Genomic DNA, 117996 nt, shown 5'->3' with positions numbered 1-117996 from the left:
ATCAAGGAACAGAAGACAGGTAGCCAAAGCCATTTGCTAAATGTAAATGACCTAAACCCAAAAATCACTCTAACACATTTATTATCAAAATGTGTAGATATTATACAACCTTGAGATTTGTCTCCTAACAGACGGTCTTGAAACAAAGAAAACCAAAAAGAACCCATATTTTTTTAAAAAAAAACAAAGACCATCAAACACCCAATGTGTGGGGGGTGGGTTGGGGGAAAACAAATAATGCGAACAATAAATAGTGTTCTGAAATGAAGTCCATGGAGGGTCAGTCCCTAAAGATGGTTCAGAGCAGAGTGGAGCAACGAGTCAAACGGGCCCGTCCCTCACCTCATGCCCGGACAGTTAGCAGTACTTGGAAATAACCTGATGGCTTAACTTTTAATTACAAGTATAAATTCTTACTTTTGCTTGCAGGACTTTTATAGGTTCTGTTCCTAAGAATTGTCCATAACCCGAAAAGTTCATAGGGTCAGAAATGATCCGATACAACTGTGACAGAGGAGTGAGCAAGTGCTGGAAGAGCTGCTATTAACACTCAAGTATGAGTTTGCTCGTTGCTATCACTTGGCTTGATGTGTTTGGAGAGGGGGGGGGGAAGGGAGGTGGAGGGAGGGACAGTGGAGGGAAGTCATGCAGAAAAGTGCTATCCTTGTCCTTGCACAGCAGCAGACAAATCCATCCACGCTGTATGTCTGTTCTAAGTTCAAAGTAACTTTATTACCAAGGTACATCTATGCCACCATACCTTTTTCTTTCCTAGAAGCCCTCCACTGGTCAGGATGGGCAATCAATATTGTGCCTTAGCTGTCTTCAAGATGTGCAAGCCACGTGTGATGAAGAAATACTCAAATGGCAAAACAGTACAACTGTGGCAGACAAGGGATGTCAAAGCTCATGTAGAAGCAATACAGAGGGCATACAACAAAGCAGAAACTAGTGGGAGGACAGAGGATTGGGCAGCTGTTAAAAACCTACAGAGAGCAGCTAACAGAATCATTAGGAGGGAAGATGAAATGTGAAAGCAAGCTAGCAAACAATATCAAAGTGGGTTGTAAAAGCTTTCAAGTATGTTAAATGTAGGGATGAGAGTGGATATAGGACCACTAGGAAACGAGACTGGAGAAATAACAATGGGAACAAGGTGCTGGCAGATGAACTAATTGATATTTTGCATCAGTCTTCATTGTGGAAGACACTAGCAGTGTGCCAGATGTTGAAGGGTGTGAGAGAAGAAAAGTGGGTGCAGTTAGTATTACAAGAGAGGGTCATAAGGTGGTGGCTGGGAACGGACCCAAGTGCAAGACACAGACACTGAAGTACTAGGGACAGGACTAGGATACAGGGTGAGGGCTAGGACATGGACACGAAAACCGGGAACCTGGAACAGGACTGGACAAGAGAGCTAGGAGCCCGGGCTTGGACTCTGAGCCAGAGACTGGACAAGGACCCAGAACCTGGGCCTTGCCTCTGGCTCGGATCCCAGAACTAGGCAAGGACGTGACTTGGCTGGCAGGCAGGGCGAGGCTTGAGACTTGGGGATGAGGCTGGAGACCAGAGACTTGGGGCGAGGCTTGGGGTCTTGAAGCTCTTCCTCGGCAGGGCGCGGATCTCCACCTGATGGAGGCAAGGGACAGGAAGGGACAGAACCCACCGCAGGGTAACGGCAATCTGGCCTGACTTACCCGAAGAGGCAGATCGACTGCGCCAGCCGCTAACCCCAAGTAGGGTTAGGGTTTGGCTTGGGTTTAGGATTAGGGTTAGGGTTGGATGCCTGACAACCCTAGCTCTGCCCCTCACGTGTCGTTGCCATGTCGCCCGTTATACATTAACACGGGTGGTGGTGGGAAAGGGAGTTAGGACTTGACGCCGGCTAGCTGCATGGTGGTGGACACATGAATAACGTAGTCCTTAGGCAATTGTCATTGAATGAGCTTTATTGAAATGATTAGCAATGTAGTCAGTACAGTACAGATAGGTTTCATTATACATTCATACAATATCAAGCTTGTCTTGATGTTGAAGTGACACTCGGTACCTGAGCAGTACTGCACCGCGGCGGTGTGCCTGGTACTTTGCCTGGTGTCTGAAGTTCGAACTCCACATCCGACATGTCGAATGAGCAGGGTACAGTAATTGTGTCTTTAATTTCTGTCTGCTTAATTCTGGCAGTAGATTCTGTGTAAGGGAAAATATCTTTTACTTTAGAAGCATCGAATTAAACATAGAAACATAGAAAATAGGTGCAGGAGTAGGCCATTCGGCCCTTCGAGCCTGCACCGCCATTTATTATGATCATGGCTGATCATCCAACTCAGAACCCAGCCTTCCCTCCATACCCCCTGACCCCTGTAGCCACAAGGGAACAGGACTGGACAAGAGGATTGGAGCCCAAGCTTGGACTCTGAGCCAGAGACTGGACAAGGACCCTGAACCTGGGTCTTGTCTCTGGCTTGGACCCCAGAACTAAGCAAGGACATGACTTGGCTGGCAGGCTGGACGAGGCTGGAGGCTTGAGACTTGGGGCGAGGCTGGGCTAGAGGCTTGGGGTCTTGAAGCTCCTCCCAGGCAGGGAGCGATCTCCACCCGACAGAGGCAAGGGACAGAACTCACCGCAGGGTAATGGCAATCTGGCCTGGCTTACCTGTCAGAGGCAAGGGACAGGAAGGGACAGAACCGACTGCAGGGTAACGGCAATCTGGCCTGGCTTACCCGATGGAGGTAAGGGACAGGAAGGGAGCTAGGTACAGGGTGACTCCCAGACAAGACTTCAGGCGAGGCGAGAGTTACCAGCAAGACAAGGCAAGGCTTCAGGCAATGCAAGGTGAGACAAGAACTTCAGGCGAGGCGAGAGTTACCGGCAAGACAAGGCATGACTTAAGGTGAGGAAACAGAAGGCAGGGGAAGAGAAACAAGGAGTAAGGACAAGAACAATCCAGAAGCCACACTCTGGTCTCTGGAGGTATTTATGCAGCCAGCCCCAATGAGAATCAGTTGCTTCAATTAGTGCTCAACAGGAACAGGAAAACCTGGAGCAAGGGTCGATGGACTGGACCGTGAACCGGAATGCGGACTTCACGGACTGGACCATGACAGAGAGGGCATACAAGGAAGCCAAAGCTAGTGGGAAGATAGAGGATTGGGAAGCTTTTTTAAAAACTTGCAGAAGGAAACTAAGAAGCCCATTAGGAAGGAAAAGATGAATTGTGAAAGGAAGCTGGCAACTAATATCAAAGAAGACACTAAAAGCTTTATTAAGTATATGAAGGGTAAAAGAGAGTAGAGGGTAGATATAGGACAGATACAAAATGACGCTGGAGATATTGTAATGAGAGACGCAGAGACGGCAAAGGAACTGAATGTGTATTTTGCATCAGTCTTCACAGTGGAAGACATTTGCAGTATACCAGACATTCAAGAGTGTCAGGGAAGTGAAGTAAGTGCAGTGAAAATTATGACTGAGAAGGTGCTCAGGAAGCTTAATGGTCTGAGAGTGGATAAATCTCCTAGACCTGATGGAAATGTACCCTCGGCTTCTGAAGGAAATAGCTGGAGAGATTGTGGAGGCATTATGACCATCTTTCAAGAATCGATAGATTCTGGCATCATACTGGATGACTAGAAAATTGCAAATGTTTCTCTGCTATTTAAGAAGGGTGGGAGGCAGCAGAAAGGAAACCATAGACCTGTTAGCCTGACATCGGTGGTTGGGAGGTTGTTGGAATCAATTGTTAGGGATGAAATTATGGAGTACCTGGAGGCACACAACAAGATAGGCCAAAGTAAGCATGGTTCCCTGAAAGGTAAATCCTGCCTGACAAACCTACTGCAATTTTTTTTGAGGAAATTACGAGCAGGGTAGACAAAGGAGATGCAGTAAATCTGGTGTACATGGATTTTCAGAATGCCTTTGACAAGGTGCTGCATATGAGGCTGCTTAGTAAGATAAGAGCCCAAGGAATTACAGGAAGTTACCAGTGTAATCCTCGGTTCGGCGAGCGGCTTAATCTTGGGATGACAGCCTCAGCCCGGCCAAACTTAAGAAATCTCGTTTGAGTGGATGCCGCGCGATGTGTCCTCTGTTGCAAATCAGCACCACGAAATAACAAACAGTACACAATATGCAATTAAACGATTGAACTTTATAATTCTTAATTTGACTAAATGGTTAGTAAAGAAAAAAAAGGGCCCATTCTCATGAAACAGTCTAATGTGCAAAATTAGAGCTCACAGTGTCATCCATTTGTTCCCGTCGACCTCCTCCGAGCGTAGCCGACCCTCGGACCCTCGCTCCTCAGTCTACTCCATCCAGCGGTCTACCAACTCTCTCCATTTGCATCCTCTCTCTTCATCACTCCCCGACAAAAGACTGTGAAATCCCTGCTCCCAGCCACACAAGAAAGAACAACATCCCCCTCATTGGCTAACATGCCCCCTTATCTCTAGTCATAACCCAAACATTACTGCTACAGACAAACCATTACCTTAGCAGTGGAACATTACAGAGAAGCCATTACATTAGCCTTAGCAGTGAAATATTACACCAAGGCCATTACATTAGCAGTGAAACATTACAGCGTGCTACACTAGCATGGGTGGAGCATTGGCTGATTGGCAGAATACAGAATGGGAATAAAGGGATACTATTCTGTGCAGTTCCACAGGGGCTGGTGTTGGGACCGCTGGTTTTTACGATGCATGTCAATGATTTGGACTATGGGATTACTGTAATGGATTTGTGACTAAATTCGCTGATGATACAGTGATAGGTGGGGGAGTGGGTAGTGTTGAGGAAACAGAGACTTAGATAGTTTTGGGGAATAGCCAAAGAAGTGGCAAATGAAATACAATGTTGGAAAGTGTATGGTCATGCACTTTGGTGGAAGAAATAAATGGGCAGACAGGGATCAGTTAGGGAGATGAACTGAGGAATGGCAAATGTGTTTCAATGAAAATAAGTGTGAGGTATGTATCTGGACTGTCAAACCAGGGTATACTTTATACAATGTGTGGCAGGGCACTGATGAATGTAATGTCATGAGTATCTGGAATGAGCTGCCAGAGGAAATGCTCAAGGTGGGTATAATTGCAATGATTAAATGACATTTCGATAGTTCAACGTAAATTTATTATCAAAGTACATATATGTCACCATATACAACTCTGAGATTCATTTTCTTGCGGGCATACTCAATAAATCCATAATAAAACATAGAACATAGAAAATAGAATAGTACAGCACATTACAGGCCCTTCAGCCAACAATGTTGTGCTGACTCTCAAACCCTGCCTCCCTGTAGCTCTCATCTATGACTGCCTCATTCTCCCTTATGAGTTGAAGGTCATCCAGCTGCTGCTCCAGATTCCTTACATGGTCTTCCAGATCGCCCAGCCATATGCACTTCAGGCAGATGTGACTCTGCGGGAGAGGGGCGTTCCCCCAAGACTGCCAAATCTCACATGAGAGGCACATCACCGTCTCAGGAGGCATTGTAAAGACTAACTGCGAGCAAGCTTGTCCTCTGCCCCTTCTCGTCGAAGCCTCTCGAGTCAAAACAATAACCATAATTGAATCAATGGAAGACCGAACACACTTGGGTGTTCAACAGGTGTGCAAAAGACAATAAATTGTGCAAATACTAAGAGCAAGAAATAATAATAATAATAAATAAAAAAGCAATAAATATCAAGAACATGAGATGAAGAGTTCTTGAAAGTAAGTCCATAGGTTGTGGAATCACTTCAAAGACTGGCAAGTGAAGTTGAGTGAAATTATCCCCTTTGGTTCAGGAGCCTGATGGTTGATGGGTAATAACTGTTCCTGAACCTGGTCATGTGAGTCCTGAGGCTTCAGCACTTTCCTCCTGATGGCGGCAGCAAAAAGAGAGCCTGACCTGGGTGGTAAACATCTCTGATAATGGAGGCTGCGTTCTTGCAACATTTTTTATTGAGTGCTCAAAGGTGGGGAGCGGCCATATCTACTGCGTCTTCTTCAAAGAACGGGGTTCATTTCTTCCACCATTGATGCTGCCCTCATCTATAACTCACCTTTACCTCCGTCCTACACTCCACTTCCTCCATGATTCCCTTGTCCATGTATCTCTTCCCACTAATCTCCCTCCTGGCACATATCCCTGCAAACAACAGAAATGCTACACCTGCCCATTCACCTCCTCCCATACATCCATTCAGGGCCCCAAACAGTCCTTCCAGGTGAGGCAACACTTCACTTTTGAATCAGTTGGGGTCATGTATTGTGTCCAGTGCTCCCAATGTGGTCTCCTCTACATTGGTGAGAGCCAATGAAAACTGGGGACCCCTTTGCTGAGCACCTCTGCTCCAACTGCCAAAAGTGGAATTTCCCAGTTACCAACCATTTTAATTCCTATCACATTCCTGTTCCGAAAGGTCGGTCAATAATTTACCTCTTTTGATCTATTCATGATTATAAATTATTTCCAGTGTGAACAGTAACTGTTCAAATGACACAAACAGTAGCACTGCATTCTTTATTTCCTTAATGATTCAGTCACTTCATTTAATAATAGATCTGATAGGTATTTTATATTTTATTATATGAGCTTCCCATCAACAATATGGAATTAACTCGTAATATTCTCTGTCCAGCCATTCTTTAAGATGAATTTTGTGGTGAATTCTATGAATATGTTGAATACATAACTTTGCAGGTAGCTTTAGACATTGAGTATTAATTCAAAAGCTTTTTGGAAATCCTTTTACATTTTCTCCATGTGGTATTGTTCTCATTATTTGTAGTTACTGTGACACCTGTTTTAAATCTGTGTTATTTAATAGCTACCCTAAATATAAATCTATTTTAATGCAGTTTTCAAAAATAACTATTATTTAACATTTGTACTAGTAGAAACATTTATACTGTGCAAATTGTGTGTTATATTGTAATAATTATTAGAAGTAGATATCACCTTGTATTGTGTATCTATCGTAATATGTTGTTCTCTCAAATTAAGAGGATGTATTTAAGGTAAACAAATGAAGTTGTAATAAAGTATAAATTGTTGCAAAAGAGAATTAAGAAAACATTGATGACATTCATCTGTCCTGTTTAGAATCAGGATTAGATTTATTGTCACTGACTTATTTGTGGTGATCTTTTTCTGTGGGCAGGACAGTGCAAAGATATAAAATTACTACAAATGACAAATAAATACGTAGTGCATATCCAAAAGGAGTAACAAAGCTGATGGACCATTAAGAAATTAGAATCAGGTCCACACGGTAGGCTTATTCAGAAAGTTAGAAGGCATGGGATCCAGGGAAGTTTGGCCAGATGGATTCAGAATTGGCTTGCCTGCAGAAGGCAGAGGGTTGTGGTGGAGGGAGGACATTCAGATTGGAGGATTGTGACTAGTGATGTCCCACAAGGATCTGTTCTGGGACCTCTACTTTTTGTGATTTTTATTAATGACCTGGATGTGGGGGTAGAAGGGTGGGTTGGCAAGTTTGCAGACGACACAAAGGTTGGTAGTGTTGTAGATAGTGTAGAGGATTGTCAAAGATTGCAGAGATTCATTGATAGGATGCAGAAGTGGGCTGAGAAGTGGCAGATGGAGTTCAACCCGGAGAAGTGTGAGGTGGTACACTTTGGAAGGACAAACTCCAAGGCAGAGTACAAAGTAAATGGCACGATACTTGGTAGTGTGGAGGAGCAGAGGGATCTCGGGGTACATGTCCACAGATCCCTGAAAGTTGCCTCACAGGTGGATAGGGTAGATAAGAAAGCTTATGGGGTATTACCTTTCATAAGTCGAGGGATAGAATTTAAGAGTCGCGATGTAATGATGCAGCTCTATAAAACTCTGGTTAGGCCACACTTGGAGTATTGTGTCCAGTTCTGGTCACCTCACTACAGGAAGGATGTGGAAGCATTGGAAAGGGTACAGAGGAGATTTACCAGAATGCTGCCTGGTTTAGAAAGTATGGATTATGATCAGAGATTAAGGGAGCTAGGGCTTTAGTCTTTGGAGAGAAGGAGGATGAGAGGAGACATGATAGAGGTGTACAAGATAATAAGAGGAATAGATAGAGTGGATAGCCAGCGCCTCTTCCCCAGGGCACCACTGCTCAATACAAGAGGACATGGCTTTAAGGTAAGGGATGGGAAGTTCAAGGGGGATATTAGAGGAAGGTTTTTTACTCAGAGAGTGGTTGGTGCGTGGAATGCACTGCCTGAGTCAGTGGTGGAGGCAGATACACTAGTGAAGTTTAAGAGACTACTAGACGGGTATATGGAGGAATCTAAGGTGGGGGCTTATATGGGAGGCAGGGTTTGAGGGTTGGCACAACATTGTGGGCCGAAGGGCCTGTACTGTGCTGTACTATTCTATGTTCTATGTTCTATTATCACTGATAGATGTTGTGAACTTTGTTTTTTTTTCGGTAGCAGTACAGTGCAAAAGTATTATGAGTTATAAATAGTGCCAAAGATGAATAAGGAATGGTCAAGAAGAAAAAGCTGTGAATTGTTGAGCCTGAGCCCTTAGACTTCTCTGCAATTAACTTGCGTTTTAAAGCTTTCTGCCAATCACTATCTGACAAACAATTTTAATAACTGACTAACAGAGCTGAAAATGCTGGGATATGGACTTTGCCAAAGGACTAAGGCAGTTCAGATGCAGCTACAGTACTTCAAATAGTGAGAAGGAGGCTGCAATTAATTACTCCCAAATTTATCCTGGACTCTTTCAGGCTACCCAAAATGAAGGCAGTTTAAGAATCTGTGAACCTAAAATACGTACTTGGATAAGATTAGTCCATGCAACAGAATCTAAGCCAAATCTTCCCTGTAAGGAGGGAGACGCGCTTCACTCACAAACTCTCCAACCTGCAATTCATTACAAGTCACAAACTGGAGGATCCGACCAATAGCGAACGTAAGAGGGCGCATGCGTGCCGGTGCCGGCGTTCCTGCGTCGCCTGTCCAGTTCCTAATTACTTTGCCCTGACGGACGCTCTTTGTACCAACACAGCTCTTTGGCTTTGGAAGGCTAGTTCCGCCATTTGTCAGAGTGAAACATGTCCCAATTTGTGCAAAAGCTCCACCGAGTGTTCAGCCCACAGGCAAGAGAGATGGAGCGGTTTGAGGAAGAGGAAGTTGGGAGCTGGGGTTTGACAGGTTGGTGCCGCTGCGCCGGGAAGTCGCATTAATTCCCCAACCACCCGATCCCTCTGCTCGGTGTCCACAGTGAACTCTACTCTAATCCTCTCAACTTCGGACCACCCCTGCGCTGAACTCTTCTCAGTTAGTATCTGCATTAACCCCTCCCCTGTTACGTCGGCAATAACGCTATCCCTTGCTTGGCGTCCACGTTTAGAGTGCATTCCCTTCTCTGATGTTTGTAGTAATCACTCCCCCCCAGCTCAGTTACCTTCTCGGTGTCTACACTCATTCCTCCCAACTCGAAACTGAAATGTCTTCAAAGACCACCACTACTACCCTCATCCCCATCGCCAGCTCTCAGTACTGTCGCTTACCTGGTTATCTCCTACTGGCAATTTCTACTTCTTGCTGATTACATTAACCTGGATCGCTCAATCACGGGAAAACAAGAAGCTTTGGATTCTGGAAATACAACATAGTGCACAGAACAGAACAGAACAGAACAGATCCTTCAGCCTGCAACGGCATCAAACAGAGTCCTGAATGAAACTGAATCCCTTCTGCACAAACTGTAAAACAAACATCAAGTTCTAGAACTGCTTTGCAGGTCAAGTTGTACTTGTGGAGAAAGAAATAGCCAATGTTTCCGATGTTGACCTTTTATCAGAAGAATACTCATAAATTGACGAAGATTATCATACATTCTTTTTAAAATCTAGAATTCTAGTACGTCACTGCCTGCTTTTGCTAACTATAGTTTCTGATCTTATTTTTATATAGAATTGAAAATGCTCTTTTCAATTTGGTAAATCTGTGGGAACACATTTCAGTGATGGTACAACTAGATCGTACTTTAGATGGGAGTTTCAGTGAGACCAGGTGCAAAAGCAACAGTACTTAAAGTGCTCTTATTTTTATAACATTTTACTTAAAATATTCCCATTGTGCCACTGGCCTTTGAAACTGCTCCATAAATTAGTTTCCATCCGAGGGTTTTAAGAAGGTAGCTGAGAATATCCTCTCTTGATACGCGAACTATATCATGTTCGAAAACTTGTGTCACTCGACTATTTAACGAATGAGACAGAATACAAGATCAGTTAAATTAACATCCGTCGTTAGGAAATTGTATGGTGGTATAGACAAGACTGGTTGGGAAATTTCATAATTAGCAGGACATATTCTGGCTAATTGGCAAAATGTGCTTAGTGGTTGTGTTCTACCATATTTGGGGGCCTCAACTTTTCATTATTTATTAATACCATTAGCATTCATGTTTCTTGATGCGGTTACAGCATTACTGAAATCAACATAGATAGAAGCAAAAATATATGAAAAGTTATTAATAGATTTTGTAAATGAGCAGAATGTGTAAGAATGGATTTCAGTATCTGCAAATCAGAGGCTATTTCTGCAGCTGCTTTCTAAATGGTATCAAATAAGACATAGTAAACTTTTGTAGGGACATGGGGTTCCATACACACACAAAATGCATCAGCTGGTGGCACTCTTGCATTATAAAGCTAGATTTTCAAGTCTCGTTCCAGAGACAAGCACAGAGAACTAGCAGCTTTTCCAGAAAGGTATAAAGTCAAGAAACAGTGCTGTCTTTTTATTTTAAAATGGGATGGGATTTTAACTCAAAGTCCCACCAACTCCCTTGGGTGGATCTAAAAGATACAATGTCATGCATAAAGGGGCAAAATTAAATAAGTAGTGAATCTTAATTAGCCAGTGGCTGGTTTAAAGTTTTGAACATTAACTGCAATGTTTAAAAATCCTGTGCTTTCATACTTAAAGGCTCCTTTCCAGAAAACACAAGAGTACAATGAGAACAGTAATTGTGTATTAATTACAGTAATAGTGATAGTCCGGTGGTGATATCATATTTATGGAAGCTTAGATATGCAGCATACTATATCCTCTACAGTCTTACTGTGTGCAGAAATGTTTGCCAATCTCTATAAATTGGTCAGGAATCAAAGGTTGAGCACGGTGTGACTACTGTCCTGAGCTGCATATGTTTCAGTGCAAGAAGTATTGTTGGAAAGGTGGATGAGCTCAGGGTATGGATCAACACCTGGAATCATGACATTGTAGCCATTGGTGAGACTTGGTTGCAGGAGGGACAGGACTGGCAGCTCAACGTTCTGGGGTTTTGTTGTTTTAGACATGACGGACTGGGAGGGGTTAAAGGAGGAGAGGTGGTATTACCAGTCAGGGGAAATGCCACAGCACTGCTCCATCAGGACAGACTGGAGAACTCATCTGGTGAGGCGTTATGGGTGAAAATGAGAAATAAGGTAGGTATGACTATGTTACTGGGGCTATATTACAGACCACCTAACAGTACTAGAGATTGAGAAGAACAAATTTGTAAAGAGATCACAGATCGTTGCAAGGAACATAAGATTGTGATAGTAGGTGATTTTAACTTTTCACATATTGACTAGGATTCCCATACTGTAAAAGGACTAGATGGGATAGTGTTTGTCAAATATGTTCAGGAAAGTTTCATTAATCAGTACGTAGAAGTCCCAGTGAGAGAGCGTGCAAAACTGGATTTGCTATTAAAAAATGAGATGGCAGGTGATGGAAGTTTGTGTAGGGGAACACTTTGCATCTAGTAACCACAATGCCATTAGATTTAAAGTTAATATGCAAAAAGATAGGTTGAGATTTTAAATTAGAGAAAGGGATCTGGGAATACAGGTCCATAATTCATTGAAAGTGGTTTCACAGTTAGATAGGGTCATAAATAAAGCTTCTGGCACATTGGCCTTCATAAATCAATGTATTGAGCACTGGAGATGGAATGTTATGTTGAAGTTACATAAGACGATGGTGAGGCCTAATTTGGAGTATTGTGTGCAGTTTTGGTCACCTACCTACAGGAAAGATGCAAGTAGGATTGAAAGAGTACAGAGAAAATTGACAGGGATGTTGCTAGATCTGTAGGGCCTGAGTTATAAGGAAAGATTCAATGGGCTAGGACTATATTCCTTAGAACGTAGAAGATTGAGAGATTGATAGAGGTATTCCAGGTTTTGAGGGGTATGGATAGGCTAAGTGCAAGCAGGCTTTTTCTGCTGAGGTTGGGTGGGACTACAACCAGAGATCATGGGTTAAAGGAGAAATGTTTAAGGGGAACATGAGGGAAAACCTCTTTACTCAGAGGTTCGTGAGAGTCTAGAATGAGCTGCCAGTACAACTGGTGTATGCGAGCTCGATTTCAATGTTTAAGAGAAGTTTGGATAGGTGCATGGATAGTAGGGATACGGAGGGCTATGGTTCCAGTGCACATCGATGGGAGTAGGCAGTTTAACTGCTTTCAGCATGGACCAGATGGGCTGAAGGGCCTATTTCTGTGCTGTTCTTCTCTATGACTCTAAATGCAAAGATATGGTTTTAACCATTGAACCAAAAGAAACTTGAGAAGGTAGAAATGAGCAACTGTTGAACCAATTGAGGATTTTAATGAACCTAAAGTACTATGCAATATGTTTGATGCCTTTTTAAAGCGTTCTGAATTATTCTTTTCATAATCTCTGCTGCTCCATTATTCATGGAGGTACTCCACTGCATTACCTTGCAGAGAATGAAGATTACATAGTCATGATCTCTTCAGTGACTCTCTAAGCTCAAGGGGCCAAGGGCCAAGTGGTTTATCCTATGTCTGTATCTTTATCAAACCTTTGGAATTCTCATGCAATCTTTCATGTCTCTGATGTGGAATATAATCAACTAATATTGACGTTTCTTGTTTTCCTAAATTTGTATAGTTGCCCCAAAGTTAGAAATACACATGATCTTACAACCTCACGATATCCATTTCCTATTTCTCACAACCTGAGGTGAAATTTTCTTCACATTGACTCTTTTATTTGGCACCTGATTATAATGTAGGGCTCCGTTACTTGTCATTGCTTTCCTTTTAGGTATAAATCTCCGTTCGTACCAACTTAATGGCCTAAACTGGCTTATTCATTGCCACACTATTCAACACGGTAGCATCCTTGCAGATGAGATGGGTCTTGGTAAAACATGTCAGGTAAGATAACCTGTCCAGAACTTGTAACTGCATTAGTTTTAATAAACAGGTGATTTTGTAGTAAATACAGTTGTAAGAAAAAGTTTGTGAACCCTTTGCAATTATGTTGGTTTTCTGCATTAATTACTTATAAAATATGGTCTGATCTTCATCCAAGTCACAATAATAGACAAACACAATCTGCCTAAACTAATAACACACAAACAGTTGCACTTCTCATCAATACTGAATACACCATTTAAGCAATCGCAGTCTAGGATCAAAAAAGTATGTGAACGCCTGGGGTAATGCCTTTTACAAAAGCTATTTGGAATCAGGTGTCCAATCAATGAGATGAGATTGGAGGTGTGGGATTGCCCTATAAAAAAGACATACAAAGTTAGGTTACTGACAGAGCCTGCTCTTCTCAAGAAAGATCTGTTTATGTGCACCATGCCTTGATCAACACAACTTTCAGAGGACCTTAGAATTGTAGAGATGCATGCAGCTGGAAAATACTACCAAAAACGTTTCTGAAGACTTGAGTATTCATTAGTCCACAATATGAGAATTTGTCTACAAATGGAGGAAACTCAGTACTGTTGCTACTTTCTCTAGGAGTGGACATCCTGCAAAGATCACACCATGAGCACAACATGCAGATATCCCACCTGTCCCGGAAGTTCCGGGAGTCTCCAGCATATTGATGGCAGCTCCCTGACGCCTGCAAATTATATACAATATCCCGGAAATCGACTTTTGTTGAGAGGGAGAGGAAGAGGGAGAGCTCAATGCATCCTGATTGGTCTCACTTTGTGCTAAGTAGACCTATCAGTTTTCTCTGTGGGCGGGCTTTACAGTCGACCTCAGAAATAATAACAGTATTGCTTGCTGCACTGTTTGCAACAGTGATTTTTCTATTGCCCATGGTGGTTTAAAATGTAAAAGACATGTTGAGGTGAGGTTAACAGGTGTCATTCGTTCATTAGCATAGCTAACGTTATTGAAACTAGCTGGCTAGCTGCTAAAGAGCTACTATATTGATGTCCTACGTGATGAGGCTAAACTCCCTGTAGACTTGCTTAAAGTTGTAATAGAATAAAAAACGACTCCATGATAATATAAGTACATATTTTAATGTCACATTTTCTGCATATACCCAACTTGGTTTACAGAATAGACAAAATCACTAAACAAAGTATTACATACACCCTTGGCAGTTGACTGGGGGGCGGGGGGTGCTACCTCCCTGAAATGAGCTTTTGCAGGGTGGGATATCTGAACACGCAATGCTGAAGGAGGTGAAAAAGAACTGAAGGGGAGCAGCAAAAGACCTGCAGAAATCTTGAGAACTTGCTAAAGTCTCTGTTCATGTGTCAACCATAAGAAAAACACTGAACAAGAATGGTGTTCATGGAAGGACACCATGGAGGAAACCATTGCTCTCCAAAAAAAAAATTGCTGCACATATCAAGTTTGTAAAAGACCACCTGGATGTTCCACAATGCTTCTGGAACACTGCTCTGTGAACAGATGAGACAAAAGTTGAACTTTTAGGCAGAAATGCACACTGCTATGTTTGGAGGAAAAAGGGCATTACACACCAACACCAAAACCTCATCCCAACTGTGAAGCATCATGGTTTGGGGCTGCTTTGCTGCCTCAGGGCCTGGACAGCTTGCAAATGTTGAGGGAACAGTGAATTCAAAATTGTATCAAGACATTTTACAGAAGAATGTCAGGGTGGTGGTCTGTCACCTGAAGCTTAATAGAAGTTGAATGATGCAACAAGACAATGATTCAAAACACAAGAGTAAATCGACAACAGAACAGTTTAAATAGAAGAAAATTAGTTTTTTGGAATAGCCAAGTCAGAGTCCAGATCTTGACCCAATTGAGATGTTGTGGCATGACCTGAGGAGGCTGTTCATGCAAGGTATCCCAGAAATATTGATGAACTGAAACAGTTTTGTATGGAGGAATGGTCTAAAATTCCTCCTCACTTTGTGCGTCTGATCAGCAGTTACAGGAAATGTTTGGTGTAAGTTATTGCTGCTAAAGGAGTTTCTACCAGTTATTAAATACAAGGGTTCACATACTCTTTCCAGCCTGGACTGTGAATGATTAAACAATGTGTTCAAGACGTGAAAAGTACAATTGTTTGTGTGCTATTAGTTTAGGCAGATTGCGTTTGTCTATTATTGCGACTTAGATGAAGATCAGACCACATTGTATGAGTTTCTAATGCAGAAAACGAGATGATTACAAAGGGTTCACAAACTTCGACTTGTAAGGGTAACTTTATGATTCTTAACATGACATAAAAAAAATTGGAGCAGGTATAGTACCCTGGAAGGTATAATACCCTGTCTATTATTTTCATATTCGCTACAAGCTTAGCAACAAAACAGAGTACAGTCTGAGGGTTCAATCCTAAGAATAAATACTTTAAAGTATTTGAGAGATTTTAATTTAGATAACTAAAGACAGGAATAATGGACAAATTGGATTTTAGTTAAGACCTGTTACACAATGACATGTTCACATTTCTTTTCAGTCAATATCATTTCTCCTCTATCTAACTGGAAAACAAAAGGAGAAAGGTCCTTTCCTGATCCTGTGTCCGCTGTCTGTACTAAGGAATTGGTCGGAGGAAATGGGAAGGTAAAACAATTATTTCTCATGTTTCCTGGGTTACTCTGAATTAGAGTTTCTTCTATTTTCTTGCTTCTGGTCCTGCTCTCTTTTTGTTATTTCCTTGCAACTGCCCTGTCAACCTTTGGTTGAGAGATTAGTAAAATATTAAAGCGGTAATTGAAGAAGAAAGAAAATTTGCTTGCCCAAGAACCTGTCAACTAGTTGTTGCTTTGAGTTGTGTAAAATCAGTAACAGTTTTTAGTTTGCATTGACTCCAGTGGAAAGTTAGATTGGACTGAATCAATAATGCATTTTTGCAATGTGTAAGTTGCTCTTTGTTTATAAGTGATATTATAGAATTTTATTAAATGACAGAGTGTGATTTCCTTGTCTAACAAGATGTTTGTGTGCATTACAGTTCCTGTCATTGAGAAATAAAGCATGGAAACAGGCCCTTTGGCCCAGCTGGTCCATGCTAACTACAGCATCCTCCCTGTTAGTCCCAGTTGCCAGCATTCGGCCCATAACCCTCCAAGTCCCTCTCCTTCATGTTTATATTCAACTGCTTCCTAAGTGTTGCAAATACACCTGCCTTGACCACTTCCTCTGGCAGTTCGTTCCAGATACTCACTATCAACTGTGAAAGGAAGGTATCATTTAAATCTTTCCTCTCTTCTCTAGTTTTGAATTCCTTCATCCTTGTGAAAAATATGACTGTCCATCTTATCCATACTCATTATAATTTTATAAACTTTTATGACATCACCCCTCATTTTCCTACGCTCGAAGGAATAACAATCCAGCATGGCAAAGCTCTCCCTATAAGCAAGTACAGGACAAAAACTTGTTTCATATGAAGGTCAAGAATCTGTTCAATGAAAGTGGATTTTGGTTTGAGGCCAGATCTGTTGGCCCTGGATTACTGAGATGTATTCCATATGAAACAAAGTGGCAGATGGGCTTATACATGTCATTCAGCTCAGTAAGGAGATGCATCAAGGACATTGAAGTCAGAGGCTTCTTTGTGCATGGATAAATGCTGGCAGTTCCTTCCATTCCTCTGGCCAGATCTTATAGTTTTAGCTAAATTATCCTGTGAGGTGCATTGGAAATGCACAAATCTTGCACTCTGGAAATCCTTAACTAAACTTGTTTAAGTTCTCTATTTTCCCTTTCCCTCTATTCAAGTTACAATAAGCCACACATGATAAAATATATAATGGTAATTGATGTCTGCATCTTTATTAATGCAACTTGTCGTTCTAATCATCTCCTGAATCAAAAGGTTACAACCCAGTCTCGAGATGACCCTATGACACAATCTAGTGCAGTACTGAGGGAGTACTACTTAGAAGAAGAACAGAGGATTTTTCTCCACTGTATTAGCCAATATGATCTCCAATTACACATAAAACAATTATCTTCAATTTTGGGCCCTTGTGCTCTGCTGTTTTTCCAACATTACAAGTCTAACCACACATATAAGCTACTTGCAAAGTGTTTTGGGACTTTGTTAAGATCAGCTGTGCGATGTAAACTGCTTCATTTCTTTTCTCTTCCTTTTGTTGTAATTAATAACCGTATGGTGTGCCACTGGAGCAGAGCTATGCCTAAGCAGATCCTCATGTTGGAGCTTCACTGTGTTCCAGCACCACAACGCTTTTATTATACTAGTTAATTTATTCTGCAGATTTGCTCCACAACTTTCATATGTTGTGTACAGCGGAGACAAAGAAACAAGAATATCTGCACAACAAGACCTGGAAAATTGTAATTTTCATGTACTGCTTACCACATACGAGGTATGAGGGAAGACGAACATTCTCCTCAATATAGTTTGCAGGATCAGTATATTGTCTTCATACGTGTTTTTATGTCTCAAGTATGATTGAATAATAGTAATTCATTATTGACGTCCCTAGACTAATTTTTGTCTGCATGTTGTTACTTCATTCATTTGATTTAAAGTTAACCAATGTTAACTGTCTTTTAATGTGAAACTTTTGTTTAGGGTAGAGCTGCAAGTGATTTTGAGAATAAAATACTGTATTATATTTAATGAGTCAACCTATCATTTTAAAACAGTAGTTTTATATTGTCACAAGTTTAATGCTAGATGCTCACAATATGTAAAAACAAAAGGTTTGTTGTTGGCTTAGACATATCTTCTTAATCAAATTCAAAACAACTTCCTGATTAAGTGATAAACATTTGTTTGCTTTAGATTTGCCTGAAAGATGCATCTTTTCTGAGAAGGTGAGTTACTCTGTAAATTGGATAAATTATTTTAGCCCTAATTTAGTTCCAATATAGTAAAATATTATTAATATTGTTGGTAAAGTAGTATGCTTGCACTTATTAAAGGCTTTTCTGTTACCAAATTATGATCTAGAAAGCTTTATTTGATTTAGTCTAATGGAAAGTAAAAAGAATGCCTTTGCATGGACTTTGTATTTATCTATGCACTTAACATTTCCAACATTCACCTGCGCATGGTAAAATTGAGATACTGGACTGATTCACACTGGCTGTGACTATTGTTCAGCCATTCACACACAAGTAAAGAAAATAAAATGCTGGGAACACTCAACAGGCAATGTGGAGTCTATGGAAATAGAAACAGAGTGTACATTGCAGATCAAAGACTTAAGTGCTTTCACCATTTTCTGTTTTTATTTCTGATTTATAGCATCTTCTGGTTTTTGGATTCTTTGTTTAAGTAAATCACAGAGTTGGGTAGACATGCTGTAAGACTGAGTGTTAGATTTTACCAGTAGAGGGAAGCCTTAAATTATTTCTGCAACATTTCATCCTAAATCTACATCTTATTGCACACACTTAAATTGTGTCTTTTTTATACTCCATAATTCACTGAATTAAGTGAATGATCAAAATTACTGAATATAAAATGAATGATTACTTTTGCAAATGTTGTAGAGCCTTACTGTGCATCTGTTAATCACAGAGCTTTAAAAGATGTATTCTGAAGGTGGTGAAAGATTCTATGGTGCAAGGTAATACTACACAAAAGGTGACAAATAGCAACCAAAAGATACAAGGTGGAATTAATCAACTTTTCATGTATATACTTTAAAACTAAAAGATGCCAAAACAAACACTCAAAGACACGTTTATTCCAGGGAATAAAGGCAAGAGACAAGATTAATATTGGTGACCAAACTTACAAAAGGACAGTGCAAATGTGTACATATATTCCCAGGTAGTTTAATAAATGTGTTCAATTTATATAGGGAAACAAATTAATAAGTAGTCTGTCAAATATGGACAGAATTTTCTTCTAATGGAAGAGACCAGGCTTGTGGGAACAGGTAGAAAAGTAAAGGCTAAGATCAGATCAACAGTTATTTAATAACTGTGAGGCTTTCCTGATGGCTCACAAGAAAGTGTTTTGGCATTTTGTGATCCACGATGGAAGGGTAGGAACAGTGAATAAAGGGAATTAATGAAGGAGGAATTAGATGCTCCAATCCAGGGGTTCCCAAACTTTTTATACACCGTGGATCCCTATCGAGGGGTCTATGAACCCCAGGTTGGGAACCCCGGCTCCAGTCAGTGTGGTGTGCATTTAGATTGATGGAGAGACAAAAATGCGTTGGAAGGCACTTGATTATTTTTGTGAAATGTGACTCTGAAACATTGCATATAGTCATACATGGTTCATTTAGTAAAGATGTTGTGCCTGCCAAAATGACTTTAAAATGAGATTTGTAGCAACTTAAATACAGAGCAGTGAATATTGCTGAAGAGGTGCTAAAGTAGCTGCATAAATATGTTTGTCAGTACAGTGAAGCCAAAGGGAAATTCACTTTGCTTTTACTGTTTTAAGTACAGTCTATTTCATGTCAAAGTTTTGAATTAACTTTATAGTGGTCAGCCAACACACAGAATATGGTACATAAAACATTATCTAAGCAGAACAATACTCTTGGAATCAGGCCAGAGTAAGCATTACCTTCTTGAAAAGCACATCAAATTTTCTATGGCTATCCAACAACAACAATTAAGTCTAAATGTGAAATTCCTTGAATTCACAAATTTGGCTGTGATTTAAATCAGAATAATTATGAGTAAATAGCAGTTTAAATTATCTTAGTTTCAGGTCTTCAACTAAACTGATATACCTGTATTACTTAAAGATTAATGTGCTCTGTTCCAGGTTGAACTGGAATGTCCTGATTGTGGATGAGGCCCATAGGTTAAAGAACCAGAACTCTCTACTGTATAAGACTCTGAAAACTGTAAGACTTGTTTAAAGATACATTTCTCACAATTGCTGAGATTGCCACATTCTCAGTTTCTCTCATTTTTTCAATTTTGTATCAATGTAGTGGTATAAAAATGGAAATGTGCTTATCAGTGTTTGATTGTTTGTTGCTAGTTTTCAGTACGATTCACACTTTTGTTAACTGGAACACCAGTACAGAACAATCTTCATGAACTCTACTCACTGCTGAGCTTTGTGGAACCAAAGGTGTTCTCAGCGGATGAAACTGATGAATTTGTTAAACATTACAGCAGTGTAGAAGAGAACACAGAAAAAGGTATGTTTGCTTTGGAGTAGTAAATTATTTAATTTTATCATGCGGGGAAGCTACGTAAGATATTCTATCCAGGATACCCTTTTTTCAATTTGTGTAATGCATCAAATGCAAATTGCTGGGTAACCCCTAACTCTGGTGCTGGTGCTCCTGAAAATTGTATCTTCTTTCTGATAATACTGGCAATTACTGTGCATGACTTGCAAAAATGGAAAATTAAATGTGAGAAAGTATAGATGTTTGTCATAGCATGTTATGTTGCAAGTAAAACCATAGGTTAAGACACAATTGATCACTATTGCCAATTTAATAATATTTTACACTACTGGGATTTAGGTTTGTTAACAAGAGGAATCTTCATCTATGGGTGAGGCAATGTGACAACCTTTGCCCCAAATAGCCAAGGGTACCTCCACACACGAGGAATTCTGCAGATGCTGGAAATTCAAGCAGCACACATCAAAGTTGCTGGTGAACGCAGCAGGCCAGGCAGCATCTCTAGGAAGAGGTACTGTCCACGTTTCGGACCCTTCGTCAGGACTAACTGAAGGAAGAGCTAATAAGAGATTTGTAAGTCTGAAGGGGAGGGGGATATCCAAAATGATAGGAGAAGACAGGAGGGGGAGGGATGGAGCCAAGAGCTGGGCAGTTGATTGGCAAAAGGGATATGAAAGGATCATGGGACAGGAGGCCCAGGGAGAAGGAAAAGGGGGAGGGGGGAAACCCAGAGGTTGGGCAAGGGGTATAGTCAGAGCGAGAAAAAGGAGAGACAGAGTGAGAGAAAGAATGTGTGTATATAAATAAATAATGGATGGGGTACGAGGGGGAGGTGGGGTATTAGCGGAAGTTTGAGAAGTCAATGTTCATGCCATTAGGTTGGAGGCTACCCAGACGGAATACAAGGTGTTGTTCCTCCAACCTGAGTGTGGCTTCGTCTTTACAGTAGGGGAGGCCGTGGATAGACGTACCAGAATGGGAATGGGATGTGGCATTACATTCCCATTCTGATATGTCTATCCACGGCCTCCCCTACTGTAAAGACGAAGCCACACTCAGGTTGGAGGAACAACACCTTATATTCCGTCTGGGTAGCCTCCAACCTGATGGCATGAACATTGACTTCTCAAACTTCCGCTAATGCCCCATTTCCCCCTCGTACCCCATCCATTATTTATTTATATACACACATTCTTTCTCTCACTCTGTCTCTCCTTTTTCTCGCTCTGACTATACCCCTTGCCCAACCTCTGGGTTTCCCCCCTCCCCCTTTTCCTTCTCCCTGGGCCTCCTGTCCCATGATCCTCTCATATCCCTTTTGCCAATCAACTGTCCAGCTCTTGGCTCCATCCCTCCCCCTCCTGTCTTCTCTTATCATTTTGGATCTCCCCCTCCCCCTTTCAAATCTCTTACTAGCTCTTCCTTCAGTTAGTCCTGACGTAGGGTCTCAGCCCAAAATGTCAACTGTACCTCTTCCTAGAGATGCTGCAAGGGTACCTCCAGCAGGGTGGAAGCAAGGAAAGAAAAAAAGATTTCTAATTGCTTTGTGGAAACTACTCCTTTCATTCAACTGTTTTTGATAAGTATTTTATTTCATCCTACAATATTATTCCCTTTAGCCATAACTTACCTTCCAACAGTAAATGAGTTATAGGAGTAGCAGAACTGTTACGGATAGAGCTCTTATCCCATTTTAACCTTTGTTCATCACCTGTGATTGTATCAAATGCAGATAGTTAATTTTATTGTCATGCAGAGTGCGGCACAAAATTACTTAGTACCTGCTTTACTTGTTTTATTTTAAAATCAAACACTTCATATCCGCTGCCGACAATAGCTCAGTTAGTAACACCCTCTGAATCATAAGATTATGGGTTTGAAGTCCAGATTTCAATGCAAAACTCTAGGCTCCCTTTACAATGATGCAGTTGAAACTAGATTTTTTTTTGGGTGAGATGCTATATTGAAGGTCCATCTATTCTCAAAGGGAGATATAAAAGACTTTGAAGAAATATTGAGCAAAGAGGTTATCCTTAGCATTCTGGCCAACATATCCTTTAACTAACATTGCTAAAGCAGATTATTTGATTATTATCTGTTTGAGGGAGTTTGCTGTGCAGATTGTATTCTGTAATACCCACAGTAATGATTATACTTCAAGTGTACATTGGCAAAAAAAAGCTTTTCTTTGATCTGAGGTGCTGAATAAATGCAAACCTTTTAATCTTTTTATTTATAGTTGAATTTTAACTTTAAAATAATTAACCACAAAAGTAACCACAAGGTAGCGTATAATTTAATGTACTATTCTGAACATTAGAATATTACTAATGTTATTACAAACAAAATTTATCGTGTTTTTATGACATTTTCTTCTTCCTCGCCTTAGCTAAAGAACTACACAGTCTGATGCAGCCGTTTCTCCTGCGAAGAATCAAGGCTGATGTTGTATCTGAACTACCTAAAAAGATGGATGTTGTTCTCTATCATGGAATGTCTGTATTGCAGAAGAAGTACTATAAAGCCATTCTGATGAAGGATTTGGGTGAGTACTAAATACCTATTTCTTAAAAGAAAAAGCAGTGTGATGCTTGTTACATATAATTTTTCAGAACATTACCATACTATAACTGTTCTGTGAAAATATATGAAACCTTGACTATATTATGCTTGCAAGCATTTACTGATCTACTTAAGATGTTTATTTAATTCTTGAGCAATTCCCAATGAAATATTATAACACCTGGCCTGAGGTCAATAATGCTGATCTATAGTAGACTAAAGCAGTACTAAACACAGGTGATCATACTGATATTTTGCTCATAAATTTGTAGATTATATCACTGGAACACAGCTTGATTATCAAAACAAGTTCCGTTTTCCCTAGTCTGTTGATTTCGATGGAGATTCTATGTAGTGGGGAAGGGAAGAGTAAGATGGCATTTTTTTGTTTATTTAATGAGATAGAGTGCAGAGTAGGCCCTTCAAGCCGCGTTGCCCAGCAACCCCCGATTTAACCCTAACCTAATCATGGGGCAATTCAGAATGACCAATTAATCTACCAACTGGTACGTCCTTGGATTGAAGGTGGAAAGTGGAGCACCCAGAGGAAACCACACCGTCGTGTATAGAAAGTACAAACTCCTTACAGGCAGCAGTGGGAATTGAACCTGGGTCGCTGGTCCTGTATAGTGTTGTGCTACCATGCTGCCCATGGTTAGTTGATTTTGTTTTGTTATGAAATGTTAATTTTAACTCTATTTCACTTTCAATAGTTTAGGAGTATTTCTGATGGTCAGAAATGTTCTGGGATATTTAGAACTCTGAAGGCTTTGACAGCTTACAAATCTGGGACATTGTTTGTTCTGGCCCATTTGTGTCATTTCACTGCATTGTTTGAGGTCATGTTGCAGCACAAGGCTGCTACATCTCAACTCCAGGAGTGTCTAGAACAGCATTCTATATTTGGCTAAATCAGTTTGGAGTAGGGGAAACTAGTTAGTTGGCAGGTTGTTTCAGTAAAATCCAGGCCAATATTTGTATACTCACAGAAAGTAACTACTGTTGAAATTATCCAGTTTCTTAAGTGCTTGAAGTGGTATAGAAGTTGCCACATGGTCACAATGAAAGCTTTGACATACAATTGCCACCCATGCTGCCACAGTTCATGAAGGCAGATGACAGTTAGTTCAGACGCATTTAGGGATGAGCAATAAACATCCATCTTGCTGCTAACTCCCATAAATGAAGTTTAAAAAAATGTTCACAGGGCAAGTTGGTATTGTTGGATTCGTTATCTAGAGTATCAAACTACGCAGACTGCAATATATTTGTAGAAAGGTTTGATATTGGATTTGTTCCTGAAGTTTTATCACACTGTTAAATACACAGTGAAAAGTATGGTGTACTCATCAACACCTGAGCTGATGGAGAAAGAGCAGAGAAAAATCAACATTATTTTAAAATATTCAGTTGCTTGTTCGTGGCTGGGAATTTTTTTTCAAATAGCACGTTGCTTTACTAGGTCTTAGAAGAAAATAAAATTTAATATAAAGATGCTTTCATTAATATTGTGCTCTGTATAATTTGTATAAAAGATGTGCAGTAACTTATTCTATAAGCTTTCTGATCTGGACGGACCTATGCATCAGCAATACATATCTGTTATCAGTGATGTAAAAGATAGAAGGGTCAGCCGCTTATGGGGAAGCATCACCTGTCATAATGCCTGAACTACAGAAATGTTGATTTGCTTGCATAGGTCTCTCATCAGAGACACTCAAGATTAAGTATCAGCTGAATGAAATAGGGCTCAAGAGCATTGTCCATGTCACACAATCATTGCTTAGTCTTGGTTAAATAGTCCTGGCTTCAGCTTATTCCACTGACGTTTCAAATCAGATTTTGTACTTTCTGGAGCGAAGATGTAGTTAATGCTTTGGTAAGACAGATCCCATATCTGTGCTTTAGAAAGGTTGAAAGCTGACTCTGCAAGCTGATATTCCTGTGACAAATTGCTGGTAAAAACCCCTTTGCCATCAGTCTGAGAACAGAAAAAATGATCACAATCATTATTTTTGCAAATGCTTGAAACACAACTAGTTGTTTTGTCAAAAGCTATCTGTGCTTAAATAACTAATTTCATTATTCCTTGTAATAATTCATCACAAGCTTTTGTGTTGCTTCCTATTTAAAACAAGGTATAATGCCATAAATTGTTCCTCATGAGTTCTGTGAATAAATACATACTTACTGGAGAGAAAGGCCATAATTATTAACTTATAATTGAGACAAGATGTATTTGTATTAATGCTGTAATGTACTTGTATAAATGTTCAAACAAACATTGCCACGTTCTATCCATTTAATCTCATTCATATTGTTGCTTATTTAAATATTTAATAGTTTGAATACTAGAATGTAGGATGTCAACCCTATTCATCACACTTAACTCATGCTGAGGCATACTTTGCTTTACCTAAATAGATACCTAAAAGATTCTTAGCTGAATTATTTTAACAAATACTATCAGCTGGGCAAAGGAGTCACCTCCTTTTCACCACCCCCTCCCACAAGCTCCAGTCCACTGCATAATTTTTTTTAACACAAGTTTCCCTCTTTACAATTTTATCTGTACTTAAGATGTATAGATGAAATTGGGAAGTCATGTTGTTAATTATTATAGAAAGAGTTGGGTCTCTCTCTTCTTCCATTTTGTACTTGCCAGACTTGAAACATCAACAAGTGCAATTGAAATCAAAATGCATGCAATAGCTTCCACTGGATCAAGATACAGTAATTCTAGAATACAGAAGATTATGCATACAGACTTTGACTGTGAGAATGTTTTATGAAAAACAGCCAAGGGCATGGAGAAGTTGGCAGGGGAGGAGGAGGAATTACTGGAGAGAGGCCAGTTTCACATTCTGTCCCACAAAATTCTGAGTTCAGTAATGAGTGTTTCCAAGCAGACACCCTGAGATTAGACATGCACAATGAATGTTCAAACCATAGTGTTTGCCTATGTGGTATTTAAGAAAATACAAATTCTTGGTCTAAATCAGGTCATGTGAAGGAGAGAACTGAGTGACTGGGGATGTCAAAGTATTCTCCTTGATTCTATAAACCCCATTTCCAGAAAAGTTGAGATATTTTCCAAAATGCAATAAAAACAAAAATCTGTGATATATTAATTCACGTGAACCTTTATTTAACTGACAAAAGTACAAAGAAAAGATTTTCAATAGTTTTACTGACCAACTTAATTGTATTTTGTAAACATACACAAATTTAGAATTTGATGGCTGCAACACACTCAACAAAAGTTGGGACAGGGGCATGTTTACCATTGTGTTACATCACCTTTCCTTTTAATAACACTTTTTAATCGTTTTGGAACTGAGGATACTAATTGTAGTAGATTTGCAATTGGAAATTTTGTCCATTTTTGCTTGATATAAGACTTCAGCTGCTCAACAGTCTGTGGTCTCTGTTGTCTGATTCTCCTCTTCATGATGCGCCATACATTTTCAAAAGGAGATAGATCTAGACTGGCAGCAGGCCAGTCAAGCACACGCACTCTGTGTCTACAAAGCCATGCTGTTGTAGCCCGTGCAGAATGTGGTCTGGCATTGTCCTGCTGAAATAAGCATGGATGTCTCGGGAAGAGACGTCGCCTTGCTGGCAACATATGTCTCTGTAAGATCCTAATATATGCCTCAGAGTCAATGGTACCTTCACATACATGCAACTCACCCATGCCGTGGGCACTGATGCACCCCCATACCATAACAGATGCTGGCTTTTGCACCTTTCGCTGATAACAATCTAGATGGTCATTTTTATCTTTGGCACGGAGAACTCAACACTCGTTTTTTCCAAAAATTAGTTGAAATGTGGACTGATCTGACCACAGCACATGGTTCCACAGTCTTTCGGTCCATCTGAGATGAGCTCGGGCCCAGAGAACTCGCCGGCGTTTCTGCATAGAGTTGATGTATGGCTTCCTCCTTGCGTAATACAGTTTCAAGCTGCATTTCTGGATGCAGCGACGGACTGTGTTGAGTGACAACGGTTTTCCGAAGTACTCCCGAGCCCAGGTGGCTATAATTGTCACAGCAGCATGATGGTTTCTGTGTACTTTTCAATCTTATTTTAACTCTGTCCCAACTTTTGTTGTGTGTGTTGCAGCCATCAAATTCTAAATTTGTGTATGTTTACAAAATACAATGAAGTTGGTCAGTAAAACTATTGAAAATCTTTTCTTTGTACTTTTGTCAGTTAAATAAAGTTCACGTGAATTAACATATCACAGATTTTTGTTTTTATTGCATTTTGGAAAATATCCCAACTTTTCTGGAAATGGGGTTTGTAATAGTGTATCAGTAGTTTATAATGAGTATGTGTTGGGTGATTCTTAAAGGTTGTCATAGCCAGGGTAGGTACTGAGGATAAGCTCCCACTACTTATTACATGCTCTCAATAGCATGTGTCTTAAATAGCCTCTGACAATCAAGTTCAGCTCCTGGCCTTCACGTGTGGCTTAGCTATTAAGCCCATCGAAACTGACAGGAGAACGGGCAAAAGTGCGTTACTGGTGCCAGGCACTTTGGGCAAATGGAGCTCAGCAGCCATGGTTAGCAGCTCATCTAGGAGAAAGAAACCTCTGGTGTCTTGCAGCGATACACACTTATGGGAAAGCCTTTGTGAGTAAACCCCGAAGAAAGATCCAGAGCTGGAGTTCAACGCTGACTGGCAACTCCTATCATGCAGCTGGTACCAAACTATTGGTCTCTGCTGTTCCTTTGAATTCATCAGCTGTGTGGAGAGGGGTGCCTGGTGCATGGGCCAGAGCCTGTTCCCTACATCATACTGCTCTGGCTTACGTATTGTGTGGATAGCTGGGGCGCAATATCCATGGTGGACTTTGACCAAAGGAGGTGCTCAGATAAAGTGAAAATGTTGTAACATCTCCATGAGAAGCACTGAATCTATCAGAAAGATAATGTGCTCCTTATATTGACAATATGCTAGCCTTTTTCATTTCTTTGCAAAAGCAACATATCTGAAAGTAAATCTACACATCAATTACTATCTAATGACATCAAAGTAAAGTGGACTTACACAAAGTATGCTGGGGTGTCCACAATTGTGCCAATACTGGAAATGGTGTTCACTGTATGATGAGACAGTTTGACCCTTGACATTTGATGTCAAGCAAAGCTCTGGAAAACAGATAACATAAATTGTGTTGTAACCATGTCCTTGTAAATGAAAGTAACTGCAGATGCTGAAACAAGAATAAAAATGCTGAAGACATTCACCAGAATCTGACACCATTTGCATTTGAAGAAACAGATTGAATGTCTCAGGCTGATGACTTTATTGAGGACAGGCTGTTTTTCCACTTTGCCAGTACTGATGAAAGGTCTCCACTTGAAACATTAACCTTTTCTCTCTTCGTAGGTGTTTCCTCGTCTCCTGTCTATCTCCCACATTTTCTGTTTGTATTATGACTTTTTCTTGCTGTTCAAATTATAAGTGCTGCAGTAAAACTTAAATAAAATTTCTCATTCTTTAAATGATTTACAGAGGGGTTCGGACCATCTGTGCAATATAAAGGTAATGTTTTACTGATGGAGATATCTACTTTCACATAAAACAGTAAAATAAACCCCCATCTGTAGGCTTGGATGCAAAATGTTCAACAACATTTCAAAAAGTCCACATAACTCAGCCAGCTGGAGAGACCCATTTTCACGTAAAATAGTAAAATAAAGCCCATCTGTAGGCTTGGATTGGATGCAAAATATTCAAAAAGTACATTTAACCCAGCCAGTGTTTGTCTCTTGTGCATTACCACAACTTTTTATTAGGCATTTTATCAGATTCCTGTGCACTCCTGCTGTTAGTCTATCAGAAGGAAAATACAGCATAGGAACAGGCCCTTTGACTCACAATGTTGAGCCAACCTCATTAAGCTGATGATGCCTAATTAAATTAACTCCTTCTACCTGCACATGGCCCATATTCATCCATTCTCTGTATATGCCTATCTAAGAACCTCTTAAATGTCTCTATCTTACCGGCCTCCACTATCACCCCGGCACCCTCATCCTTCCCAGAAGTACTTAATTATCTGCACAGCGCCTTGATATATTCCGAGATTGTGGAAGGGACTGTGTTACTGCAAGTTTGTCTGTCTTCATAAGGTTTTACTTTCTTTCTTCTTTATTACATAGCTATCTCTAACCATGAATAAAGGACTGGATTCCAAATCTCTGTGTCTTTGAATTTGTATTGGAAGTTACAAAGTGGTAACAAAATAGCAGAAAATTTTACTTTCTTTGTTTTAGAACCTAAGGTATAGGAGTAGAATTATTCTATTTGGCCTATTGAGTCCACTCGATTAAATGGACTTGGAGAACATGCACACTCATTCCTCAATCATACTTGTGCACAAGGAGAACAGCATGGCCCGTGTCACCACACTGCTCTGCAGACAGGACAGAAGCTTTTTAAAATACAATATTGGCTTATTAGATACAGATACTGACCATTGATAAACTGTATAATTCCTTACTAGCAAGATCAATTGCCATTCACAATTGAGGTATTAAAAGTCAATAGAAACTACAAGCTGACAACCAATGATACTTTGAAGTAAAGTACTTGTCCCTTAATTGGTAGACACGAGGAAATCTGCAGATGCTGGAATTTCAAGCAACACACATAAAAATTGCTGGTGAACGCAGCAGGCCAGGCAGCATCTATAGGAAGAGGTACAGTCGACGATTCGGGCTGAGACCCTTCGTCAGGACTCAGTTAGTCCTGAAGGGTCTCAGCCCGAAATGTCGACTGTACCTCTTACCATAGATGCTGCCTGGCCTGCTGCGTTCACTAGCAATTTTTATGTGTGTTCCTTAATTGGTGGATGTGTTTTGCATCCTTCTGTTGTACTCTTATCTGTCTGCCACTGGCACTCTGTGTAAAGAGGAGCTACCTTCTTCAAAGACCTTTCTAGAAAAGTCTCACTTCAAAGGCCCCACTTATCTGGGTTGATCACACACTGAACCAGGCTAACCTTTCCTGGACGTTGTCTTTAACCCTTGCTGTACTGCAACGGCCACACTCCCCTAGATGGTCTGCTCCAGCAAATGAAAGGAACTTCCCCTAAAGCTTAATCAAGAAGTCATAAGTATACGATGGGAGCAGAAGAGACATCTGTGATATAGAATAGCACAACATTAACATAATATGCTTCAGGAATTCCCCCCCCCCCAAAAAAAATTCTGCAAAAATTTTCATTCAATGAGTTGTATGTTTTCTGTAGAACCATTACTTGTCTAAGCCAAAGAAAATGTTACCTATGGGTATTTGATACTTCTTAATAGTGTTGACCAACTGGTCTGTCCCTCCAGCTTCAGGATGAAGGAATGTACCATGGCCAATCCTGTCTGGTGGAAGACCAAGTAACATTTCCCATTCTTCATTTTTATTTGGGATCTTAATGAAAAATATAATTGTTTTTGTTAATGTTCTTCCATCAAAAGAAATTTTAATTATTTTACGATGAACAATTTTTAATTGGATATATTTGTTACATTAAGTAGGTAAGATTCATATGATTCAATATTTTAAGAATTAATATATCCTTTTCTGTAAAAAAAAATTTAGAGATAGTTACTTAACTAGTTTAAATGCTTCTTACCTCAGCCATGTGCACAGCAAGCTTAAGACCAATATTTCTAGCTGCTTGAAGTGGGGCAAGAAAGCTCTTAGCATGTTCTACCTTAAAAAGTAGAAAATGGTAAACAATATTATACAACTAAAACTGATTCATTATTGATGTAAGCAAACAAATCTGATTTGATGCAACACTGAGTTTTGTGTAACCTTTATCCCCCCGCCAAATCCTTTAAGTGCATATCTGACATCTGACCCCTCCAGATATTGACCACTCTTCACTTTTATTCAAAACTATTTCAGACTGCTGTGTAATTTGTGGATTTTTAAATGCATAGATTAACGAATGGTGAATGATAGGAATCACATGCATACTTAAGGCTACACCAAGTTCTCCTTATCCATGCAGGATAGGGATGCAGACTACCTGTGCAGAAGAAAATGCATGCACTCCTAAGGCCACTGACATTGACTTTAAAGCTACAGTAACATACAACAGTTGATTCCTAAGTGTATGCTTCAGATTTTGATTTATCACATCATTATAAGGAGAAAATCAACAATCTTCTGATTTATCCCATCATATCTGGTAGTTAGCTTGATCCTGAGCTTAGCTCTAGCTGCACACCCAGCCTTCATTTGAAGTCAGATAAGTACAAATAATATCAATGTACGTTTGTAGATGTAAATTTACTTGTGTAGAATAAAAATGCTATCTACAAAAGCACTTGGCTCAGGTTCCAATTCCTGGCACAGGACGCACACCATACAGTCAGAGTCATAATGCACTACAACACAGAAACAAGCCCTTCCGCCGATCTAGCCTGTGCTGAACTATTATTCTGCCTAGTCCCATCAACATGCACCTGGACCATTGCCCTCCATACCTGTCACATCCATCTACTGTACTTATCCAAGTTTCCCTTAAACGTTGAAATTGAACCCGCATTCGCCACTTCCACTGGCAGCCTGCACCGCCCCTGAATGAAGAAGTTCCCCCACTCAGATTCTCTTTAAATATTTCACCTTTCACCCTTAACATATAACTTCTAGTTCTTGTTTCACATAACTTCAGTGGAAAAAGCCTGCTTGCATTTACCCTATCTATACCCCTCAAAATTTTGTATACCAACTACTGCCGCTTCACAACTGCCAGCAGGCATCAAATACAATCCATCTCATTGCAAACAGGGGCGTTTGCACGTCTCTTGCACGTTACAAGAGAGGGTCTAGTCCCATATGGCTGGTCTTGTGTTGATTCAGCATATCAGCAGATGATGAAGACGAGGTTAACAGTTAATGGCCATGTGAAGACCAGCTAAAAACATCTAAATGATGTCAGTTTATAGGAAAAGTAATCTTTAAATTAATGTTCATTTAAGTAGAAAGAATCCAACAAAATGATTGCATGAGACAGGATACGGCACCCTGCTGCTCTGAATTAAGATAGACACAGGTAAATAAAAATTAGTTACTCACTGCGGGATCGCCACTTAAATCCAAGCCAACCACTAGCCCATCAGAGGATGTAAAGAATTCTTCTGCAAGTTTTACAGTCTCTATGGCAACAGCAGGCCCACCTCTTCTATCTATGGATAACAGAAACCTAAGGAAATAAAAGTTAACGTTTTTTTGCATTTGAGATGAACAAGAAAATGAATTAAGAATCCTACCACTGAATATTGCATCAAGTAGATCCTCTCTCCTGAAAACTTGCTGGCAAATGGAACCTCTCTTCCTCATACTGAAAGCACTTGGCTGCTTTGAAGTACAGGCTCTCACCATCTTACAAATGCCCAACTTACCTACAGCTTGCACTTACAAACGAGCTTTTGGGACAACGCTGCGATGGATTTGCTGACCATTAAAGGGTTGCAGACATCTGCTGTGTGGGAGCTTGGTTTAGCACTTCCCATGTGCAAGCTGTTGGGTTATGAATAGTTCACAGGAACAGAACCCTGCCACAACTTGGACAGCCTGTACCTTACTTTTGGCCCCATCAGACCTTGTGTTACCAGTGCTGCTGACAATCCAGAGAAGCATTCAGCACAGCAAGTGTCATATATATCACTCACAACCCAAGCATTCCTGTGCTCCCAGGCTCCAAGAAATATCTACTTCAAACAACAAGAAGGCTTTTCTGGTTCCAAAACTCCCAGCAAGTCCATGTTTTGCATACTTTTGCATCTAATCTCCCCCCACTTCATCCAAACTTCTCAAACACCAAAATCCTAAGGAGCTTCTAAACTTCACAATGTTCAGCAGTTACTGCCAAGACCCATTAATTCATCCCTAGCATAAGTAAATTTAGAAACACCACCCACATCATGAAGACCCTGGAGAGACTTGTTCTGGAGCTGCTCCGGCCTATGGTCAGGCCACACTTAGATCCCCTCCAGTTCGCCTACCAGCCCCGACTAGGAGTTGAGGATGCCATCGTCTACCTGCTGAACCGTGTCTACGCCCGCGATAAGCCAGCGAGCACTGTGAGGGTCATGTTTTTTGACTTCTCCAGTGCGTTCAACACCATCCGCCCTGCTCTGCTGGGGAGAAGTTAACAGCGATGCAGGTGGATGCTTCCCTGGTGTCATGGATTCTTGATTACCTGACTGGCAGACCACAGTACGTGTGCTTGCAACACTGTGTGTCCGACAGAGTGATCAGCAGCACTGGGGCTCCACAGGGGACTGTCTTGTCTCCCTTTCTCTTCACCATTTACACCTCAGACTTCAATTACTGCACAGAGTCTTGTCACCTTCAAAAGTTTTCGGATGACTCTGCCATAGTTGGATGCATCAGCAAGGGAGATGAGGTTGAGTACAGGGCTATGGTAGGAAACTTTGTCACATGGTGTGAGCAGAATTATCTGCAGCTTAATGTAAAAAGACTAAGGAGCTGGTGGTAGACCTGAGGAGAGCTAAGGTACCAGTGACCCCTGTTTCCATCCAGGGGGTCAGTGTGGACATGGTGAAGGATTACAAATACCTGGGGATACGAATTGACGATAAACTGGACTGGTCTAAGAATACTGAGGCTGTCTACAAGTAGGGTCAGAGCCGTCTCTATTTCCTGAGGAGACTGAGGTCCTTTAACATCTGCCGGACGATGCTGAGGATGTTCTACGAGTCTGTGGTGGCCAGTGCTATCATGTTTGCTGTTGTGTGCTGGGGCAGCAGGCTGAAGGTAGCAGACACCAACAGAATCAATAAACTCATTCGTAAGGCCAGTGATGTTGTGGGGATGGAACTGGACTCTCTCACGGTGGTGTCTGAAAAGAGGATGCTGTCTAAGTTGCATGCCATCTTGGTCAATGTCTCCCATCCACTACATAATGTACTGGGTGGGCACAGCAGTACATTCAGCCAGAGACTCATTCCTCTGAGATGCAGCACAGAGCGTCATAGGAAGTCATTCCCGCCTGTGGCCATCAAACTTTACAACTCCTCCCTTGGAGGGTCAGACACCCTGAGCCGATAGGCTGGTCCTGGACTTATTTCATAATTTACTGGCATAATTTACATATTACTATTTAACTATTTATGGTTCTATTACTATTTATTATTTATGGTGCAACTGTAACGAAAACCAATTTCCCCTGGGATCAATAAAGTATGACTATGACTTTCAGTACCCATAGGTAACCTGCCATGCTTTCTGCATCATTTTGCTGTAACGCCTTTGATATTACAAACATAGAAGAAAAAATTGATTAGAATAAGTTACAGTCAAAATCACTGAACTAGCTTTTCAAATGATTTTCAATGTATAACAATGTCTTGCCAATAAATGTTCCTAAATAATTTCAGTATGTCCCTTTGAGACCCTTCTAGTTCTTGAGCAGTGATTTTAGCCTTAGTAGTGGCCTGATCATTTTAACAATTTAACCTTTATGTTTTTTATCTGGGTTCCAGCCCACCAATGATGCCATGGAAACCAGCTGATTACAGTATAAATATCACGTACCTTACGTCTATGTCTACATTCTCTTGTTTGCATTGTTTTATGGCTTCAAGTATAGCCTCAACATATGACTTCTTGCTCATCCCTGTTTTAGAAATAAAAATAAGTAACATTTACAAGTTATCTACCATAAATCTATTTCAAAGTCATTGATCTGAAACAGCTGCTACCCGATGCTTAGTACTTCCAGCATTTGGTTTTTATTTTACAAGTTAAAACTTCTTAACCACCTTTTTATAATATTCCGTAAGAAAGAATTGGGTTTCTGAATTTGTACACAGGCATGCCTCACAAAAGTAAAGTGTATGTTTGAAAAATTAGCTTATACTAATTAAAATATAATTTATATAGTCTTGTGATAGTACCTGTTGTGTTTTCTGTTCGTGGTGTACTTCGTAGCTCAAGATATTTCACTCCATCAGCTGCAAATTCCTTAATAACCTCTTTGGTCACCTAGAAGAGTTCATCATATTATAAATGTACTTGCTCAGTGTGGGCATGTGGCCAAGTGGTTAAGGCATTTGACTAGTGATCTGAAGGTTGTGAGTTAGAGGCCCAGCTGAGGCAACGTGTTGTGTCTTTGAGCAAAACAACACTGGTGCCAAGCTGTATGGGTTCGAATGCCCTTCCCTTGGACAACATCAGTGTCGTGGAGGGGAGACTTGCAGCATGGGCAACTGCCTGTCTTCCATACAACCTTGCTCAGGCCCGCGCCCTGGAGAGTGAAGACTTTCCAGGCGCAGATCCATGGTCTCGCAAGACTAACGGATGCTCAGTATAATGATGCATTCCTGCTCTCTGCTGCTGTTTTGTGCAAAATTGTTGCACTGTGAAGCTGTTGCTGTGAAAGCTTTACTGATAAGAGCAGCAAGTGGAGAAACAGACATTTGAGTTCCGAGTGAAACACAAATTTCTGTGTACATGTCCTCCCTGTTCACATACACCTGACATACAAAGCCCACACATATGAACAAGCATTTGCAAGACAGACAGGATGGATTTGCCAGCTGCTGTGCAGCTGTAGACATTTCTACCGTGTGGGATCTCAGTTTGTGGCAATATCATTACACCTTGCAAAGACATCTGAATGGTTGAGTTAAATTCCCTGATTCAATTATATGTTGCCTTTAGTTGGTCTTTTTTTTTATTTGCATACAGTATATGACTAGGCGGCCACATTTCCAATGTGCAAACTGGGTTATGGTACATTTCTCAGGAATGGAACCCTGTTGTAACTTGGGGAGTATAATCCATGCTTTAAGACTTTCCATTCTCCTTTTAAACAGTGTGGGTCCAACATGGAAATCTGTCTTGCTGTTGGGTAGATTGGCATGTTTGTAGCCCACCAGCAACATGGATAAAAAGCCCAGCCAACATGATTGGACTGGCTGGAACTTCAGCACAGCCCAATGATTCCTTAATAACACTCCAAGAAAACATTTGCAACCCTAACAAAAAATATCTTTTGTTAGCATGAACTAAGTAGTTCTATATTTACTGCTGCACATCTACTTTGGCTCAGTGGGTTAATCTTGTAAAAATGACTATCATTTACCATGAAGATTCGTTCTACGCTGTCAGTTAACTGATGAATTATTTTAAATATCTCAAAGCATCTGTGGAAAAAAAAAAGTGTAACTTAAAAGAAGTTGTATCTTTTCAACAAGTTTCAATTTTAATGGTTAACATTCCCTATAAATTTAGTGTTTGTGAGAAGCAGGTTCTACTTTGCATCAGTTCTAAACTTACACTGAAAAACTGATGTAGTTTGCATCTTCAACTTTAGATTGAACTTAGTGTGCTTTTCTTTGCACTAATAGCATACTTGAAAATTTATGCAACTTTAACGTTGCTTGCTTATAATCATAGTAAATATACAGTGCACTGTGATAATGAGAAATAAATCAGGAATGATCTGAAACGATTGCCTAGCTATGTTATGAGACATTAACCAATTTCATTTCTAATCTAAGATAAATTCTGCAGAACATTTCATCAACTTTTATAACTGGTTTAAGATATTAAGTTAATTTTGATCTTAAGTCCATAGTTATCAGTACACACTCTTCCAATGTTCTTGTGTGGCCTTTCCTGATCATGGTCATATTGTGGTCAACATTGAGATGTGGTTTCTGCAGTATCAGCTTTTCCATTGTGGTGCTGCTGATAGAGGTATTGAGATGAGCATGGAGTTCCTGGAAGGGAAAACAGATCATTATTAACTTATGACATTCCTTGCTCTGTTTACAAATCAATGAACACTAATTTCCCTTCATAACAGCATTCTTCACACTGAAATTGAAAGCAGAAAATAGCAAGTGCTAAAAATCTTCAGAAACAGAAAATTCTGGGAATACTTCAGTCAGGTAATATGCGAGGAGAGAGAAATATTTCAGATTGATGACCGGAGATCAGAAATGTTGCTTGCCCTGCTTGGTATTTTCAGCATTCTCTGCTTTTAATTATGTTTAAATATATTCAGAGGTTCAGGGTAGCTATGTGTTTTCCACAGGCACCAGTAATATGTTTTGACTTTAGAAGAATAAAGATTGGTGGAATTTTAAATTAATTGTAGTTCCATTTCAATCTTTAAAAATTAAATTTGATTTGTAAATACAGTTTTGTACTTAACTATAATAATCTGATGATCTGTGCAATTCAGTTTAAGCTGTATACCTGGTCTTTCTGCTCAGCTTCTGTATTTCACAGTATGGAAAATTAAAAGAAGGAGACAACATTTACAGAGGCTAAAATTTGACCTGAAGAGTCAGAAACCATGTTGTGACATTGTAATGAGCAACCGCAGGCAGTGAGTGAAGTTGGCTGAGGTAGTTTCTTCACACCAAAACTACTATTAGTTCTGGGCCCATCCTTGCCTTCAGAATACAAGAAACAAAAATAAACCGTGACAGCCTGCTGTAAATAAATGACTTTGTCCTTTTATTATGAGGTTGAGTTCAGGATCCTAAATTGCACTGCAGAACACACCTAGATTTTGGGTTTTCTGAAGCACTTACAACTTTAGGCAACGCTTGATGAAACAGCACCATTACTTCTGTAGCTACGATGACACTATCAGGAATTCTGCAGCATAGGATGTTCGAGTCACAATTTTTTTTTTCTTGAATACTTTCACTCTTTTTCCAGTTATGGGAAAAGTCGGCTGTTTACCGTGATCTAAGGGACAATTTAAACAAGAGCAAATTAATTCAAACATACTATCTAAATTCAAAAAACAACTTCAAACAATATCTGGTAGTATAGCTTTCAAATATCTGTACAAGTTTAAGCACATCTGATAGCTAGATATTTTGCATTGATGTAATATTTCATGCCACATTTAGCTGGAAAATAAGAGTGTCCAGGTATTGTGGCACGGTAGCGTAGTGGCTAGCAATCAGGGTCCAATTCCCGCTGTCTGCAGGGAGCTTGTACGTTCTCTCTATGACCTCCAGGTGCTCTGGTTTCCTCCCACATTCCAAATACATAAGTTGTAGGCATGCTGTGTTGGCCCCAGTGGCACTTGTGGGCTGCCTTCAGCACATTCTCGGACTGTTGGTTGTTAACGCAAACTATGCATTTCATTGTATATTTCGAAATACACGTGACAAATAAAGCTAATCTTTACAAAATATATTTAAACCAAAGTTATTTTACATTGTATGTCTGTTTGTTTCTGTTACTTTAAATTGACCCTTTTACTTTAAATTAATTCTTGAATTCCAATAGCTCATGAAATAACTTTTATTGAGTTCTCAGCCTGGGGTCCATGGACTCCTTGGTTAATGGTTGGGGTCCATGGCTTAAAAAAATGTTGGGAACCCCTGCTCTAATCTTTCCTCCAGTGCCATGTATTTTTCAGTAATGTAAAAAAACATGAACACATATTTTAAGGAAAATTCCTACATATTTTATATTCACTGAGGGAACGTGGGCTTTGCCGGCAGAGCCAGTGTGTAATTACGCATCCCTAGTTGCTCTTGAGGAGGTTGTGAGCTGCCTTCTTGAACTGCTGCTGAACCTTGAGGTGAGGGTATATTTACAATGCTCCTAGGCAGAGTGCGCCTTGATTTTAACCCAGCAATATTGAAGGAATGGTAATATAATTCCCTTATCAGGGTGGTGTGTGGCTTGGAGGGTAACTTCCCTATGCTTTCGATGCCCTTGTCTTTCTAGCTGCTGAAGGTCGTGGGTGATGGGAGTTCTTGTGAGTTGCTGCAGTAGATGGTACAAACTTCTACTGAAATGAGTGAGTGAGTGGGTTGTCTATCAAGCCGACTGTCATGTTCTGTTTGTTTCTTGTATATTGTTGAATTTGTACTCATCCAGGCAAGTGAAGAGTATTCCTCTTGACTTTAGCCTTGAAGACAGTGGAGAAATTTTGGGGAGTTAGGAGGTGAGTTACTGGCTATGGAATTCCAAGCATCTGACCTGCTCTTGCAGCCAGGTCAATATTAACCCCCAGGATACTGATGGTGCAGGATTCATTAATGGCAATGCCACCGAATGTCAGGGTGTAAGAGCTGGATTTTCCCTTCATGTTGATCATAATTGCCCAGCACTTGTGTAGGGCAAACAACAGGAATTCTGCAGATGCTGGAAATTCAAGCAACACACATCAAAGTTGCTGGTGAACGCAGCAGGCCAGGCAGCATCTATAGGAAGAGGCGCAGTCGACGTTTCAGGCCGAGACCCTTCGTCAGGACTAACTGAAGGAAGAGTGTAGGGCAAATGTTACTTGCCATCTATCAGGCCAACCTGGATAATGTCCAGCTCTCGCTTCATCACCTAAGAAACTGGGGATCATCAGGAAACATCCGTACTTCTGACCTTGTAACTGAAAGATAATTGATGAAGCAGTTGAAGAGATGATTGACCTTCAACCGCCATGACCATCTTCTTTTGTGTTAGGTACGATACCAAACAGCAGAGAGTTTTCCCGCCTGACTCCCATTGACAACAGTTCAGCCAGGATTCCTTGATGCCATAGTCAATCAAATGCTGTCTTGATGTCAAGGGCAGTTATTCTAAGTTCATCTCTAGAGTTCATATTTTATAACAACATATATTTAAATAAAGACTCAATCAAATAAACAAAACTGTTTTGTCAAGAAATAAATTTGAGTATATTTTTACATGCGACTGTCACAATTTAATAAAAAAAATGCATTTATTTAATACGTTATTTTTTTGTAAAAGTCCCAGCATAAGGAAATGCAGTCATTGTTTTGTGTACAACCAACTGATGAAAGAAATGATTACTTAATTTGGTTTTAGATGTCTCAGTTCAATACCAGCCAAAAGAATATCTGCAGGCATTCTGACCTCTGCAAGGGACTGGCAGCTGATGGTGGACCTCGAAGGGCAGCTGAACTTCCCCAACCATATCGCAGCCACCACCCTGTGACCAGACATTGTCCTAGTGCCTGAGTCTACTAAGCAAGTGGTGCTGCTGGAGCTGACAGTCCCATGGGAAGACAGCTTGGAGGAGGCCTTTGAAAGGAAGCTCTCCATGTACGCAGGACTGGTCAGCAACTGTCAGCAGGCTGGATGGAGAGCGAGGTGTCTCCCAGTGGAGGTTGGTTGTAGGGGATTCGTAGCCTGTTCTTTTGTTAGAGCCTTCAGCATTTTGGGCATCGAGGGAGAGAGGAAGCGGAGAGCCATCCGCAGTACCACCGATGCGGCAGAGAGGGCCTCAAGATGGCTGTGGCTCAGAAGAGGGGAGCCATGGAGTCATAAGTAGCTAGCCATCTGGACTCAAGCTGGGGTCTGATCAGCCCCGGCTGGGTCACCTGGAGGAGGTTGTATGATGTTGAAAGACCCGAAACACCCGATGATTCCAGGAACATCACTGAAGATGTGTCCAGGAGCATCAATAGATGTATGTACACATCATTATGGAATATAGGTCACTAGAAGTTGCTATTTTTTCAAGTGTTATAACATCCAACACCCAGAAGAAAACTCAGTGTAGATTATAATCCAATAAGCTAAATACCACATTTCTTCCAGTATTCTACATGATTCTCACCAAAATCCTTTATTTTCTCATTCATGAAAGATTCCCATCTAGGAAAGCTGTGAATAAATTAAGCTATTAATGCACTTCTATGAATATAATTTTTATCCCTTATAGAGACCAAATCATGAACAATTGATGGTCATTAGTTGTCATATTATCTGTTATCTATATTTACATTTTATATTTAATTAATGGTGCTTCTGCTAACAAACTTGAAATGTGCAGTAAAATATGAGGATTAAAGCTGGATTAAATATACTGCTATAATTTTCCTTAAGCTGACAATATACTTTGGTCAGCCAGAGGCACTGCCTTCAGGACGACACTCAACTCTCAGTGGCAGGTTTCAGCTATACTTCTCTGAGGGAGTTAGCTGACTTTAATTAAGACACGATGGTTTCCATCAATAATGCTCTGTCACCAGCAGAGGATGGAGCTTTGTCTGGGCAGCCAGGTACAGGGACAGAAAAGACCATGAAAGATCATATTGCATGCCACTGAGAGTTGTGGCTGGTGACGGGGAGACTTGAATGTCTCAAGTAATTCTTGTCTAATTCCTGTCTAAAGTAATTCTTGCTCATCTGACTCAGTCCCCAAAGCCCACACTGACATTTGGTCTGTGCAGAATCAGTCACTACTATGGCTAATTCTGCATTTTTTCTCCTTCTTTGCCCTTATCTAGTAATGCTGTGGCAATCTATTCTGCCATCAGGCAGAGAGGGATTTACAGCTGGATCTACCTCTAAGCAAAAGCACTATGTTCTTTATAGTGTGGACCCTGAATTGAGAGAGCAGGCACTGTGATAGGTTTTCAGATTAATTCATAGACTCCTGGATCACCTACCATTTCTGTAGCCTGGATGTGTTCCACCTATGGGAGGCTTCTCAATTCTGATTGTACTCTCCTGATTTTTGTGCACCCAGTATGGATGGTGGCAAGTCGGGGAGGGGTACTCATTGGTCTGCTGTTTGGCCTTGCCAAGATGGGCAATTACAAGCCTAGCCGGTTACTAACTGCTCCTTTCCAAAGGATAAGTCTGTGCCCAAGTCCCTGAAAAAGCAGCACTGCTGAAGTTTTCCTGGTCCGGTGAGTGCACTAGGTTGCATTCCGGACAGGGAGGATTGGTTTACTTCTTTCAAAAGTGTAAATAAGTTTATGAAGTATGTTGCGAACAAAATAACAGTGAAATGTGTTACTTTGATCTACAGTACATTGTGCACCTGGGGCATTAGTGAGCTGTGTAATTAGAGCGGCACCGCTATGTAACTGGGGCAGGCGGTTAGCATCAGCACAAATGCAGCCCAAGCCCCGGGGACGGGTGGAGCCACCTGCCCTCGGACCTCCCGCAGCAACACTCGAGACTGACCTGCTCCCGAGCCACAAGGCCGCTGCCTGCACCGTGCACCTCTGGCCGTAAAGGATGTGTCCCCGTTCACCTCACGTGTTTTCCGGCAGAATTCTGCCGCCTCCCGGCCACGACGCTGACCACAGCGACCCCAGCCGGCGGCCGCTCGGGTTGCAGTCAAAGTCCAATGAAAACCATTGCAGTAACATCACCAGCACATAGCATCGTATAAGCAGCGTTCACGAGTAAAAATGCTCAAATAAATTATACGCAATTCTTGCAAGAAAAACACAATTTGAAAAAAATGTATTTTTACTGCGAAGTGGTGTTGATGTTGCTAAACTTTCGAGCACAGCACAGTACGGGCCCTTCAACACATGATATGCCAACCTTTTAAGCTGTTTCATGTACAATATAACCTTTTCATTCTACTAGCCCATAACCCAATTTATTTTATCCATCTGCCTATTTTAAATGTGCCTGTACCACCACCCCTGGCTGTTTATTCCAGGCATTTTCACTTTGTAAAAAACCTACCTCTTACAACTCCCCTAAACATTACATCCCTCATCTTAGAATAATGCCCTCTGGCATTAGTTACTGCCACTCTCAGAAAAAGACCCCAGCTGTCCACTCTCCCTATGTCTCTAAAATCTTAAATAGACATCTATCAAGTTGCCTCTCATCCTCCTTCAATCCAAAGATGAAAGCCTTAGCTTGCACAAACTTTCCTCATAACTATTCTCTAATCTAGGCAGCATCCTGGTAAATCTCCTTTGCACCTTCTCTAAAGCTTCTACATCCTTCCTATAATGAGATGACCAGAACTGTACACGATACTGCAAATGCGCTCTAACCAGAGTCTTGCAGAGCTGCAACATAACCTCACGGCACTTGAACTCAGTCTCCTGACCAAGTACACCATACTTAAACCACCATATTAATCTGCATAGCAACTTTGAGAGATCAACGGACTTGGAGACCAAGATCCCTCTCTTCTGTCGCACTGCTAAGAATCCTGCCATTAACCTTGTAGCTTGCCTTCAAGATAAATCTTTACACTTCTATGTGGTGTATCAGCCAGTTGAGTGGTGGTGCAGCTCCACCCTTGCACTCAATGTCAGAAAAACCAAGGAACTGATTATGGATTTCAGAAAGGGTAAGATGAGGGAACACAAACACACACCAGTCCTCATTGAGGGATCAGAAGTGGAAAGTGTGAACAGTGTCAAGCTCCTGGGTGTGAACATCTCTGAGGATGTATCCTGGACCCAAGGTATCAATGCAGCTATAAAGAAAGCACGGCAGTGGCGATATTTTATTAGGAGTTTGAGGAGATTCAGTATGTCACTGAAGATGCTCGCAAGTTTCTACCGATGTGTCGTGGAGAGCATTCTAACTGGCTATATCACCATCTGGTATGGGTAGGGGGCTACTGCACCGGGTCAAAACAGGCAGCAGAGAATTGTAGCAACAGACACAAAAATGCTGGAGGAAATCAGCAGGCCAGACAGCATCTATGGAAAAGAGTAAACAGTCGGTATTTCAGGCCAAGACCCTTCATCAGAGAATTGTAGATTTACTCAGCTCCATCATGGCACTGGCCTCCATAGTGTCTGGGATATCTTCAAGGAGCGATGCCTCAACAAGGTGGCATCCATCATTAAGGCCCCCCCCCCCCGTCACTCAGGTGATGCCTTGTTCTCATTGCTACCATCAGGAAGGAGGCACAGAAGTCTGAAGGCACATACTCAATGATTCAGGAACAGCTTCTTCCCCTCTGTCATCTAATTTCTGAATGGACATTGTACCCATGGACACTACCTCACTACTTCTTTATTTCTATTTTTGCACTAATTTAATTTAACTATTTAATATATATATATTTACTGTAATTCATATTTTTTCTATTAGGTATTGCATTGTACTGCTGCTGCAGAGACAACAAATTTCACGACATATGCCAGTGATATTAAACCTATTCTGATTCTAATTAATTCACACTTTTCCAGATTGAACTGCATCTGCCTCCTCTCAGCCCAGTTCTGCATCCCATCCATATCCTGTAGTAACCTACTACAATAACAAACACCATTTTTGTGTCATCCTCACTTTAGTGGATTAGGATTTTACCACTTTGTTCAAGAACTTAATGGATCACTGAACAGTTTTAATTTTCTAGATTTTGGCGTGAGCTGCAAAAGTGCTGAAAATTTATTTTAGGGTAAATTTAAATCCTGTTTAATTTTAAGCATTTAGTGAACATAGGTTCAAAACGTACAAACTGATTTGCAGATTAATAAGTACCCAGATTCCCATTTTTAAAGTTCTGAATGTTAAAACAACTCACAATCATTTATCATTTTTAATATTCTCTAAGTTTTTGCAGCTGTGGCCATTTTTATGTATTCCATATGGAATTACAGTGTGGAATTTAGTTGTATCACATGTTTTTTAATGATTAGTTTGTACTGTATTACAACTGTAATTTTCTTTTCAGATGCATTCGAAAATGAAATGAGCAAGAAAGCTCGATTGATGAATATCTTGATTCAACTTAGAAAATGTGTTGGTCATCCTTATCTTTTTGATGGTAAGCAAAGCAGTAATCCATAGAGTATATGGAGTCATTTGTAATTTACTTGGATTGAGGTGAATCTAGATTTAAATTTATTCCATGTTTGGGTAAAAAATCTCAGTTGTAATCCTTTAGGTAAGACTAACCATAAATTATAAGCCACTATGCTCGATTGACATAGAGCATACCCCCAGGGGTTGCATCCGATGCTTGGATTTCACTGGGCAGCCCCCAGTCAAAAAGGTTCTGTCCTGCCACAGTATGCTTTGCTCATTGGATGCATGGGGATTAGATATTATCTGAACTGCAGACTGGAAACGCTATACCAGGTGAACCAAAACAGCAGCATAAGAGACCTGCTCTAAAACTGGGATGTTGGAGTGCTCAGACAATGATGGCTGGCCTCCCTGGTAACCTCTGAGACATCAGTGATGTCAGGAACATGGCTGTAATAAACAAGAAGCTCAAAAGACTTCACATTGATATAGCCTGCCTCCAGGAGACATGTCTGGCTGACTCGGGCACACTAAAGGAGAAAGATTATACCTTCTTCTGGCAAGGGAACGGCCTTGACAAGCCCAGAGAGCATGGAGTAGGCTTCGCAGCGAGGAGCACATTGTTGAAGATGGTGAAACCAGGCAGCAATGGATCTGAGTGACTTACTCTTTGACTCAACACCACTGAAGGTCCAGTTACTCTTGTAAGCATGTGAGTGTGTATGCTTCCATGCTGTGCTCCATGTCTCATGCAAAGGATTACTTTCATGAGAACCTTGCAACCACCATCAAATGTATATCCCCAGCAAGGACCATCTTGTTCTTCTGGGCGATTTCAATACCAAAGTGGGTGCAGATCACAACTCATGACCATCCTGCTTAGGTTACTTTGGTGTGGGCAAAATGAACGAGAGCAGACTGTGATTGCTGGAGTTCTGCACCTATCATGATCTATGTAGCACCAATTCTTACTTCCAGACAAAGTTTCTATCTGAGGTTTCCTGGAGATACTCTAGCTCCAGACACTGGGACGAGCTGGACTAGATCCTGGACAGGTGCTCCTTCCTCAGCAGTGTGTTTTCCTACATTCCTATCCAGATATTCCAGACTGCACCAAAGGGGATCTACCTCCACACTAGATCAGATGGCAGGCTTTTTAACCTCACCCACCTAAGAGCCAGAACCAAAGGATATGATCAGAGGCATGCTGTTTACTGATGATCCAGCTGTCGCAACGCACACTCTGCAGCAGCTCCAGAGCTTGATGGATCACTTCTCCCAGGCCTGAAAGGAACTTGGTCTGACTATCAGCCTGAAAAGGAGAAATATTTTGGGACAAGGAATGGAGGCACCACCAGTCAATTGATAACTACAAACTGTTGCTCATTAGTTCACATACCTGGTGTCCATCATCAGTAACAACCTTTCCTTGGACATAGAAATTGACAAGTGCATTGGGAAGATTGCAATAGCTCTTGCCTGCCTCACTACGTGAGTCTGGGAGAACTTCAGACTCTCAGACAAAAGAAAAGTGGCAGTGTACAACACTTTGGTCACTAGCAGACTGCTGCATAGCAGTGAGACCTGGACAACAGGTATCAGGGCAGCTGGAATCCATCAATGCTGACTAATTATCATTAGACATTTAAGTGAGAAGCCTCTGACACTGAGTACAAATGAAAATCATCAACAAAACATTTTTAGCTTAGTTGAACTATTGCAAACCATCAATTAATTGCATTATAATCAATAAAATTTAATTTCCTCTTTCTCCAAATGCCCAAGTGAATCAAGTAGTCTGGAATTATATTTATGTTCAGCTTCAAGTGGTCTATCATAACCACAAAAAAATTCTGAGGAAGCAACACTTTTTGAAAAAAATTGCTGTCCAGTGTTAGAGGACATCACTGTGGGGTTATTACTTTCTTGAAAAAAGCTATACATAGAATATTTACCATTCACTGTATAATTTACAGAAAACATCTTGTTGCAAAAAGCCTAAGTGATCGGCTGCACACATCATAAAATACTGTTATCACAGCAGTAAATAAAACCAAGTCCCATGCTGTCAATTCTCGACTATTTCAAGAGCTTTGTATTGCGAATGATAAATAGTTTAAAAGCTTGCTGTTGCACACAGAAGTCAGATGGCTCTCAAAAGAAAATCGTCTGAGATGGTTTGAAACTGATAAAATTCTTTGAAGCTTCATTCAATAATCAACTCAAGAATATTAGGCTTAACGTTGCTTATTTGTTAGAATTATTGACATAGTTTAATGAAGTCAAACTTTAACTGCAACACAGTGATGTGAATTGTGTCAGTCATCTCCATGTTTTTGTCTCAGTTAACCCTATTTCAGTGCAACTCTGGCTATTGCGACCTTTTCCAATTTCCAAGCCTAAGTTGGAAGAGAAAGAAAAATACCAAATGACGATCTTCAAGTATACTGTTCCTACCTGGGTGAGCTGTGTGAAGACTTTTGGTTGTCAGAGAGAGATTTTAGGATCTTCTCTCAATATAAGTTCTAGATTGGGTAATAAATCCATTGCTGAACGCTGTAATGAGGAATTAACAGGAAGAATGGAGGAAGAACTGATTTTGCTGCAAAATGACTTTGAGCTGAAGCCGAGGTTCAAAAAATCATATCAAGACTTTTGATTGCTGAAATAAGTCTCTGAATACTATCCTGCACTGTGGAAAAAGTTCAAGATGTTCTTTTTTGCCTTTCCAACATCGTAATTAATGAAGCATGGTTACAGTGCGGTCACCCAACTTCTTTCAAAGCAACGAAACAGACTGCCAGTTATCGATTGTGAGGATCTGAGACTCCTTCTGAGAGCAATTCTGCCTCATGTTGAGAATCTGATATTACTGAACCAAGCCCATCCATCTCACTGAAAGATGAAAAAGCAATGTAGTGAATAGCTAGACCACCAATGTACAGTCTAAAATAGTTGCTGAAAATTTTTACCGTAATTAAATAAAAAGATAATTTTATTTGTACCTTTAAATAGAATTGGATAATCTTTGGAATTGTTTGTAAGTGCTTTGAATTTGCAGTTCCTATCTTCTTTCACTGTGCATCATAAATCAAAATTCTGTATAGTTCTTCTGTAGTGGCCAGAAAGGGCATTGAGGCACTGGGGATGTGACCTAAAAATTTCTTGTTTAATAAATTAACCATACTTCATAGCTTCAAAGTGCATATGCATCCTAGGATTATATTTATAGTATATTGAAAAGATCTTCAAAGTAGTAAAGAATTCACATAATTGACCACTGTTATATCATACCGGTCTATGCTTCAAGCCTCCACTGGTGACCATCCCGCATTTTGCCTATGCTATATCGATGACTGCATTGGTGCTGCTTCCCGCACCCATGCTGAATTTGTCGACTTCATCCACTTTGCTTCCAACTCCCATCCTGTCCTCAAATTCACCTGGTTCATTTCTGACACCTCCCTTCCCTTTCTCCATCTCACTGTCTCTATCTCCAGAGACAGTTTATCCACCAATGCCTATTACAAATCCACGGGCTCTCACAGCTACCTGGACTATACCTCGTCTCACCCTGCTACTTGAAAAAACACCTTCTCCTTCTCTCAATTCCTCTGCTTCTACTGCATCTGATCTCAGGATAAGGCTTTTCATTCTAGAATGAAGGAGAAGTCCTTTCTCAAAGAAAGGGGCTTCCCTTGCTCCACCATCAACGCTGCCCTCAACCACTTCTCTTCCATTTCATGCATGTCTACTCTTATCCATCCTTCCATCACCTTACCAGGGATAGGGTTCCTCGTCCTCATGCCACCAGCCTCCATATCCAGCACATAATTCTCTGAAACTTCCGCCACCTCCAACAGGATCCCACCACCAAACACGTTTGTCGCCCCCACTTTCTGCCTTCTGCAGGGATCGCTTCTAGATGACTCCCTTGTCCACTTGTCCCTCCCCATTGATCTCCCTCCTGGCACTTATCCTTGCAAGTGAAACAAGTGCTACACCTGTCCCCACACCACCTCCGTCACTACCATCCAGGGCCCTAAACAGTCCTTCCATGTGAGTGGAACACTTCACCTGTGAGTCGAATGTGGTCATTTACTGTGTTTGGTGCTCCTGGTATGACCTTCTGTATATTGTTAAGACCCAATGTAGATTGGGAAGCCACTTTGCTGAGCATCTACACTCTGCCCGCCAGAACAAGAGGGATCTCTGAGTGGTCACCCATTTTAATTCCACTTCCCATTCCCATTCTGATATGTTCATCCATAGTTTCCTCCACTGTCATAATGAGGCCACACTTGGGTTGGAGGAACAACATCTTGTATTCCATTTGGGTAGCCTCCAACATGATGGCATGAACATTGATATCTCAAACTTCCGGTAATGCCCCCCAACCCCCTTCACTATTTCCCATCCCCTTTTCCCTCTCTCACCTTTATCTCTTTCCCTGTCCATTGCCTCTGTCTGGTGCTCCTCTCCACTTTTCTTTCTTCCATGGCCTTCTGTCTCTTTCACCTATCAACTTCCCAGCTCTTTAATTCATCCCTCCCCCTCCAGGTTTCACCTTTCACCTGGTGTTTCTCTCTCCCATCCCCCACCTTTTAAATCTACTCCTCAGCTCTTTTTCTCCAGTCCTGCCAAAGGGTTTCGGACGGAAACGTCGACTGTGCTTTTTTCCATAGATGCTGCCTGGCCTGCTGAGTTCCTCCAGAATTTTGTTGTGTTGCTTGTATTTTTAAAAATGTTTATTTTCCTACCTGTATTGGTTTCCATCTTTTAAAGGATGGATAGAAATAGTAATAATTTTGATGTCTCAGTCCAGACTTCTGTCATTTTTTGCATTTTGTGTTTTGTTGTTTTAGGGGTGGAACCAGAACCGTTTCAGATTGGAGAACACCTTGTTGAAGCAAGTGGGAAACTTCATCTACTGGACAAATTGCTGGCGTTTCTACACCCCAGGCATGATTATTATAACTACTTGCATAAGATTGCTTTGCTATGATTTCTGTGCATTGTGCCAACAAGAATTAATTTTTTAAAACAAATCAAGTTTTACATCAGTGTCTACTCAAAGTTACAAAGCCATTATATTCATTAGCAATAATATTGGCTTAATGTACCAAGACTGAAAAATATTAGATTAACTCATACAAGTGGTCTCAGATTCCTGTTAAAGTATACTTGTCTGTAGATGTTTTATATTTTTACTGAGTGTAGCTACTAAGCAAGATTTTGGGGTAAATCTGCACGGTTTGCTGTTAAACTCTTCAACAGGAAAGGTATAAACCAATGGTAAATGGTCTCAGTTGTTGTTTTAATTGGATTAACTGTTGACTATTGTTTTGTAGGCATTTTAGAATTACGCACAGTTCTCTTCTTAGTACCTACCTTGGCACTCTACCCTATTTTTCACCTGCCTGTGTGAAACAATCCATATGTTTGTTTTCCAGGAAGCTAGCCTCTTAATGAGAATATGGTTTCTGAGAATGGCAATTCCAATTAATCTCCACTGTAAGGAGATCTAAACTGAAATCTAATATTTTCTAGAAAATTGAGATTTGAAGTACGATAACAACTAACGTTTATCTGATGTTCATGAAAATTTCTGAAAATATCCAGCAATTTCATAAAATGCTGAAATGGTGAATTTAATTGCTGCATCATTGTCTGGTATGGAGGGGCTACTGCACAGGACCAAAAGAAGCTGCAGAAGGTTGTAAATCTAGTCAGCTCCGTCTTGGGTACTAGCCTATAAAGTACCCAGGACATCTTCAAGGAGCGGTGTCTCATAAAGGCAGCGTCCATTATTAAAGATGTCCAGCACCCAGGGCATGCCCTTTTCTCACTGTTACCATCAGGTAGGAGGTACAGAAGCCTGAAGGCACACACTCAGCAATTCAGGAACAGCTTCTTCCCCTCTGTCATCTGATTCCCAAGTGGACATTGAAGCTTTGGGCACTACCTCACTTTTTTTTAATATACAGTATTTCTGTTTTTGCAATTAAAAAAAAATCTATTCAATATATGTAATTGATTTATGTGTTTTAAAAAATTTTTATTCTTTATTATTATTATTATTTTCTCTCTGCTAGACTATGTATTGCATTAAACTGCTGCTGCTGAGTTGTTAACAAATTTCACATCACATGCTGGTGATAATAAACCTGATTCTGATTCTCATTCTGATTCTGATTCTGAAGTGTTCTGCAAAATTGATGTGAAAGACATTTTTGGTTTATTTGCATTTGTACATGAAGTACCTTTTTACTGGGCCTCTCTAGAGATGTGGCTTGTTAGCCCCTCGCCAACAGTCACCAGACTCAATGGTGAGAAAACCACCATTCTCAGACCCTGTACGTTTAAGGTTGATATGACTTGAGTCTCGCCAAACCCAGGAGGCTGAGATGTCTCACCCACCCGAACCATGACCTGAGCGAATACTGTACAAATTACCTGTCAGCAAGAAATAACGACCGTACACTGGGTACAATTATAGAGAAAGTATATTTACAAATTTTAGCTTTATCGAACAGTGAGTAGGACAAGAAAAAGAAAAAAAAAAGAGCCCATTACAGTTAACCCAGTCCAAATGTGCACTTAAGTTGCAGCTCATCTTGAAGTTATCTTAAACTCATGAGCTGTCCCCACGGTCTGTGTGAAAGCACACACCAATTCTGAATGTCGCTTCAAATCCATCTAGACCAAACGGGTTCTCCCACAGGAGTACTGGTTCTTCCTCCTTGAAGCCATTCATCTGCACAAAGCACCTTGCGCAACAGGGACGGCATCCTCAGCCATCTGCCCTCCTGTCTTCTCCCAGCTCCCATCAAAAAGTCCTTGACCCACGCCAGTGTCTGTCACAAAAACCTCTCTGCCCAGCGTTCTCTATAACCTTCTTCCAATTCCACCATCCTGCTTGGATGACACTACATTCCTAAACATGAACATCACAACCCTTCTTCTTTAGGTCAAACCCAAACATGATGAAAGCAGAACAAACTGCTCTTACAGAATTGCTAAAATGAAACACCTGCTGCATAGCAGTAAAAATCTTGACTGGATGTTACATACATAAGGGCAGTACAGTTGCAGGCTGATCGGCAGCAACATTTTCTTTGAAGATTTGTCACTTAATGTAATGGTGAACACAGTCATTGATTTGAATTATGGGCTGTATTTCACATTGACGACGTTTAGCCTTAAATATATAATTGCATTGTAAAACAATGATATTTAAAATGGTAAGGAGGTGACATATAGTTTGGTAGGTTATTTAAAGGCTTATGCATAAAATATTAGTGTATGAAGTACAGTAATTTTTTGAGCTATTATTCTATAACTGGCATATTCATACAATTGATACACCCCATTCCTCATGAATACTGGGTAGCTACAGTACACTGTGTTTGATACTATCAGTAAGCTATCCACAACCAGTACTATTCCTCTCTTTAAACAGTAGTGTATGTATCTTGTGCACAGGGAGAAGGAGGAATGAAAAAAATCTCTTAAATATATGAGATAATTAAGCTGTAATTTTAATTTATTCATCAGAGGTCACCGAGTGTTGCTGTTTTCCCAAATGACCAGAATGCTGGATATTCTGCAGGACTATATGGAATATAGAGGTAAACACTGCAAAGGCATTTATATAATGATTCCTTTTTAGCTGGCAATGTTGAAAAAGTGAACATTTGCAGAACGTCTTTGACAATTGGACTTGCCCGTCTCAATTTTCTAGTCATAGAAATGGAATAGCATCAGGATCCAGGGAACGTTCTGTGGATTTATTTTGCAACATCCATAACAAGCTTTATAGTTGTGAAAGCAAATGAATGGAAACATAATGTAATTTTTCTAGGTGTTGTCCTTTCTGTTTTAGGAAATTAGCTCCTGAAGGCAAATGTGACTTTGTTTGCTTGAACGAAGCTTACTAAATGGCTTACCTCTGCCCTATCAGTATACCTTTCCTATCTTTTAGAATGAAACATTACGTGATCCTTTTGGCCACTGTCAATGATGTTAAAGATCTCATGGTACCATTTCAAAGTAGAACAGAGGGATCCTCTCTGGTGTCCTTGCCAATATTCATCTCTCAACCAATATCCCCCAAAATAATCTGTTGTTATCATTTTACTGATTATAGGACTTTGTCTGTGCTCTTGCTGGCGTATTGTTTCCTACATTGCAATGGTACTTACATACTTCAAATAGTTTAGGTTAAACCATGAGTTTGTGTTAGGCACTGGCTATAAGTTGATGCTATTATTAATATTGTGTGATTCTCACATATATTCCTAATTTTACTTTCTTGAAGGTTACAGCTATGAACGCATGGATGGGTCAGTACGTGGAGAAGAACGGTATCTCGCAATCAAAAACTTTAATCAACAAGATGTATTTGTTTTTCTTTTAAGCACCAGAGCAGGTTTGTAGGAATAAGCATGATTTTTCCCCGAAAATAATACTGCTGACTTAAAATCATAGAATTCTACTGGACAGAAAAAGATCATCATGGCACTACTGGCTACTGTTAGGTCTTATACTACCTGTGTACTTTGTTATAAAATATTTACCTGTGTTCTTAAAATGTCTTCTGGACACTATTTCCAACATTGCTTCTGGTGGAGCATTCCATACAGTAAAAAACATGTTAAGTGCTTTATTTCTTTGTAGATTATTTAAAATTTACTTTATTTTAAACCCTACTGTTCTTATTAAAAGAAAATCACTTTTTTTGGTAGCTGAAGCCTCTCATCACAATATACGCTTTTTCCTCTTGTCTTTCGAATTGCATGTTTCATTGACTTGGGTCATTTGTTTTAAAATGGTTATGAGTAAGGATAAAATTGGATCTTGCCGGAAGGTACTAAATTGAGGGAGGGCAAATTATGATCGAGTTCTCTGAGGAGGTGACAAAGGTGCTTGATGAGGATAAGGCAGTGGGTCGTTGTCTACACTATCTTTAGAAAGATATTTGAAAAGGCCCTTCATGGAAGGTTGATTCAGAAGATAAGGATCTATTGCATCCATGGCGAATTGTAAGTCTGGATTCAGGACTAGCTCGCCCAGAGAAGACAGAGAGCAGGGTTGCAAGGCTGTTATCCTGGCTGGAGGTCTGTGACCAGTGGTATTCCAAAAGGATCAGTGCTGGGACTTCTGTTGTTTGTGATATCTATCAAAGATTTGGATTTAAAATGCAGATGGGTTGCAGGTGCCTAGAATAGGTATTAGTGAAAACAGGCAGTTTGGTGACGTCGAAGGGGCTCTTAGATGGAAATATGAAGGAAATGGAGGGATATAGATGACACACAGGAAAAGACCATTAAATAAAAACTAGCATCAAAATTAATACAACGTTTTTGACGTAATAGCCAACCTAATGCTCAAATGTTATGATTTTCTTTTTAAAACAGGTGGAGTAGGAATGAACCTGACTGCTGCTGACACTGTCATATTTGTAGACAGTGATTTCAATCCTCAAAATGACCTCCAGGCATCTGCAAGGGCCCACAGGATTGGCCAGAAAAGGTGATGGGATTAATATTCATTAGAATGATTTGCTTATATTTGAACCCATACATTACTTACCTTGAGGTTGGTTGAAAAGGTCTGGCTTCAGATGCTGTATCTTTTGCAAGCTTCTAAAATTTACATGAATATGCAAATTACTCTCCAAAAGTATAGTTATTGAAATTTGTTCTTTAAAGCCATGCTATTGAGAGTTAATGCTGCGTATCATGGATGGCATTTCCTTTTACCAGGTGCTAGCTTGTTTAGTCCTGCAGATTATTATTGTTGAAAATTATTCTATAAACATTCCTTGCAATAAGTTGACAGGAAGAATTTGGAACAGAATTCAATCCAATGAGTAACTGGATTGAGACTGAAAGCTGGTTTGGTTGGTTTGGGTGGCTGAGGATTGCAAAATAAAAAAGGTCTATTCAATGAGGAGGCAGGACTGGAGGTCATGAATGGCTGTCCCCTTTCTTCAACTCCACCCCTGCAGTGAATAGGTATTTTAAACATCTGACTTTTTCAAATGTTGGTGTTGCCAAAATATATTAATTACAAAGATTTTACTTCCTGAATACTTTTGGGTGTATCTTATGGATTTTGGGCTGCTGATCATGAAAATCACCATGAAATTTCCCTAACTTGCACCATTTTTGTAAAAGTAACCTATATTTGTTATTTCAATTCATAATTCAAGTCAATTAAAATATTGCCCACCAATGTAAACTGAACAGTTTTCTATCTCGTCCAGGCATGCCTGGGCGTGGTTCGGCGGGGCGGATTCTGCATAGCAAGACGGGTTTTAGAAAGGCTGGAAAAGCATCACACACACACCGTTCTGTGCATTGTGTTTACATGTATATCGGTTTGCAATCACGTTGATGCACATGCTCTATGTGCATGGAATATCATGTGTACTCGTAATTGTACCTTCAGGAGTATTTGTGATAGTAAAGTATCTTGCCAGTGCTGCTGCAGCCACAATACTTTCTGTTATATTGGTAGCGAGTATATGCTTGAGTCTCAAAGACTGTGCATGATCCCCTTATTTTAAAAAATTTTTTTTTATTTATTACAAATAAACAAACAAAAAAACAAAAAAAACCCAGCACATCCACAAAAACCACAACCATAACAAAATCAAATTAAATATTAAGTAGCAAAAGGGAGAAAAATATAAAGGCAAAAAACAACATACACAGCAGAGGTGCACCGCACCAAAAAACCTCAGTCCTCACCCCATAAGAAAGTCCAATACAGGGCCCCATATCCTTTCAAAGATGTCTTCTCTGTCCTCATTACATAGTCTCAGTCTCTCCAAATATAAAGTATTTGCCAGTTCTCTCAGCCACAGATCGTACGTAGACACAGAGTCCATTTTCCACATTTGCAGGATTAACTTCTTAGCAATCGCCATTCCAAACAATACAGCCATTTTTTCATACATATTGGCTGAAGATAGGGAGCTTTTTGCTCCAAGGACGGCTATGAGCGGGTCTGGTTCCCACCGCTTCCCAAAAGCCTCAGAGAAACAGTGAAAAATACTGTTTTTTCCACCATCCATTCATTGCATGGTGGAAAAAAGACCCACCCTCTACCTCAGACTTGTGCTCAGCATGGTTACTCTCAGAGCGAATGCTTTATAAGAAGACTTCCTTACCAACTCTCCTTAATAGCCCCACTGCAGTTAATAAGTCACATTTTAGTAACAGCTTCGTGGTTGGTAGCACTATAAGAATTTGGAAGCTGATTCAACTACACATTAAGACCCCAAAAACTTATACTGACACTCCGATTTGTGACAATCATTCCTTTTTGCCTGGCCTGAATGATACTGTTTTTTCTACCTGGAAACAGAGAGGCATCTGTAGTGTAGTTGACCTATATATTAATGGAAACTTTGCCTCATTTGCGCAGTTACAAGCAGTTTACAATATCCCTGCATCTAGTTTTTTTAGATATTTACAAATTCAAGATTATTTTAGGAAATATATACCTAACTTTGAGGTTTTAAACAAACATGAGTCCCTGGAGGCAATAAATAAATTTGATCCTATTACTCGTAGTGTGATATCCTATTTTTTATCAGATCCTACATAATGGAGCTCAGGTGAATACTGCAGGTTTTAAACAGGCATGGGTGGATGAATTGGGTATAGAACTGACAGAGGAGGTCTGGGACGAGTGTATAAAGAGTATACATGATTGTTTGGCCAACGTCAGATGCAGACTTATACAGTTTAAAACAACACATAGACTCCATTATTCCAAAGAAAAGTTGCACAGTTTCTCCCCAGGAGTTTCACCAGTTTGTAATAGATGTAGATCTGTGAACAGTAACTTGTCACATTCATTCTGGTATGATCCCCTTATTAAAAGAAGCCTATGAGCTCTACTTTTCATGTAGAAATGGCAACAAAAACAAAATCTGGGCTCTTCACATTTGTTGCATAACATGCGTCGTTGATCTTAGAGCTTAGTACAGAGGTACTCGGATGTCAACACACTTCACTGTGCTAATGATATGGCGAGAACATAAGGATCATTCTCGTCTGTCTGACCAGTGTGTCTGGTTTCTCTACTAAAAACAAGAAGTCCATTGAATACCCCAATCTATCTTCAGCCGTGAGACCTATGCTACCATGATGATAGTCTTCTGGTACTGAACCCACCAGAGACATGGAGTCTAGAGGAAACAGACAAAGATGCCATGATGCACGAGCCAGGAATGGAAAATAACACTGATACTGATACTGATTTTCGAACCCTTTATGTCGATTGAGCCTCATCTGATAACTCAATGTGAGCTAAATAACCTGGTCAGAGACAAATTTGTCAAAGACACAAGCAGAATTACTGAGTTCAAGACTGCAATGATGCAATCTGTTGTCACCAGACACAAAAGTTTCCGTGAAGGATTTCGATATTTGTGACAGATGTTTCCCAGAATAACTGATGGCAAGATTAAGAAGGCATTTTTGTTGGTCCACAAATCAAAAATGGAAAACATAGAAACATAGAAAACCTACAGTACAATACAGGCCCTTTGGCTCACAAAGTTGCGCTGAACATGTCCCTACCTTAGAAATTACTAGACTTACCCATAGCCCTCTATTTTTCTAAGCTCCATGTACCTATCCAAAAGTCTCTTAAAAGACCCTATCGTATCCACCTCCACTACCATTGCCGGCAGTCCATTCCATGCACTCACCACTAAGTAAAAAACTTACCCTGACATCAACAATGACAGGCAATTCGAAGAACTTCTAGTGGGACCGGAGAAAATCGCATGGAAGCATTCAAGAATGTTGTTAAGAATTTTCTTGGCAACTACAGAGCATCAAACTACGTGCAGCTGGTTGATTACATTTTTCAAGCATATAAAACCAGGTGGTGCAACATGTCACTAAAGGATAATTTTATGCATTCCCATTTAGTCTTCTTCCCTGCAAATCTTGGTGCTGTCAGTGATGAGCATGGTGAAAGGTTTCATCAGGATATTGCAGAATAGTGAAATGGTATCAGGGCAATTGGAATCTATCAATGCTGACTGCTTCTTGTTGGATACTTAAGTCAGACACTGAGTACAAGTGAACATCATAAACAAAACACCTTTAACTTCGTTGAGCTATTGCAAAGCATCAGCACTTTTATGCAATATTCAATAAACGTCCATTTCTTGTTTCTCCAAATTTCTGTGTGATACAAGTAGTCTGGAATTTTATTTATAGTCAGCTTCAAGTGATCTATCATAACCACAAAATAATTCTGAGGAAGCAACACTTATGAAAAAAATTGCTATCCAGTGTTATATTGAAGTGCTCTTAATATGAATACTTTTAGGATGGAAGTCAACATCATCACATAATGTTGCCAGAAGTGTACTCTTGAACTTGTAAATCAATGCCCTCTTTACTGATTCTGCAACTTTGGCTTGATCAGTTTTAGGTGGACAGAACTGTGAAGTGATTGAGTTTGTTGGGTCCTCTGGTCCTACCTACCAATTCTATACAAAAATATCCTTGATTTGATTTCTCCAAATACATAGTTCTTGCAAACAAAAGCAAAATATTCAGATCAGGATTATGTGCAGCCTTGTCCAAGAGAGAAAGGGGTCACAGAACTTTGAACTGGCCCATCCATGTCTTAAATTAATGCATACAGCGATACAGAGTATCAATGAACTGCAATCAGAATCAAGTTTAATATCACCGGCATGTGTCATGTGACAGCAGTACAAGGCAATACATGATAATACTGTATAGAAAAAAATGAATTATAGTGTGTATTTGTGTATAATCAAATAGTTAAATAAGTAGTGCAAAAACAGAAATTTAAAAAAATAATGATGTAGTGTTCATGGTTTCAATGTCCATTCAGAAATCAGATTGCAGAGGGGAAGAATTTGTTCCTGAGTCACTGAGTGTGTGCCTTCAAGCTTCTGTACCTCCTTTCTGTTGGTAATGGTGAGAAGAGGGCATGTCCTGTGTGGTGGGGGTCCTTAATGATGGATGCTGCCTTTTTGAGGAACTGCTCCTTGAAGAATTCTTGGATTCTACGGAGGCTAGTACCCATGGATGGAACTGACTAATTTTACAACTCTTGGTTGAAAAATTACATTTCCAAGGCAGGACCACAAATAACATTTCTCTTCTCCCTTTATCTCTGATTGTGGGCTGCTGAAATCAGATACATGTTTTCCACCATTTCTGATATATGCTATTATTGCAAACATATAATCTCCTTGGTCAATGAAGAAAACTTGATTAATTAGAAAAAAATATTGGTACATTTAAAGAACTCTTTCTTTAAAAACATATACAGTTTTGCTTTTGTGTACAGTGTCTATGTAGTTAGAGAAATCAAATCCAGGATATTTTTGTGTAGAATTGATCTGTAGAACCAGAGGACCCAACGCACTCAATCACTGCTACACCACAATCAGGAACAATTACTGTGCCATCCTACCACCTGCACTTTGGCAAGTCTGATCACCCGGCTGTACTTCTACACTTGGTATACAGAAAGAGACTGAGGACCATAACACCAGTGGTGAAGATCGCAAAGTTATGGTCAAGGGATGTGGAAGACTGTTTATTGGACAGTTTTGAATCAGTAGACTGGACCATATTCAGGGATTCATCTTTGGATCTGAATGAATGCACCACAGCCATCATTGACTTCATCAAGACCTGTGTGAATGAGTGTGTGCCTTTAAGAACAGAGCCAACTATTCCCAAACTGGAACCCTTGGATGAAAGCCAGAATATTAGCTGCCCCTTGAAGGCTAGATCCGTGGCGTTCAAGACTGGCGATCCAGAATTCTACAAGAAGTCCAGATGAGAGCAAAAAGACAATTCCAAATGAAGACAGAGATAACACTGAATGCATGACAGCTATGGCAGGGTTTGCATGTGATTACTTCCTATGAGGCAAAATCTAACCGCATAATTGGCAGTGATGCTTCACTCCCGACCGGACTCGGTGCCTTTTATGCACGCTTTGAAAGGGAGAATAACACTACGCCTGTACGCAGCTGGTGACCCTGTGATCTTCGACTCAGAGGCCAATGTCCGAACATCTTTTAAAAAGTTGTATCAGGCTCAGTTGGTATACCTGACCGAGTACTGAAAACTTCTGCTGACTAACTGGCTGGAGTATTTCAGGACATCTTTAACCTCTCACTGTTGCAGTCTGAGAATCGTACTTGCATCAAAAGAGTGTCAGTCAGTGCCCAAGAAGAGCAGGGTGAGCTGCCACAATAACTATCACCTTGTTGCACTCACATTTATTGTAATGAAGTGCTTTGAGAGGTTGGATGTGCCTAGAACAAACTCTTGCTTGGGTAATGACCTGGTCACTGCATTTTGCCTCCTGCTGCAACAGTAGATGCAGTCTCCCTGGCTCTTGTAGTCTGCTTTGGAACATCTAGATGACTGCAAGATGTGTGGCAAGATACAGGTTTTCATTTATAGCTCTGCACTCAACACCATCATTCCCTCAGTATTAATCACCAGGTTACAGCCCCTGGGCCTCTGCACCTTTGTCTGCAATTGGATCCTTGCTTACTGAGAAATCACAGTCATTGCAGATTGGTAACCCTCTGACTATCACATAGGCGCACCTGACAAACTCGTGATGCCTACTGCTCCACTCTCTATACACTCATGACTGTGTGGCTTAGCACAGTTCAAATGGCGTCTATAAATTTGCTGATGACACTATTGCTGTTGGTAGGATCTCAGATGGCAATGTGGAGGCTTACAAAAGAGAGACAGATTGGCTGTTTCAGTGGTGTAACAACGACCACCTTGCACTCAACATCAGCAAGACAGAGGAATTGATTGTGGACGTCAGGACGGGGAAGTTGGGGGAACAGACACCTGTCCTCACTGAGGGACCAGCGGTGGGAAGGGTAAGCAGCTTCAAGTTCCTGGGTGTTGACATCCTAAGAGGGTTCATCCCGGGCCCAACATGTTGATGCAATCATAAAGAAGGCTTGATGGTGCCTGTACTTCATGAGGAGGTTAGGTATGTTGCCGAAGACCTGTAAGTTTCTACAGATGTATAGTGGAGAGCATTCTGACTGGTTGCATCACAGACCAGTATGGAGGCTCCAATACGAAGGATCGCAAGAGGCTGCGGAGGACTCTAGACTCACTGGCACAACCCTCTCCACCATCGAGGACATCTTCAGGAGGTGGTGCCTCAAGAGGCCTGTACCTATCATTAAGGACCCTCACTATCTGGGACATGCCCTCTGCTCATTACTACCATCAGGGAGGGGGTAGAGGAGCCTAAAGACCCACATTAAATGATTTTGGAACAGCTTCCTCCCCTCTGCCTTTAGATTTCTGAATGTTCCAAGAATCCTCATTACTACTTTTGTTTTGTACTGTTTACTTATATTTGTAATTTATAGACTTTGTGCCGTACCGTACTGCTGCCTCACAGCAACAAATTTCACATCATATGTCAATGATATTAAATCAATTCCATTTATTCAATTAGAGGTGCACGGTTGCAGCAGAACATCATAGATTTCTTTTACAAATAAATTGATCTGAGCGTATTCCACTAGGGAAATATCCTGCTTCCATTAATTGCTTTGTGATGTTGGGTTCATCTCCAAGCACCACGTCAAAGCGACATGGATTCATTCTCTATTTTTCTATTGAATGGAAGTTTCCCCCATCACTTACTAATTTAGCTCCAAACCAAAAAGCAATTATACCAGATGTTTCCAAATGGAAGGCATTATTACTAAATCCATTTTTTTTTGGTCTGTTTGCATGTTTATGTAAAGCAACAATATCACGGCAATGTAAGTAAAAATCTCATTATGTAAAGAGTTGAAGCTGAAAAGTAATTTGTCCATGTTAGACTGCACGAACAGTGTAGTCAAAATATTTTTGTATATTTGCTTATACAAAAATTGGTATGGTTAAGCTTAGAACATGATGTCTTGACAAGTTGGTACAATTTGTCAAGATGAATGGAACCTTTTTCTCCTCTAAAATTATCTTTTGTACAAAGACCAGTTAAAATTATTCGCCTGATCGGAAGAGACACAGTTGAACAGTTGATATACAGCCGGGCTATGTCAAAATTGAAGTTGACAAATACTTTGATTGAAGGTGGTCAATTCTCAATGAAGGAACAGGGAGAATCATCTGGGATTTCTGATATGCAGGTGAGCAATTACTAACCATTATGGTCCAAATAGGCAAAGAAGTCATAGGTCTGCTGTTGTAATGTGACCTTCTGTTGCTATCTTGGATTGGTACCTCCATAACTATCATTTAGAATCAAAAATCTTGTACTCCATACATGATGATTTTGCCATGTTAAACATGTCAAAAACCTAGTTCTGTTCTCATTTCTGCAGGATTGTTGGTCGGGGGTGTGCAGTCTGGGCTTGAAAACAGTTTCAACCTATGTTCAATCTTAAATGATCTAGCACTTTATCCACACCATGTAGCAAACTGCTTACAGTTTTGCCAGTATTAATATTTTCCCTACTATCCTATGTGCAATTGGTACTGGCCATAGCCATTTATCTTAGCACTGTGTACACATTCTACTGTAAACATCTCTGTATAATTAAGCAAATAAAAGTAAGCTTGAACATTAACAATGTGATATCTCATAAATGATGGGGAGTATAGGAGAATATTGTTTACGTAACAGTAATAACAAGCCTGATTATTGATCACAGGATTATATTCCACCATGGAACTATAAATTTAAATTCAGCTGTTAAATAAGAAATAATATCTAGTTTTGGTAAAGTGACCAGGAACAGTGAAGTGTGATTCACTAAGGTCCTTGGTATAGGAAACCTGTCTGTACAGATATGCTTCCAGACATGCACTAATATTGTTCACTATAAAATCCGTCTGCAAAGGCTCATTAGCCTAACTGTTGTACTGAATTACCACAAGGTGCAACAATTAGGTGGGGGGGATCACCCAAGCTAGGCAATGATATTGATAAAAGAAACCGTGTTAGTCAATGTGTAAATTCCTAACATCAGCAGTTAGATAATTGTGCCACACCTGAAAATGTTTAACCGGGCTTTAGTTAAAGTGCTTTCTTGACACAGAATTAATGCCTTTGAACCCATGGCCCAGACTCCTCAATTACCGCTCTCCACAGCTGATCAGACAGCACTGTTCCTTGTCCAACAGCACTGTTCCTTGTCCAACAGCACCAGGAGGAAGCGCTGAGGGCAACACAAGCACAGACCATCCTGCTTGGGGAATAATCCAAGGCTCTGTGGCACCTTATTGGATATGGTTGTTGGAGTCTTGGCAGACAAACCTGTAAAGCTGGGCTTGCAGCTGGTAAAAAGAATTCTATTCTGCCTATCTAGGACAATATTGGGAGGAGTAGCCAAGTGCCATCCTTTCAGACATGTCTCCAAACTGAGGATGTTGTGTTATGTGGCACTAACTTCATGCAATTAGAGATAAATTCTGACCAGTCCAAACCTTAGTAAATATGTAGTGTTGAGAGCCATCAATGTCAATGGTGTTGAACAGCCTGAAAAACCAGCTTATCGCAACTATACCATGTACAGTAAACTGGCCAACTGATATCCCATGTCAAAACACTGTTAAAAGGGAATGATGAAGATTTGTTGAAAATGAACAGTTTGGAGGTGATCCAATAGATAAAGTAAGTCAGGAGCATCGCAAGGTAAAGGTGACATTACTATCTGGGACACAGATGTAAAGTTATGGTAAAATTAGTGTTTTTGAAGGACTCTTTTCACAAGGAGAAATACAAAATTGGAAGTCTTTTTAGCAAAATAGATGGGCAGGTATTGCTTAACAAAGCAGCTTGGAAACTATAAAAGGTGGAATTATAGACTCTTTACACAAGGATAAGCTAAAATAATCCCCCGGACTTTCCACTTTAATCCTCAGCTTGCTCAATGAATAAGAAATTTGCAAGTATTGTAATTTTGATTTAAGCAGGCACATCCTCAGAAACTTTCATCAGTTCCATTAATGCTATGATTTCTTTCTTAATTGTATAAATGAAAATAACATTCAAAATTCAAAGATAAATATTTAATTTGTTTTATTTTCTGCAAAACATTATAGTAGCATGGTTTGGCACAATGATTCATCAAGGTTCAAAATCAAATTTCTTTTCTTTTTCTTTTCCGTAGCTAAGTGAAATCCTGAAATTTGGGTTGGATAAGCTGTTGTCTTCTGAAGAGAGTACTATTGAAGATGTTAGTCTGGAAAATATTCTTGGAGAAACCAGAAAAGGAATGTGGGTCACACAGGAGCAAGCGAGTAACAAAATGGAAGCAAATGAAGAACTGGAGACTACAAGTATGTGCTTGCGATTTCATACACAGAGTCAAGTTCAAGTTCAAGTTCGTTTAATTGTCATTCAATCAGATTTGGATATTCTTGAATACAAAACAGCTTTACTCCAGAGCCAAGGTGCAAAACACAGCACCAACATCCATATACTGTACAGCAGAGGACACATATAGCATATATAAGATAGCAAGAACATAAAAGATAGCAATAAAATACAGTCACACAAAAAATATATAGTCCAAGTCCCTGAGTCCTTGAATGTTGCAGCAGTCTGCAGTCAAATGCAATATGGCTTGTCTTCTGTCAAGCAAACTTTGGGGGGTAGCATCAACTCCAGCATAGAGGCTGTGCCACACTGCCTTCGCTACTGAGGTGGAGTGCATGACTCCAAGGCCTCCGGCTCTCAGGGGCAGTTGTAAACAGGCAACACCATGGCTTGAGGGCTCAAGGCTGAGTTATACTTCTACGTAGGCTCTACGCTGCAGCCTACGCAAGTGGCCTACGCTGTTGTGAGCATTTATACTTGTGTGTTGGTGTGTCTGCAATTCACCGCCAAAATGCTAGTTGGCAGTGGGGTTTCTATGCCACTGTGTTGAGTTTCTTTGTGTACTTCAAACAATGGCGACTGAAACTGAGCGCATCATGTTGGAGTTGGAGCTAATAAATGTTGAACAAGAGTTACTTTTATTGAAACTGATGTTTGTGGAAATTTCTTTCCACGAATTGATGCCATTTGGCAGTCTTTATAGTCTGGCGATGAAGAGTCGTACAAATGTACGTATCTTTGGACTTCCTCAATTAATCTCTCCTCGATTTGGTCCATTTTCCAACTCACGTTAACTCACATTCTTCTTCTCTCTTCTCTCTCAATTTGAAAATGGCGGAGAAGAAGAAGCAACCGGAAATGCGTAGGAGGAAGTGCGATGCTACTAAGCGGACCAATCACTGTTGTTGTGGTCTGCGTCGCCGCGACACATAGTTACATTTTTGGAGAGGTGTGCGTCAGGCTATGGCGTAGGGTATGCGGCTACGCCGTACCTGTGGCGTAGATTCGATGCAGAAGTATAAATTGGTCTTCATTCTCAGTACACGTTACCATGTTCTTCTCAGGCACCGGTGTAATTGAAGCCTGTGTGAAGCAGGTGGATATCTCAGTTTGCCAAAGTGAAAGGTTAAAAATATTGGTGAATATTCCAGACAGTTGATCAGCACAGGTCTTAAGTACAGCTTAAACAGTTTTACCAGAAAAGTGAACATATTTGAAGTTCTTTTTTTTAATCCCAAAAGCACGATTAACACATCCAGAATGGTTTATTTACCAAACCACGATCTACAAGTAGCTATTAATATTGTAACCAAAATATCTTTAAAAAATCTTTTCAATTTGTTGATGTAAAGTTAAGGATGAAATGGTAAAAAAATCTAAGGTGAGTGGGTGGTTTTGTTTTTTTTTGATTTATATGAATGCAGCAAAATTTTTAATCTCACTTATTACCAAGGTCATTTTTTGTTTTAGCACATATGTACCAGTACGAGGGGAGAGATTACTCTAAGGAACCTAGTTCAGCAGACCAGAAAACTTTTGAACAACTCCTAGAACTTCACAAAATGGTGCTGGAAGAATCTAGTAAAGGAGGAAGATCACTTCGCACAAAGTCCAATGTAAGACAGTTAATTTCTGAGTATTTTTCCATATCAGTAAAGAATAGCTGTCTTATTTTGATTTTTGTCTATATAGCTTCTTCCAGATGCTGCATTAAGTATAACCACCAGAAAGAAACGAATATTGTCTCCTGAAGAGCTTCAACAGAGATGTCAGAAACATCAAGAAGCAGCAGCTAAGCGTGCAAAACTGCTGGAAGAGAAGAAACAGAAACGGGAAGAGGAGGAGCTAAAGAAAAAGTAAAGGCTGTCTCATGTTACTTTTACGCTCGATTTTGGGGAAGTATACAGTGTGGTGACATGCCTTCACCAATACCATATTTTGTACATCCAAATTCGATAGCTAGATACACAAATTTCTGTGTTGTCTCAAGGGCTTATTAATCAAAATCTTTGATTCAATGGAAAGCATTGTAGTTAAGCTGGTTTCAATGTTGTTTAACACTAATTTGGCTATGTGGGTTTGGAGTGGCATGTTAGCATACTGGTTAGCATAGCATTATTACAGTGCCAGAGACCTGTGTTTAATTCTGCCGTTGACTGTAAGGAGTTTGTAAGTTCCCTCTGTAACTGCATGCGTTTCCTCCAGATGCTCCAGTTTCTTCTCACCTTCCAAACATGTGTGGATTAATAGGTTAATTGATCGTATGCGTGTAATTGGGCAGCATGGGCTTGTTGGGCTGGATAGGCCTGTTACCATGCTGTATCTCGATATATTAAAATACTACTCGTTCATTGCCACAACTGGACCTGCCAAGTGTTTTCAAAACTACTGAACAAAAATTGTTCCCACTACTGATAAGTAATAGAAATTAGAAATTATTGATGAGTGCAGCTTGGAGGAGAATTGAATGCACAGCTCTTATTGGATGAGATGATTGTCCTAACACGGGAGACTAAATAGTTTGTGCCTGTATTCCTGGCAGTTAAGGAAAATAAGAGAAGATCTTATTCAAACATATATGATCTTTCTAGAGCTTTGCAGATTAGATGTTGAGATTAGATGTTTTTCACGAGTGGAAGAGTCTCAAACAATGGGGTGTTACAACATGTTAAAGGACCAGTCATTTAAAGCGGAGATACATAGAAATTTCTTCTCACAGATGGTGTTGTGTCTCTGGAACACTCTGCTGTGGCAGGTGGTGGAAGTTGCATCATTTTAGCTATTTAAGGTTGAAGTAGATAAATATTCGATTTATAAATATTTATAATTTATAAATATAAATATTCGAGGAATGGGGGGTATGAAGAAATGGTGCAGAAGTGGAGTTGAGGCCTGCATGAATCAGCTGTGATCATACTGAGTGGAAAGGTAGGCCTGCACCTGGTCCATTTTTATTCTGTTCTTGTGTTAAGTGGTGGCTTTCTAAAATTAATTCAATACATTGAAGATTCTAGAGTGAAGAAAAAAGTGGGGCCTCCTTGATTCCTTTTGCAGAACTGCTCTAGCTCAGTGAGCCACTGGGATTCTTCTGTAGTGCTACTTAATGATTCTATTCAGAAACTAAAAGGCATCAAGAATAGGTGCCAGAAGCTGGGCAGAGAATGAAATAGCTTTAGCATCCTCAGCACCTCTTTTATTGGTAATAGTTTTTCTTACACTCCAGCAAGTATTGATTTCTTAGTGAAGTATAAGATTGTTTCCTTTGATCTCTCTGCAATGTCTCAGTAATGTAACTCTTATGTAAGGGTACGCTCGCATTGAAGATAGTGGAGAAAATGTTCGCTGGATTAGTTGGATAAGCAATGATTGAGGATGGGTTGAGCAGGTTAGGGCTTCACTTTATAATAATAGGAGATTTAAAAAAAAGAGATTATTTTGAGTTTGTTTTTGGAAGAATCAGTTATTCTTCATTAATTAACTGTCATATATTCAATAAACTTTCCCTCAGGATGGCTTGGTGGAATTCTTGTGGCTATAGATCACTATGTCTTCCACCATTGGATAGTGGAAGTGAGGACGAATCGGAGGAAGATGAAAATGACCTTCCAGGTGATCTAGATTCTGCGGATACAGAGCAGAAGTCTATTTGTTATGTCCTCGGTGATGTCACTCACTCTTCAGCTGCTGACGAAGAGGATGTCATAATAGTGCACTGTGTTGGTAAGCAGAAAAATAACTTATTCTATTGCTGAAGTCGTATGTCTAGAATGGTGAGATGTCAGCTCATTCACATATCTTTCCAAATCTCACTGATCTATATGATTTATCTTCTACTTGTTCATATTATCCCAAGGCATGGTGTGTCCCTATACCCTGCATCCATCTCCAGACATACAGCTCTCTGTATCCATCCTTGTGTGTTTTTAACTGGGAGACGTGCCTTAAACACGGGCTCTAGGGCAGGGGTTCCCAACCTTGTTTATGCCATAGACTGATACCATTATGCTAAAGGTCCGTGGACCCCAGGTTGGAAACCCCTGCTCTAGGGTGTCATATTGAAGTCCGAACATCCCTATTTCTATTTCCTTATTTGAAGGCATCCTTACAAATGTATCTCTTAGATTAAGATTTAAAATCTAACTCAGTTCTTTGATAATTCATCTTGAAATGTCTAAGAATAGTTTTCTATATTAAAACTACAGATTATGTTTATCTGCTTTGTTAAATACTGTTAGGCCGCCCTAGATACAGTGGTTAAGTATGTGGTATCTTCCTTATACTTGAATCAGGCTGGCATATTGATGCTGCAGGACCTACTCAGGTGACTGGGTTCCTTTTCCCTTTTTGGAGCCTGTAGCATATCTTGGCAGCTGGAAGGACTGGAGGAACACACAAAAACCTGGGGGAACTCAGTGGGTCAGGCAGCGCTTGTGGAGGGAAATGGGCAGTTGATGTTTCTGGTCGAGACCCTTCATCGGGATAGTGGAAATAACTCATTCCTCTTCCAGATCCGACCAGTTTCATTCTAAAGAAGCTGCTCATAATTCCAGTACTTGCCTGAAGAAACTGGAATGACACAGCTGCTGAGGCTTCTGTTTTATTTACACCCATTCAAAGAAAGTAAGAGCAATTCAAAACTCGCAATCCCTGCATACCAGGAATGAGAACAATCTATTGTAGGTCATGCTTCACTGAAATATCACAGAACTGAAAATCAGGTATGCTGTAACTCGAGACAGAGGTTCAGTGCAAGTTCAAGGTGCACAGAAAGGAAGAGCCCTTACTTGTTATTAAAGTATTTACCTGAGTTAATTTGAAAGATAAACTCTTGGCCACTTTATTAGGACACTTGTACTCCTCATTAACACAAATACCTGAACAGCCAATTATGTGGCAGCAACTCAATGCATAAAAGCATGCAGACATGGTCAAGAGGTTCAGTTGTTATTCAAACCAAACGTCAGAATGGGGAAGAAATGCTATTTAAGTGACTTCGACTGTGGAATAATTGCTAGTGCCAGACAGGGTGGTTTGGTATCTCAGATTTCCTGGTAATTTCACACACAACGTCCTCTAGAGTTTACAGATAATAGTTCAAAAAACAATAAACATCTAGTGAGCAGCAGTTCTGTGGGTGAAAACACTTTGTTAATGAGAGAGGTCAGAGGAGAATGGTTCAAGCTGACAGGTGATGTTACTCAGTAACCACGTGTTACAACGGTGATGTGCAGAAGAGCATCTCTGAATGCACAATGTGTTGAACCTTGAACTGGATGGGCTACAGCAGCAGAAGACACAGGTACCTAATAAAATGGTCACTGATTCTTGTAATCATGAAAAAATTTTTCTTTTCTTTAGATGACTCTGGAAGATGGGGTAACGGAGGGCTTTTTACAGCACTGGAAGCTCGATCTGATGAGCCAAGAAAGCAATATGGAAAAGCAGGGAAAATGAAAGGTAAGAGAGACCAGAGTTTTAAAAACATGCACTTTTTATCTGATTTTGTTTTAAGTCACTGCATTCTAAAGGCTATTGAACCATTTTACCTATGTAATTGAGTAGATTTCTAGAATAAAATGTCTTCAAGTTCAAGTTTAATTGTCATTCAACCATGCATGAATACCCATGGATACAGCCAAATGAAACAGCATTACTCCAGGACAAGGTGCAAAACACAATACCAACAGTCAGACACAGAATGAGCCACATATAAGGTAGAAAGTACATATAAGATATCAGGAAAATACAGTCACGCAAAAAAAAACATAGTCCAACACCCTGAGTCCCATGGATGTTGCAGGAGTTGCAGTTGAACACAATACAGCTTGTTTTCTGATGAGTGAACACTAGGGGGGAGCATCACCTCCAGCCTGGATGATACATCACTGCGCCTCTGATGGAGCGCAAGGACTCCGATATCTCTCTCCTGGGCGGCTGTAAACAGGCGATACCACAGCTTGAGACCTAGTCCTCACTACTGGGGCCACGTAGCTCCCTCGCCAATAAATCAGCGAATTGGACCTGCAGCATTCCATATTAACAATGTCCGCCAGAGTCTTGCGATCACAAGAAAAGTGACGAAGACGATCGCTCGCGGTCTTCGCACACCGTCTTCATGCACTGATTCCTCTCTGACACCTCTCTGATGTAGGCAGTAGCACGATCTGCACCAAGTCCAACGCCTTCACTTTCTCCGCCAATGAGCAACTTGCTGATAGGGTAGTCCTGTGGCACTTTAAGTTCATAATATTCAGCAGGGTCTTGTGATCATAAAAAATACAGTTAAGAAGGACAGTTATATCTTTGGTTGACCCACTAAAAGCCACTGCGATCAACTGCACCGCCATTTTACCAGAAGATCTAGTGTTCAACATAAACTTATTCATTATATTATTTCACTTTTCTGATTTGAACCTCATGGTGTCTACTGCAACAGATTTCCTTTCTAGACATGAAAAAGTATTTTAAATAAATTATTTAAAAAAAATATTTATTTTAAAATAACATTAAGATTCTGTAAGGAAAAGCACATCTATTCACTGATTCCATAATTGTTTCACTTCATTAACACAACTCACCCTGCTGATCACTCAGATTTAGCTGTTTCCTTCTCTACAAATGATCCATCCTGTGTACAACCCCTTGTAAGCTGCCCCCCCCACCCTCTGTTTGCCCCATTCAACCTTCTATGACAGCTGTAGGATGCAAACAGCCTTTTCACTGGTATCATTTATGTCTAACTAAACCCACGTATGCCCATATATTGCAAACTTTATTAATCGTTCTCATCAATTTTCATAGCAAAGTTGTTTTGAGAGGGTAGGTTTCAGGTTTACTGGCACTTTGAAAAGCTTTTACTCGAGTGAACCCAACCCTCATGGGTCAATGTTACTAAGACCTCCATAATTAAAACTGCTTTCTTACCTATTCCTAAACATTAATTAAAAATGGCAGAACAGTTTGGAACAGTGTTTCTGGGCTTATGAATAGAGGCATGCGATACAAAATCAAGGAAGTCATGGTGATTATTTATTTAACACCAATTTGGCTGCATTTGCAGTCTTGTTGTTTTGCTCTGGGCACTACTCATTAAGTATAAAATTTCTGTTACATGACTACACTGGAAAAGCTTGAATTGTTTTCAGTAGAAGAGATTGTGAGAGGTCATGATAGATATATCAAAATCATAAAGGACAGAGATAATGTGAATGCAAGCAGGCTTTTTCCACTGAGGCAAAAGGAGAAAAAAAACCAGAGGACATGGGTTAAGGGTGAAGGGGGAAAAGTTTAAAGGGAACATTAGTGGGGGGCTTCTTCACACAGAGAGTGGTGGGAGTGTGGAATGAGCTGCCAGACGAGGTGGTAAATGCGGGTTCTTTTTTAACATTTAAGAATAAATTGGACAGATACATGGATGGGAGGTGTATGGAGGGATATGGTCTATGTGCAGGTCAGTGGGGCTAGGCAGAAAATGGTTTGGCACAGCCAAGAAGGGCCAAAAGGCCTGTTTCTGTGCTGTAGTTTCTATTGTTTCTTTCTATAAAGAAAAACTATTTGCATTGGCAGAGAGGTCAACAGTTGTGGACATGGAATCAGGTTGAGTGGAAAGAAAACCGAATTGAACATGAAGTGAAATGTTTTATGCAGTGAATGACTATGTACTATAGGGCAATAGTGAAGGCAAACTCAAATGTAGTGTTCAAAAGGAAACTGGGTAATTAACTCAAAGGAAAAAAAAGTTCAAAACTGTGGAAGGACATTTCGGGTATAACTGGGTTGGCTCTACATTGAGATGGTACAGACTAGAGAAGCTGATGACATTCTTTGATGCGATAATCATTCTGTGATTCTAAACCTTTTGAAGCACTTTAACTTCCAGTTCTGTCTCATGTTTATGCTAACGTAAGATGGCCACTTTTGTATCAAATGGAAAGAACTGTCCTGTGTTATCAACCATGACCTGTCTCTGCAGTACGAGTGAGTGAAAAAACACAGAAAGCGAGCATAAATAATCGATAATCATAATGAATGGTTAGGCAGACTTTAAGGGCATGGTGGCATATTCCTACTCTTATTTCCTATGTTTCTAGCATTTATTTCAAAGTTTTGCTGGAGGAAATTGTGGTTTATCCTACTGGATAGTAGACAGGCATTTTGACGGCAAGGAGGACGTGGAGGAGTCAGGAGAGATTATGGAATGGTTGATTTAGTATTTTTTTGAGTCATTTTCGTGGTGGCATCCAGCACAGAAAGAGGCTCTTTAATCTGCTATTCCATGCCACCCTTTTATCTTTTTACACTAGCCCTATTTACCTCATTGTTTCTGCTTAATCCTTCTGCACCCTCTTCACAACTCACAGCCCAGTTTCCTTCACTCTGCTCTCCCCGCTCCAACCTGTGGCTGACACTGTTGAAACACACCTTGGCTAGTTGCCTCTTTGTTCTGTCCGTCCCTACCCTGGTCCGCACCAAGTGGTCCGCTAGACCATCTCCCTTTCAGGTGCACTCGAACTCCACGTTACCATCTCCCTTTAATCTCACTTGAGCTGGATATTGCTCTCCCCCTTCCACATCTGCTTTAGCTTCACCCTGCCAGGTCCACACCCTGTTTGCCAGATTCATTCTAGGTCAATTGTGATGCCATGCTCTTTTCTTGCTGCTGCTATCATGTAGAAGGTACAAGTACCTCAGGACTTGCACGACCAGGTTGAAGAACATTTACTGTCCCTCAACCATCAGGTTCTTGAACAAAAGGGGATAGCTACACTCATTTAAGGACTCTTATTGCTATTTATTTACAAACGGTATATCTGCATTTGCTGTTTGTTTAGTTTACAGTTCCTGATGTTTACAGTTACTGTTCTATAGATTTGCTAAGTATGCCCGCAGAAAAAGAATCTTAGGATTGTATGTGGAGACATGTGTGTAGTCTGATAATAAATTTTACTTTGAATTTTGAACTTCTGAACTTTGATACCTTTGCATTTTTCCCTGCCACCATATAGCTTTTTACATTTTGGGGTGAACTCTATTCACTCTGTGGCCAATTGCAATTGAGCATTCCTTGGTGAGTTGCCACTTCTCTCCGTCCACCCTTGTCCCTGCTTCACTCCACACTGTCTACTGGGCCAGCACCCTTTCAGTTACTGGGAAGTATTTGAAAATCTGAAGTTCTGTCTGTGCATGGTCTCACCAAAGATGAAGCAAAGATGTTCCAAAGGAAAACAGCAGTACTTGTTTCATATAAATGGATTTTTTGCTTTGTATGCAGGATGTTCTGAATTTAACTGGCTTTTATATGTTATAATTCATTTTTTGGACTTTGGAGAGAAAATTCCGCAACTTCTCAGAAAATTAAACTTCAGAAGGGAGTTCACGATAGGGTGTAATGTTCAGTGGAAGGCTTTTTCTGATTTTGTAAGGTGTACTAACCACGTAATTACTAATTAGTGCATTGCACAATTCATTAGTGGCTGATAATATTTTATGACTTTGGCCCTGGACTTTACCTTGAACTGTAAAATATATATAAAAGTTTAAATGCAAGTAAGAAAATACATTACAGGACTTCAGTGGGTAGTTGTGTAGATGCAATGTAGTTATATACTAGACAATGGGGTGACACGTTGGGGCACCCTTTGAGAGAAGGGTAGTGCAGTCTGATGTGATCAGAATGAACATTAAATTTTCCTGAATGCTATTGCTATCTCTTTGATTTGGAAATTAAAGAAGAAAAACTCAACTTATTAAAGAAGGAAGATGCATAGCAAGACAAATATGTGACCAGAATGAAAATTAAAATATCCATGAAGTAAATTTGAAGGAATCGGGCTTGCTGGGTCGGGTTTGGAATTAAATGTCCGATGTAATGATGGATTTGGCCTTGAATAATCACAGAAGGATTCCATCGATTCCTAGTTGGAATGACTTCTTTGGCACCAAAGGATGTCATTTGGAAGAGGCAATTGTATCGTCTGATGTTCTTCCTGAACTCGTTTGCAATCGGTTTATCATTGCTGTACAAATTGAGGAGTTCATTAGGTAGAGGCTGCAAATTGCCTATCCTGACCTGTCCCTTCATACAGCAGAAATGTGTTGTTTCTCCAGTGAATAGGAAGGCATGACAGTGAGGGCATACTCTCATCGTCGAACCAACATCAGCAGAAATGTGCCAGCATGCGAGTCGTGCATTTTGTCTTGCTCTTTCTCTGTCGAGGTATTGTCGTCGAAAGCGGCCATTGTCGTCTTCAGCAACTCTCGCAATAATTACTCTGTGCTGCACATTCTCGAGTTGATCTTTCCTTTTCTCCTCTGTCTCTTCCTCTCTCCTCCTCCTCTCCCTGTTTTTGTCATTCTGGAGACGCGCAGCCCTTTCATCCTTCGTCTCTTCATCTCTTCTACCATTTGTTCTTTCTCTCTGATCCTGGAGTCGTGCGACCCTGGCCGGATCGGATTCTTGTTCTCTCCTCCGTCTGTGCCTATTGTTGTCATTTTGGAGACGTGCATGCCTGTCCTTCTCTGTCTCGTCTTCTCTCATCTTTTTATTGTCCTGACTCTTTGATCCTGGAGTCGTGCGGCCCTGGCTTCATCCGATTGTTATTCTCTCCCTCTCCTTGCCGCTTCCCAACGATGTTTGGCGTCATCTCTTGAGCATAATGTCCCCCTTCTCTTTCCACATGGCATAATTAGGCTATCCATATACTTTTACCCTAATGCTTGATAGAAGATAGGAAGCAGTAACACCAAAGCCTCCAAGCTGCTGAGGCTGGCTGTGTGCATGCGTCAGGCTGTGGCGTCGCGGTCTCCATGGAAGGTGGAAGCAGCTCTGTGAGTATCGTGAGGCACTGCTGAGGCTGGCCGTGCCCATGCATCTGGGGTGGCGTCGCGGTCTCCGTGGAAGGTGGAAGCGGCTCTGTGAGTATCGTGAGGTGCTGCTGAGGCGGCTGTGCACATGTGTCGGGCTGTGGCGTCCCGATTTCCATGATGGCTGATCGGATCTCGGGTGAAAGGCAGCCTGTTGATTTTTGGCGAATAAGCAATTTTATACGAATATGTAACCCTGAACTTTGCCTGCATTCTGTAAGTTAGCGCATTTTAATTCGATTTAGCCAAAAGAAGTGCCGCTCTAATGCACAGTTTGCGTTAATTGGAGGTCACAAACAGACAGACAGACAGAGCATGAGAGTTTTAGTAGTATATAGATAGATACAGAAGTCCCATTAAACAAATAATTTTACATATTGTGGGATGTTTATATGAAATCAGGCATTGCAGGGTACAGCATTAATCAGAAGAGTATGGCTTGTATACTGACAGACATGTCCTAAGATAACGTTATCCTTCAATTATAAAAATAATTAAACAATCTTATATATGCACCTCTAATATTAGAAGTCATGACACAATTTTCTTATCATTGCTGTTTGATTCAGTTGTTGTTTTTTTTTTCAGATCTTTCTCTGGGTAGTGTCCTGTTATTTCCCATTGATGATAAAGAATCACGAAATACTAGTCAAGACTTGGTACGTAGGAAGAATATGTTTATCTTGGATTATTTTTAATTTATGTATTCTGCCTCTTTGCATAACCCAATGTACTGAGGGATGTCATTGAGAATCAAGATGAATTTTGGTAGTACTGATGAGCATATCATTATGATTATCTGTTTAACCACAGCACAGTTTCAAAATGATGCAAATTCTGAGCAGTGTGAAGGTTCTTAGATGTGGAAGTGTGAAGGAAAGTTGTTTTTAACTCTTCCTTTTCTACTCTTCATGGGAATGTGTTTTTTTTATCACTTGTTCCTCTGTATTAGCAATCAACTTGAGTCATTGAACTATTTTTTCTTCCAATAAGCCACCTAGTATAATTACCTCTTTTGTGTGCTCTACATGTTCACTTTAATATACCATTTTCTTACCCAATATCTACTTCCTTGTTTGAAGAACTTGAGGGCCACTACTTTAATAACTATTTAGGAAGAGGATTTTGTAATTTAATCAGTCATAAATATAATTTTTCTAATTTACCTCAAGACATTTGAATGTGTTCAGTTTGTGACTCTCACTATTGTCTCACTGACATGATGAAATCATAGATCATCTTGTAGCTTATGATCCATTTTGGAGACCATAAGATATAGGAGCAGAACTAGGCCATTCGGCCCATCGAGTCTGCTCCTCCATTCAATTATGGGCCAATCCAATTCTTCCACTCATCTCCACTACCCTGCCTTCACCCCATACCCTTTGATGCCTTGGCTACTCAAGAACTTATCTATCTCTGCCTTAAATGCACCCAATAATTTGGCCTCCACAGCCGCTCGTGGCAAGAAATTCCACAGATTTACCACCCTCTGACTAAAGTAATTTCTCTACATATCTGTTCTAAATGGACGACCTTCAATCCTGAATTCGTGCCCCCTTGTCCTGGACTCCCTTACCATGGAAAATAACTTTGCCGTGTCTAATCTGTTCAGGACTTTTAACATTCAGAATGTTTCTATGAGATCCCCCCTCATTCTCCTGACCTCCAGGGAATACAGCCCAAGAGCTGCCAGACATTCCTCATAGAGTAAGCCTTTCATTCCTGGAATCATTTCTGTGAATCTTCTCTGAACCCTCTCCAATGTCAGTATATCCTTTCTTAAATAAGGAGCCCAAAACTGCACACAATACTCTAAACGTGATCTCATGAGTGCCTTAGAGAGCAACATAACATCCCTGCTCTTATATACTATACCTCTAGAAATGAATGCCAATATTGCATTTGCCTTCTTCACCACTGACTCAACCTGGAGGTTAACCTTCAGGGTATCCTGCACAAGGACTCCCAAGTCCCTTTGCATCACTGCATTTTGAATTCTCTCCCCATCTAAATAATAGTCTGCCTGTTTATTTCTTCCCCCAAAGTGCATGACCATGCACTTTCCAACTTTCCAACATTGTATTTGAGACAGCAGGTCATCCTTTTAACATTGGTTATATCTAAACAAAGTCCTAATGGTGTCATATCTCTTAGTTTTCAAATGTTTTTATTGTGAAGCAACATCAGCTTAACCACAACCGACAATGTCCTAAAGTACAAAGCTTCTTTTTTCCTTTTCTTTCTTATAATAACATAATGAAAGTCAAATGAATGTATGTATAGTAAACAAGCAAAAAGCAAAGGAAACCCTACCACCCCATCTCCTTCCCCCTTCCCAGTCCTACCCTCCCCTCACTTCACTGGTCAGGAGGGGTGACTTCCTGACTGGGAGACCTCAGTCAGTCTGGATTGGAAGCAGTATCTCCAACACCATCACACTGAGCATGGGGGCCCCCCAGGGCTGTGTGCTCAGTCCACTGCTGTTCACTCTGCTGACCCACGACTGTGCTGCAACACACAGCTCGAACCACATCATCAAGTTCGCCGATGACAGGACCGTGGTGGGTCTCATCAGCAAGAATGACGAGTCAGCATACAGAGAGGAGGTGCTGTGGTAACGGACTGGTGCAGAGCCAACAACCTGTCTCTGAATGTGAACAAAACAAAAGAGATGGTTGTTGACTTAAGGAGGACACGGAGCGACCACTCTCCACTGAACATCGACGACTCCTCCGTAGAGATGGTTAAGAGCACCAAATTTCTTGGTGTTCACCTGGCGGAGAATCTCACCTGGTCCCTCAACACCTGCTCCATAGCCAAGAAAGCCCAGCAGCCTCTGTACTTTCTGCGAAGGCTGAGAAAAGTCCATCTCCCACTCCCCATCCTCACCACATTCTACAGGGGTTGTATTGAGAGCATCCTGAGCAGCTGCATCACTGCCTGGTTTGGAAATTGCACCATCGCGGATCACAAGACCCTGCAGCGGATAGTGAGGTCAGCTGAGAAGATCATCGGGGTCTCTCTTCCGGCCATTACAGATATTTACACCACACTCTACATCCGTAAAGCAAACAGGATTATGAAGGACCCCACGCACCCCTCATACAAACTCTCCTCCCTCCTGCCATCTGGCAAAAGGCACCGAAATATTCGGGCTCTCACGACCAGACTACGTAACAGTTTCTACCCCCAAGCCATCAGACTCCTCAATACCCAGAGCCTGAACTGACACCAATCTACTGCCCTCTACTGTGCCTATTGTCTTCTTTATTATTTATTGTAATGCCTGCACTGTTTTGTGCACTTTATGCGGTCCTGGGTAGGTCTGTAGTCTAGTGTAGTTTTGTGTTGTTTTACGTAGTTCAGTGTAGTTTTTGTATTGTTCTTGTAGCACCATGGTCCTGAAAAATGTTGTCTCGTTGTTACTATGTACTGTACCAGCAGTTATGGTCGAAATGACAATAAAAAGTGACTTGACTTGACTATTTCCAGCAAAACTGGAATAGTAATATATGTATACATGAGGAATTCTGCAGATGCTGGAAATTCAAGCAACACACATCAAAGTTGCGGGTGAACGCAGCAGGCCAGGCAGCATCTCTAGGAAGAGGTACAGTCGACATTTCAGGCCGAGACCCTGAGCCCTGAAGAAGGGTCCCGGCCTGAAACGTCGACTGTACCTCTTCCTAGAGATGCTGCCTGGCCTGCTGTGTTCACCAGCAACTTTGATGTGTGTTGATAGTAATATATGGTTTTGTTACAAACAACAAAACATCATCCACATAAAGGGAAGTGTTGTTGATAATATATTCTGTATTGTACCCATAAATTTCGGGGTGAGAACATATAGTCTCCGCCAGTGGTTCCAGGGCCAACGCAAACAATAAGGGACTTAATGCACAGCCCTGTCTTGTGCCCCTGTGCAATCTGAATGGTTCAGAGAGGGTCTGCTTACTTAGCATCTTAGCACTAGGTTACTGTACAGTAGCTTAATCCAAGTTATAAGTTTGTCTCCCATTCCAAATTATTTCAAAACCTCATAGAGGTACTGCTATTCCACATGGTCGAATGCTTTCTCAGCATCTAAACTTAATACTATAAGGTCTTCCTTAGGATGTCTTGGGGAATGCATTATATTAAGAAGGCACCTATTGTTATAGAAAGAATTCCTTTTAGGGATAAACCCTATTTGATCTGAGTGTACCAATTTATTTGGTCATATCTCTTAGTAACTATGATTTTACATCCTTGATAATCTCCACATCTTGCACTGCTTTTAAGTTTTTTCTTTGCTTCTCTCTGAACGTTTGCACTAAACGAGGTCCTACGTGACAAGTGCATGGTAGGCTGGCACAGAAGGTAAATCTGTAAGGTATCTGAGGCATGTTGGTGAACTGGATCCAAAACTGGCTGGGTGAAAGAGACAGAAGATAGTGGTGGATGCATGTTCTTCTGATTGGAAATCTTTAACTAGTGGTATACCAAAGGGATCAGCATTGGGACACTTGGTTTTTGTTTGAAAAAGCTTGAATGAGAAAGATGGTGACATCATTAATAAGTTTGCAAATAATGCAAAATCGAGAAGGTTATTTAAAAATGTATTGGGACCTAGGTCAGCTAGAAAGCTGGGCAGAGTGGAGGCAAATGCAACTTAGTCCAGATAAGTATGAAGTAATGAACATTGGGAGGTCCTTTTCTGTTAGAACATACAGATTAAATGTCAGGGATCACAGACGCATTGATTTACAGAGACATTGCATACAGACCCATGGCTCCCTGAAAGTGGCCATAGATAGATGATGTAGTAAAAAAGATATTTAGTATGCTTGCCTTCATACATCAAGGAATTGAGTGTAAGTGTTGCAATAGGACATAATATTGATTAATCTGCACTTTGAGTATTATGTACGGTCTGGTTGGCACAGTGCAGTGGGGATGTAATAGCAACAGATAGTGCAGAAGAAATTCATTGGGACATTGCCTGGAATGGAGAGCTGTAGTTAAAAGGAGAGATGAGCTGGATTTGTACTCAGTGGAGGATGAAGGGTGAGCATATCAAGGCTTACAAAGTTAAGCTAAGTTGAGATAAAACTTTATTTATCCCAAAGAAAATTATTGTTACAAAGTTGCTTGGTCAGAAATATAAACTTTAAAGTGCAAAATGTAAGCATTGAAGTACGAAAAAAAATACAAAATGTGCATTAAAGAGTAATAGTAAAAAATACAGATGTGGAATGAAATCATACACTTGTCGTCGTGGGTATCCCTCGAGGTTGAGGATGATGGTCTTCGTTCTGTTGATCTACTTATGGGCTCTCTTATGAGTCCAATCTTGGCTTTGAAAGTTCTTCGGCATTCAGGACAGGTAGTTCCAGATGGCAGATCGGGCTTTGGTTGTTGCTGCCTCTCTTTCCATTTTCTTCTCTTTTCTTCTAATTCTGCACATCTGTTGGCTTCGAAAGTTGCTGTTCCTTCTCGGATGATGGCTTGCCAGAGTTTTCTGTCCTTGGCATTGGTTTCCCAATTGTTGATGTGGATGTTACATTTCTTCATGTTGGCTTTTAAGATGTCTTTGGATCTCTTCCGTTGTCCGCCTCTTTTACGTTTGCCTTCTTTAAACTGGGAGTAGATTTGTTTCGGCAGACGTTCGTCTTTCATCTGAACAACATGACCACTCCAACTTAGTTGGTTCTTGATGACGTAGGCTTCAATGCTTGTTGTTTTTGCTTCAATTAGCACACTGACGTTGGTTCTTCTATCTTCCCAGCTGATATTTAAGACGTTTCCAAGACAGCGTTGATGGAACTTTTCAAGTGCCTTTAGATGTCGTCGGTATGTTGCCCAGGTTTCTGATGCATACAGGAGCGTTGGGATTACCACCGCTTTGTACACTAACATTTTGGTGTCTGTTCGGATGTATACTTAAGGAGGAGGGGTTGTAGAGTCTTATAGTCACAGGGAGAAAGGATATCCTGTGGCATTCAGTGGTGCTCCTCTTATGGAAAGAGTTTGTTACTAAAGGTGCTCCTCTGTTTGTCAAGTATGTCATGGAAGGGGTGAGAAAGATTGTCCATATTGCTTATAAGTTAAAAGATTAAATAACGGACTGAATCTTTTTCCCAGGGCAAAGAAGTCTAAAACTAGAGGTGCAGGTGAAAGGTGACAGGAGAAATTTAAAGGAGATCTGAGGAGTAAGCTTTTCATGCATTGAGAGGTGAAGATTTGGAACAGGCTGCCAGAAAGTGTAATGGAGGAAGACACAGTTGCACTGCTTAAATGGCATTTGGATAATTACCTGGGTTGAAAGGAAAAGATGTAGAGGAATATGGGCCTAATATGGACAAATAGGATTATTGTAGATGGCCATTGTGGTCGGCATGAACAGAGTGGGCCGTTTCTGTTCTATAATTCAATGAAAACTTTACACAGTACTCTAACCTCTACTTAGCTTTGATGTGATATATAAGTGTTACTCCTTACTTTTGTATTTGCTATTTAATTGACCATATCCATCAACGCCACCACTCTATTACTCTGTGCAAGTATCAGTTCCCATTTTACAGCCGTCTTTGACCCAGCTAATGGCCAAAAACTCTTCTCCTCTGACAAGTCAATGAGAATTCGTTAAGGCCCTATGTTTACTATCATCATCAAGATTCAGACTTGTCTCATCAATTCCTTTGCTTCATTTGCTGTCAGAGTAAAAGAAAAGCTTAAACCAGCAACTTTTATGTGTGTACCTTAAACAAGAGTCTGGAAAACCGCTCAATATTTCCAGTCAGAACAGCCTACTTTTATTCCAATACAGGGGTGACCACCTCGAATCCGGCAATCACTAATCCGGTTCTACCGCTGTTTTGGACATAATTTTCGCCAGCCTAATTTCAAATTTCCCATGTTGCTGTGCCAACCCGTTGTCACTATTTTGGTGGCACCATTAGCAGAATCAGCTGTTGTTGGCACAGCCTTTAAAAAGAGCAAATCGTTTGTCTGTGTTATTCTGCATTTATTTTTATAACCGATGCTTATATAGCCCCAGTCATGTCTTCATTGAATAAAGGAAGTGTTTCTTGTGATGTAAAGTGCAAACATCATACGGTATCTGTACAAGATATGGTGGAAGTTCTGAAAAAATCTCCACAGAGGTGTGGCTGTGAAAAACACAGGCAACATAGGTAGAATGAAGAAAGAGGTTCTGCTGAGGGAGTTTGAGCAGCCAGAGACTAAATTAAAAGGCAGAACCAAAATGGATAATCTCTAGATTACTACCTGAGCCATGTGCAACTTGGCATGGGTTCAAGAAGATTTAGAGAGTTAAAAACGTGGCTCAAGGAAAGGTGTGGGAGAAGTGGGTTTGAATTCATAGAACATAGAACATAGAATAGTACAGCACAGTACAGTACAGGCCCTTTGGCCCACAATGTTGTGCCGACCCTCAAACCCTGCCTCCCATATAACCCCCCACCTTAAATTCCTCCATATACCTGTCTAGTAGTCTCTTAAACTTCACTAGTGTATCTGCCTCCACCACTGACTCAGGCAGTGCATTCCACGCACCAACCACTCTCTGAGTAAAAAACCTTCCTCTAATATCCCCCTTGAACTTCCCACCCCTTACCTTAAAGCCATGTCCTCTTGTATTGAGCAGTGGTGCCCTGGGGAAGAGGCACTGGCTATCCACTCTATCTATTCCTCTTATTATCTTGTACACCTCTATCATGTCTCCTCTCATCCTCCTTCTCTCCAGAGAGTAAAGCCCTAGCTCCCTTAATCTCTGATCATAATGCATACTCTCTAAACCAGGCAGCATCCTGGTAAGTCTCCTCTGTACCCTTTCCAATGCTTCCACATCTTTCCTATAGTGAGGTGACCAGAACTGGACACAGTACTCCAAGTGTGGCCTAACCAGAGTTTTATAGAGCTGCATCATTACCTCGCGATTCTTAAACTCTATCCTTCGACTTATGAAAGCTAACACCCCATAAGCTTTCTTAACTACCCTATCTACCTGTGAGGCAACTTTCAGGGATCTGTGGACATGTACCCCCAGATCCCTCTGCTCCTCCACACTACCAAGTATCCTGCCATTTACTTTGTACTCTGCCTTAGAGTTTGTCCTTCCAAAGTGTACCACCTCACACTTCTCCGGGTTGAACTCCATCTGCCACTTCTCAGCCCACTTCTGCATCCTATCAATGTCTCTCTGCAATCTTCGACAATCTCTGCACTATCTACAACACCACCAACCTTTGTGTCATCTGCAAACTTGCCAACCCACCCTTCTACCCCCACATCATGGGAAATTGGCACCAGTATTGGGAAGGAAGGAGCTGTACCATTGGGATGGGCTCCATCTGAACCGTGATGGGGCCTGGATCCTCACAAATTGCGTAACTAGGGCTGTGGATAGGGCTTTAAACTAAATAGTGGGGGGAGGGTGGATTCAACAGATTGGAGAAGTATGGATAAAGTAAAAAAGAAAAGTGTGGAAAAAGATAACGAAAAACAAAAGATAAAAAAGAGAAAAGTAAGAGACAAGTGAAGAAAAGTCAAGTGTAAAAGAATAAACAATTACAAGGTTTTAAAAGCACAATAATTGTAGGAGCACTTTATTCGAATGCCTGTAGTATCTGAAACAAGATCAGTGAACTTGTGGCACAAATGAGTACAAAGGGGTATGATTTAGTTGCCATTACAGAAGGGTGGAGATGATTGGGAATAAAATATACAAGGATATCAGGTTATATGGAAGGATAGGAGGGAAGGTACGGGAGGTGGGGTAGCATTCAAATTAAAGATGAGATCAGGGAGATAGTGAGAGATGATATAAGATCTAAGGAGCAGAATGTTGAATCCATCTGGGTAGAGATTAGGAATAGTAATGGGAAAAAAATCACTGTTGGAAATTGTCTATCGGCCATCGAATAATAACATAACAGTGGCACAGGCAATAAACAGAGAAATATCTGATGCATGTAAAAATGGAACAGCAGTTATCGTGCAGGACTTTAAGTTGCACATAGATTAGGTGAATCAAGTTGGTCGAGGCAGTCTTGAAGAGGACTTCGTAGAATCCATCCATGATGGCTTTCTTGAACAGCATGTTTCTGAACTTACAAGGGAATGTGTTATCTTAGATCTGGTCCTGTGCAATGAGACAGGTTAAAATTAGTGATCTTGTAGTTAGGGAACCTCTTGGAAAGAGTGATCACAGTACGACTGAATTTCTCATACAAATGGAGGGTACAATAGTTCGATCTAAAACCAGAGTATTATGCCTAAACAATGGAGACTACAATGAGATGAGGGAGGATTTGGGTGGTGTAGACTGGGAACACAGGCTATATGGTGGGATGGTTGAGGAACAGTGGAAGACTTTCAAAGAGATTTTTCATGGTGCTCAACAAAAGTATATTCCAGTTAAAAAGCAAGGACAGTAAGGGCGGAGAGTGCCAGCCTTGGATAATTAAGGAATTAAAAGAAGGCATCAAACTAAAAGTTTGTGCTTACGAAGTCGCCAAGAGGTTAGACAATAGGTGCAGGAGTAGGCCATTCGACCCTTCGAGCCAGCACCACCATTCACTGTGATCATGGCTGATCATCCGCAATCAGTATCCAGTTCCTGCCTTATCCCCATAACCTTTGATTCCGCTATCTTTAAGAGCTCTATCCATCTCTTTCTTGAAAGCATCCCAGACTTGGCCTCCACAGCCTTCTGGGACAGAGCGTTCCATATATCCACCACTCTCTGGGTGAAAAAGTTTTTCCTCAACTCCGTTCTAAATGGCCTACCCCTTATTTTCAAACTGTGGCCTCTGGTTCTGGACTCACCCATCAGCGGGAACATGCTTCCTGCCTCCAGCGAGTCCAATCCCTTAATAATCTTATATGTTTCAATAAGATCCCCTCTCCGCCTTCTAAATTCCAGAGTATACAAGCCCAGTTGCTCCAATCTTTCGACATATGACAGCCCAGCCATCCTGGGAGTTAACCTTGTGAACCTATGCTGCACTCCCTCAATAGCAAGAATGTCCTTCCTCAAATTTGGAGACCAAAACTGCACACAGTACTCCAGGTGTGGTCTCACCAGGGCCCTGTACAACTGCAGAAGGACCTCTTTGCTCTTATACTCAATTCCCCTTGTTATGAAGGCCAGCATGCCATTAGCTTTCTTCACTGCCTGCTGTACTTGCATGCTTGCTTTCAGTGACTTATGTACAAGAACACCTAGATCTCATTGTACCTCCCCTTTTCCTAACTTGACTCCTTTTAGATAATAATCTGCCTTCCTGTTCTTACCACCAAAGTGGATAACCTCACATTTATCCACATTAAACTGCATCTGCCATGCATCTGCCCACTCACCCAGCCTGTCCAAGTCACCCTGCATTCTCATAACATCCTCCTCACATTTCACACTGCCACACAGCTTTGTGTCATTGGCAAATTTGCCAATGTTACTTTTAATTCCCTCATCTAAATCATTAATATATATTGTAAACAGCTGCGGTTCCAGCACTGAACCCTGCGGTACCCCACTGGTCACTGCCTGCCATTCCGAAAGGGACCCGTTAATCGCTACCCTTTGTTTTCTGTCAGCCAGCCAATTTTCAATCCATGTCAGTACTCTGCCCCCAATACCATGTGCCCTAATTTTGACCACTAATCTCCTATGTGGGGCTTTATCAAAGGCTTTCTGAAAGTCCAGGTACACTACATCCACTGGCTCTCCCTTGTCCATTTTCATAGTTACAACGTCAAAAAATTCCAGAAGATTAATCAAGCACGATTTCCCCTTCGTAAATCCATGCTGACTCAGACTGATCCTGTTACTGCTATCCAGGTGTGTCGTAATTTCATCTTTTATAATTGACTCCAGCATCTTTCCCACCACCAACGTCAGGCTAACCGGTCTATAATTTGCTGTTTTCTCTCTTCCTCCCTTCTTGAAGAGAGGGACAACATTAGCCACCCTCCAATCCACAGGAACTGATCCTGAATCTATAGAACATTGGAAAATGATTACCAATGCGTCCACGATTTCTAAAGCCACCTCCTTAAGTACCCTGGGATGCAGACCATCAGGTCCCGGAGACTTATCAGCCTTCAGACCCAACAGTCTATCCAACACCATTTCCTGCGTAATATAAATTTCCTTCAGTTCATCCGTTACCCTAGGTCCTTTGGCCACTATTATATCTGGGAGATTGTTTGTGTCTTCCCTAGTGAAGACAGATCCAAAGTACCTGTTCAACTCGTCTGCCATTTCCTTGTACTCCATAGTAAATTCACCTGTTTCTGTCTTCAAGGGCCCAATTTTGGTCTTAACTATTTTTTCCTTTTCACATACCTAAAGAAGCTTTTAATATCCTCCTTTATATTCTTGGCTAGCTTACCTTTGTACCTCATTTTTTCTCCGCGCATTGCCTTTTTAGTTACCTTCTGTTGCTCTTTAAAAGTTTTCCGATCCTCCGGCTTCCCACTTGTCTTTGCTATGTTATACTTCTTCTCTTTTATTTTTATACTGTCCATTACTTCCCTTGTCAGCCACGGCCTCCCCTTACTTCCCTTAGGATCCTTCTTCCTCTTTGGAATGAACTGATCCTGCACCTTCCACATTATTCCCAGAAACACTTGCCATTGCTGTTCCACTGTCATCCCTGCTAGGGTATTGTTCCTTTGAACTTTGGCCAGCTCCTCCCTTATAGCACCATAGTTCCCTTTGTTCAACTGTAATACTGACACTTCTGAGTTTCCCTCCTCCCTCTCAAACTGTAGATTTAAAACATCATATTATGATCACTCCCTCCTAATGGCTCCTTTACCTTGAGGTCCCTGATCAAATCCGGTTCATTGCACAACACTAAATCTAGAATTGCATTCTCTCTGGTAGGCTGCAGTACAAGCTGTTTTAAGAATCCATCTCGGAGGGACTCCACAAACTCCCTTTCTTGGGGTCCAATACCAACCTGATTCCTCCAGTCTATCTGCATGTTGAAGTCCCCCATAACAACTGTAGCATTACCTTTGCGACATGCAAAGCTACTTGTATAGTTTCATAATCTATCTCCCCTTTCTTTATTGCTCAAAGTATGGTTCAAAGGTACAATTTAATGTCAGAGAAATGTATACAATATACATCCTGAAATACTTTTTCTTCGCAACTATCCACGAAAACAGAGAAGTGCCCCAAAGAATGACTGACAGTTAAATGTTAGAACTGCAAAGTCCCACCCCCAGCTTCCCCCCGCCACGTGTAAACGGCAGTGAGTAACAATCCCCCCCAACCAGCAAAAAAAAGGCATCAGCACCGTCAGCGAGCACTCAAGCATGAGTAAAGCAACAGCAAAGACACAGACTTGCAGTTACCCCAAAGATTTGTGTTTCACCCAGTATTTGACATACCACAGGTTCTCTCTCTCGCTAAAAAGGGAGAAAGAGATGTCTTCATTTTCCCTGCGAGCGGGGAGACATAATAAACAACTCGCTGGTTTACAATGTTAAAAGTCCACCACGTCGCTTTGTTCGAGCTTTGTGCCCAAAAAACTGGGCACACAGTTGCAGATATCCCGACTCCCCCGACGATACACGGGTTTTCTGTCATGACACCGACCCTTGATCCGCCCATCTCCAGAGCCCCGTGATCCCAGGCTTCTGAATCTGAGCCGGACTCTTAGGCCGAGTCTTTGCTGTGCCAAACAACAATGGCCGGTTGTGAAACCCAGACGCACAAAGAAACGTAGTCAGCATGTAACTCCAGGTCAGGGTCTTCAAAAGAACTCTGAAAAGGAAAAATAGAGATATTAAATATGGAAATAGAGCTTTTTCCGAAGATGCAACAAAGGAGTTGTCATTAGGCGCCATTAACCCTCCTAAGCTCCACGTCCTAAGAGTAGTGAGAAACTGGAAGATTAGGAAAACTTTAAAAAGCAACAAAGAACCATTGAGTGAGCAATAAAGAAAGGGGAGCTAGATTATGAAGCTATACTAGTACAAAATATAAAAATGGATAGTAAAAGTTTTTATAATTATATAAAGCAGAAAAAGGTGGCTAAAGTGGAAGTAGGTCCCTTGGAGGATGAGAAAGGGGAATTGATATTGGGTAATGAAGAAGTAGCAAAGGCTTTGAATGACTATTTTGTGTTGGTTTTCACAGTGGAGGACGCGTCTAACATGTCAAATAGAGAAGTTATAGATGTGAGGAGCTCGATAAAATAGGGGTAGTACTGAGCAAACTTGTGGGCCTGAAGATAGATAAGTCCCATGGTCCTGATGGAATGCATCCCAGGGTACTGAATGGAATGGCAGAAGATATAGCTGAGACTTTGGTGATAATTTAGCAAAATTCTCTGGACTCTGGGCAGGTCCCAGCAGATTGAAAGACGGCAAATGTCATGCCACTGTTCAAAAACGGATGTAGGCAAAAGGCAGGTAACTATAGGCCAGTTAGTTTGACATCTGTATTTGGGAAAATGCTTGAAGCTATCTTTGAAGAAGAAATAGCGAGGCATCTGGAAAGAAATGGATCCATCAGGCAGACTCAGCATGGATTCAGCAAAGGCGGATCCTGTTTGACAAACTTACAGGAATTCTTTAAGGATATAATGAGCGCAGTGGATTGAGGGGAATAGATGGACGTTATTTACTTGGATTTCCAGAAGGTGTTCGATAAGGGCTGCATAAAAGACTTATCCATAAGATAAGGGTGCATAGAGTTGGGGGTGATGTATTAGCACGGATAGAGGATTAGTTAACTAATAGAAAGCTGAAAGTTGGGATACTCTGGTGTTACTCTGGTTGGCAACCAGTGATGAGTGGTGTTCCATAGGGGTCAGTACTAGGCCTGCAACTGTTCACAATATACATTAATAGTCTGGAAGAAGGGAGCAAGTGGGGTGTATCTAAGTTTGCTGATGATACTTAATTGAGTGGAAAAGCAAATTATGCAGAAGATTCAAAGAGCCTGCAGAGAGATAATAATGGGTTAAGTGAGTGGTAAGGGTCTGGCAGATGGAATACAATGTTGGTAAATGTGAGGTCATCCACAAAAGAGCAGATTATTATTTAAATGGTAAATAATTGCAGCATGCTGCTGTGCAGAGGGATTTGGGAGTGCTTGTGCATGAATCACAAAAGGCTGGTTTGCAGGTGCAGCAGGCTATCAAGAAGGCAAATGGAAAGTTGGCCTCCATTGCTAAAGGGATTGAATGTAAGAGCAGGGAGGGTATGCTGCAATTGTACAGCGTACTGGTGAGGCCATACCTGGAGTATTGCATGCAGTTGTGGTCTCCTTACTTGAGGAAGGATATACTGGCTTTGGAGGTGGTTCAGAACGGGTTCACCAAGTTGATTCCAGAGATAAGGGAATTAGACTAAGAGGAGTGATTGAGTCGCCTGGGACTGTACTCGTTGCAATTCAAAAGAATGAAAGGAGATCTTATAGAATTATATAAAATTATAAGGGGTAGATAAGATAGAGGTAGGAAAGTTGTTTTCACTGGTAGGTGAGTCTAGAACTTGGGGACATAGCTTCAAGTTTCAAGGGAGTAGATGAGGAGGAACTGTTTTTCCCAGAGAGTAGCAAATCTGTGGAATTCTCTGCCCAATTAAACAGTGGAGGCTACCTCAGTAAATATACAGGACAAGATTGGATAGATTTTTGTATAGACGGGGGGAATTAAGGGTTATGGGGAAAAGGCAGGTAGGTGGAGATGAGTCCATGGCCAGATCTGCTAAGATCATTGAATGGCGGAGCAGGCTCGATGAGCCAGATGGCCTACTCCTGCTCCCATTTCTTACGTTTTTACATTCTTTTATAACATCGGCTCTTCCACGGTTTATGATATAAAGAAACGAAAAGAAAAGTTGCTCCAGTCCTTTGCTGACAGCAAATTAAAAAAAAACAGATATGCATAAGGTAAACAATGAGATATGGAAGATGTTCACAACTGGATAAAGTTCTCAAAGTGTTTTAAACTCCGCGTCAGTGAAGGTGTAGAACTGACTGGAGAGATACTAGACACTAGAATACTACAGCACAGTACAGGCCCTTTGGCCCTCGATGTTGTGCCGACCTATATATTCCTTAAAAAACAAAAAAAACATGTACCTATGGTGTAGGAATAAGCAAAATTATCTCATGAAGAATTAGGACTGGAATATGAGTGTGATTACAGTGATGGGTGACCTCAGCATTTCAAGTAGTGCCATCAACTTTGGCTCACGCAGATTTGCGGCCACCATCTTCACCAGTTCTTGAAGATGCTGTGTCAACTTCATCACCACCACCAGGTCATGAAGATTCAATCGTTTTTCAAGATGAAGCACAAGACAATCCTGATGGCCCCCACTTTCAGACCTGTAACACTGTTTAGTTGTACAATCTGACTCCTTACTTTGGAAGTGGCAATAACCAACCCTCTGATGTATGTAAATATATCTACCTTGCAAGGTTATTTTGCCTGTACTTCAATAAATTTCACTTGCCTTTCATTTGTCATTTGTTTTTTCTTTATTATCTATGGGTGAGGTGATCATTAACTGGGTTAGATGTGCTTATTTATTTAATCCTAATGTAACCACCAGTGATTTGGCAAGATCACTAATCCAGCACTGCACAGGTCTCAATCATTGTGGATTTGTGGTTGTCAACCTGTATCTACAACTCTTCTCTGATCCTAACAGTGGAGCTAAATTCTGCTTCATTCATATTCTACAAGTGTATTCTCCTCTACTTCACAATATCTTTGTCATTGCCTTCTTATCAGTATTTTATAAAATATCTTTAACATAATGTAAGCAATATCCTGTGCATTTCCGTTATTTCTCAAGGAATGTTGAACATTCATGTGTCATCTCTTGGCATGATTTTCTTTTCCAAAGGATCTTGTGAAATTTTAGCCAAAGCCTCTATTCCCACATTGTCCACTTCCTTCAAAATGTATGGGAATAAGCAACATTTACTGGCAATATTTGTTTTGACAGTGAGTTTCAGGCATCTACCACTATTTGCAAAATAAAAACTTGCCTTGCACATCTCCTTTAAACTTTTCCCCTCTCATAATTTTATATACTGCTATCAGGCTGCCCCTCAGCTTTTTATGCTGTAACAATCCAGGTTTGTCCAGCCTCTGCTTATAGCTAATACTGCCCAGTTCAAGCAACATCCAGGTGAAGCTGTTCTGCGTCCTCTCTAAAGCCTTCACATTTTTCCCGTAAAGTGATGACCAGAATTGAATACAGTATTCCAAATGTGGCCTAACTAAAATCTTATACAGCTGCAACATGACTAATTTTATATTCAGTGCCCTGACTGATGAAGGCAAATGGATGAAATGCCTTCTTTACCACCTTTATATTAATCATTTGATTCACATGGCATCAAGAGTACATTTCTGTCCTTTATAGTATAAAACTATAAGTTATAGGAGCAGAATTAGGCCATTTGGCCCATCGAGTCTGCTCTGCCATTTCATTATGGCTGATCTAATTTTCCTCTCAGCCCCAGTCTCCTGCCTTCTCCCTGTATCCCTTCATGCCCTGACCAGCCAACATCTTTCTCATGTTTAGACCACAGTTTTAAATTCCTTTTGATCAATGAAGCACAATATATGTTTTGTCTGCCTGTTTTGTTTTTAAATAGATAATGTTCTGTAAATGTTTAACAAAGATTTTTTTTAAAGTTGGCATTAATAGTTACCCAACACAGAGACCGCTCCAACAATATCTCCGGCATCAAATTAACAGCTTTAGAAGAAGGGCTGAAAAAGATCCACAAAGCTGCAAAGAAAAGAAATGGTATGTAAATGTTCAAAAGCTGATTTTCAGTGTTTTTGGAACATGGTGGGGCTAAAACCAGGGAAACATAGAAACATAGAAAATAGGTGCAGGAGTAGGCCATTCGGCCCTTTGAGCCTGCACTGCCATTCAGTATGATCATGGCTGATCTTCCAACTCAGAACACTGTACCTGCCTTCCCTCCACACCCCTGATCCCTTTAGCCACAAGGGCCATATCTAACTCGCTCTTAAATATAGCTAATGAACTGGCCTCAACTGTTTCCTGTGGCAGAGAATTCCACAGATTCACCACTCTCTGTGTGAAGAACTTTTCCCTCATCTTGGTCCTAAAAGGCTTCCCCTTTATCCTCAAACTGTGACCCCTCGTTCCGGACTTCCCCAACATCGGGATCAATCTTCCTGCATCTAGCCTGTCCGATCCCTTTAGGATTTTATACGTTTCAATCAGATACCCCCTCAATCTTCTAAATTCCAACGAGTATAAGCCTAGTCGATCCAGTTTTTCATTATATGAAAGTCCTGCCATCCCAGGAATCAATCTGGTGAACTTTCTTTGTACTCCCTCTATGGCAAGAATGTCTTTCCTCAGATTAGGGGACCAAAACTGCACACAATACTCCAGGTGTGGTCTCACCAAGGCCTTGTACAACTGCAGTAGTACCTCCTAATAGCATAATAGTTAATAGTTAATAGCATAACCTGAAACTCCAGTCCACTGGTCTCTAAGCCTGCTCAAGAGAAATTGTCACTTCAGCACGGATAGACACTTAATTATGTGACTATCCACACTAATTCACGTGACTTTTAAAATTTAACTGTGTAGGTTATTTTTTTCCTGGATTTTTTGCTTAAGGAAGGTGAGAACACAGTGGCAATTGAGAGGGTGAAATGAAATGTGCTTGTGAATGTTGAAACCCCACAGTTCCTTACTTCTCTCTTCCTCTGAATGACTCTGTTCACAGGGTTGATGTATTAAGTTACTGCTTTGGCAACTCTGCAACTCTGATCTACTATATCAACATGGGTGCCCCTTTTCCTTTTTTACTTGGACCTGGAGCAAGAAAGAGATTTAAAGAATAACTTTTTGTCACCTACATCGAAACATCGTAACAAACATTGAAATTTGTTCTTTTGTGTCAACCGTCATTTTTTTTTAATTAAATGCAATCGTGAACAATAGCCAGATCAGAAATGCTGATCAAGTCAACTAGTTCCCAAAGAGAACTCTGATAGGCCAATCAGATGGTGCACTGCTGCTCAGCGATAGAACACAAAAAAAATCATATGTACAATTAAGAAACATTAAAAAAAGTAGAAATATTGGAGTCATGACGATCATGATGAAGTCATCATGCTCCAAGAATTGTGCTCAGGCCAGCTCGCAAATGTCACCATGCCTCTGGTGCCGGCGTAAAATGCCCACAACTCACTAACGCTAACGTGTACGTCTTTGGAATGTGGGAGGAAACAAGAACACCTGGAGGAAATCCACTGGTCACGGGGAGAATGTGCAAACAGCAGCAGGGATTTAACCCTGATTGGTGATTGTTGGCATTGTAAAGTGATTGTGGTAAACACTATGATGCCATAACTAGCATTAGGAAGTAAGCATTGTATCAGCAGGAACAATAACAGTTTTGTCAAACCAGGGGTAGGGTCCTCTATTCCTCACCTACCACCTCACCAGCCTCCGCATCCAGCACATAATTCTCTGGAACTGCTGCCATTTCCAATGGGATCCCACCACCAAGCACATCTCTACCTTCCCCCCGCCCCCCAGCTTTCTGCTTTATGCGGGGATCACTCCCTACGTGGCTCCCTTGTCCATTTGGCCCTCCCCACTGACTTCCCTCCTGGCACTTATCCTTCCAAGCGGAACAAGTGCTAGACCTGTCCCTACACCTCCTCCCTCACTACCATTCAGGGCCCAAACAGTCCTTCCAGGTGAGGCAAAACATCACCTGTGAGTGTGTTGGGGTCATCAACTGTATCCTGTGCTCCCAGTGTGGCCTCCTGTATATTGGTGAGACCTGATGTAGATTGTGAGATGGCTTTGCCAAGCACTTACCCTCTGTCCACCAGAAAAAGCAGGATCTCCCAGTGGCCATCCATGTTAAATCCATTTCCCATTCCTATTCCGACATGTCAGTCCATGGCCTCCCCTAGTTTCGCGGTGAGGCTAGGAGGAGCAACACTTTATATTCTGTTTGGGTAGCTCCAATCTGATGGCATGAACATTGATTTCTTGAACTTCTGGTAATGCCCCTCCCTCTCCCCCTTCGCCATTTCCCATTCCCTCTCCTTACCTCCTTACTTGCCCATCACATCCCTCTGGTGCTTCTTCCCCTTTTCTTTCTTCCATGGCCTTCTGTCCTCTCCTCTCAGATTCCCCCTTTCTCCAGCCCTGTAGCTCTTTTACCAATCAACTTCTCAGCTCTTTACTTCACCCCTCCCCCTCCCTGTTTCACCTAGTGTTTCTTCCTCTCCTCCCCCCCCCCCAACCCGCCTTCTAACTCCGACTCCTCATTGTTTTATTTCTCCAGTCCTGATGAAGGGTCTCGGCCTGAAACGTTGAATATACTCTTTACCATAGACACTGCCTGGCCTGCTGAGTTCCTCCAGCATTGTGTGTGTGTTTATGCAGATGATTATATTTTAAGTTGCCATTACATGCAGATTTTCTGCTTTGCTTAGCTTACTAAAACATTGAATCCACATGGGCATGGTACCTCACTGCAGCTACTAATTTCATGTGAAATCTGCAGCCCAGATGTTTCACCACGGATTTCCTCCACTGATCAGATTTGCTCACAGATATTCTCCCAGTTTATCATCACACTCATTTTATTGACTCAACTCTGTAATGTGAGACATAACTGTCAATCAGTTGAATACATTATTGATTGCCACAGTATTTAATATTACCTAATAGTCACCTAGACTCCTTAATGTTTGGCTCCAAAGGTTAAGAACAAGGCTATTGTTTTGATGTTTGTACAATAGCTTAATGCAACAAGTGCTTCCTTTGAAAGATCAGAGATGATCTTAATTATGTGCTCTTTATTCTTGAAAGTAGTTTGATTTTTATACTACAGTTAATAGGGAAATTAACACACATGGTAATTCAATAGTTTTATTTATATTTTAATTCAAACCACAGCTGTGATATTTGTACAATGAAATCTGAATGGCAAGAATGCAATAAAGCAAAACAAGAATAATATTTAACAGCTTAAATTATAATATTTTGAATTAACTAATAAAAGCTAGAAGGGATTCATGCTACAAATAAATAAGAAAAATTTTGTATACTGACTTACTGTAATTTCTAATAAATTGAGAACTATTGTATATTTGCACTGAAGCTATGTTGAAATGTGTTTTGATACCAATGTAACTATATCCTTTTTTATTAATTTTTATAGAAATGTTTTGTTTTTATCATTTATTAATATTAAAATACAAATTGGTATTAATACACAAATTAAGACATAGTATATGAGATACATACTTAATTTTTGTTTTTGTTTTCAGCAAGTGTTCATCTACCACGCATAGGGCACACAACCAGAGGATTCAACTGGTACGGTACCGAAAGACTGATTCGGAAATATCTTTCATCAAGAGGGATAGCAACATACATGTATCCTTATGATCTAGAAAGTGATAGCTGTGGTTTACTTTATATGTGGTTAATTTCCTTTGGGATCAATAAAGTACCTATCTATCTATCTATCTCTGCCTCACCTGCATTCCATCAAAATATTAAGTGTTCAGCTTTGGGATGTCCTTGCCATGCCTGTAATATTATTTTATGTAACTAATATAACTCATGTTCTTGCAGCTCTTTGCTCTCATGATCTCATTTAGGCTGGATATTTGAAAGTTCTTTACTCATCTCTTTGTTGCCATTGTTATTTTAGGGTTGTTTGCTTTGATACAGTCAACTCCATACAGTCTTCAGCTTTGATCAGAAGCCGTTTTGTATCTATAAAGATACTTGTGGCAAAGGCTGAAGATCAGAACAGGGGAAACCATCGATTTCGGTTTTAAGCTGAATCAGAGTCAACTGTTTTAAATCATACAGCCAGCTGAGTCGAGTTTTTTGTCCACATCCCTGCCATCCTTCAAAGGGGATTGTGAATGTGTATTTAGGATGCCTCAATGAAATGTTATGATTGTTTATAAGTTTCTAGGGAGGTATGTTCCACACAATTCTGGATGTGTAGCTTTTAAACTAACCCAATTTTAAACTTTGATGTTCACAGTGTACTTCCTTCCTTCACCTTCCTTACTTATCCAAATCCAAGATGCATTTCACCCTAAAGAGGAACTGAAGGAAGAAGGGGCATAAATAGGGACTCGAGGTATAGGACTTACAATCTATGACCAATTGTAGCACAGGAACACAAGTACTGACTGAATGGAGTCAGTTCCGATGGCTGTGACTATCATAGGCTGATGGTGAGATAGCCAGTGTGGAGGAGAATCCTCTTTGATTTGACCTTTCCACTCTAATTATGGACCATGACACTATTGATGGGAGTGACTGCACAATTCTAGTGCCCCATATTGCTGAGGAGAGAGTCTATCAGGTTGTATGGTGTTAACATTGTGCTGAATGGAGTGGTTTAGAATAGACCTGACAAATGCACACATCCTGAAGAACTGTGGCCCAATGAGGGTAGAAATCTCTTCTGTTGAGACTGGAATATCCTTCACTTGTACCATTAACAGTAAGCTAGGGGAGCAACCTTGTTCAGTGCAAAATATAGAAGAGCCTACCAGGAACACAACCAGATGTTCCAGTAAAATATGTTCCAACCTCCTGAGGTTGGTCATCAGCAATGTGATGGACGGTGTAATTGTTCTCTATTGTTTAAAAGGGCAAGAGTGCCCTGGAATAAACTTTTAGCAAGCACCCAAATCGAGTATTATCTTGAAAAGGAATTGTGTGGCCATGTCAAACTCCTGGAACTCCCTGCTTAACAGTGCTGTTATAATACCCTGGACTCCAAAGTGGCTCACCACCATATTCCCAACAGATTTAGAGATACGCAACAAGTGTTTGCCTTGCCAGCAGCACCTCCATGATCGAATGAAAAAAATGTTAAACTTGTGACAGTTTTTCTGTTTAGGCAAATACACCTCATCAAAAAAAATTTAGAGAACCAATTTCTTAAATATCTCATTTTCAGTGAATAGTTGCTTTCCCATCAATTACTTGCAGGCAGCCCCCGGGACAAGGTCTCGGCCTCAAACATTGACTGTTTATTCATTTCCACAGATGCTGCCTGACCTGAGTTCTTCCAGCATTTGGATTTCCAGCATTCTCGTGTTCATCATAAGGTGTGTTGGTTGTCAATGCAAATGACACATTTCACTGTATGTTTCCATGTACATGTGATAAATAAATCTGAATCAGAATTGTTTGAAGTTTGTCAAATCAATGGTCAATTCTATACTGAGGATTTGAATGACATTACTGTAGGGTTTATTTTGTATTACTGCTTCTCAGTCTGATCTGCTGAGGATCTCAAGCCTTTCTTTTCTATTTCCGGTTTCTGGTATTGGCTAACCCACTGTCATCTAAAGGTGGAATAGAAGGAGATTGGAAGAAGGAAGAAAGTGAGAATGCTATAAATATATGCATTTAGAGCTGTAAGCACTGATGTAAATGCTTTTTAATGAGGTAAATCGAACAGGCATAAACAATCCACGTATGTTCAAAGACTCATGTCCATAAATATCCTCAATCATTGTTGGGGCCTACACTTTCGATGCCCCTGATTCTACCATATACCTCTTTTTTTAAATTTTGGACTATAAATTTGAGATCTATACATACACAGCAGGAGGAGTTCAAAGTTAACCATTCATTGAGATTTCCTGTCTCCTCTTTAAGTGCTGTGATTTGATGGAGCATATGATAACTTCTTGGTTATGGTGCTTTCAGTGAACTCTACTCTGGGGTCTCTTTTACGAAATTACTTCATCTAATTGCAAAGATTCATTCCTTTACAAGATATGCTAGCTATTATTTCAAAAGGCATCACGCCACCGCAACTACTTGTGGATCCTCACCTTCTACCACCGAAGCTTCAGCAAATGATGATGAAGAAAACAGAAGCAGGACAGAGAATGATGTGACGGGACAATCAGCAGGAGGTCCAGGCACTTTGCCAGATTTCATGTCTGGAGTGAACGTTTACTTTTACAATGTACCAGAAGAGAAGATGTTAAGCCGCTATTTGATTACATATCCTTTTATTTTATGTGGTAAGCGTAGTCTGATGTGTTAGCTATATTTCCTGGTTTCATGCTTATGGCAGTCAGAATTACTGAAATAGTCGTTATCTAGTTACTGAGTCTTACAGAAATAACACTGTGGAAACACAATTCCAACTGTCTACTATCCCTTTATACTGATCCAACATTATTCCCAACATTTTATTCTGCCCGTATTCTCATTAACTGTCCCCCCCCGTATTGAAAATTTGCAATAAAAATACAATGGGGTTTATTCTGTAATCTTAGTCAAATGCTAATTTATTCTATGATTTTGTTATCACAATGTACTTGATTTGAATTTAATCTGCAGTCAGCATGAGTGTTCTCCTTGAATCAAAGCACAGAGTATTAGCAGAGAGCAAATGAACGTGAATACTTTGCAAGTGGACTATATAGGGAAAACCAAAATGATCACTGTATTAATCAGAACACAGAAATAATGATGAAATGAATGAAACCTTCTTTTGCTCTAAGTGGATTTTAAGTTTCTACTTGAACAGTTCCTCAGCACCAAATATGGCCTCCTTCCTCTCCAGTCCTGCTGGTCATGATAAAGCTATTGTAGAACCCACAGATTAGGATGTAGGTGGCATGACGGTGTAGTGGTTTGTGTAACACTATTAAACACCAGCTGTCGGATCGGGGTTTGATTCCTGCCATTGTCTGTGAGGAGTTTCTACAATTTCCCTGTGACTGCATGGATTTTCTCCTGGTGCTCCGGTGTCCTCCCGTATCCCAAAGGTGTACAGGTCAGGGTTAGTGATTTGTGGGCATACTATGTTGATGCCGGAAGCGTTATGACACTTGTGGGTTGCCCAGCACAGTTCTTGCTGATTTTTTGATTTGACTACAGAACACATTCTCTGTATTACACATTAAATAGACCTAAGCTGTATGTTTCACTGTAGATGTGACAAATAAGATCTCTCTCTCTTCAGTTGAAGCAGGGTGTACTTAGCAGGATAGTTTGGGAACTTTGTGTGCTACCATACAGGTACAGTTGGCCCTCCGTATCCGTGGGTTCTGCATCCACGGATTCAGCCAACCGCGGATTGAAAATATTTGAAAAAGAAATTCCAGAAAGTTCCAAAAAGCAAAACTTGAATTTGCCGCACGCCGAGCACTAAGCTGAATCCACGTGAATGAAGTGATGTGTAGCCATACCCTGCTGTAGCCTCCCGCCACTTCACAGATCCTCAGTCTCCAGCACTCATTGTTTGAGCATTGTTCGCCTCGCGTCTCGTTCGTTCGCTACTTGTGTTGTGAGTGAGAGGAAGGAGTTTAAGGCTAGTAAGGGATGGCTGGCTAGCTATGTAAAGCGCTACAGCCTCAAGAGCTTAAAGATCGGGGAGGGGGGAATTGACATCAGCTGATGCCAAGGCAGCATCAGCGTTCCCAGAAGAGCTACGATGGTTGCGTCTGTACTGAACATGTACAGACTTTTTTTTCTTGTCATTATTCCCTAAACAATACAGTATAACAACTATTTACATAGCATTTATATTGTATTAGGTATTATAAGTAATCTAGAGATGATTTAAAGTATACGGGAGGACGTGCGTAGGTTATATGGAAATACTACACTGTTTTATACAAGGGACTTGAGCATCCGCAGATTTTGGTATCCGCGGAGGGTCCTGGAACCAGTCCCCCACGGATACCGAGGGACAACTGTATTCTGTGTGCTTCTTCTGCAAGAGCTTGAGGTTCTCAGTGCCATACCAAGTGTTCTTCCTTCACTTTGAACAGTCATTAGTCAAGGACTTCTCAGGAGTTAGCAAGAACTTTACAATTTTCTTAAGGAGGTTTCAAAAACATCCTTGCATCTTTTCCCCTGTCCTTTAGGTAATGGCTTCCCATGATACCATTCAGTTTAGGGCTTCTGTTTTGAGAGTCTGGTATCAGGTATTGAAAAGATGTGATCTGCCCAGTGAAGGTAACTGGGTGTAATTTGGCTTCAGTGCTGACAATATTGTTCTGGGGAGAATGCAGATGTTGGTTCCCTCATCCAGCCAATGGATTTTGCAGAGAGAGCAATGTTGGTATCTGTCTTACACTTTGGACTGGATGCTGAAGTTAGATCAAATCTCAGAAGCATGTGGTAGGCAGGGATCACTGTTGTATGGTAAAGTATGAGTTTTGTGCCACATCGGAAATTATGATCTGCCTTTCAAACACTGCCCTGGTGACTGATGGTTTATACAGATGCTGCCCGACCTGCTGAGTTCCTGCATTGTGTTGTGACTGGTGGCAGTGGTGACGTTCACCCTTCAATTTCTGCCTCTGCTGAGAAGTACATGGCTCCAGTTGTATGGGAAATTGTCCACGTTTTTCAGAGGAAGTGTTGTGTGGTGGGAGCAGATTGATGGAGGACATATGTTTTGTAAATTCTGAGCGTGTAGTCCATCCTTTTAAATGCCATACTGAATGAGCTGAAGGTGACCCGGAGATTGGCTTCTCAAACTATAACTACCATCTGAATATTACAGCTTGCCAACCATAATTGGAAGTGACATTAGCTCTGTGGAAGCAATGTTGACTGAACAACTTCCATTAGTCTTCAACTTTGTTTGACACATGTCTGTGAAGAGATTGAACCCATTGATAAATATTGTATGCAAGAAGAAGACGACTGGGAGATTAACGTGGGCAGTCAAATGTGAGGAGGATGTCACACAAAGCTTCCTGTTTGGTGGAGTCAAAAGTTAGGTCCAGAACTATTGCTTGCAATACTCTTACAGATGTCACTTAGTATGGATTTTAAAACAGGTTTACTGTGTGTGTGTTAATAACCGTGCCTGTGCAGTTCATTTCAATGTTTCAATCAAAGAGAGAAATAAAACATCCCAACAGTATAGGCCAGCAATAAACATATACTTGTAATAATCGGTAGCAAAGCAGCTATTATGCTCTTAAATAACGACACTAATGACGAACGTAGATTTCTCTAACTTACAGTACTTCTTCCCTTCCCTCTTCTTCCATGCTCCCTCTTATCACTACTCTTCACCACCCATCACCTCCCCCTGCTGCCCCCTCTCCTTCCCTTTCTCCCAGGGTCCACTCTCCTGTCCTATCAGATTCCTCCATCTTCAGCCAGTTACCTTCGTCACCCATCACCGCTCAGCTTCTCACTTCGTGCCCTCCCCCACCCACCTAGCTTCCCCCTCACCCGGCTTCTAGCTAGTACCCCTTCCCTGCCTCCAGCTTCTTATTCTGCATTCCTGATGAAGGTCCTCGGCTTGAAACGCTGACTCTTTGTTCCTTTCTATAGATGCTGCCTGACATGCTGAGTTCATCCGGCATTTTGAGTGTGTTACTCTCGATACTAAAGCTACTGCTAGTGTTTATTGGAAAAAGAAATGTAGGTCAGGCAAGATGAAGGCGGTCCAGGTTTACGATGTTGAATTGTGTCTTGTGGTTAATCAGACCTAGTTAAGGGTCTAAATTAGTTTTTGCAGAGTCTACACAGAGCTAGTGTGGCCATGTAGCTCTTTTAGCCCCTTTATTCAATAGATGATCCTGATTTAAGTTTAATTAATTAATAAATATGAAATTGAATTGAAAATTAATATCAATAATGATGAACACAAATCTACAGGTTTATTGCATAAACCCATCTGGTTTTCAATTATCCTTCAGGGAAGGAAATCAACATGCTTACTAGTATATGATACCCACACTTGTAACAAAGGTGATTGTTCCCAATTAAGTGAGAAACCAAACCAATATATCCCAGTGGCTGCTTGTTGAACTGCTGTGGTTCAAGGTGTGTTACTGTCTGCTATACGCTGGTATTTAGGGTAGATACCAGCAAAGTCCTCGTCTTGGATGGTGTTCAGGGCTTCATTCATCACGTCAATAGCTATTTGTTGGTTTTCATTACTGGCAGTTGTGCAAGTCCCAGGTAGAGACTCAGGAATACCATCACACTCAGATGTGGAAGGGTTTTTCATTGATGTTTCTGCAACAATTTTGTTTTACCAGTCAGTGCTGTTAGCCCTGAGCTGAACCCCTGAACCTGGAAGACCGGTGGACCACTCATAGTCTGGCCTCTACCCTTTGACCTGTTTGTCATGGGTGACCCTACCAGGAGCCAAAGCATAACTGAGGTAATTGAGGCACACAATGCCTCCAAACCATGACAAGATTGTGGTCCTCTTGGAGGGGTTCAAGGTGACCGATTATCAATTTTCCCAGGGTGATACCCACATGTCATAAACCTGAATTGAAAGAAGATACTGACTGCATTCTTTTAAGTTGTGAATTAATTGTTATTTCCTTTGGGATGATTACTTTCCTTAATTAAAATGCACCTATAATGGTAATGTGGATCGCAATTTCTGTGCTGAAACTACCCACGTTGTGGCACAAGTGGATAATTCTAACCAAATGCAGGTAAGCAGGATTAGTTTTTCAGTAAATTTTGTGTTTTTTCTTTTTATACTATTATTTACATTTTTCCACTTTTTTCTTAAATTATCTCTTGCAATCCTGCAAATCTTGTGTTGAAGTTGTTTCATTTGAGGAGAAAATAGTAAATGTGAGAAGGTTAAGAGGTGAAGGTTGAGTGCCCAAGATATGGCTGAAGATATCTGAAAGACAGAAAGTAATTAAGGAAGGTGTTATGGTGGTTATATAAGTATTGACTGATAATGGAAAAAGGGTTCAGTATTCAAGCCTTAATTACTTATTGTTTCAGTCTGAAGGAAGACAGGGACAAATCCAAAGAAGGATTGAAAATGAAGTCTAGAATTTTGAAACCACACTGTTAGATCAAGCAGCATCAAATTACAGGATGTGGGATATTGTCTGGATGAGAAGCAGGATTACAGCCTGTGCCTCATGCCCGTGAGAGTAGAAACAGGATGATTTGGCAAATTAATGCATGACTGAGAAGTTGGTGCAGGGGGCAGGGCGTCAGGTTCTTGGATCATTGGGATCTATTCTGGGGGAGGTATGACCTGTTCAAAATTGACGGGTTGCACCTGAACCCCAGTGGAACCAATATTCTTGCGGGTAGGTTTGTTAGAGCTGCTGGGGAGGATAAAAACTAATTTGGCAGGGGGTTGGGAACCAGAATGAAGGGACTCAGGATAGGACAGATGGTGGAAAAAGCAAAGATAGCATGTGGTCAGACTGTCAGGAAGGGCAGGCAGATGATGGGACAAAATTGCAGCCAGCAGGACGAGTACCAGTACATTAGGGATGCAGAATCAAAAAGGGTAGTAAGTACAGTACTCAAAGTGTTATATCTTGATGCACAGAGTATAAGAAATAAGGTGGATGACCTTGTTGCACTTTTACAGATTGTCAGGTATGATTTGTGGCAGTCACTGAAACGTGGCTATCGGATGATTGTAGTTGAGAACTAAATGCCCAAGGTTACATGTTGTTTCAGAGGGATAGGAAGGTAGGAAGAGGGGGTGGTGTGGCTCTACTGATAAAGAACTGCATCAAATTAGTAGAAAGATGTGACTTGGGGGTCAGAAGATGTTGAATTCTTGTGAGTTGAGTTAAGAAACTGCAAGTGCGGCTGGAGAAATAATAAGACCATAGGACATAGGAGTAGAATTAGGCCATCTGGCCCATAGAGTCTGCTCTGCCATTCAATCATGGCTGATCCCTTTTTCTCCCCTCTCCTCCTCAGCCCCAGTTCCTGGCCTTCTCCCCGAAACCTTTGATGCTATGTCCATTCAAGAACCTATCAATCTCTGCCTTAAATACACCCAACGATCTGGCCTCCATAGCTGCATGTGGCAACAAATTCCACAAATTCACCACACTTTGGCTAAAGAAATTTCTCACCATCTCTGTTTTGAAAGGGCGCCCCTTTATGCTGAAGCTGTGCTCTCTTGTCCTAGACTCTCCCACCATGGGAAACATCCTTTTCCTTTCCACATCTATTCCGTCTAGGCCTTTCAACTTTCGAAAGGTTTCAATGAGAACCCCCCCCCCCCCGCCCCCATACTTCTGAACTCCGATGAGTACAGACCCAGAGCCATCAAATGTTTCTCGTATGATAACTCTTTGAATCCTGGAATCATCCTTGTGAACTTCCTCTGGACCTTCTCTAATGCCAGCACATCTTTTCCCAAATGAGGGACGCAAAACTGTTCACAATACTCAAGGTGAGGCCTCACCAGTGCCTTATAAAGCCTCTGCATCACATCCTTGCTCTTGTATTCTAGACCTGTTCAAATGAATGCTAAAATGGCATTTGCCTTCCCTTCCACCGACTCAACCTGCAAGTTAACCTTCAGAGTGTTCTGAACAAGGATTTCTCTGCATCTCAGATTCCTGGATTTTTTTCCCTATTTAGAAAATAGTCTGCACATTTATTTCTACTATCAAAGTGCATGACCAGACATTTTCCAACATTGTATTTCATTTGCCACTTTCTTGCCCATTTTCCTAAGCTGTCTAAGTCCTTCTGCATCCATCATGTTTCCTCAACACTACCTGCCCCTCCACCAATCTTCATATCATCTGCAAGCTTGGCAACAAAGCCAATTATTCCATCATCGAAATCATTGATATACAGCATAAAAAGAAGTGGTCCCAACACTGACCCCTGTGGAATACCACTAGTCACTGGCAGCCAACCAGAAATGATCCTATTTATTCTCACCTGCTGCCTTCTACCAATCAGCAATCTACCAATGCTCTAACCGTGTTAGTAACTTTCCTGTAATACCATGGGCTCTTAACTTGGTGAGCAGCCTCATGTGTGGCACCTCGTCAAAGGCCTTCTGAAAGTTCAAATGTACAACATCCATTGCATCTCCTTTATCTATCCTACTTGTAATCTCCTCAAAGATTTCCAACAGGTTCATCAGGCAGGATTTTCCCTTAAGGAAACCATGCTGACTTTGTCCTATCTTGTCCTGTGTCACCAAGTACTCCATCACCTCATCCTTAACAATTGACTCTTAACATCTTTCCAACCACTGGGGTCAGTCTAACTGGTCTATAATTTCCTTTCTGCTGCCTTCCTCCTTTCTTAAAGTGTGGATTGACATTTGCAATTTTCCAGTCCTCTGGCACCATACTAGAGTCCAGTGATTTTTGGAAAGATCATTTCTAATGTCACCAAAATCTCTAATGCTACCTCATTCAGAACCCAAGGGTGCAGTTCACCTTGTCCGGGTGACTTGTGTAACCTTAGGTCTTTCAGCTTTTTGAGCAGCTTCTCTCTTGTAATAGTAACTGCACCACTTACTTTCTTTCACACACTACAACATCAAGCATACTGTTAGTGTCTTCCACAATGAAGACTGATGCAAAATACTCATTTTACTCAAAATGCTCATAACGGGGGACAGCAGATGGCAGATAAACTAAATGAGTATTTTGCATTAGTCTTCACCATGGAAGACACTAGCAGTGTGCCAGATGTTGAAGGGAGTAAGGGAAGAGAAGTGAGTGCAGTTACTATTAGAAGGGAGAAGGTGATCAAAAAGTTGAAAGATCTAAGGGTACATAAGTCACCCGGACAGACGGATTGTACCCTAGGGTTCCAAAAGAGGTAAGGGTAGAGATTGTGGAGGCATTAGTAACGACCTTTCAAAAAATTACAAATGTCACTCGACTCTTTAAGAAAGGAGGGAGGCAGCCGAAAGGAAATTATAGGCAGTGTTATGTACCCCGTACCTGGGTTGCCAAACCAGCAGAGATGGAACGCTCGTTGGAGTTTGTGATTATTAGGAACTAATAAAGTTTTATTAAAGAAATAAGTAATACAGTACACTAATCGCAAAGGTATAAATGGAACAGGTTAGCAATGATAATACACACATATACACAGAATCAGGGTAATAGGAATCAACCAAGCTCTATTGCAGTCTAGGGGTAAAATAATCAGTCTTAAGTGAAGCAGACAACAGGAATTCTGCAGATGCTGGAAATTCAAGCAACACACATCAAAGTTGCTGGTGAACGCAGCAGGCCAGGCAGCATGTCTAGGAAGAGGTGCAGTCGACGTTTCAGGCTGAGACCCTTCGGTAGTCCTGATGAAGGGTCTCGGCCTGAAACATCGACTGCACCTCTTCCTAGAGATGCTGCCTGGCCTGCTGCGTTCACCAGCAACTTTGATGTGTGTTGGTTAAGTGAAGCAGAGTTCAGTTTAGTGAAGTTTGAAGGAATCGCTGTTGTTGTACGTTGGGGGGGGGGTGGGGGAGGAGAGGGAGAGAGAGAGAGAGATGCAGTTGGTTTCAGGCAGACCTTTTGATGTCTTCTGATCCCGCTGTGGTCACCGACTGTGACCCCTCTGTTCCGGATACAATCGTTCTTCCGCGGTGAACCCGGCACCCAGGCAAGGGCGGACACACACCCCAGGTTCCCACCGATCATATCTTTACACCCTCTGAGCCTCTGACCAATTCCCGCGAACCGGTCCTCCAAACTTGTGGGGGCGCACTGCTCTTTCCAGGGTCTCATGGTGTATCCCGTGCCTAAGCAAACCTGCTCTTTTTATCCCCCTGCTGGGCTATCAGCTGTCATCAAACTTCAAACAGTTCAGGTTCAAAGCAAACGGTCTGTCAATATCTGAATTGTGTTTCTTTCTCATTAATCTCTCTCTTATTAGCATTTTGAATGTTTCTCCATTGTCTTCCGTTATCTCTCTCATGAGCATCATCCGTCTGGTAGCTCTGCTTGGCGTCACACATGACAGCAGTTAGCCAATTGTTAAAGATAAGGTTATGGAGTACTTGGTGACACGGGACAAGATAGGACAAAGTCAGCGTGGTTTCCTTAAGGGTGAATCTTGCCTTTCGAACCTGTTGGAATTCTTTGAGGAGAATACAAATAGGATAGATAAAGGGGATGGAGTGGATGTTGTATATTTGGACTTTAAGAAGGCCTTTGACAAGGTGCCACACATGAGGCTGCTTACCAAGTTAGGAACCCATGGCATTACAGGAAAGTTACTGGCACAGTTAGAGCTTTGACAGATTGTTAGGAGGCACCGAGTGGGAATATAAGGATCCTTTTCTGGTTGGCTGCCAGTGAGTAGTGGTATTCCGCAGGGGTAGCTGTTGGGTCACTTCTTTTTATGCAGTATATCAATGATTTAACTGATGGCATAGATTGCTTTGTTGCCAAGTTTGCAGATGATATGAAGATTGGTGGGGGCAGATAGTGTTGAGGAACTAGGTAGGCTGCAGAAGGCCTTAGGTTAGGAGAATGGGCAAGAAAGTGGGAAATTAAATACAATATTGGAAAATGCATGGCCATGCACTTTGGTAGTTGAAATAAATGTGCTTACTATTTTCTAAATGGGCGGGGGGGATCCAAAAATCTGAGATGTAAAGGGACTTTGGAGTCCTTGCACTGAACACCCTAAAGGTTAACTTGCAGGCTGAGTCAGCGGTGAGGAAGGCAAATGCAACATTAGTATTCATTTCAAGAAGTCTAGAACACAGGATCAAGGATGTGATGCTGAGGCTTTATAAGGCCCTGGTGAGGCCTCACCTCGAGTATTATGAACAGTTTTGGGCTCCTCATCTGAGAAATGATGTGCTGGCATTGCAGAGGGTTCAGAGGAGGTTCACAAGGATGATTCTAGGAATGAAAGGGTTATCATACATGAAATGTTTGATGGCTCTGTGTCTGTACTCGCTGGAATTTAGAAGGATGAGGGGGGATCTCATTGAAACCTTTGGAATGTTGAAAGGCCTAGACAGAGTAGATGTGGAATGGATATTTCCCACAGTGGGTGAGTCTAGGACAAGAGGGCACAACCTCAGCATAAAGATTTAAAACAGAGATGCAGAGAAATTTCTTTAGCCAGAGGGTGGTGAATTTGTGGAACTTATTACCACGGGCAGCTGTGAAGGCCAGGTTGTTGGGTGTTGTTAAGGCAGAACTTGATTGAGCATGGCATCAAAGGTTACAAGAAGGTTGAGGAGGGAGAAAAAGGATCAGCCAAGATTGAATGGTGCAGCAGACTCGATGGGCCAAATGGCCTAATTCTCTTTCTATGTCTTATGGTCTTATCTAGAGCAGTTTCATTCGTTTGAGTTGGATTGGTGTATTTTAATAGAAGGGTAAGTAAAGGTAAGTAGTTTGTGTTTTTCACCTCATTTTGCTACTTTTATTCATGCCCATTGTTAGTGGTTTAAAAATAAGCATAATTTAAAAAAAAATCTTAAAATTGATCAGCTTTTTTTTCATTCTAAATGTCTCTGATTATCAGAAACATTTGGAAATGCTAGAAGAAACTGTCTGACAGCACTATCTGTTGAAATCTTGTCAGGCTTAGTTTCTGTCAGTTGCCCAACTTCTGTTTGTGAAATAGCCACAGTAATGAAAGGCAATCCACGATGAGGATCAGATTTATTATCTCTGAGATACGACATGAAATGTGTTCTTTCGTGGCAGCAGTACAGTGCAAAGACATAAAATTACTGTAAATCATACAGATAAAATGATGCAAGGAGAGGAATAATGAGATGATGTTCATGGAGGGCAAGATGGAGGAGTGACAGGGGTGAGGAAGCTCTTCCTGCATCATTGACTGTGGGTCCTCGGGTTCCTCTTCCTCTTCCCTGATGGTAGTAAAGAGAAGAGAGTATGTCCTGGAAGGTGAGAGTCCTCAGTGATTGATGCCACCTTCCTGAGGCATCATCTCTTGAAGATGGGTTTGGTTGTGCCTGTGATTGAACTGGCTGCATCTATAATGCTCTGCTGCTTCTTGTGATCCTGTGCATAGGAGACTCTATATCAGGCAGTGATGCAGCCAGTCAGAATGCTCTCTACTGTATGTCTACAGAAATTTGCAAGATGTGTAAAATCCCCTCAAACTCCTAATGAAGTAGAACCATTGGAATACCTTCATGATTGCATCAATGCCTGTTGGGCCTGGATGGATCCTTGGAGGTGATGGACACAGAGAAACTTTAAGCTGTTCCTCCCTTTCCACTGCTGACCCCTCAGTGAGAGCTGGTGTGTGTGTGTGTGTGTTCTGCAAGTTTTTTTTTTCTTCCTGACGTTCACAGTTTCTTTCTTGGTCTCGATGACGTTGAGTGCAAGGTGAAAAGAATGCAAGATATGATTCATGAACAGCACATTCTTGCTCATGTAGAGGTGCAATGTAATCTCAAACCATGTTGTGTTTTGACTTTAGGAATTGCAAAGCTGTCTGCAGGAGAATCCCGAAGCAGTGCTGGTTCAAGTGCAATGGCTGAAAGCATGTTTCTCAAAGCAGCAGAAGGTTAATACTTCTTCGTATGAAATAAAACAATAATTTTTAGTGAATTCCACGAAGCAAAAGTCATTCAGGAAGCATTCTGAAGATATGTAAATATAGGACTGCATAAATGCGTAATTTACGGCTAACCATGTCTGCTTTAGTTTATTAAAGAATTTTGAATATTTATTTCCATGGTTTGAGTTTGTTTTTAATTTGGTATTTGTTTTGGCACTGAAACATTCACGGTACATGTTCTGTCAGTTTCTACTTGTGTTTGGCTGGGGTTTATTTTTTTCAAACTCAAATTGCAAAACACTTGTATTTCATGATGCCTTCCCCCATTTGGAAGGTTAATAGCCTGTTGATTATCATGCAGGACGAACAATTAAGAGGTGAGGCAGAAGAGGATGAGGACGCAGTTTATTTTGTCAGTTATTACAGAATATGAAATGCCAAAACAAGAAATAAAATGTAGGTGACAACGGTGCTATTTAATTGAGTTATGCATGTATTGGGATTAATTCAGAAATAAAACATGGATTTAGGTTTTAAAAATGTCAGGCAATCTAGGTGGATCTTGTCCAGTGCTTCCTTCTGCAGAAATCCAGTAGAAAATGTTTATGCTGATGTGTGATGCCACCATCATAGAGTGGATAACTGAAAGACTGCCCATAATCAAACAAGTTAGGAGTATTGCTTGATGCAGAATTAACACTGTATACCATCAAGAAATAAGCTATATTTTTGTACCATATCCATAAAATCTTAACATGTTGTATTGTTTAATCCTTCTGGAAAAGCAAAAGTTCAGTGAGATGCCTGAAACAACAAAGCATTAACTGTTCAAAAAAAGTTGTAGGAAGGAATAAAGCACTATCATAAAGCCAGATCAAAATAGAAGAGGGAGGGAGGAAGAGTCTAATATATCTATTTTTTGGAGTTTATTTGATGGAAAACTCAGAATAAGTAATTATTATTTGCTGTTATAACCATATAACAATTACAGCATGGAAACAGGCCATCTTGGCCCTTCTAATCCGTGCTGAACTCCTACCCTCTCTTGGTCCCACCGACCTGCACTCAGCCCATAACCCTCCATGAACCTATTCTTCACCATACTTGAAAACTCCACCTGTGATGGACTGGGCTGTGGTTACCTCTCACTGCAGATTCAGCTGGTCCCAAGCAGGGCAGGTGCCATAACTGTCAGAATTATCTCAGAATTATCTTAACCTTTCAAGTTTAAGTTTAATTGTCATTCAATGAATACAGTCAAATGAAACAGCCAAGGTGCAAAACACAGAACCAATAGTCACACACAGCACATATAAGATAGCAGTAAGATACAGTCACACAAGAAATATAGTCCAAGTCCCTGAGCTCATGAATACTGCAGCAGCCTGCAGTCAAACACAAAAAAAAGCTTGTCTTCTGCCGATCGAATATTGGAGAGCAGCTGACTCCGCCGACGTGGAATCCATGTCACTCCGCCTCCAGCAGCAACCCAACACCTCTGCCAACAGGTGACACTGTGGCTTGAGGTCTAGTCCTTACCATGACAGAGGTCATGCAGCTCCGTCCACCATCCACCAATGAACCAGGGAACCGGACCTGCAGCATTCCACATTACCAATGTCCAATGGGTCCTGTGATCACAAGAAAAGCGACTGAGCCAATCGCTCACTGTTAGGCTGCACACTGCACTGGGTCCAGATCCTCCAGTTTCTCTGCCAACAAACAACTCGCTGATGGGGTATACCTGCAATACCTTAAGTTCTTAATGTCCAGCAGGAACTTATGATTGTAAAAAATACATTAAAAAAAGACAATAACCCCTTTCATTGATTCCATAGAAGCCTCTGCATCCAAGCACACTGCCATTTTACTGGTTTATTTACTGAACTTGCAGACATATAGAAAAAAATATATTTCAAACTAGAAGTAAATTTATTATCAAAAATACATTCTTAATGTATCACCATATTACTGAAAGTTTCATCAGATGCATAAAGTGTAAAAGAGAGGTGAGAGTGAATAGCGAACTGCTGGACAACGATGCTGGAGAGGTCATAATGGGAGACAACGAAATAGTGGACAAACTGAATAAGAATTTTGCATCAGTCTTCACTGTGGAAGACACTAGCAGTATGGTGGAAGTTCCAGGTGTCAGGGGGCATGAAGTGTGTGAAGTTACCATAACTAGAGAGAAGATTCTTGGGAAACTGGAAGGTCTGATGGTAGATAAGTCACCTGGACCAGATGGTGTACACCCCAGTTTTCTGAAAGTTGTGGCTGAAAAGATTGTGGAGCATTAGTAATGATCTTTCAAGAATCACTATATTCGAGAATGGTTCTGGAAGACTAGAAAATTGCAAAAGTCACCCACTCTTCGGGAAGGGAGAGAGACAGAAGAAAGGAAACTATATGCCAGCTATTCTGACCTCAGTGGTTCGGAAGTTGTTGGAGTTGATTGTTAAGGACATGGTTTTTGGGGTGCTCGGAGGCACATGATAAAATAGGCCGTAGTCAGCATGGTTTCCTTAAGGGAAAATCCTACCTGACAAATCTATTGGAATTCTTTGAAGAAGTAACAAGCAGGACAGACAATGGAGAATCGGTTGATGCTGTGTGCTTGGATTTTTAGAAGGCCTTTGACAAGGTGCCACACTGAGGCTTGTTAACAAGCTATGAGCCCGTAGTATTACAGGAATGATTCTAGCATGGATAAAGCAGTGGCTGATTGGCAGGAGGCAAAGAGTGGGTATGAAGAGAGCTTTTTCTGACTGGCTGCCAGGGAGTAGTGGTGTTTCACAGGGGTCTGTGTTGGAACCGATTCTTTATACGTTATATGTCAATGATTTGGATGATGGAATTGATGGCTTTGTTGCAAAGTTTGCAGACAACATGAAGATAGGTGGAGGGTAAGGTAGCTTTGAGGAAACAGAGGGGCTATGGAAGCACTTAGACAGATGAGGAGAATGAGCATAGAAGTGGCAGATGGAATACTGTTGAGAAGTGTATGGTCATGCACTTTGGTAGAAGAAATGAAAGAGTTGACTGTTTTCTATATGGAGAGAAAATACTAACAACTGAGGTGCAAAGGGACTTGGGAGTCCTTGTGCAGGATTCCCTAAAGGTTAATTTGCAGGTTGAGTCTGTTGAAGAAGATGTTAGCATTCATTTCAAGAGGACTAGAATATAAAAGCAAGGATATCATGTTGAAACTTTATAAAGCGCTGGTGAGGCCTCACTTGGAGTATTGTGAGCAGGTTTGGGTCTTTTATTTTAGAAAGCATGTGTTGAAACTGGAGACAGTTCAAAGGAGGTTCACGAAAATGATTCCAGGATTGAGTAGTTTGTCATATGAAGAGCATTTGGTGGTTCAGGGACTGTATTCACTAGAATTCAGAAGAATGATGGGTGACCTCATTGAAACCTATCAAATGGTGAAAAGCCTTGATAGAGTGGATGGGGAGAGGATGTTTCCTATGGTGTGAGAGTCTCAGACCAGAGGACACAGCCTCAGAATAGAGGGGCATCCCTTTAGAACAGAGATGAGGAGGAACTTCTTTAGCCAGAGAGTGGTAAATCAGTGGAATTCTTTGCCACAGGCAACTGTGGAGGCCAAATCTTTATGTATATTTAAGGAACAGGTTGATAAGATTCTCGACTGATAGGGCATGAGGGGATATGGGGAGAAGTCAGGAGATTGAGGCTGAGAGGAAATAATGGAATAGACTCAATAGGCCAAATGGCCTAATTCTGCTCTTATATCGTATGGTCTTGTATTACAACTGAGATTAGTTTTCTTGTGGGCATACTCAGTAAATCCAAGAACCATTAAATAATCAATGAAACACAACAGGGTGAGCAAACAACGAATGTGCAAAAGACAACCAACTGTGCAAATACAGGAGAGAGAAAAAATAAGCAATAAATATTGAGAACATGAGATGAAGAGTCCTTGAAAATGAGTCTATAGGGAACATTTCAGTGATGGGCAAGTGAAGTGGAATAAAAGTAGCCCAACTGGTTAAAGAGTCTGAGGGTTGAGGGTAATAATTGTTCCTGAACCTGGTAGTGTGGCTTCTGAGGCTCCTGTACCCTTTTCCTGATCGAAATGAAGGAAAAAGTAGATGTGTCTAATTAAAAAGCATCAGAAAGTATCTGGGACGCAAAAATATTTAATATTTCAAGGAAAATGTATTGACGGAAGTAAAATTTTCTGTAAATTGAACTCTCGCAGTTTGTAGCTCATAACTTTTGGGAAATCAATATTAACCTTGATTTATATCTAACTAAGTAAAATATACTCTTCTACATATATGGTGCCATTAACATAGAAAAAAAAATACTATGACCTTTCACATGAACAATATCAAACAAAAACCTCACACCAAGTACATAAGATTTTACACATAACCAAAAGGGAAGTTTTGGGCCAAACCATAGCCGCCTAAGATGCAGTGATAAAATCCTCAGATGACCAAAAGCTGAAATTAGAGTTTTGCCCTTTTCTTGCAGAAATATACAACCAGATCGATATTCAGAGCAAAGAAGTTCAATGTTCAAAGTAAAGTAAATGTATTATCAAAGTACATATGTGTCACCATATACAACCCAGAGATTCATTTTCTTGTGGGCATACTCAGTAAATCAGTGAATTCGAATGAATCAAGGACAGTGGAAGCAGACAAACCAATTGTCTTTGTTCTTGCCGTGTGCTTGAAGGAGATGGAGGTTGTCATTTTACCCATACCAAACAGGTCAAAGGGTAGAGGACAGAGTAAGAGTGGTCTATGGGTCCTCCAAGTTCATGGGTTCAGTTCAGGGCTAACAACCCCTGAATGGTAAAACAAAATTATTACAGAAACAGCAAAGAGGAATCCATCTACATCTGAGTGCGATGGTACTCTTGAGCCTCCACCCGGAGGAGAGGAAACTGAGAGGAAACTACTGACATGATGAAGGAAGCCCTGAACATCACCAGAAATGGAGGACCTTCATTGCTGCTCTAAGCACCAGTGCGTAACAGGCAAGACTCTATAGGTTCACTTTACTGTTATTACCTTTTCTATTCTTTGTTTGTTCACAGAGGGTCAGGAAAACTTAGTAGGTGTGCACACAGGTTGTATAAATTGACTAGTTCTCCCATTGAGACAATAGAGGTACTTGTCGGTAATTACAGATTCTCTCTGTGCCTCTCTGATCATTTTGCTAAGGGGTAGATCCTTGTAGCAATAATAACAGGGCCAAAGAGGAATTTGAAAGCAAGAGCAAGAATTTTACATTGAGGGGACTTCTTAAGCAGATGTTTGTGTTGGTTGACTGGCATCAAGAGCTAGGAATTGAATGGGGAAGGGCGAAGCTTGATAGGTATTTGAAAATCTGTGATAATAAGATATGAATCAGCTCAAGTTTAAAGAGAGTAGGATAAGGGAATCATATAAAGAGAGAAGCAAAACACATTTTAGGATTTTGATTGCAGATACATTAATAGAGAATCAAATCAGATGATGACTTAACAGAAAACATTCAATGACGGGGTGATAAGAGGTCTGAAACTCTTAGTGTCAAATTTATTATTGATTTCCAAAAGAGATCACCAAGAAGGATGGCACTATACTGTAAATGAAGCAAAAGAAAAAATCCAAAGCCAAGTTGTATATTGCTTTCTTCCTGAGTTATGATGAAAGGTCATTAAAAGAAATGTTAAGTCAGTTTCACTCTCCACAGATGCTGGCTGGCCTATTGATTCGTTCTAAAAACTTTTAAAAGTTTGTTGTTCCTGTGGACTTACTGATTTTTTTTGGTGGTATTGCTGGCAGGGTGGTATTTATTGCTCTAAAGTAGATGGTGATTGCAAATCACCCTCTTGATAAAGATAAGGAGCTAAATATCCAAAGCAGTATGATATGTGACTTAGAAGCCAAAAGTAGTGGCATTTTCACGCATCTGCTGCCCATGTCTTCCTTGAAGGTAGAGATTTGGGTGATATTGTTGGCCTAACCCAGATGAAAAACCACAAAGCATTCTGCAGATTTACACAGAACTGTCACAGTGTGCTGTTGGTGAAGAGAGTGAATGTTTTGTTGCTGAATGGAGGTGAAATCAAGCAGCCAGATTGGTCTTGGGTATTGCTGAGCTTCTTGAGATTTGCTGAAACTGCAATCAAAGCAAGCAGGAAAGGTTCCCACTGAGCTCCTGACTAGGTAATTAGAAAGACCACAGGAATTTGGGTGGTATCAGAGATTCTTTTCCTAAACTATCCTGGCATTATCAACCAGTGGCCATTGGGGTATCCAACTATTGCAATACAACACCTCTCATTTTAGTGCTTATGATTTTAAAAAAAGCAGGTAGTATAGTGGCATAGCAGGTAGTGCAGATGTCTCTCAGCTCAGATGACAATGTTTGATCCTGACCCTGGCTACTGTCTGTGTGGCATTTGGGTGCTTTCCCGTGACCATGTGTCTTTCTCACAAATGCTTTGGATGTGCTGATGGGTTTAATAGTAACTGTAAAATTATCCCCAGTGCAGCTGAACAGATATAGAATCAGAGTGGGGTTGATAGGTAAATGAGAGAGAATAGGAACAACATGTGAATTCTCTGAATCAGGTAGCATAGTTCCAATGGCTCAAAGACCTCCTTTACATCATCAGAAAATATGGAAATATAAATATTAAAAATGCATATCTGTGATGTATTCCACAGTAAACCAATTAAATTCTTGTTTCAACCATGTTTCTATAATACAAACATGTCCATGCATTTAAAAAGCAGTAATACTCAAAGTCTAATGAACAAGTCCCAATGTTGACTTGTGGCTCTTTATCAACGTATAGATCTGAAGACATAGGAGGAAAGTTAGGTCATTTGGTCCACCAAGTTTGCTCCACCATTTGATTGTGCCTGATTTACTTTCTCTCTCAATCCTATTCTCCTACCTTCTCCCCGTAATGTTTGACAGCCTGCCTAATAAAGAACCTATTAATCTCCGCTCTAAAAATGCCCAATGACTTGGCTTCCATGCATGTGACAATGAGTTTCACAAATTCACCACCCTCTGACTAAAGAAATTCCTCCTCATCTTTGTTCTAAAGTAACATCCTTCTATTTTGAAGCTGAGCCCTCCGGTCCTGGACTCTCCTCTCCATGTCCATTCTCTAGTCCTTTCAGTATTTGGTAGCTTTCAATGGGATTCCCTCTCATTCTTCTAAACTATAGTTAGTAAAGACCCAGAGGCATCAAATGCTCCTCATCAATTAACCATTCCATTCCTGGGATAATTTTTGTAAGCTTCCTTTGAACCCAGCACATCCTTTCTTAACTAAGAGGCCCAAAACTTCTCACAATACTCTAAGTCTGGTCTGACTAATGTCCTATAAAGCCTCAGCATTTCATCCTGGTTTTCATATTCTAGTCCTCTCAAAATGAATGCTAATATTTAATTTGCTTTCCTTGCTACCAACTATGATATATTGACTATCCTGTTGTACATACTATTTATTATAAATTACTATAAATTGCACATTTAGATAGAGACATAACGTAAAGAGTTTTACTCCTCATGTATATGAGGGATGTAAGTCAGTTCAATTCAATCTGCAAGATAAGCTTTAGGAAATCCTACACCAAAACTCCCAAGTCCCTTTGCATCTCCTATTTCCGAATCCACCCCCTTACTCCCATTTCGAAAATAGTCTACCAAAGAGGCCTGGCAATACAATTCCTTAATCCATACTCCAACTTTCACTTCTTTGCCCATTCTCCGAATCTGTCCAAGTCCTCTGTAGACTTGCTGCTACCTCAGTTTCACCTACCCCTCCACCTATCTTTGTACTATTTGCAGACTTGGCCACAAAGCAATCAATTCCATCATCCAGATCATTAACATAAGGTGAAATGTAGTGCACTCAACACTGACCCCTGTAGAACACCACTGGCCATTGGCAGTCAACTTGAAAAGGCTCCTTTTATACTCACTCTTGAATTCTGCCAGTGAGGCAATTTTCTGTCATGCTAATATCTTTCTAGTAATACCATGGACTTTCATTGTGTTTAGCAGCCTGAGGTTGTGACCTTTGGATCACTTTAATGCAATGATTCAGTTTGTGATTCAAATCATTAGGATATTGACTCTTGTGGACAGATGCTGAGATAATTTGGACTGTAGTAATGAGAGGGAAGTATCTAAGGCTGCTGTCTGAGCAACCATGACTATGACTGGAGCACGATTGTGATGCAGCTTATCGGTGTATTGCCTCTCAGCTCTGATGACCCAGTTTAAATTCTGATCTATGGTGCTGCTCTGTGGAATTTGCACATATTGCCCCCTGTGAGTGCATGGGGTTCCTCAAGGTGTTCCAGTTACCTTCCACATCCCAAAGATGTTTTAGTCATTAGGTTAATTTGGCATCTATAAAGTGAGTATTTAGGTGAGTGGTAGAATATCAGGAGAGTTGAGGGGAACATTCAAACTTCAAAGTAAATTTATTATCAAAGTATGTATGTCACCAGACACAACCCTGAGATTCATTTTCTTGCAGGCATTCACGTTAGAACAAAGAAAAACAACACACAAAGATGACAAGTAACCAATGTGCTAAAGAAGACAAACTGTGCAAGTACAAAAAAAAGTAAATATAACACTGGGAACATGAGTTGTAGAATCCTTGAAAGTGAGAAAAATAGGTCGGGAGGAGAGAGAGCAGCACGCCGCGCGTGCACAGCCCTCCAGTGAAAGATGATAACATATCCGTTAAATAGGGGCCGTGGACAATTCTGATTTGATGGAGACCGACGTGAAAGCACAGAGGAACATCTGGTGAAATTTCTGAAACGCCAGTTCGCTGCTGTTGTTACTGCGCAATCGGGAATCTTTCGGAGGGAAGGCCTCAAAATCCCCGACTTTGCCTGCCGCTGGCAACCGAGATTGAGGTCGAATCGTTCAGACAGAGATGGTGCTTGGTA

General features: G+C 40.8%; 2 protein-coding genes across 4 annotated transcripts; one reads left to right on the top strand and one right to left on the bottom strand.

The window, feature by feature from the left end:
• The first annotated feature begins 8964 nt into the window (after positions 1-8964).
• chd1l (chromodomain helicase DNA binding protein 1-like) lies at positions 8965-109172 on the top strand. Its single transcript, XM_063050503.1, has 25 exons — positions 8965-9169; positions 13093-13205; positions 15742-15848; positions 17512-17623; positions 18046-18077; positions 19999-20080; positions 20221-20383; positions 22767-22922; positions 44391-44483; positions 49330-49426; positions 52022-52095; positions 52785-52895; positions 53884-53998; positions 61520-61676; positions 63663-63831; positions 65342-65487; positions 65564-65727; positions 67380-67591; positions 69230-69328; positions 75323-75393; positions 91420-91534; positions 95071-95179; positions 97571-97795; positions 102144-102225; positions 108956-109172. Exons 1-25 carry the CDS (start codon positions 9070-9072, stop codon positions 109073-109075), a joined length of 3024 nt encoding a protein of 1007 aa, XP_062906573.1. The 5' UTR covers positions 8965-9069; the 3' UTR covers positions 109076-109172.
• On the bottom strand, positions 22929-41997 carry adal (adenosine deaminase-like). Of its 3 annotated transcripts, none has more exons than XM_063050504.1 (11): positions 41912-41997; positions 37540-37699; positions 36587-36717; positions 36078-36138; positions 34888-34975; positions 34526-34607; positions 32042-32168; positions 30588-30668; positions 30244-30382; positions 28001-28101; positions 22929-24920 (listed from the first exon to the last, which is right to left on the bottom strand). In XM_063050504.1, the coding sequence occupies exons 2-11, from the start codon at positions 37570-37572 to the stop codon at positions 24723-24725; spliced, it is 1041 nt and encodes a 346-aa protein (XP_062906574.1). In that variant the 5' UTR covers positions 37573-37699; positions 41912-41997; the 3' UTR covers positions 22929-24722. The 3 variants fall into 3 exon arrangements, with proteins under 3 accessions (XP_062906574.1, XP_062906577.1, XP_062906576.1); XM_063050507.1 differs by lacking the exon at positions 41912-41997 and adding an exon at positions 41389-41888 and having other exon boundaries at positions 37511-37699; XM_063050506.1 differs by lacking the exon at positions 41912-41997 and adding an exon at positions 41389-41886.
• Positions 109173-117996: the final 8824 nt, after the last annotated feature.

This window comes from Mobula hypostoma, chromosome 6 (assembly GCF_963921235.1).
Source record: "Mobula hypostoma chromosome 6, sMobHyp1.1, whole genome shotgun sequence".
NCBI classification, from domain to species: Eukaryota; Metazoa; Chordata; class Chondrichthyes; order Myliobatiformes; family Myliobatidae; genus Mobula; species Mobula hypostoma.
The sequence above is the reverse complement of the archived record's forward strand: the minus strand, read 5'-3'. Positions and strand labels throughout refer to the sequence as shown.

Coding starts and splice junctions, on each gene's coding strand:
- chd1l (XM_063050503.1), top strand. CDS start 9,070: ATGTCCCAATTTGTGCAAAAGCTCCACCGAGTGTTCAGCCCACAGGCA. Junction 20,081..20,220: donor TGTATAAGACTCTGAAAACT/GTAAGACTTGTT, acceptor GTTTGTTGCTAG/TTTTCAGTACGATTCACACT. Junction 22,923..44,390: donor CATTCTGATGAAGGATTTGG/GTGAGTACTAAA, acceptor TTTTCTTTTCAG/ATGCATTCGAAAATGAAATG.
- adal (XM_063050504.1), bottom strand. CDS start 37,572: ATGGTGCTGTTTCATCAAGCGTTGCCTAAAGTT. Junction 36,718..37,539: donor ATCAAGCGTTGCCTAAAGTT/GTAAGTGCTTCA, acceptor TTTCCCTTCCAG/GAACTCCATGCTCATCTCAA. Junction 36,139..36,586: donor CACACAAGAACATTGGAAGA/GTGTGTACTGAT, acceptor TTTTTTCCACAG/ATGCTTTGAGATATTTAAAA.